The sequence below is a fragment of the Eupeodes corollae genome, chromosome 3, assembly GCF_945859685.1.
Source record: "Eupeodes corollae chromosome 3, idEupCoro1.1, whole genome shotgun sequence".
Classification (NCBI taxonomy): Eukaryota; Metazoa; Arthropoda; class Insecta; order Diptera; family Syrphidae; genus Eupeodes; species Eupeodes corollae.
This window is the reverse complement of record NC_079149.1, coordinates 605219-749397: the sequence shown is the minus strand read 5'-3', so window position 1 is coordinate 749397 and position 144179 is coordinate 605219. Positions and strand designations below refer to the sequence as shown.

Genomic DNA, 144179 nt, shown 5'->3' with positions numbered 1-144179 from the left:
AGCCTAGCTTATTGAAATAAGTACATGCAAATGTACGTAGTAAATTTGTGTTTTTTAAAAGAGTTATTAGTGAACTTTTTCTAAACAAAACCTCTAAAATAAAACAAGAATAAAGATAAATTTAGTAGATCCCATTTTTTTTTAACCTTGACATCCTTTTATTAATGAACCATGAGTCCAAAAAATAATAAAAAAAAAAACAAGCAATCTTGGATTTTCTACACAAAAGGAAGACAGAAACTAACTGCAAATTAATTAATTATTTACACACCTTATTATAACTGTTCTATAGTTTGTCACCATTTTAAGGCAAGGTTTTTTGGTTTGCATGTTATATATATCCGAAGCGATGGTGTTTAAAGATAAGATCAGTTTAGCTATTCTATAAGTCATGTTATAAGCTTTGGTCATTGTTGGAAGAAGAGATAGCTCCCGAAGATTAATTGTTTATGTTTTGTCGCGTGCAAGGCCTTTGCGTGGAGGAGTATATATTTGTCACAGTAAACGATATACCAGAAATAGTTATAACTATTTTGTTTTTATAGTTTCTTAAAACAAATAAAAGCCTCGTTAAATAAGATTTAGTTAGAGCTATGAATCATTTGCTCAATATATGGTGAGGGTATGGCAAATAATAAAACCCAAAATATTAATTTCGGGGTAATTAATTTGTTATCAGTTTTTGTTTTATATAAAGACATTTTATTTTTGACATACAAAAATTTAAGACATTTTTTAAATATTAGCGACTTAAAACTAATTGGGTCACTTTTTTATTTAAAACAATAAAGAAAAACCAAATTCCTTTAAAGATAGAGCCCAACTCTTCCAAATACCTTCACCTTTTACAGAAAATATAAAATTACGATTAAGAATAAATCAGAAACATAAATAAATCTACAAACCTAAGCTTTTAAAAATTATAAAATATATATAGTAGAAAATCTTTGTTTCTTGTTAAATTGTTTATTTTGTTAACTTCATAAACTATATGCACATTTATTTTTGTTTCGAAATCCGTTCCCTAGGAGGCGAAATAAGAGATTTTTAGAAAGATGTCTGTTCGTGCGTGTGTACGTTCGTCCGTACGTTCGCGATGTTTTTTCGTCGTCCATAGCTCAAGAACCAGAAGAGATATCGACTTCAAATAAATTTTGAAATACAGATAATAATGCAGAAAGATGCAGAAAAAGGTTAAAATTTTGGTTAACCCTAAATATCTCATGAAATAAAAACGCTAAAGACTTGAATTAAATTTTATATAATAAATTGTAAAGTGATACCAAACTAGTATATTTTTTTGTAAAAAAATCCAGTCAAGGGAAAAAACTGAAAAAATTGTCACTTCGATAATTTTGAGAATACAAAATGATTTCATCTCTAAAACAATTTTGTGCAACGAAAAATAACGTTTTCAACATCTGGTAGAGTTTTGGAAAAAATCAAATTGACGGTTTTTTATAGAGAGGTAAAAACGTAAGAAAAACATTACTCAAAGTTGGTAAAAATTTAATTTCGACTCAAATATCTTTTCAAAAATTTGAGACTAGGGCTTTCAACTTATTTTAACTTAAAATAAATATTGTTTTCAGTATTCTGAAACTTATAGAGAAAAATCGAATTGACAGTTTTTTTTTACAAAAAATAAAAACTTAAAAGAAAATTTAACAAAAGTTGGTAAAAATTTACTTACGACTCAAATAGCTTTTCAAAAATTAAAAATATTGTCTTTAAACTCTTTTTTATTTCACAGAAAATATTGTTTTCGATATTCAGAATTTTTCTTCACAAAAATCCAACAGTCCGTTTATTAAAAGAAAAATAAAATCTACAAAAAATAGTACTCAAATTTGGTAGAAATTGATGTTCGGTTCTTGACATCTCTCAAATTAATTTCATTCATCGAATTTCTTGAAACATTCAAAAATAAAATTATTCCTTAAAAATTTGGAACACTTTTATTTCCATTTGATACGAAAATAAAAATTTTTAAGTTTTTAGATTCCCACAAGTGAAGATAGCTTTAGTCACGGTTCAAATTGCTTGTGAACTTGTGACTGTGCTATTCGTGCTTAAATTTCAATTAAAGACTTATGTAGATATAAAAAACATTAATTTTGTAAGTTACAAAAATATTTTATACTTCCATGTGACGTAATAAAAAAATAAAGTGTTTTTGATAAGTAATTAGAATTTTAAAACAATTGCATATTATGTCTTTGTCTAATAAGAAGGTTCTATTGCATGTTAATATTTTTTTTTAAATTTGTCCGTATTGATAATGATACAAGTTTTAAGTGAATTTTTAAGCTTAATAGTCATCACAGGCATCTTATAGCATTTAAGATGATCACCTTACTAATAAGTAGTCAATTAAATTAACGTAAGAAAATATCATTTCCTGTCATGACTCTAGTTTCTAATTATTGATGGGATTTGTAAATTATCAAGTTTATAATTTGTATTTGTTTAAAAATTATTTTGGTATGAATAATACCATAAATTACTTGAACTTTAAATTTTGTTTAATTCGTCATGAACGTAGTTATCAAATATTTTTCACAATCATTTGAAGCGCATGAAACTAATGAAAGGAAAATGACGTACACGGGTATTTTTGAGAAAAGTTTACTAAAATATTAACTACATACATATATGTACGTGGGGTTAAAGTTCACGATTATTTTTAATCATTATGAATTGAAGTAAAACTTAAATGATTGAAGTTGATTTTATTTTTTCGTTTGGTAAAATTTAATTGAGGAATTGTTAGACCAAAATGTCATCAAAAAATCAATTAATTTAGGAAACATAAAAACGTGTTGAAATTTGTTTTGTAGAAAAGTGGACTTTATTTATTTAACTAAAAATTTAAAGTTAAACATTTTTTTTGAATACAGAAAATTTTAACTAAGTAGTCTGTTATTAAGATTATTAAATATACCTATACTTAAATTTTTACCGGTATAAAAAATACAAAAGATCCCATCAATTTTTTAGATAGGAAACTTTGTATCTATATATATCTGAAATAAAGAAACTTTTCAAACTCTTTAATTTTTAAAATATTTTTTAAGGCTTTTGCAATTTAGCTTCGATTTTTTAAACAATTTAGTAAAATGGTAAAGTTAATTTCAGCAATTTACTAAACTTAAAAGATGATTTAGCTAATTTTAAACGATTTTAACATTTTACTATCTTTTAACAGTTTACTATAGTAAAAAATAACGGAATGGCTACTTTACCATTTAGCAATTTGGTAAACCCATTTGACATTTGACGCAATTATTCTTATAAGATTGAATGGTCCAGTCAACAGTTGGAAATTCCAATTAAAAGGTGCGTTTAAGCGTATTTGCTTTGGACGCTTATTTTTTAATAGTTAGCAAAGGTTTTCAATTTTGAACTCCCTCAGTAAACTGCTTAATATTAGGCAATGTTCTTTAACATTTTGCGCCAATACTTATATCAACCGAGTCTTAGCAAGACAAATTGTTCATTAAAATTATTAACTTAACCTTTGTTTTTAAGTTCTTTATACTTCATTCGGCTCTTATAGAAGTTATCGAAAAAAATCAACTTATATTGCATAGATTCAAACTGTGTTGTATTAAACTCCCAAGATACCTAATTTTCGATCTAAATCAAAATAAATTAAATTAATTTTTTTTTTCTGCAGAAACGCACTCTATCAAACTCCCTACAAACATGACGCAACCTCTGTTACAGTAGCAGCCTTAAATAATCAAACCAACCAAAGCAATGCCAACCTTACACTAGAAAATTCATTCATTCATTTATTATGACGTAGCTAAGGGGTTTCTTCAATGGCCTCTCACTTTCTATCTTTTTGCCAAAGTCTAAGACAAAACAAAAATCATGGCTAGGAATTCACTATTTGGTTGCATGCAATCCGACCGTCACTGAACCACCAACCGCTAAATATTTTGTTTTTCTACATAAAACTTTACAAGACAACTTAAATCAACAATATGGTGACCATCAGTTCTGTTTTATGAGGTATTGTTTGATTTTTAGAGGACATTAATTTAAAATACAACAACATCCAATTTAAAAACAAAACATTATGATTTGGTAATTATGGCGGTGTTAATATCTTTTAAGTATAATTTTGAATTATTGAATACAAACTCGTTGAATTCTTTTGAATCTTCTCGGGATCGTAATACAAGTGCCCACTGATGAGGATGAATAATTGCTTTTTGAAAACGTACATGTGTTTGGTTTTTCCTTTGCACATGTCACCACTGTTTACATCATGAGAAGTTTACGAATTAGTGTTTTTTAGTTAATTTTGGCTGATGTCTAATTTTAGTCTTAGAATTAAAGAAATTTTAACACCTCCCACAGAAGTGTTTTAAGGGGTTACGGTCTTTTTACGGCGGCGGCTAAAAGGCGTGTTTTTGTAATTTTTGTCTTGGGAAAATGAAAAAAGGCTTCAAAATGCTTCTTTTTGTGAGATAAAGGGTATGTTTTTGGTTATGAATCATCATATTTCAATTGTAAATAAGTCACAAAAATAATTTGTATAGTATATACCTCAGACCACTACTTAAAAACTGTATTTGCGGTGACCACTTTAATTTTTTCATTTTTCATTGATAAGATTTTGTTTTCTTTTATCTGATCTTTAATCGTAGAATTTAATAAATTATTACCAAAAAAAAACTAATTACAATAATCACATCAAATTCTACATTTTGAAATAAAAAAGTATCCAAAATTTCAAATATGTGAATCCGTTTACTCGTTGTTTAAGTATCGTGGTAACCGATTTTTTTAAAAAAAAAAACTTTTTTTTCGAAAAAAAACATGGTTAAAGTTTTTAGCTTGATCTTAACTGCAAAAATGGTTGTAACTTGCTTAATTTTTAAAATAACCGACATAAAACTTAGAGATAATATGAGTTTACGTGTCATACTTTGTGAATCCGTCAATAACGGATAATTGAAGTTTTTCAACAATTCTTATTAATTGTGAGCTAATAAGACTAACGAGTCAAGAGAAAGTCAAAGCATGCAAAGCTCAAATTTTTTTGGATATAAACTTCATAAACTTAAGGACTAATTTTGAATTAAATTTATTTTAATTATATGTTTTACTATTTATGATAATTATTGTCAAACCAAAATTTATCGTTGTTTAGCATTATTGTTAAAAAAAAATCAAAAACTCTTCTTGACAGATATATGGTAACACCTAACAATGCCTAACTATTATTATGGCTGGCATTAGAGCCTTATGTCTGCTAGTCTGCCAGTCTGCGCCTTCTCTGGCACATCAGCCGTATACAAGTTCAACATTCAACACAACTCTACATCTGAAGTCAGCGCACTATATCAGTTTTGTAGCTTAACGTTTTCATTTATTTCCATTCGAACTTTGAAAGCGACAGCGCCAACAGCCCGAGAAAGTACCAAAGCACAACCACGCGAATTTGCGGTCTCAATCAGTTATTGTTTGGTTAATAATAATAATAATCAAAAAAGTTTATACATTTGGCTAAATACTGCTGCCAAATCGGAATCAATTATTGTATTTGTTATTAGTTTGAATTTAACTGTTGAAGTACCAATATCCCACGTTTAACTTGAGAATAAGAAAACTTTCTTCTTTTTCTTCGTTTTTTTCTTTAATTTTAAATTTCTATTAACTTACATTTTTGTGTCTTGAAATTGGAACCTACCTACGACCGGTGTTTGAGGAAAAGTAGTTTTAGTGCATTTTTAGTGCTAAGAGTTTTGTTTTATATCTTAACTCGTCTTCATCGTTAGTTTGGTTGTTTTCTTTAATCAGCTAAGATTCCAACAAACGGGTGCAGCGCGAGCTTAAGAGTGTTTCATACCTTCTTCAGGAATTCCATTTCTATACGCGTTCGTTTCGAGATTTAATATTCTGTCAGTCTTCTGGCGAGTGTGAACGTCATTTGCTCTACTTTGGTCAAGGCGTATAAATTTGCAGCTCTCTATCACGATGGTCGAGAAAACAGGTTAGTGAACTTCTCCTACAAGTGCATTTTGTTTTGTACCATGCTTTCAAGTTTAAGAAACTTATTTTATTCATAATTTATTAAGTGATTTGATTTGAAGTGATTTGAATTTTTTTGATAACTTGAGATACGTCTTGAATGAGATTTTGAATAACTTTTTAATAACTAGTTCAGAGTTCAGAAACAGTATATATTTAATGCACTGAAAATATTTACTTAATTTTTTTTTGAAAGAATATTAAATTATAATTCAAGAAAGAAAAATATTTGTGATTCAAAAGAGAAAAAAATATTTTTTATGTTCAAATATTTTCTCAGATTTCATCTAAACTTGACATACATAAACTTAATTGATTTAGTCTTTTGCAGAAATGTTTCATTTCATTTTCGGTAATGAATAGTGTTAAGTTTATGTACTAAAGTGTTTTCAGTTCATAGAATACTAAAGAGATTTTTAAGATTTGAATTATTGAATGATTTTTTTAAGTGTAAGTTCCTTTTTTTTCTTAATTTGTATATTAGACTTGAAATCCTTCACTTTGTTTCTGTCCGAATAAATTTAAAATTAGTCGATTATTTTGAAGACCGCTCAAACCATCGAAAATATAAAAACATATATTTACATTTCATTAAAATACAAACCATATTATAAAAAAAGAAGTTCGTGCAGCTCAATCTCAGCTATGCATTTTATTTGTGTGAACCAAAAATTGGAATGGTTTGAGCCAGAAATCATGTTAATCAACGAAATCTGTTATTCATTTGAAATTTGTTTTTATTGTGCGTCGCTTTGATGATTGGCAATACCGATACTGATACCGAACAGAGCCAAATTATAAAATAGCTAAGCAAATTTTTGTATCCAATGTTGTGTTAATTGGTATCAGTTTCCGTGTCTTCAACTATAAAGTTTGAACTTCTTCACCAATATCTTCTTTAATCACATTTAAATATTTATGTGGCATAGTTTTTATTGTCTTACCCATTTTTCATTTATTTTTGCTGGCATATTAAAGTTTATTAGTTCACATGAGGTGTCATAAAATTTTACAACTCGCTAACTTCTGTTAAGTTAAGTGAAACAAAAAAATCTAAAAACATAGGAATGTAATCAATGATAAGGAGATAATATAACGTGATAAGGTTTTGTCATCACTTTTCACTTCCAATTACTCGATGTTATAGAAGTCATAGTTTTAATGGAGTTATTGTATGTGAGACAATAATTTTATAGAAGAGTTTTATTCATCTACAATATGTGTTTCAAGTTTGAAAACTTTATTCTCCACTCAATTTCAAGATAATTCAAAAATTGGAATTTTTGAATTTAAAAAAAAGAGGCTGGGATTGAACCCACACTGATAGCTTCCCATCCCGTCTATCGATTTGTCTTGCTTAAAAGTTCGTAGGCTTTCGTATTGGGTTAAAAAAGTTGTCAGTTGAATTATTCTTAAAAATTTTAAAACTACCAACAATATTTGTCATATATATAAATATTTTAGTTTGAAAATCTAATTTTGATAAGTAGAATTTTAGTCGGAAACAAATTTTCACAAATTGGATGTATGAAATTAATTTGAGAGATAGCAAGCATCAATGTTTTCCAAATTTGCGTACTATTTTTTGTAGATTTTATTTTTTTATGAAAAAACGGTCTGTTAGATTTTTACAAAAAAACTGCTGAATATCGAAAATAATATTTTCTTTGAAATAAAACAAAAAATTTAATCAGTGTTAATATTATTTTTTTTTGTTGGGTTTTTATTGTTTGTAAGAAAATAGATTTTCCTCAAAATTTTACTGAGTGTTGATAACAATATTTTTTAAAAGATAAAAGTAGTTGAAAGCCTAAATCTTAATTTTTTTTAAAAGATATTTGAGTCGAAATTCAATTTTTACCAACTTTGAGTATTGTTATTTAGGTTTTCATTTTTTATAAAAAAACTGTCAATTCTATTTTTTTTTTAAATCTTACCAGATGATAAAAACAATATTTTTCGTATCACGAAATTGTTTTGAAGATAAAATCATTTTGTATTCGTAAAGTTTTCCAGGTAAACATTTTTTTTAAGTTTTTTTGATTTATAAAAAAAACGTTTATTGGATTTTTTTTTCAAAAAAATTACTTGTCACGTTACAATATATTATATAAAATTTAATTCAAGTCTCTATAGTGTTTTTGGTTCATGAGCTATTTAGGAAATTTTTAATTTGACAATTACGGTAACTTCCTATGGGAATAATGAACAAAAATGATTACATTAATTTAATTTTGTCTTAAAACAAATATTTGTATTTTTCGAAAAAATATAAAGTACTTTTTAAATTCGCAAATATATGCAAATATATAAATATGCATTGAGTATAGTTATTTCCATGGGTCTTTTTTCTAATGGAATTAAACAAATTACGAGCTTTACGGTAAATGCCATTCTAATAACTTAAATCTCAATACCAGCATATACATACATCGAATCGACAATTTTTAGAAACACTTTAAAAAATGTAAAAATTGCAAAACATGAAGAAGGTCAAGAATTATTGAATACCGCTAGGGTGTTTTTTTTAAATAGAGTGTCAACAAACATTTCTTTAAGTGGAATTGTTCATGGAAAAATTAGATAATTTGGAAAGTACAAGAGGAATTACTTAAGTGTTATCTACATCCCATTAACATGATAATAAAGGAGTGTTAAAATAGACAACATTGTTATCCCAAATTCAAAAATATTTTAGTAAAAAAGCAACTTCTTTGTAATTGATGTGCTTTTTGTGCACATTTGCCGCTCTTTTTAAAGTACCAATCTTAAAGATATATAAAGATAGTGTGAATAACTAAAATTCAACAAAAAACTAATATCCAATAAATATTATTTTTCTAATAAAAACTCAACAACTTCAATTTAATTGCTTCTTTTTTTGTTTGTCAATCGAGAAAACTGTTTTTAATTTTTTAATTATTGAGTCGAAATCAATAGCATCGCGTAGCGAATTACATACTTCTCAACTGTATCATCAATTAATCACAATCGAATTGAAATATTTCAAAACAATGTGTTTGTTTTTTTGTATGAATTAAACATAGAATTAAAATCGAATATTAAAAAGATTTATTAATCTCTTTGGTGATATATGTACATATGTATAATGTGCAAATATGTGGAAATATTAACTAAATTAAATCATCACAGAATAAACCTACTGCAAAAATGGAAAAACAGGTCTATCTTGCACGTGGTTGTCAAGCTGATAGCTGACGATTGTTATTGTTTTAATTTTATTAACAATAATAAAAGAAAAAAAATCAGTTAAAAAATCTTAACTAAAACAAAATAACCGGTATAGAGAAGACCCACAATAATTTAAACAATGCCGGTTAAATAACGTTTCCATTGAATTAACAAGGTTTATTATATTTATTTGAATTTTATTAGCACACTGAGTTGAACCATATAATTACATTTGGTTAGCATTACTAAATCAATGAATATTCATTAAAATTATTTAGCAAAACCTCAAATTTGTTTAATATTTTATTGAGAGCAATGGCTTTGAAAAAAAATCTTCCTTTAATGCAACGGCTACAACAACAGAGTTAAATTTTATTTTCAAAAATATTTTAAATACGATTTTTTTTAATTTAAATAATTACATATTTAATTTATTAATCCAATATATAATTTTCACTGAAAAAAAAACAAGAAATTCCAAATATTGTTCGATTTTTAATCGACACAAAAACAAATATTTCATATCATTCGTATGCAAATAATATCGATCTGATTTAGTTGTTTCTTCTTTGGTTTCCTTATGTGTTTCATGTTTTCTTTTGAAATCCTAAAATATTACTAATTTACTTTTATTCTTGTTTATGAAACATCAATAACGCGATTATTTGAAACAACCAGAGTTGACTTAAGATCGTATCCATAAGTGTGAGATTTAAGAGAATTTAAAAAAGGTTTTAAAGTCTTCTGACAACAAATATTTAGTTTAAAGTAAAATTATTGGAAATATTAAATTAAGATCGCTTATTGCTCTTATGAAGATCAACTGACTTCAAAACTAAAGGATTTTATAGTCTTTTCACACCAAACCCAAAACCGTGTTTTTGGCAAAACAAAAAGTTTTCGAAAACCCAAAAATCTTTCACACTGAACATTTACACGTTTTCATTTGACATTTAAATTTGGTTAACACCGTCTGTCAAATTTTGTATTGATGACCGTTCGAGCAACTTATAGGTGGGGTTGAGAAGATTCTGAACGATTTCGTGTACGTCCCTATGGCCGGAGCAGAAAAGGTGAATTCCTAGTTCCAGATTCATACCAAAATCACACTCATCCAGATCGATCACTGAAGCTGTAATGATGGGCTGCAATCAGAGATGCCAGAAAACTGCAATTTATCCATGACTATCTTTTTGGCTTCTTCCTTTGAGGACTCGCCTGGATTGTCCAAAGCACTGAGGATCTTCTTGATGTTGGCATTGCTGTCCATCAAGGAGCGATAGCCTACTGTTGTGATTTTATTCACTGGAACAACGATTTGCACATTGTGGCAGTAAGCGAAAGCGTAGAACATATTTGTGGCGACGAGTTCGAAGGCGCATCCCTTGTAAACGTCATTACGAACTATCAGCCTTGGTTGGAGGATCATAAAAAAACCGCCAGTGCCTCAAATAATCAACGGGCCTTTTATTCTCGACGTTGGCAAATTTTCCATATTCTGTTAATACAAAACAAAAAGCAAAAATTCTTATTTTGTAAGAAAATTGTATAAATAATATTACTTACCACGACCAAATTTATTTCAAATTGTTTTGACAGCAGCCATCAGCTGTTTTGTTTACATTAATTTTAGCGCTGAATGCTTCGAAAGGTTTGTTTGTTTAGTTCAACTTTCAACTGCTACTAGTTTTCGAAAGGGTTTATATAAAACTTGTGGCTTACGAAAACTTGTGGTTTACCAAAAATGTATGGGAAAACTTGAATTTTCGATTTAGGTTTACGGCCAAACCGATAATTTCGCGAAAACCGGGTTTTGGACTTGGTGTGCAAATATCCGTGTTTGTTGTGATTAAAATGGCAATTTTTAATTTTGTAATATGCTGAAAGCTGTATTTAAGAATTACTTAACTTTATACCTTTCAAACTTCAAAATATAGGTATGTCAAATTGAATCGAAACTAATGATATGATGATCTCTACCAACTTAATTTTCAACAATATTTGTGTTAATTCACATTAAGCTGATGAATATTCATTGTGTATACTTCTACCACAAATTTTCCCAAAAATTGTATTACTTAAATATAGACTTTGAAAATAAAAAGCATGATGCTGATAAAAACAATATTAAAATTCAGTTCATAAAATAAACAAGCGGATTTTTTTTGTTATGTAAATTTACCTAGCTTCAGCTTCTTATGCACATATCTAAACATTTTTCTTTAATTTATCAGTAGGAACAAAACAAACACCGTGTTGCATATGTTCATTGGTGAATACAAATTTCATATGGATTAAATAAATATAAACAATTATATCACTAAGTACGTATGTTATGTATATAGCTCATGAACGAATCTAAATTTATTAATAAGTACCCAAGTTCAACAATGAGATTACCTACTTAAAAAAAACTGATAACAACTTTACCTACTTGTAGAATAGTTTAAAATTGTATAGTTGGTAATTATTTGAACGTTAAAATTAAACTATACATTAAAGTAATATCTTCTAGTAAAATATTTCTTAAGGGAGACAAGGGTTTTTAAGGTAACATAAGTTAAATTTGTTTTGCAAATTTAAATATATTTTTTATCAATTCAACTTATACAAAAATAAATTGAAAGCAAAATTTAAAGGTAACATCAATAAATTTGATTTCAGAAAATTCAAAATTTAAATAACCCTGTATAAGTCCAATGTCATGATTATAACGTGGGAAAAAATATTTTGTTTTTTGTTTACAAAAAACCTTTAATTGATTTTAAATATTTATGTATTATAAATATTAGCAAGCTGCTGTAAAATAAAACAAACATTTAAGTAATTCTGAAATGTTTCTTGCCCTATCGAAAGTGTTTTAATAATTCTTCGGAATTTAATCAATTCAAATTTTAATAGAACCTCAGTCTCTCCTATGTTATAATAAGAACATTTTGATAACGCTAATGACATTTTCGTTTACATTCAAAATACCAAAAATGTGACCGATATTTTAAAAGATACCTTAATTTTGTACCTGCTTCAATTCCGTTTTAATATTTGCATAGTGCTGCTGGAGAATTTAAACGTAAGCACTCTTATATTTACTTTTTACGCAGCAGAACTTCTGTGACAGAACAAATTTTGGGCTACGAATGAAATATTTTTGTTCTCAGTTTACTTTTATTTTGTTTATCTAGCTGGGGAGAGTTTGATATCAAGAAAAGGTAGGAATAGGAACGAGATATGAACAAGATTTTTTACTTCGTGAATTCATTATTGAAAAAGTAATACGAGTTAAAGCACCACACGCTAACTTCCATAGAAGTAAGTTCTTTTTTTATTTTTATTGTGGCACGCATAGCTTAAAAAGCAAAAAAACAAAGCTCTAAAGGATATCCCTGAGATTATAGGACTTTGCATGATTTGCATAAGTGATGTTGATAATGTTAATCAAACCATTAAACGTTACTTGATATAATACCCGTACATACTCGTATATTCCACATCACGTTAAATATATAATTTTGCAAATAAAAAGTGAGCTAACCCTAATCGCGTTCCTTTTAATTCACCAAAAAAAGGCAAAAGTGATAAATTTTAACTTCCTTTTGTGGTATGAATAAAAATATTATGATTTTTTTCGAAATAAATTAGTCAAAACCAGAAGTAATTTTATTATATCTTAATCTATTGTGTCTCGAATTTTTATTCTAGATTTTTTTTTGCGTTTAACAATAGAACATTTGCGTATATATATATTTAGTTACGTGTTGAATTTAATTTGTTATTTAAGTTTGAGTTCTCGTTTTAATGAGATGATGATCACTACAAATATTATGAATGATGTTGATGATGATGTCTATAAAGCGGTCACACGTAATAATTTAATTCAAATTTTATTGTTATGAAAACAAACAAATAATAAAAAAAAAAGTGAAAAAAGGAGTGATTTTTAAGTTGTGTTTTTCCAAGTGGTTTTTAATAGTTGAATAGAAAAAATATGGTTGAAGATTTAAATCTTAAGAAGATTAAAGATCAAATGATATTTTAAAATTGATGTATATATATATATCAAAAAAGTGTGTATGTATTGTACTTTTTGAGATTGAAGACATTAGACAATAATCAAAAATCTATATTAACAAAAGTAGATCCTTTTTAAGGTCTAAGGTTTAGATCTGTTATTTGTAGGATGTAGTGTCCGTGACTTTCACGCCAGAGGCCTTAGGTTAAATCCCTGCCTCTGTCACCTAAAAAAACAATGTTTTTTTCAAAGGTACTATTGCGAGAAATTGACAAATCCTCGAAGAGTAACTCATGAAAAGTGCTTTCTCAAATTAACCGTTTAGATTCGCCCATTTCTAAAATGACTCGTACACAAAAATTATTAAGAATTGCAGGCGCTGGTGCCTGGTTCTCTGCGGACTGTTGTGCCACCTAATTTATTTTAATTAAATTTTAGGATGCTAAAAAGAAACTACATCCGGAATTGAAAATAATTTTAACTTCGTATTTCAGAAATGTAAAGTTAATTTTGACTTTAAATATATTCTATCACAAATTTTAAAGTATATGTTTTGTTGAGTTTAAAATTAATAAAAAAAAAAATAAATTGGGTGGCGCGACAGTCCGTTGAGAACCAAGGCCTAGTGACTTACAACTCTCAACCATTCCTGTGTGCGAGTAATGTTGTCAGGAATGGAGGGGACCTACAGTTTATATGCCGACTCCGAACGGCTAATTTTGAGAAAGCACTTTTTCATGACAATAGTTACTCTTGGAGAATTTGTCAATTCCTCGCAAGAGGCAGTACCCGTGAAAAGACTTTAGATGGCATAGGCAGGGATCGAACCCAAGACCTCTAGCATGACAGTCCAACGCACTAACCATCATGCCACGGGTATTCTATCACAAATTTTAAAGTATATGTTTTGTTGAGTTTAAAATTAATATCTTATAGAAAAAAAAAATACTTTCAAAAGCTTACAAATATAAACATGCTTTAAAAGCATATTTTGAATAGATCCAAGTCTAACAATTTTTGAATACGAAATATGTTTATGCAAAACACACGAATGTGTAAAATGTAACGATTCTTTTCCAAAAACAAATTCCCAAAAATAGTAAAAACTTCACGTGAACTAAAAAGTTTAAGTCATAGTATCAATTTTAGTAGTACCCGTGGCATGATGGCGCGTTGGACTGTCATGCCAGAGGTCTTGGGTTCGATCCCTGCCTATGCCATCTATAGTCTTTTTACGGATACTCCCTCTTGCGAGGAATTGACAAATTCTCCAAGAGTAACTATTGTCATGAAAAAGTGCTTCCTCAAATTAGCCGTTCGGATTCAGCATATAAATTGTAGGTCTCCTACATTTCCGACAACATTACTCGCACACAGGAATGGTAAAGAGTTGTAAAACACTATGCCCTAGTTCTCAACGGACTGTTGCGCCACCCAATTTATTTTTATATTTATAGTATCAATTGCTTTGATAACTTAGTAAACCAAGACAATATTTTATTCTATTTTAACACATCTAACTTTATTCCTTTGAAGTTTACCTATAAAACACTAAAAATATGTTTTATAAAAATAAAACATGTTCCATATTTTCAATCTATATAAATACATAATGTTTATTCTAATCAATCAGCATTATCAACGCTATCACAAGATTACTTTTCTAGGCTGAGATATGTTCAACAGTTGTTTACTAATAAATTTACACAGATGAAGCAATAATAAAAGCTATTTTGATTAATAAGTTTATTCCCAAAGAAACTTAAATAATTTATCGTTTTCTGATAAACTTGTATTGACAACCATCAGAAAACATATGTACAAATTTCCTCACTTGAACAAGCTTTCTTAATTAGACATAATCGTTATTTCCAAGTGTTTCTTAACGGTTCATGGAAGATGATAAATTATTGGCAAAAAAGAAAAAGTAGTTACAGATACCGAACGTGATTCATGATTTGCTTTTGAACTCACTTAATAAAATCACACCATCTTGCTCACAAAGTATCAGTCTTTGTTGGTAAAAGTTGACATCTCAAGAGTTTAGTATCAGTATTCCTCCTCTGCCGCCACCACCGCTCCTTAATCTTAATATAATCTCCAAGCTCATTGGATTTTGGATTTGCAAAAAAAGTGAATGATTATATATGATCGGTGTACCTTACCTGTATGTTCATACATTACGATACTTAACCATTTGGGAATACTCATACGAACGCCGCCGCTGCCTCTGGTGTGTCAACTTTATGCTGCACTGCTAAATGTTTAATTGCACCATGAAGTCTTTCACATGGTAGATTACCACGTGAAAAGTTGAAAAGCGCATATAGTAAGATACTGGTTCAATAATATCACTCCGACATTCAGTATAAAATATGTTCCTATATTTTTTGGTCGATAAGTGTGTCTAGATAAGAGGTTAATTGCTCAGGTACTTGAAGTCTTTTGGTGTAGTCCCAAATGACAGCTTAAGATTTATGGTTGAGTTTTAAAATTTTTTTTTATATTTTTTCCTGAGTTAAGCGGATAAGTTCAAGAGATAGGTTAGAAATTGCATTAATTCGCGTGATTAGACACACCCTTATTAATATGAGAACGTTCGTAGGTATAAATCAGTTAGGCTTAAAGTTAAGCTCACTTATTTAGTAGGTAATAATTCATGCTTTGTCATAATCTTTTCGATCGAATCGTATGAGATCAAGATGCCATATTTCGCTAGGGTATACAATTTTATATATCTACTTAAAGACGTGCGATCAAATAAAATTATCGCCGATTAAAAGTCAAATATTTTGAAAACCATATCGGCTTTTTAATGGATAAGCTTTGACTGTATGTCAACCAAGACGTTATTTTTAAAAATATTTATATCTTTAGAAACTTTGTAAGTTTTTGGTTCACACATTTTTTAAAGAACGATAAAATAATTTTGTATTAAAATTGTATCAAGTTAGTTTTTGTTCTATATTTTATTATAAACAAACATTCAACAATTGCATAAAAATACAAAACTCCTAAATATGACTAACATTGTCGTGTTAAGTTAGTAGCATTGATATGTCTTTGGTTTAGAAATGGTTATCTAAAAATTTTAATGGCCAATTCGTCAATTGTAAATAATAGTTTTCTAACTTGCTCATAAATTGCATTTATAAATAAACAAATAAGGTGGCGCAACAGTCCGTAGAGAACCAGGGCCTAGTGACTTACAACTCTCAACCATTCCTGTATGCGAGTTATTGCAGGGATGGAGGGGACCTACAGTTTATATGCTGAACTTGAACGGCTAATTTGAGAAAACATCTTTTCATGACAAGAATTACTCTTGGAGAATTTGTCGATTCCTCGCAAGAGGCAGTACCCGTTAATAAAACTTTAGGTGGTACAGGCAGGGATTGAACCCAAGAACTCTCGCATGACAGCCCAACGCACTAACCATCATGCCATGGGTACTACAATAATAATAATAAATTGCATTTAAAGTATTGAATAATAGAAATGATCATATCTAAATTAGATAAAGCAAGACAGTTTTTTTAATAGACCTTCTCATCCTATAAAAACAAGGACCTTCAGGGACTAATTTTTTGTATTTAATTTACATATTATATAACTACATGTTACTTAAAGTTAAATGTTTAATGTGTAGGCAATAAATTAAAGACGCGAAACATTTATCTTTTAACTATCACCAAAGGGATTGATTTTCTGAGTATTTTATAGAAGTCTATTACAAAATAGGGAACACCTTATAAAGTCCAGTGTTAAATGATCTATTTAATAAAATTAATTAAAATATACGACATACGAAATCACCATCAGGTTATATCTTTTTCGTGTACTCTATGCAAACACACCTTTTTATAGAATAATAATAATATTGTGTTTATCATGTTTCCATGTAGAACTCAAAGTCAGTTGAAATGTTATACCATCTTTGAAGGTGACCACACTTCTACTCCACCCAGGGAAAAAAATATTTATATCCATCAACAAAATGAGAACCACTCCCGTGCGGAAGTTTATAGTATCTTTTTTGTGGATATAAATGACTATGCAAGAACTATAGACATGATATATCAATTAAACTTTTTATACTCTTCAATATTTATAGCACCGATATTTTATTGTTTATTTTGCGTACGAGTATCATTGGAAAGAAAAATATAAACCACAAGTTTATTTTTTTTACTAACACATCTTGAGATGACTATTTATTTAAGGATCTCACAAACATTTCGGGTTATGATTTTTATGACATTTGATCTCCAAGTTTTGGGTATTGTTGTTTTTATGACCACACGAAAAGGTCTCAGTTTGTTTCTCAAGTATTTCTCTTTGACAAAGTTAATCTTTTTCTGAATAATTGGATTCTATTTCACTTAAAATAACCTGACTCGCAATTATCATGCATCATTTTAAATATATTTTTAAACTTAAGAAAATAAACGAATATCCAAGTAGAATACGCATCGTTAGCAACAAAATGAGACATGGGTATAGTAATGCGTATTGATAAGAAACTAAAACTTCAATTTTTTAATAAAGTTTGATTATGGCTTTCTTATCAAAACAAAAATAACTTGTCTTGAATCTATTAAAGATAATAATAGTGTCGAGCAAGTTTTAATTATCTTTTGATTATTTTGTAAGTGATGGCGTCTATAAGTTGATTTTGGAGCACTGATTTGAAATTTTTTATTCTAAAGTATAAGAAATAAGCACCATTCAAGATATTTGATAAAGGCTGACCGGCTAAGATATAGTGACAGTGTAAAATTGTCAAGAAGAACTCTCAAACTAAAACTAGAAGAATTTAATAAATTAAAAGCCCAATAACCTAATAACCTTGAATATATATTTGCTAACTTTGATAAAAAAAAGCAGGTCTTAAGATATTAATCAACATCAAATATATGAAAATTGATTTCAGTATACATCCGTCTTAAGTGGACTTTTATTAAAATGAATTAATTCATAGCTTTCAGCATAACCCGCTGCTAACCTGAAATTGAGAAATGAGCCTATTCCTCTATTTAATTCCTTTATTGATGTGTTATTTAGAATATCCCACTGCGCTGTGCACTCTATGTAGAAAGGTCTTCTTTATAATGAGGAAGCTACCACAGCGCCAACAACGGCGGACGGAGGCCAATTCATCGTCTTCTTGACATTGCGTAGGTCGTGTATTCGTCACATTTCAAATTCTATTCAATGCAGAAAGAGTATTATAATAATATGCATAGATTAGCAAACACGAAAAAAGCTGAAATATTTGCATACAACACCCGAGACTTTTTGCGGTCTGAACGGTATACTCTATAGTCTTAGACTTAGATATAATATACAAAACATTGAGTTATCTACATTTATGTATATGGGGGAAGTATTATGCTATAAAATACACATGCTAATTCCACTACCTTCCGGACAATAAATCTCGCGGAGGCACCTCATGAAGATACTCTGATGTCTATTATATTGATTCCCATTCCCCCAACACTCAGTATGTGCTTTGAGTCTTAAATTACGAGTACGAGTACGAGTACCATGCGAGAGAATAATCATTTATATTGCACATTATCGTTACGGACGATCACACTTTCTTCTTCAATTAAGGTCAGAAGAGGAAATTCTAGAACTGCATTGAAAAGTAAGTACCTGTTTGTAAATGGTTTGCATTTATTTTTTCGTCTACCGTTGGATTTAATTTTGCCGGATCAAGGGGAAATGTTGAATTTATATACGAGTCGAGTAGATAGCCTACTTGAAAACTGAAACAATAAATCACGGATTAAGATTTAAGATGACATTGAAAAGTTGGAGCCAAAAACAAAAAATAATATAGGTACAAGAACATAAAAATAAATGGAGAACCTAACAGTTAGACTTAGTCAGTTGTGCCAGCTTTTGATTTTATCTCCACATCTAAAAAGCCTAAGGAACTATGTAACTTTTTTCTTTTTTCTTTTGAAGTTTTGCTTAAATTTTCCTTAGGATATTTTATCAAAACATTTACATGAAATTGATATGAGCTATAATCGTATGTATACAAAATGTAATGAATAGATCTAAGTTCTTTTTTTTCTAATTTAAACATTCAAAAACTGTTAAAAACAAGCCGTTTTTCTGTCGTAAAAATTTCATAATTCATAAAGAAAAAGAACTATAAATTAACATTTTTCTTTTTTTCTTGTGTTTTACATAACAATAGCAAGTAGCTTTTTATGTTGATTTTCTTTTTTCAATAAGAAGACACCTTTGATTTATTACGAAGTGGTGTCCATATTTCGAAGATTGCAAAAATATAACTCAACTTCCCATACTCCAGTTATTGGCAATTTTCTTTTCTAACTGCGGAACTCCTTGAACCTACAATTTTGTATTTACGAAAGGACTACTTCTGTTGTTGACCTCCATTACTGGTGAAATAACATTTCCTACCTTGCAGAAAACACGTACATGGACATGGACACATGCCTACGAGAATATGCAAATAAGTCCTTAACGTTCGGTTCGTTGGTCAAGTATAAGTGGGATATATGGATTATTAAATTTTCTCAAGACCTTACACATAGTGAATATCCTTCGGTTGTCGTCACGATATGCTGATGTACTATATTAAGTGGGAAATAGTATGATATCCGTATCTGAATCCAAAATTACAATGCAAATAAAGTTAAACCAGAAATCGAACAACAAGCTTATTTAATGCCAACTGCAACTTTTTTCTTAATTTCTTTATTTGCTTTGTTCAGTTCTTGGCATAAATATGAAGGCGTGTTTATGAAACATTGCAGACAATTTTTTCTACATATAATATCATGGCAAAGGTTTGATTTCCAATATTTTGTTTACGAATCAAAGCACAAAATAGGCCTGTTTGATTCGATGATGGGTATGAAATATAGATACAAACATGTGTATTCTATTTTTAGAGAATCATTAACATAATTAGAATGGCGAACAAGACGAAAACCCTTGGAATGTTAACAATAGAATGAAAAAATGAATTGAACTTAAATAACAAACTGAATTCATAACTTTAAGCTTTGTATCGTTAGATGCAGGAAACAGGCGTAAAATATGTTTGGGGAGCCACTTATGTTTTATTTTAATATGACAGACATAATTAGTTAAGTGACTTTTATTGAGATCCGCAGCTTTAAATCTTAACTTGAACAATTCGGCGATTCCCGAATATTTGACAAATATGTATGTTCATGACAAAAATCTACAATAAAACAATTACAAATAAAAGTTGAGCGTAATTTTTGAGATTAAAATCAAAACTCTGTAGAAATTTGATTATAAACTCAAATTTTTAACTTTGACGGTGATATTAATTTTGGATAAGAGAAAAAAATATTTTGAAATTGCCAACAATTTGTGCATTTATAAATGATGCTTATTTTAAATGTAATGATAATGTTTACTATAATTGCAAATTTGAATAACTGTTTTGTTTTGGTAACTTAAAATTAAAATATGAGAGTACGCTTTTTTAATTTTTGCGAAATTTTTTCCAAGTTCAAACAAATTAAACTATCATTTTAATAATTTCATCGCAAATGGGTTTTTTTTCCAAATAGAACTGCGGACAAAAATATAAAAATAATAAATAAATTACAGTCACTTTTTGCACTGACATCCAATTATAACGAAATCGGTCATTTTGAGAAAAAATAATAATATATACTTTTGTATACCTTAAATTAGCTATAATAATAATAATAAATTAAAAAATAAAAAGTAACTTTGACCTTGAGTAATTAAAGATCTTGTTTTTATTATTATTATTTTTTTCGGAAATTCCGATTCCAAAAAATGAAAATCTCACATTTATCTTCTTCAAGAAAAAGCTATTTATTTTCTTGTCTTTAATCAAGTTGGATAACTTTATGTATTATCACTTTTAATAAATTTAAATCACATTAAGTTGATAATTATCAAATTTGTTTAATTAAAAAAAATTTAATCAATACAAACTGCATATATATGTATTTTTTAAATCTTCCCTTTCAATATGCAAATGCGTTCATATTTTGGCACACTTCACAGATCAACTCCAACCTGGCCTAGAATTAAAATGAAACCAGTTACACAAGAATTTTTGTAGATAGAATCATATTTAGAAATGAAAACTTTTAAATTCTGTACGATTCTAAAGGTATCCGTACACGAGTGGAACATATTTTTTATTTGATTTTTCATCATAGTCCGAAAAATTTTCTCTGAAACGAAGAAATTTCACTACATTTTTTGTAAAGAGGTTTAGGGTCAGTTCAAATTCGGTATTTACTTAAATTAATTAGAAAATTTCAAGTTCCATTTTGTTTTTGAATCTATACACTAATTACAATAATTAAAGACAAACATTTTTAAAAGCTCTTCTGTCTAACGTTTATCTGTATCTGAATATAAACTATGAAAAATTCAAATTTGTTTAGATTTTCTATGTTTGATAAATTTAATTTACAACTTATTTTCTCTTATAAACAAGCTGGCAGTAAAAAATAGATTTATATTGTGTTTTATCTTTTTTTTTAATTTTAATATTTTTGTAAATTGTGTATGATGTCTGACAGCTGACACACAGCTGGGGGCAACATATGTCATGTCACCTTCTATGCTTGATGTGTGCATGTAATGTATGTTGAAGAAATGATCACCCAAACAGAGTTACCATACCATATTTTTGTTTGAAAAATATCAAAACGGTCTTATTTCTAAAAGTGTTATTGTGCCTCTCGACATGCTGTTGTAAAAATGTATTTCTTTTAATTTAAAAGCATGTGAACTTCGTGTAAGGAAGCCCTTACACTCTTATGGTTCTCATTAAATAATTTGAATAGTCAACATAAAATCAATAGATCATTGGATTTTTTCATAAATTATCATTTACATTTTACAGACAAAATCAAATTGATTATTAGAAAACCATAAAAATATTGAATCGATGAGGAATAAACCCGTTTTTAAGTTTTAATATATTTATTGTCTTACTTGCCCACCTGTAGGCACACTGAATTCATTCATTCATTAATTCAAATCAACTTCAAAGATACACTTCGTAAAGATTGATGAAATAGAAAGTGATATATACCTTGAACTTTGCTATTCCATAAATATAGACGAATAATCGTATACCTACTTTGTTTTTGCAAAAGAAAATATAAAAAAATAAACAACAATGTTGTCGCGAAGGATAAGTTATTTATTTTGTATTGTATTTTTAGGAAGGGGTCTTTGTTTGTTTTAGTTTTGGTTAGGTTTAGAATATTAATTTACTGGGTCACATGGCAAGATAAATAATTGTGCGGGTTATTCCAAGGAGTTGCGTGTCAGCAAAAAAAAAAAAAACAATAAAATTAGAATATAATTTCAGATTGATGAGATTTTTTTTCGCGGAACTTTTTTGGAAATGACATATTTATTTAAATAACAGTCATCATTTTATAAATGGATATTGTCTTACCCATATAATTTTTACATAAATTAATAAACTGAAAAAGCACCTACCGATATGTGATACAATAAAGTTATAATTGTAAACTGTGTAATTAAATAATTAATGTCAAAGTTTAAAAAAATTTCATAATTTTTTCCTAATGACTTAATTGACCGTTCTGTAATTTTTCCATAATTTAACTTACTATTAAATATTTTGGAAAACCACATTATTATTTTTTTTCTAAAAAACTATGTTCATATTTCGATTCACAAATTAGTAAATAGAAGTTTGTTTTTGAAAGAATAATCTTATGCAATGTTTACTTGTTAGGTTTCATATATTGATATAGGAAATAATATGTCAAAGTAAAAGAAGCCGAAAAGATAAACAAGCTCATTTAATTATTGCACATCGTTAACAATTTTATATTAGCAAATAGATGCAGCTTACATATATCTAATCGCATGAACAATAACACATATATAAACTATGTCATTAAAAGTACCTACCTACAACAATTAACTTATCTTTATTTTTCATATATGGGTACCTTCCTATAATCATCATTGTCTGATTAATGTTTAACAAGATCTATGAGTTTGAACAAGTAAAAGTGGGAAGCTTTTCACTTTCATTTGTTAAAATGGAAAAGAAAAAGTGACTGAGTTTAAGCGAAAGTAATGGTAACATTTTCTCATACATTAATGTTATTTTTTTTTTTAATTCATTGGAAATGGTTAATTAATTTTAAGAACAAAATTATGATTTCAGTTTAAATCAAAATACGCCCCATTTTAATCGTTTAAAATTTTTAAAAACAATTAATCTTTTAAATCACCAGAACTTGTAATAATAATAGTTAATCTATGATGATTTTTTCTAATATTATTGTTCAACTTAGTTTTTTAACAACTTGGATTGATATCCTAAATCAAGTTAGGCAGTGAGCATGACAAAAGTTTTGATCATGGTTTTCTTACTTTGAAATGATAAGTGGTATGAACTTGAAAATTGTGAAGTTTTGTATTTTACTTTAGAGTTTATGCTGTCTTTAAAGACTTGTTAACTTGTTCTTTAAATTACAAAATTGGATAATATTTGCATGTGTAAATAATGAACAATATATAACTTTGCATTAAACAAAGGTTAAGTCACAGTGAACAAAAATTGTTATTTTAATAAATAAAGAAATTATTATTTTATTGATTCATTTTTCTAGCTTCCTTAAGTTCATGTATTACGAAAGTTCCGAATTTTTCATGCAAAATGTGTGTTTACTTTTGTTTTGCATTTTGACACGTTCTAACAATAAATTCCATCAACAATAAATTCGTAGATTTTTTTTTTCTTCATAATAAAAAATAAAAGAAAAATATTAAATTGAAGTATTATTCATAGTCACCAATTTTATTTGTTTTCAAATCCATTAAGGCACGAACTGTTGCGAACTAATTGACTTTTTAAATATAATAATTATTCGATTATTGAAGTTCTGTTTACTTATTTCTATGAAGCAAATGTGTTCTCTTGAGATGTAATAATAAGATACGAATTGGGTAATTGAACGTTTTTCAAACAATAATTTAAAAAGGGTAATTTATAAATATTCATAGATTACGTTTTTGACTCCTGAGTGTATTAAATGCTTAGAATATATCTTTTGGTTATATGGAAAGTTAACATAATTGCAAATTATTGCTACGCTCATTGATTTACAATTTTCCAAAACTAATAATTGTAAAATTAAAAAAAAGGTTAATAACAATTTAGGTTTGCAAAGACTTACCAATTAATTGTTTAGCTATTTGTAAATTAAACATGTATGTACATATTATATAAATATTTTTGTATCTTAGTCTCTAAATTTATACATATTTTGGTTAGGATTTTTTTGTTTTGTGCTGTTCTTGTATAGATGTTTATAAAAACTAAAGTTAGTTTTTTGTTCCAAAATAGAGATAAACTCTAATTCAATTAAATTTCTTTCTTTTTTTAACAGATACTGCAAATCCAGAAATGAACCGTAAGATAAATAAAACTATAGTTTAAATGAATACATTGAAAGAAATACAACTTTTAGTCTCAAATTTTCCAATGTCTTTATTTATAAATCCTATATTGACCATCTCAAAATCCATTATTTTAAAGAAAAGAATGCAAGTTGTTTGAAAGTACATATTTCCATTTGTTTTTAATTGTTACAAACTAGGCCACTCGATGTTGAATTACAAATTTGTAAAAATGGTGAACGTAATGTAGTGCACACAAAAATGGAAAAGAATTTGTAATACATTTGATTGAAGAAAAAAAAATACGTATACGCCCAGAGTAACACTTTGTGGTAATGATTGTGGTGTGGTTATTATAAGAGGATTTAAGCCTGAAAGATTTCATAATAATGATCCTTTTATTGGCCTTACAGGTGGTCCCAGTTTTAATAAACAATTACGATAACATTTTTATTTTGCATTAAATGAATCTGAACCATTTTATAACTTAATGAATAAAAGTTTGTAAACAAAACAAAACAATCATTTTAATTAATGCAAAAGCTTTATATTTATTTCATTCTCTTGAGCAGTAACTTATGAGCATAAAATATTTAAATATCGCTGTGTCCAATCGTATTTTACAGAAGCTACTTACAATCCATTGCGCAGTATTAGCAAAGAAGTTTCAGCTATGCAAAATACATATATTCAAAAACATCATTAACTCACTTTTGCTAACACGTTTCCATACCTACTTACTACAGCTGCTGATACTAACTGTGCTGCCAGTTTGACAGCTTAGCTCACGATCGAATAATTATGTTTGTTATTTTGTAACGCTCCACGGAAACTGATATCGCATTAACCGGCTTTGTTGTCAAACATCCTCATTCATCGGTCATTGTCGAGGGCATATTTACTTTAAACGTCATGTTGACAGAGTTTAAGTCAAGTGCAGAATTACTCTCTTAATGGCCATCTCCTTGCCTTAACGTTTGAAGCCGTACATAAAAATCATGCAATGGCAGCAATAAAAGTTGAAATGACATTTTGTGAAAAATACAAAAACAAAATGGGCGTTAATAAATCGAGGGTATACGGTTTAACCGTACCCGTATGTTTTACAATAATTTATATGGTAACGATTAAAAATAAAAAAGTTGTTCGATTTTATTCTTTGAAGTCGAGCTTAATTTGTTGAAATAAAACGACACACATGATGCCGTCACTTTTTTAGATTTCATAAACAAGAGAGCCCATCATCGTTATTATGGTGAGATGGTTAATATTAGATTGTGATTTTGCTTTAGGTAATGAATGGTTAATAGAACTCTGACATTTTTGCAATTCGACTCAATGTCACCAGTAGCATGAGTAATTAGTGAATGGAGATGAAACTTATTTTATTTTTTCTGGCATTTCACGATTGTACGGGTAGTAAATGCACCTAGGGCGTAATGTGTACAATTTTTGATATTTATTTTCTGATCTTGAATTTTATACTATAGATTCAGTTTTATCTTCTTAATATATTGTAAATTTATTGTATAACACTTGACTTTGTAAGAAATTATAAATACCATCGTTTTCAAAACTCATACCTATATAAAGTCTTCAAAACGCAACGGCTCATAAGTCGAATTAAGTAGTTTTAGCTGTTTATTCTTTTCTTATATTATTCTCCCTACAAACTATTTTTCTTTTTTACCATCGTTGATATATGTATATCTTTTAAAACAAAAAAGTTACGATTGTAAAATAGCTTAAGTTTAATTGGTAGGGTTTTGTTAAAGGTAAAACAACTTATGTAAGTAGAGGATGATTTGTCTTATGTATCAATATATTTTATTTGCAAGATAATAGGCAAAAATATTTTTATAATTAGTATCTAAAGTAGTTTCTTTGTTCGATATTAATCTAAAAATTATAATCGTTTATGTAAACTTAAGGTTTTTTTACCGCAAAACTTTTCTTGCATTTACATTTATTATATTGAATTAAGAAGTTTTTTGATAAATTTAATAAGTAAAAAGAGGCTGAGATGCGATCCACACTGATAACTTCCCTTCCTGTCTGTTGATTTGTCTTGCTTAAAAGTTTGTAGCTTCTCGTGTTGGGTTCAGAAAGTTGTCAATTGAATTATTCTCAAAATTTTTTTAATTACCAACAATATTTTCATATCAAGAAATAGTTTAGTTTGAAAATCTAGTTTTGCTTAATAGACTTTTAGTCGAAAACAAATGTTTACCAATTTTAGTAGCATTTCTAAAGTTATTAAATATTGGATGAACGAAATTAATTTGAGAGATATCAAGGACCGAACATCAATTTTTACCAAATTTGCGTACTATTTCTTGTAGATTTTATTTTTATGAAAAAATGACTGTTGGATTTTTATAAAAAAAAAACTTCTGAATATCGAAAACAATAATTTCTGTGAAATAAAAAGAGTTTGAAGACAATTTTTTTTAATTTTTAAAAGCTTTTTGAGTCGTTAGTAAATTTTAACTAAGTTTTAGTATGTTTTTTTTAATTAAGTTTTTATTTTTTGGTAAAAAAATAAATTTTCCTCAAAATTTTACAATATTTTTTAAAAGATAAAACTAGTTTAAAGCCAATATCTTAAATTTTTGAAAATATATTTGAGTCGAAAATCAAGTTTTACCAGCTTTTATTAATATTTTTGTTAAGGTTTTTATTATTTTTGTAAAAAAAACTGTCGATTCGATTTTTCTCAAAATTGTACTGAATGTTGAAAACAATACTTTTATAATTGAAATTAGTTGGAAGCCATAATCTCAAATTTTTGAAAAGATATTTGAGTCGAAAGTCAATTTTTACTAACGTTTGTTAAATTTTCTTTTAAGTTTTTATTTTTTGTAAACAAACTGTCAATTACATTTTTCTCAAAATTTGACTGCATATTAACAACAATAACTTTTAAAAGATCAAAACAGTTTAAAGCCAATATCTCAAAGTTTTAAAAAGAAATTTGAGTCGAAAATCAATTTTTACCAACTTTTATGAATTTATTTGTCTTAGGTTTTTATTTTTTGTAAACAAAACTATCAATTCGATTTTTCTGTTTTGGAGGTCAAATCATTTTGTATTCGTAAAATTTTCGAGGTGAACATTTTTGTTTCAGTTTTTTTGATTTATAAAAAAAAAACAGTTAATTGGATTTTTTTTCAAAAAATATATTTGTTTGGTATCACGTTGCAATATATTATATAAAATTTAATTCAAGTCTCTAGCATTTTTGGTTCGTAATATATTTAGGGTTAACCAAAAGGTTCACATTTTTTTTAAACTGCTATGCTAAAAAAAACCGCCCACGTAATTTTCTTGAGAGGCCTTTCTGCCTTTTTATCTGTATAACAAAATTTATTTGAAGTCAATATCTCTTCTGGTTCTTGAGTTATGAACAACGAAAAAACGTCGCGAACCTACGGAAGTACGGACGTACGAAACATCTTGCTAAAAATCTTTTATTTCGACTCTATGGACCTTGAAACGTCGAGAAATGTCAAAATTTTCAATTTGACAAATCGGACTCATTACAATAACTTCCTTTGGGAATTTAAAAATTAATAAATGTATAAAAAACTTCACTCATCAAAATTTAATTTTACTATATATTTATAAAAAATTCAAAATTATTGATTTTTTTTTTTAAGAAAGATTGCAAGTTAAAAATCCACAATTAGACTAGCTTTTACTTTTTAAACACAGTATTATATAAATGATAGGCTTAAGTGAATTCGCAAATGTCTGTACGTAAAAAAAAGTTAAATGAAGACGTTTTCAAATTTGTTTAAAATTATAAAAACATTTTCTAAGATAATAACATGTAACAATAATCTTTGAATACAAGTTCTGTGCATGAATTTCTATCCTTTCTTCTTAGTTTTTAAGTGTAAATGACTTTTGTTTACCCTTTCAGTAAGTAAGCTACAATTACAGAATTATGCAAAAATGCACGTTTTCAAATAACATTTTCATAATAGTGTTTCGAATTACAAAATTTAAGACATACAAAATAAAGAATTTTGCTCATATAGATTTTTGAAAAACTGTATTCCGACCCACTCGTGAAACATCAGGACACAATTGTATGCAATTCTTAAGCATAAGCAAAAGTATATGAAATTCTGCAGCTGAAAAAATTCTGCCGATCGTATGCACAAATTGTTTTTATTTATTCCCAATTAGAGATGGTAGAATTTTTGAATCAACTGCCATTAACAAGTAAATGATAAATTTGACCATCAACAATGCATGCAATCAATATTAACTCACACAATTAATAAAGACCAATACAAATCCTATCTAATTATATTTGTAAATTTGTTAAAAATATTATTAAATACTTTGTCTGACATTGAAAACAATGCCTTAAGATGGAATGGAATGAGAAAACTACTATAATATACAACAAAAAAGATCTATTTTTATTTATTTATTAACTAACTTGTGCTAAATTCATTCCATCCATTTCGATTTTTCACATGTTTTTATGATTTTTTTTGTTTGAAATTAAATTAATAGCTTTACGATTAGAATGAATATTTTGTGAATGAGCAAATATTGATGATTCAAATTAGCACTTAGTCTTAATATAATCAAATAAGGTGCTAGAATTTTTAAGATGCCACAATGTTGAAAAAAAGATAAAGTTATCAAATTTTGCTTGTTTATTATAAACACATTTATTTAATTAATATCTTTTTAGAGTTAATTTGAGGTTCAACAATAAATAGGTTTAAATTAAATATCTGCCAGAATAAATATCCATACATTTTCGAATTGAAATATTCAAGAAACTATCATCAGAAGAAAACATATAGTTTCGATGACAGAATTACGCCTTGTATAATCTGGTTACAACTTTATGGTTATTGGTCAAAACTTCCAATTATTTTTAATAGAATTTCCTGAAGTTCAACTTTTAACAACTGATGAAAATGCTAATCAGTATCAAGTCCCCATAGGATTGTTGGAAAACAACAAGGCATATGACGCTTATGAGTGTGCCATTCCATTTAATCGGTGATCTCCTTGACACAAGACTTATATTGGTAATAAAAGTTAATCATGATCTGAGGTTTCCTTTGCTATTTGCAAGTGACTAAGGTATACCTACATTTGCTTTCAGATTCATTAGGTGGGTTTCGCCTCATAGTTGATGTTTAAACGTAATAGAATCCACACGGTCTGCAACTAAATTATTTTATTTCCATATATTTTCTTATAAAATTTTCGGTATGAAATTTAAAATATCATTTTTTATCAATCATACCGGAAAACTAATTGAAAAAGTTGAACCTGTTTGAATTATGTACATATTATAAATGAATAAATGAAAATAAGATACAACAAGTTACCACAGCTAAATTATTCATCTAAGAAAATATATTCTCCAAATTCCACACCGAATTTGCTTTTGAATACTATTAAAATTCAACCGTACAATTTATTGAATATTAAAAAGATGAACAACCAAGCCTAATTGGTGATAACAAAATTAAGGTTCAGCCACCAAAACGGCACGTACCTTTATAAGAAGCATTTTGATTTGATTCCGTCAGTTTCAATTAAGTGCTTCGTACGCCTACCTATAATATTTCGAGTTTGAAAACGCATAAATTGGTTTTAAAATTACATTGTTTAAAGTATGTAGATGTCCATTTCGATTTATTGACGATTCCAGAAATGGAAAGACTTGTTTAAAATGGGTTCTTATTATAAGGTGTGCCATATTATTAATAAAAGTTGATTGGCCTGATAATTCTAATTAAAAATAAATACATAAATTACAGAAATGTACGAAAAATTTTCCAAACAATATTTTTTTGTTGGAATTTCGACACTATTTTCCTCAAATTTGAATACGAACTTGTGGTAAATAATTGACATTTTGTGTTTGCTTAAAATAAAGTCAACATTGAATGATTTTAACAATCAAAGCTGAAACTTGCAGTAAAATTTTAAAAATCTATAATTTGTCACTTGAAGAATAGTACGGTTATAATATAAATCTTTTCTATTACTGTGGAAAATATTATGTCTTGCTAAAAGCATTGAAACAAAACAATTACAATTAAAAATATTACCTGCTTAAGAGATTTTGCAAAGAAAGGTACTAACAAAATGTTAAACCGATTTAATGATATTGAATTAAATAAAAAAATAAAATTTTATTTAAAACAGTAATTTTTTTAATCTGTAGTAATACGTTTATGGATTTATATAGATACTTGTCATTTTCTGCAACCTTGATGAAAGGTAATCAATTAAATAATGTTAAAGGTAGCTAAAGTTTAATAACTATATCCAAAAAAAAAAAGACACAACACAATAAAGAGTTATTTTTCAGTTTTTTCTCAAGTTGTCAACCTATCTATGTTCAAGTATGGTTTAGAAACGTCAATTATTGAATAACTTTTATAGCTTCCGTTGATATTATAGGTTTTTTATTTAAGTTAACTTCGATTCTATAACTCACTTGAACTTCATGTAAATTATTATACAATTATCATGGCATTACTATCTTGTTAACATGGCTTCTTGAAGGGTTTTAACTATAGAAAGCTTTTATATTGCAGTCATTTAGGTACAAAATGAGAAATGGTTTTATTGTAGGAAGTGTTTTTACTTCACAAAATGTCCATATATAATAATGCGCTTGGCACTCAAAAGCCCCTATCAATTTCAAGAGCAGACAAAAATAACGCTTTGGTGATTAATTTTAATATCAGTGTAACTTTGTTCATAACTTTAATGTGGCCAACAATGGGATGAAGCTTCTCAGTTTTCTTTTATACGAGACATGATTGGGTGATTTGAGCACAGCCCGTCGCGTCGTTGGCGACAGTGATGGAGTCGCTATGTATTCTTGAACTATGTAAGCTTTTGAGAATCTTTAACAAGTTCGATAGAAATATTGTTTGGGTTCTGGACTGTTGGAAGTACTTAAAAGCACCTTTATTTTCAATAATGTTTCTTGAAATTGTTTACCTCTCCAAATGGATTCTAATTGATGCGATTAATTAGCAGGGAACAAAAACTGGCAGTATAGAATATATTTTCCGTCTTAAGATACATTTGAGGTATCAGATACATTTGTAAATAGTTTCCAAGTTTACTCCTCGTTGTGTGAAGGTGTTGTTTCGTTTCCTCTAAGAGGGAATTTCTAATAAAGTCTGAAGTGCATTTCGCCGAATAAACCAAAAGAATGGTACAAATAGACTTGGACCAAGTCAAGGATGGTAGGAATTTGTGTAATTTTATTTATAAATTTGCCTATTGGCATGATTTTAAGTTCGTAGGAATTTCCAACCTGTTCACATAAGTTTCTTTCACATCAGGTACTGTGACTGTGAGTTGTATGCCAAGTTTATATTTATTTTTCATTAATCAATTTTATTATTATTTCACGTTTTTATACATACATAGGTAAACATTTTGTATTAAATCAATACTGTTTGATAGAAACCTACAAATTATAAACAAAATTATTAATTAAATATTAATTAAAATATAATTTCTTATATTTTCAGGAATGTCTCAAATAATCGGAATCTCCGACATTACAGACAATAAAAATATCTGGCGAATACTTACGGCTGAATTTATTGGAACTTTCTTTTTGATATTTATTGGTGTTGGCAGTACTGTAGGCGGTTGGAATGATGGCTTTTCACCATCAATCGTACAAATTGCATTCACTTTTGGTTTGACAGTGGCCGCATTAGCACAGGTTAGTGAACTTATAAATTAAATATCCAACAAATGAGGTATGAATGGAGGAATTTAATTGTTTATTTTCTAATTATTATTCCTTGCAATTATTAATATGCAATATTAATATGACTTATGTTTAATACATCATTTTAATTTCAAATAAGAAATAGAATATGTATAAAGGCATAGATATGTGAGTAATGATAGACAATTAATCAATATTAATAATATACATATTTACTATTAGTGAGTGATGAGTATGGTGTTCTATCATTCAACAGAATGTCATGGTTGAAAGATTTGTATATTAATAATATTGTATTTTATCTGTTTTTTTTGTTTAATATAACAACAAAGATTAATCTGTCTATAAAATTTGTTTTTAGTTTTAAAAAGAATTCGTTGAAGTGTTTTGTACAATACCTAACAGTTTAGTCTAAAACAATATACCTATTACAACTTTTGAAGAACTAACATCGATTGCAAAAATTAAAACACAAAAATAAAATAGTTAAGGCACAAATAGAATTGTTAAATCATTTATTTTGTCTATATTTATGTTGATTTTTAAAAAGAAATTCAGTTATACTCTATTTCTCATCTGTTTCTTTAAACTAGGGCATCTTCTTATGTTTATCCAATCTCTTTTGCTTGAACTTTAAGTATATCAAGTATGAAACATCAATTAAATTAATTCGTATGCATAATACAAACATCAAGCAATAAAGACAATAAACAAATGTATGATCATCACACCAATTAAGCACATTGAATTAGTGTTTAAATTGTATATAACTAACTTCTTTACAGCAATTTAAAGAGTGTGAGCTTAAATTGATAATGTTTTACGTTCATTAATCGCCCCTAAACATCACTGGTAGCCATAATAATATAGTGACGGATAAACTATTCTTCTATTAGCCAATATCTACTACTCATTTCTGACACCTTCACCAATCAGATTCGCTGACTCTGGTAATTATAAAACTAACGAGCGTTAATCGTTTGATTTAGGAGCTTAACTAGTCTTATAAGATGATATTTTCTTTGATGACTAATTCATTGAAGATCGGTTGTATGTATGTTCTTAGTCTGAGTTTGATAGGTTTGACTTTACGTTCACTTTCTGACTGACGAGTTAGAACAAATTAATAGACAGCTATTACGCAAAGTAATTAAAGTTCGTTTAATTTGCTAGAGCTTAGTATTCAAAAGAATAAAACACAATATTGTATACGCAGTAATTGAACTTAAAGTTGGTGCAGGAGAGCATCAAGTTCATCTTCTTTTGGTTGAGAAGATTATCAAGAAATATTTCTTTAATCATCATCGTAATATGCATAAAAATCAGTCAAATATTTGCTTAGGACATATTTTTCAAAAAACTCAAAAATAAAATATATCCATAAAAGAAGTTAACTAACTCAAACAACTATTTAACGTTAAAGAACGAAGTAGTTATGCATTAAAGTACACCGCTTGATCTTCGATTGTCAAAAAAGAATTCAAGAACTTATATAAATTTGTATCAAAAGATCTAATGCGTACTCATAACATCTGGTTTGCGGGCATCACGATCACGAACAGCACATTACTCACTAAAACCACCTATTAAAACCGCCAACCCCACAGGCCCAAAGTAAACATAACTTTAAAAAAACAGTCAAGCTTCACACTCCGACTCCATGTAAGTAACTAGTAATCATATATTATTGCGTATGTGCTTCAATTCAATTTATATCGATCGGCTTTGGACGTCAACGTTCAACGAACTTTCGCGAAATAACAAAAATCAAATAAAAAAGAAAAACAAGAATTAAAACAACTCTCTGAGCATTTAAACCATTCCAACTCTCATTCACACCATAATGCAGATCAATATATATATAAAATTCCCCTGAAGCAGTGCAGTTCCCCCTCCTCAATCCTCCCTCCATGTTTAAATCAACCTAACCGAAAGTGATTTTTATTAATGAATCGCTGGAACTGGACGGACACTCTAAGTGCACGACTTTGAGCAAATACGGATTTCATACGGCAAGCTACAAGCTACAAGCTGCAAGGCAACCAAACAACATTCGATCCGATCTACAGAAATCACACGAAATGTGGTCTTGTACCTTGGGTGGACCTGGACCTGAGGCTGAGTCTGAAGCTCTGAAGCCGGACCGCCATCGCCATTGCCAATCTTAGTGCAAAACACCTGCTAAATCTTGTACGCACTTCCATCGGCATTAATCAATGTTTAAATGCGTGCATTCGTCATCTTGCCCGTTGGAATGGTAAATGGCAACGGCAAGCGCTTAAACGCGCAGATACATACAGCAAAACTAAATCAGATTTGTATGTGAGATTGCCAATCATCTAAGACTACAGTGTGCCGAGTGCCGAGTGCGGCACGCAACCTAAATTTTCCCGTGTGCAACCTTGATTTTCGTTTTTAACGCAAATTATGGATTTCTTGTTGTTTCAGCAATTTGTTTCAACTAAAGAGACATGGCCTTTGGTTATTTGGAGTGTGAATTTTTAGATTTGTTTTTATTTCTTTGCGACCGAAGATGATTTGAAACTGGATTTGGAGACATTCATATCATTCAACCTTGAACGTTTGCTAATTCCCACGAGCCCTTGCCACAATATATTGGTTTCGCCTGCAAAAACATTGATTTTGAGACAGAGAGGGGCTTTGAGTGTTGTAGGTGCATCTTCACCTTTTTCAAATATTTCCAATTTAAAACTAATACACAAGAATATAAACAGAATGATTGTGTTTATAAGATATTAGAGTTAGAGACTAAAGACGACCTCCCCTTAGGGCAATAATATGTTAGCTTGTTGAGCTCAATCTACGCAAGATGATATCTTGTGATCATCACCAATAACCATACATCACCTCTAAAGTTTAATACATTAAATTAGCATTTTAGTAAATTTAGAAAATAAAAAAAAACAAATTTGCATAAAACCACGTCATTTCTGCACGTGATGAAGAGTGAATGGATATTGATAGCTTTGATACTATGCGCTTACTTAATACATATTGATGTTTATAGCATCAAATCGGTTAATGCTTGTTTGTGACATTAATAAACCTGGTCAATTTAATTAATTGGTTTGCTAATAACAACAAACATTCTTTGGTTTTCTGAATTCAAGGATAAATTGATTTTATCACGCAGGAATTTTATGATCTGTGATTTTTGTTCACATTTTAACTCGAAAATAAATACATGACTGTTTTATATTTTGAAAAATAAATCAAATTTGCTACTGAGTGACACATAATAACAAAATGATAAACAAAGCCGGCAGAAAAGTTGGTAAAATTGACAGAACGGCACAACATTTTGTTATTATTACTTTAGTTTTTTTTCGTCAAAGACTTTTTGAGTTGAAAATTACTGCATATATTTTTAAATACTTCATATTATATATTCTTCAACTTATTTAATTAATGATCGCTAGTCGCTCTCGCTAGTGTGCAACTTCACTGAAAAAGTTGATGGATTATTACTATAGTTGAAAAATATTCTACATTTTCGAAAGATCGACAAGAATTGCATTCGTAAGAAATTTTGAACCTGAGATTTTAGTTAAACATGACATTATGATGGCAGAGAAGTTTAAAAAGGTAGGCCATTCCCTCCGTCTGGTCCCTCCTCCACAGCTTTAACAATTGGGTAGATTGAGCGCGAACTTGAAAATTGAGGTTTATTTATTTATTTATCTATTGTTTATTTAAATAGCTATATACATTATTTCTTCTACTGTTACTTTTTAAGAGATTTGGGATAAACTTTTTCCGTTACAACTAAAAATTGAAATTAGTATATAAAAGTTATAGTTAATTTGTATTATGAATTTTAATATTAATTATTCAAGAGGAAGCTACAAATCAAAACCCTGATTAAGCTCTTAACACTTATATTTTCAAACTCCTACGTTAAGTTTATGACTAAAGTCGTAGTTTCGGGAAAAGAAATAAAAACTGTCATACAATTTTTCCGTTAAATTTTTATTAAGAGGATTTCAAAAATTAACCTTGCTTTGTTCATAAAGCCTGTTAGTTGAATAGCAATATGATAAATCAAGCATCATACATCGTACAGGAAGATTGATTGGAAAATTGATTTGTATAACAAATTTTTGTTTTCTTTACTTAGCTTAGAACTTCGATGCATAAATATAATCATTTGTATAGAATCATTTTGTATTGATTTATTTTGCCAATAATGTGTTTTTGAAAATTGAAATGTTTGTCTGTTATAATTCCAAAAAATCGGTAATGTTCGAACCAGTCTATGTTTACTGAACTCAGTTGAAGTTTCACATTTTTCGAAGAAAACAAGATTTTCGACACCTTGTTTAGCAAATAGCTTGTGTTTTTAAAGGGTTTATTTTAATCTTATATTTAATATAGTATTTTTCTACTGAACTGATGCTCTCTCCATATAGTATTGCATATCCACTGATAATTTCTTTAAACTGATACTATTATTTATAGTGCCAATATATTTTTGGAAATTGCCTCAATTTATTTTTCGTTTTCAACACAAATAGTTAATTCTTCTCGTATGAAACAAAAAAAAACATGTGGATGCAATAAAGAAGTTATTATTATTTATTTAAACCTTTTTGTTTTTTTTTTTTAGAATCAGTCTCCTATGAAACTTGAATTTATAAGTCATGCAAACATCAGTAAGACTTTTTCATATTTATTAAATAAAGGTATTGTACCAAACTGCGTTTAACACCGCTTTTTAAATTTATTGTTTTAATAAGAAACAAACTAAGCAGTTTAATGTACCTCAACAATTCCATGACTAATAACTTAAAATAATTGGTTTCACGTTACAAATGAAACATTCTTATAAACAAATTGATTTTCACAGCTTCTTTTTACAAAAATGAAAAACTTGTCTACAACAAAAAACCTTAAAAGGTTGATACCGTTTGGCATCGAAAGATATTGGATGAAACTTAAAAGATTTGTATACAAAAGACGCGCATCATGTACCTTCACCTGAATAAAAGCTTATCAAAAGATAACCCACAGACACAGCCAAGAACATTTACTTCAATCCATCATATTATAACGATGCAGGTTATAACTACATTATTCTTTATTCCATAACATCTAACTACGGTAAACTACTATAATGATATTGACGTTCTCCGCTTAAAGTAGCACCTCGAACTTTAGTTTGGTTTTTAAGAACAAACAAAAATTGAATGCCTCCTTGTACAATATATATGTATGTATGTAAGATTATTCTGAATAAAATGTAAATTTATTATTGTACAGATTATGTCAAAATGAATTAATACTTTTAAATGTCAACACTCGAGCAGACCCAGCTGAGTTTTGTTTGGTTAGGTCTGAAAGGTGGTAGGTAGGAAGGCAGGTATAAGTACTTGATTCTTTGATGGTCTGATATGGTTAGCTTAAGTTAGGCAGGCTATAAGCAAGCAATGAGCTTAAGGCTCATCGCTCATTTATGCTGCTCAACTATGCACTTTGGCAAATCCATCAAAACTTGTGTTTGTTTTCTTCTTTTTGTAGTTGGTGCTGGCTGATGCCTGCTGCGTGTGGAGGTGGTACTTTTAGATAATCTCATTACGATTTATTAATTATTTATTATTCCTTTTGGCAAGGAGAACATTATACTTAAGCCAAGAGCAATTTAAGTTGAATCGAAGAATTAAATAGAAACGCTTTTTGATTAAATTGCTAATGGTGTTGCGAAATTGATCGACGCTAAGGTCGATTTAAGTGTTGATATGCACTATGATTGTTTTTGAGTGAATGATGATGGTGATGTACAATAGGAGAGGGTTTTTCATTAGAGCTTCGAATTCTTTACTCATGAAATCAAAAGTGCATGAGAAATGTTTTTTTATTTGAAAATAATTCAAATGTGTGTTAGCTTTAGGTTTTCTAATGATCTCTAGCATCCTTTAGTTGGCAAAAGAAAATGCTCAATGCTTGGTGTATTACCGAAAAATGTTCTTAATTTATCAGATTCAATAAAATCAAGGACAATGTTATATACACGCATTATTACGGAGCAATTTAAGAGACTAAGGAATATGGACAATGTTTTTTAACCAAGATTTAACATCAATTTGATTGGTCGTGTCACAAAGCCACGCCCTAAATATGTATTCAGAAGAAAGTGGCATATTGTTGCCTATTGAAGTGATCTAACATCTTCAAGTAAATTAAATCCCTTTTTTAGTACACGTGAAAATAATAATATTGTTTTAAAATTAGAAAATATTTCATTGCATCTTTAATTGTTTTTCATTGCAATCAAGCTACCTGTGGAAAAAATTGCTTTAATTCTACTAATTGATGCTCAAGTAAACAGATTAAAGATATAAGAATTAATTTAACTTATTTCTCAGAAAGATTCGAAATTTTACACTGAAAGTATTTTATTTAAACATTATTTAACATTTTAGTTTGAAAATCTAGTTTTGTTAAATAGAATTTTAGTCGAAAACAAAATGGATGAATGAAATTAATTTGAGAGTTATCAAGAACCGAACATCAATTTTTACCAAATTTCCGTACTGTTTTTTGTAGATTTTATTTTTTTATGAAAAAACGGATTGTTGAATTTTTATAAAAAAAAACTACTGAATATCGAAAACAATATTTTCTGTGAAATAAAAAGAATTGAAAGACAATATAAATGATTTTTTACCAACTTTTATAAATTTTTTTGTTTAGGTTTTTATTTTTTGTAAGAAAACTGTTAATTCGATTTTACTCAAAATTTTACCTGATATTAAAAACTTTATTTTTCGTGGCGCAAAATTGTTTTGGAGATAAAATCATTTTGTATTCGTAAATTTATAAGAACGATTTATAAGAAACCGTTAATTGGATTTTTTTTTAAAATAAACTTGTTTGGTATCACGTTACAATATATTATATGCAATTTATTTCAAGTCTCTAGAATTTTTGGTTCATAAGATATTTAGGGTTAGCCAAAATGTTGACCTTAAATGTTTAAACTGCTGTGTTAAAAAAAAAAACACCCACGCAATTTTCTTGATAGCCCTTTCTGTATCTTTATGCCTTTTTATTTTATCTGTAAAACAAAATTTGTTTGAAGTCGATATGTCTTGTGGTTTTTGAGCTATGGACAACGAAATAAACATCGCGAACGTACGGACATACGGAGGTACGAATTTATTTATTTTTAAATTTTTCTGTGAAATTTTCATTTTAATTTCTTTATTTTAAAGGTGTTTGTCACCTTTAACAGCATGAATATAAAATAACACTTTTTTAATGGTAAATCGAATTAACTATACTGAATGTAAAACCTCAAAGTTTAAAGGCTAAGTTCTCATGCACTTTCTTAATATAATTTCACTTCCATTAAAACACGTTGATAATTATTTTCATTTTCCACTCGCTTATTTACCATGACTAAATGACTCTTTGTGTTTAGATTTAGACAACGTATACATGTGGTGCATCTTGCTTTTTATGTAAGCAACACTGTATTAAAACATTGATCTAAGCCACATTCAAATTAACTGAATCTACACATCACTGCAGAGTCGCTTAATTGTAAATTTACTGTGGGAAAAAAGGTGAAGTTTCTATTTTCACAGATAATTATAGTTTTGTTATAATTAATCTACGTACACGTTTTGATCTACATCAGCAAACAAAAGACTACATCAATACTGTTTTAATGTCCACATGTTTTCAATTCCAAGTACATTCATATTGTTATAAACTTTATTGTATTTTTTGAAGAATGAAACATAAACAAATGGAAAATTAACACCAGATAAAACCGACAATAGAAAAAAAAGTGCTTTGATGTGGAAATTGTTTTGAGTGACAACAACTATTGTTTATCAAATCACAAAATACATTATTGGTATGTTTTTTGTGTTTTGTCACCTTAAACAAAGCTGTTTTAAAACACTATACATTCGAAACCTGGATACTGGAAAAGGTTCCTCTAAACAAGAACTTCCTCATGTTTATTGATTTTATTTATTAAAAATATGTACTTTTACATATTCTTAAATGAATTATTATTTAAACAATTTTGTTTTTCTCTTTAAGGCTTTCGGACATGTCAGTGGATGTCATATTAACCCAGCTGTTACTCTTGGGTTTGTGGTTGTTGGTGAAATGAGCATCCTTAAGGGTGCTTTCTACATCATAATGCAATGCATTGGAGCAATTGCTGGGGCTGCCCTTATTAAAGTAACATTTTTAAGCCTTCAAATGAACGTAAAATACTTACTTATTTTAACTTCTTTTATTCTATTTGAAGGTCGTTATTCCAACGCAATTAGCTGGCAACACCCTGGGAGTTACTTCAGTCAACACAAATCTAAGTTGTGGACAGGCCATTATTGTCGAAGCTATCATAACATTCATCCTTGTTTTTGTGGTTAAGGGTGTTTCTGATGCGCGGCGCAGTGACATCAAGGGTTCTGTACCTTTAGCTGTTGGTCTTTCTATCACTTCTGGACATCTTGCTGCCGTATGTCTCTAAAACGAATGCCAGCATTGTTTTTGTTTTAATAATTTGTTGTTTTTAAGATCAAATTGACTGGTGCCAGCATGAATCCAGCTCGTTCTTTTGGACCTGCTGTTGTCATGAGTAACTGGGATGAACAATGGGTATGTAAAATTGAACAAAATATTTGTTAATTAACTTATATATTATTACTTTTTTTTAACTATTAGGTCTACTGGGTTGGTCCAATTCTTGGAGGAATTCTAGCTGGCCTTATTTACAAGTTGGTCTTCAAAGCACGCAAGGGGGACGATGAAGCAAATTCCTATGATTTTTAGAGAGAAAAAACAATAAGCTAATTAATGAAAAATGTACATAAGAAAATTTTAGCTTATGGGAATAAGTACGCAAGCACGACCACCATTGAATCTAAAAGTAAATTTAAATTAAAAAAGAGAAAATTTATACCTTTTCTCATTTTTGTGGAAATCACAGAAGATGATACCAAATATTTGTTAAAGCTGCAGCAATTGCCAGATACATATCTATTTCGAACTTAATTTTAATATCTATATAAACACTCGAAAAAATAGAATATATGTTTACAAATTATGTAAATGTAATCTACCTATGTGTAATTTTTTTTTAATTATTTTGTTAACAAAATTAGGTATGCATAGAAAAATAAAATTCGGTGTATTTTTTTGTTAATTAATTGTACCTAATAAATTATTGTTTTTTTAGTAAATTAAAATAATTAAAAATATCCATATTGATTTTGAGAAAAGAAAAACAAATCATCAAAAGTGGATATAGTATACATATTTATAAATTACAATCATTGTTGTATTATTAGTATAAGACGAAAGAATATTAAATGTATGATTTATTGTGAAAAATTAAGACGCACTCTTTAATTTCTAATATATAATAGTTAGAGCTCTTCGTGGGTTGAGATTTTCATTTGAATATTTTATCATTGATTGAAATTCGCTTAGATTCAAATAAAATTATTGTTTACGTTATTATTTGAATATCTTGAAAACATACGTAAGACGCCTAAAGTTATGCAAGTCTTTTTTAATTTCTTTCGTCGAATCCTAAATGCACATTTTGTATAACAGGTGCGATTCAAAATTTGAAATTCAAAAGTTTGTGTCTAACTATACTTTCAACAACGTTCTTCTTGTTTGTTGGAAAAATAGAAATAAGCCCACTAAACATAAAACTTTTAGGGCCATTTAATTGTGTACAGATTCTAAGGGAAGTGTCCTATATTGAAGAGGGAACTCGGTTATTTAGTAAACGACGGACTTGTTATATTCTAACAGGCCTATTCTGGTATTCACGTGGATTATACATGTATTCAATTCACCCATTCGATTTTTCTTTCACACTGCATTTGCATTCTGCTACCCATGGGGTGAACTACATTATCCCAAAACAATTTGACATTCAAATAAACAGCTGTTCAAGTAAAAATCTTGGGAATGTTGTGTTTTGATTCCTACAAAAATTAAGTTTAACCAATCCACCTAAACAGAATAATTTTTGGAAATGGGCAGTACTTGACTTATTACTCCAATTGTGAGCAGAGGAATAAGAGAATCAGAGAGCTTTGGAGAAATGTTAAAAAAAGTTTCCTTCCACTAAAAATATTAATATAAGCCCACTAAACATAAAACTTTTAGGGCCATTTAATTGTGTACAGATTCTAAGGGAAGTGTCCTATATTGAAGAGGGAACTCGGTTATTTAGTAAACGACGGACTTGTTATATTCTAACAGCCCTATTCTGCTATTCACGTGGATTGTACATATAGGTATTCAATTCAAAAATCAAATGGGGTGGCGCAACAGTCCGTTGTGAACCAGGGCCTAGTGACTTACAACTCTCAACCATTCCTGTGTGCGAGTACTGTTGTCAGGAATGGAAGGGACCTACAATTTTAGGCCGAATCCGAACGGCTAGTTTGAGAAAACACTTTTTCATGACAAGAATTACTCTTGAAGGATTTGTCAATTCCGCGCAAGAGGCAGTACCCGCGAAAATTAATTTTTTTTTAAATTAAGGTGGCACAGGCAGGGATTGAACCCAAGACCCCTTGCATGACAGTCCAACGCACTTTTTTTTTTTTTTTTTTTGAATTCATTTTTATTAGTTTAATCTTAAACCTATCTTAAAGCTAGACAAAAATTCGTAAAACTAGCCTAATTATCCATAACTTATGGTCCCATACGGACACTCTAAGCTAAACTATAACACTAATTACTAATGCCTTTCGGCCTTAAGATCTATTTTACTTCAATTTAAATTTTATTTGTTTTGTTTTTATTAGAAAATTTTGAAAAAACTAATATCAATAACCTTTTTTTTATTTATTTTTACTTACAAACTACTTAAAATAAGGTCCTTAAATAAAACTTAAAACTAACTAAAACTACATATTCTACCTATAAACTACTTAAAACTAGAACAACCACAGCAGCAAATCTAACTATCTAACATTTTTGTTTTTCATATTTCGTTGTCTTTTTTTTTTTTGTTTTTTTTATTTTTATTTATTTTTTTTTTAATGTTTTTTTTAATTTTTTTTTTTTAATTTCTTGTTTTTTTTTTTTTTTTTTATTTTTTTTTTTTCGTGCCACCATGCCTATTCTACTTAAAACTAAACCCTAAAACTATAAAACAAGTATGTAAGCCGGCCAAGGCTTAAACCCCATCCCGACTACCCATTATCAAGTGCCGATTGAAGCCACCAAAACTGGTTCTCCTGCTTCACCCTATCAGTTCGGTCCCGTTCGGACACAGCCCTACTGAACCGAAGGAGCTCTGCTCCGCCTTGTGCCATGACGTCCCGATTGTACAGGAGTCGCCTATCCACGGTTCTTCGTCTGACGTGGTAGATTAACAGAACTGCCAATCTATCCTGTATCAGACCGCATCTATCTAAAAAGAGGAATGCCTCTGGGGGAATGAAGCCGCTCAAGCGTGTACTCTCAAAATACTCGTCGTTCGGATAGAACGCCCCGAAAATTAAATTGTTGGTCGAAGACATAGCTCTTGCAATGTGACCTCGAACGAGTTTTATCACGAAATTGTCAATTCTGTTGATTCGAGCCCCGTTGTACAGGACCTCGTTGGAATAATAATGCACATAAGAAGATTCGGCTGTTCGATATAAGCCGGTACAGCGTCGTAAACACTGCCGCTCGAACACCCGAAACTTCTCCATCTGGGAAGGGGCAACGTTGAACCACACAGGACAACCATAAACGATCATTGGCCGTATGAGGGCCATGTAGCAAATTACCTTCACTCTGGGGTCAAGCCGACTGCTAAAAAACAGTCGTTTCGTCAGAGCGAAGGCTCCTCTGGCCCTGGTCAGAGCAGCATTTATATGTCTGTCGAAATATAAATACTGATCTAACCAGATACCGAGGTACTTCACTACACTTTTGCTCGCCAATGGCTGCCCGTGAAGATCAACGATGACCATCTTGCGCCAATTCTTACACGTATCCCTCGTGGCCCCAGCCAACGGAGTCCGGAACAGAATTGTCTCTGACTTCTGGACATTTATTTTCAGTTTCCAGTCGTCGCAATATCGCTGAATCTTGTCGAAATCACGCTGCAAGAGAATTCTAATAACCACAACCTTTCGGGCCGTTCTGTACGCAATTAGATCGTCGGCGTACGCAATTGCCTTTGTAAGACTACCTATCAGATCGCTGGTGTAAATGCTGAAGAGAATCGCCGAATTCACCGCTCCCTGTTGAAGACCATTTTTAATTGAGAATGTTGTGGTAGAAGTTACATTGCCACTTTTGACAACAAACTTTCTACCGTTAAGCATATCATAAAGTATATACAACAATGGCTTGCTTATGCCAAGTCTGCTCAGTTTTAGGTAAAGACCCTCTAACCATACGGTGTCAAAGGCTTTTTCCAAATCAACCAGAACAGCACCTGTGCACTGTTGTTGTGATTTATTCCATTGGATATCAGAAACGAGTTTAGACGCAGCATGAATTGTGTCATGACCCGCCTTGAACCCGAACTGTTTATCCGGAATAATTTTGTTGTCCGCAGCCCACTTAGTCAGAGCCCTATTAATGATTTTTTCGAAAACTTTGCTGATGCTCGGAAGAAGACTTATCGACCGAAGATTTGACGGGTTGGAGTTGTCCTTTCCCTTTTTCGGGAGAGGATGAACCACAGCGGTCTTCCAATGCACTGGATAATATGCATTATTCAGTGCATTGTTGAAGAGTGTGGTGTAAATGTCAATTGCTTCCATCGGTAAATGTCTTAGTACAACGTTGGATATACCATCGACACCTGCTGACTTTTTGTTTTTTATTGAATTGAAGATGAGCTGAAGCTCAACCTTCGTCACTAACAAGGGACTTGGTCCCGTTTGCTCGGCGATTATGGCATTTGCCAAGGAATCGTCATTGAACCGCATGAAACCGCGGTTCTCAGATCGCCAATGTGTGATATCATTACGGAGTTAAAAGTGATTAAGAAGGGCTCTGTTCTCCAGGTCGTGGTTGGGGCGAATGCTAACATTCACCTTGTACACTTGCTGGAAGGCAGCTCCCACCGCCTCCACTTTTTCCTTCGGATCTTCAATTATGTAAAAGTCATCGTCAAAGATGGCTTCCTCTGGATCTATTTGCGCTGTCCTGAGTACGTCTCTGTTCTCTTCAGTTCTTTGGAGTTTAAGACACGGAAGGTCATTGTCGTTCTTTTTTCTGAATATCTTGTTGATTTTAGGGAACATACTAGGGTCGCTCGAATTAACTGACCGGATCTTGCGGTCCCAGTACTTGTTAATTGATAGCCTGTAGTTCTCCTTAATGAACAGATTGAAATTTTTTATTGACGACTTCAGTGTCCTAACCTCCAAGTCGTGTGGGTCTGTAAGTCGTCTGTACAAATTTTTGAGTCTTGTCAGTAAGCCACTCTTGTGCTTTCGCAGTGCGTCAATTGTCGCGTTTCTGTAAGCGTCCATTTGGTCCCGTTCTCTGTACTTTGGGATTGTCCGTTCCATCGTTCGTTTTATTGTTTCGTCCATCTGTTGTAAGTGTTGGTCAATTTCTGTATTTGTCAGGTTTCTGTTGTTTGGTGGGGCTATGTCACTCGAACGAAGTTCTCTCGCTAAGGCGTTGGTGAAACGAGGCCAACGCATCTTACTGTAATTGTAAGAGTGCGTTGCAACGTATTCCTCCAACTCCACGCGTTCGTTCGGAATGTGCATTACAGCAGCCAGTCCGCAGTGATCACTGTCGTACTCGACTGTCTGTAAGCAGTTTCGAGGGTGATTACCCACTTTTTCTGTTACTGTCAGTCTAGTGTCGTACAGCAAAAGATCCAGAAAGGAGCCGCTTCTTGGATACGATGGCTTTTCGGTAGCCAGCAGGTCGACGCCATATTCAACGCTGTAAAGATTCATCAAATTAAAAAGATGATTACCTCTGGGATTACTATGTTGATTTCCCCAATCTTCATGTTTTGCATTCAAATCACCGGCCAAGATGAAATAGTTTTCTTCCAAGCTCAGTTTAAGTTCCCTAAAAAGAATCTCGAGTTCTGATGCAAAGTAAGTGACCTGCGGAGCTCTAGCCGCATAAGCCGCAATCATATACATCCGCTTCCCTTGAGAGAGAGAGATGCATACAACGCAAACTTCTAGCGTCTTGAGCATTCGCAATTCATTGTTGTATATGACTTTATAATTAATACCTTTTCGTATAAAGAGAGCGACACCGCCCCCTTGAGTGGAGTCGGGCCGGTCTCTTCTTACGATATTGTAATTTTTATGAGTCAATTTGTGTTTGTGGTTTAGCTTAGTTTCGCTAGCCATAAACACATCGGGACTGTAGTCTTTCAACAATTGGAACATATTGGCTCTTCGTTCAATCCTAATCAGTGAATTTACATTCACAGCTAGGACTTTTAGCCGCGTCTCCGGCAGCGCGCCCATTATGGTCTAAATTGCGCCAGGCCAGGCAACAAAGAGTAGAGATGATCTACCCTTTTGCCTTGCTCCTTTATCTGACTTTGCAGTCCTGTTAGTTGACCTTGAATGCTCAACAACAAGGCTACAATGTCAGGCTGCACCTCTGGTGCCTTAGGCACAGTGGCCTTGGGGGCAACCGTTGGTGGAGCCTGTCTCGTATTCCCATTCCCTGACACCATTTGGGCGTAAGAGAATTTGGGATCCACGAATTTTTGTGTTGGAGCCTGTCGAACTGTTCGACTTTTTTCGGCTTTTTGACTGGCCTGTTTTTGCTTCATTTGTTGGACCTTAGGGCAACCCCTATAGTTAGCGGGGTGCCCTTGGTTTCCACAAAGGACACACTTGAGCAGGGTCAAATCCTCAACCCGCTCATTCCCCAGCTTACATTCTCCTACTTTGTGGGTTTCTCCGCACCTGACACAACGCAACTGCATATTGCAGTTGGCATTGGCATGGCCAAACCTCTGGCAGTTAGTACATTGTAAAATGCCGTCGTGCCTTTTTAATGTATCCCATCGTGCAGTTTGATAGTCGAGAGATGTGATTTTCTTCACACTATCAAAACTGCTTTGGGGCGATAATGTTACCAAGAACATTGGCAGCCTATAACCCTCCCGCCTGGACTTCACCGTAGTGAACGGCTTGACCCCGATAAAATCGAGATCGTCCGTGGCTTTTTGACGGAGCTCAGCTAAGAGCTCCTCTGGTTCCGTGCAGGAACTTATGCCCTTCAGAAGGACCGTCTGGAATTTTTCGCTCTTAGGCGTATAGCTGAAGAACTCAGCGGTGGCCTGTTTGAGCACTTCTTTAAGTAGTTTGTATTCGGCCAGTGAGAAGCACTGTACCGAATACCGCTTTTCTTTTTCATTAAGAATATTAATTAAAAATTTGCCCTTAGTGGCCGACTTACATACCTGTTTCAAGTCTTGCAGGTCAACCCGGTAGGTTCTAATTGGTGGCACCTTCTCCTTCTTGGGCTGTGGTTGTTTCTGGTGTTGCTGCTGTTGTTGCTGCTTCTGCTGCTGTTGTTGCTGCTTCTGCTGCTGTTGTTGCTGCTTCTGCTGCTGTTGTTTCTGCTGCTGCTGTTTCTGCTGTTGTTGTTGCTGCTGCATTGCTTTAGCTGAGGTCGATGGGCCCTCAACATTTGGGCCTGTGACTGCTGCTGGCTTCTTTTTATTTTGTTCCGCTCCTGTGTTTTTGGGAGCGGGCTTATGTTGTGGTTGTTTTTGCTGCTGTAGTTGTTGTTGCTGTTGTTTTTGCGCTGCCTCTTCCTTTCGGCGCGCCTCTTGTTTGAGTCTAAGTGCAGTGAGGAGGGGCTCGATTTCCTCCTTCAGCTTGTTGAGGCTTTGCTCGAACTGGCTGATGGCTGCCTGCTTGGTTTGCAGGGCCTGCACCAGTTCGGTTTCATCCTGGAGGTCCGCCATTACCTCCAAAGCCTCCGTTGGCGGCGGGACTGGCTCTGGCTCCGATAGGAATAAATCCATATTCGGAGACCTGAAGAGCCCCTCTCCACCTTCGGATACATATTCAATTTTATCCGACTCGGCGTAGTCGGAAAACTCACTCTCAGTGGTAATTCCTCCTTTACCACTCTCCATTTCCTTCCGCATGTCCCGCCGCTTAGCAGAGTTGGCCCTCTCCACTTTGTTGGGGCTATGCTTCTTCATCTTTCTTTTTTTGTTGTTTGTGGCCTTCATCCACTGGTCAGATGCCTGACCTGATGTTGTTGCGGTTGTTTTTGGTACCGCTGCTGGCACCACCGCAACATCGCCTGATAATGTTGGCAGAGGTATCTTTCGATACCCCTGCTCTTTTCTCCTTCTCCATCTCCTTTTCTTCCCAACAGATAAAATCAACAATTTCTCTGTTGTGAAAAAAAGCTATTAAATTTTTTGTTGACTCCGGCTGGGAATCGAACCCACGACCCTTGGATCTGCTTCCTGACGCCACTTCCACTGGGCTATCGAATTGATGTTTCTTCTGGTGGCAAACTGCCAAGTTTATTTACAACTTGACTTGCACTGTTTATTATCTTTTAAATAAATATAAATAAAATCACTTCTTCACAGGTTGGAAGTCAAATAACGACTGACAGTCCAACGCACTAACCATCATGCCACGGGTACTACATATATTCAATTCACCCATTCGATTTTTCTTTCACACTGCATTTGCATTCTACTACCCATGGGGTGAACTACATTATCCCAAAACAATTTGACATTCAAATAAACAGCTGTTCAAGTAAAAATCTTGGGAATGTTGTGTTTTGATTCCTACAAAAATTAAGTTTAACCAATCCACCTAAACAGAATAATTTGTGTAATTTTTGGAAATGAGCAGTACTTGACTTATTACTCCAATTGTGAGCAGAGGAATAAGAGAATGAGAGAGCTTTGGAGAAATGTTAAAAAGTGTTTCCTTCCACTAAAAAATATTAATATTCTTTTATAAATAAAACAAATAGTATGAATTTAGCAATAAATCAGTTTTCACTTAGATTTTGCTTACAAAAATTAACAAACCAGACATCAAATGAAAAATCTGCTGCATTTTATATGCGGATCCGAATTTTATAGAATGGAAGCTTTCACGTGAATATAAGAATACTGCGCAGTATTACCGACATACACAAATTCACTTCGAATGAATAGCAAAAGAATGATTAGTGAAAATTCAACTAAAATCTAAGAGGTACTGGTAAAAAAATTTAAAGCTGCCATTATTAATTCACTTATGATTTACCTTTTACGATACACATTATTTTTCGGCGATAATGATAATTTGGCGTATTATCAATACCCGTTTTTAAATCTCCTCCTTTGAAATTATTGTTTTAAGTTGTAAGTCGCTTAAAGAAATTTAGCCTACTTAAGTCTCTACATAAATGTTAAATAATTCAATACCCCACCTTTGTGAAAGTTTGAGTCATGTCGATAAAGTACAAAATTAAATGTAAACAGTGAAAGGAACAAACTCAACAAAGGAATAAATTCAGGCGGTATTTGGTGTTTTCAAAAAAAGTTTTTCTATAATGTTGATGTTGTATAAAATTCAAAACAAATTGAACAATTTTATTAGCTAATTTCTGAATACAAATCATTTTATTAAATTGAAACCCTTACAAATAAAAGTTATGAAATAGTTTTTAAATAGAATACAAATTCATATATTATTTGCATGTTTTATGTTTTTTATTTCATAAGTCAGCAACTGCAAAAGTACGGATTTATCTGTGTGCATTGTTCCATTGCGAAGTAGCCAATTCGACAGCAGAATAAACATTCCTTTGGAACAATTATGACTGAAAAAAAGTAACGAAAAATTAAATATTTACGAGTTTAATTTCTAAGGTTTCTTAGTAACATTAAATGCCAAACAGACTAAATAAATTCACCCATATATTTTTAAATGCTGTTAAACAAAATTTAGAAATCTAACTTAATTTTAATTCTTTTTGAAGAGCGAATATGAATAATATCAATTTGTTAAAAGCATACATATAGGGATGGAAATAGTTAATAATTATAAAAAAAACAACAGTTTCTTTTGATTTACCAAGTTAATTAATTGTGGTTGCTCAGCATTCACGATTCACTTCAAATTTAAAAAACAAACTTTGTTTGCTTTAAAATTTACACCAAAATCGTGAACACGCTATAGTTATAGTAGTTAGTAAACAACTTTATCAATATCAATTATAATTTGTTTTAATTTTTAATAATCAAAATATGAAGACGGAACTACTTGTATATACATTGTACATAATTATTTTTTGAAATAAGCCGCTAATCAACAATACAAATCAGCTACCGAATTTTATAATAATCATTATAAACCTCAATAATTACAGAGTTTTGAATTATAAAATAAAGTAATTTGTGAAGAATATTGAGTGTGGTCACTGATAGGAATTTTATAAATAATTATATTTAATTTAACGTTAATTTTAAATATTAACCAGGAAACCCAAACTTTGAACACTTTAACTTCTTACGAGAACATTCTTTGATTGAAATGAATATTTTCAATATAGAAAACAGACGATGTCAATGGACGAAGTTATTGAGATTATATTTTAACTGTTTAGAGAATTTAAGAAAAAAAAACACTTGCCTCTGAAAATCCAATTATAATATGGCCTTCCATCTTGAAGAACTAACCGGCAAAGGTACGGTGATACACCACGATCTGCGTTATCTGTTGGCCTTTTGGTAGGAGGAGATAACGGCCTTTGGGCGGGAGGAAATGACGGCCTGATGCTGGGAACTCTAGGTGTTGACACCGTCGTTGGCCCACTTGTGGTATTATTTTCCGTTGGTGTTGAATCTGTTGTACCTGGGGTTTCTTCTGGAGTTGACGCAGTTGTTTTATTATCTTCTGTTGAAGTCTTAACTGTTTCCTCTGTCCTTTCCTCTGGATTATCAGTTGTTGAGGTATTCGCCTCTGTATCTGTTGTTGATTCATTTGCTTCAGTAGATGCTTCTGAAACTTCTTCTGTTGTTATTCCTAATGAGTCAGGATTCTCAGAAGTGATTGTGATATCTTGAGTTGTCTCCCCAGCTGGAGTCGTTTCAGTTTCTGTGGTTTCACTTGATTCACTCGTTGGTGATGTGCTATCAACATCCTCCGGCGTTGTTGTTTCATATCCATTTGTATCTGATGTCGCAGTTGATGTCGTTAAAGGACTACTAGTTGAAGGTCCCGGAAGAGGCATTGGTTCTATGTCCTGTGCAGATGTACGAATAACACCGACAGTTACAAGGACAACCACAAACAACATCCTTTTCATCTAGATTGAAAACAAAACAATCAAAAACAAATCTCTTAATCACCGGAGTAGCTTGAAAGCAAACAAAAAATATGAATTACCATTATTAATTTTATATTTTGTGTTGTCAGCTAAAAAAACGATCAATCTCACACCAGAGTCTATTATAAACTGAGCTATACGTCCATCTCGATCGTTAAATTTTAAAAATATCATAGTTTATAGAATTCGCAACACAGTCACCCTTCGGTGAGTATTTAATCTTCCACATGTCTCACTTGATTAAATGATTCAATCAACTGTTTGATGATAAACGTTTGGCGTCTACAAAGGAACACTTCTGAATGGTTCCATAACTTCAAGCCGCCAGCTGCATACGGTAGTTACAATACATGTACTTAGATATAGCCATTTCGCCCCGATCTAGATCTCTTTGTTGTAATAATTGTCTTTAAATATAGAAATGCATTAGGCCATTACAATTAACTATATTGAATAACATGTGGTAAAGGTAATCAATATAATTCCATGTTGTTCTATGGAATTTGAAATTTGATACTTTTGCAGGCATTGTTTTAATTTAGACGATAGCGTTAATGGATTCTTAGTAAGAAAAAATCACAAATATTATAACTTAATAGTTCGTGACTTTACACAGTATTGGGAAGAGAAACTATAGAATAAATCATCACACAAAAATCTTCTGGTGAGATAACATAGCCAGGTTTTTCCCCGCAGCTCTTGGATTTAATTGCTCTGGTCTACTGCAGCATCAGTCAATAGTGATAATAATTTGTTGCACTGAAATTGTTTATTTATTAAGCTTAATAATAGTAGTTTTCTTTTCTTCAATTCATTTTTTAAAAAGATAAACACAATTTTGAGAGAATTGTGAAATATTGATGCACATTTGTTCTGAATCTCTGATCACGAAAACGGAAAGGGAAATAAGGAGCGTTTGCTTAAATTAATGACAACCAATATAACCTAAGATTTGTCTAAATGGGACTTAAATTACTTGTTTATATTGTATAAATTGTTTTATAGAAAGCTATTTAGTGAAAAGCTAGTCATATAAATGTTTGAAACTTATTCGATCAACCCAAGGATTCCAACAAACAAATCGTGATATGATATTTTTCCGAAGAATTTTTGCAAGGTACACTATCGTATCTACTTCTGCTTAAATGCAAATAAAGGCTCAGAAAAGTGTTTTTACAAGTTTTTCATTGACTTTTATTTATACTCTAATTAAAAAAGCTGAAGAAGCATTTTTTCGGATAAAGATTATTATTTTAAAAATGTTAATATTAATTTTAAAAAATGTATTTTATTTAATTTTTTTAATGAAAAGTTTCTTTAAGGAGAATAAAATCGTGCCTTTTTTCAAACTTAGTGCTCCCACAAAAATGACTTCCTTTCTGAATGTTATTTAAAGTTAAAATTCACAATTTTATAAATACTAAAAATAATTCTCTTGAGATCTTTTAGCTCACTCAAAGAGAATTTTTGAAAGAAAAAGTATTCCATTAAGAAGCTATATTTAGCGACTCGAAGGGATTTTTCAGTTTAGTTTTTCACTAGAATCTCATAAGAGCAGTTCATAAAATTTCTTAAAAGAAAATCCAAGAAGATTTAATTTTCACAAAATATATACATAATAAATCCGTAAACGATAATATTGCAAAATGTCCCTAACCGAAATATCAGGTTTCTTTCCGGAATATTATTTGAATTTGCGAAATGTCGCCACCGAAACTGATATCGAAAAGATTTCCCAATGCACCAGTGATAAAAAGCGCATGGAATACATCGATAGTCTGGAATTTGTTCGCAGCAATGACCTGAAAATTGAACGAACTTTTGAAGGGAAAAATAGTTCAACAGCAGCAGCATTGAAGGAAAAGGGCAATCAAGCATTCAAGGCTATGAAATGGCTGGAGGCTATGGTGTTGTATTCCAAAAGCTACATTGCTTTACCGGATGAGAAAAGTGGGTATAGCTTTGAAAAATTATTTTTTCTTTGACAAGTACAAAAATTGAGGTTATGAATTGATGTTTGGTGAAGGTGCTGAAAAATCCATAATTTTGGCTAACCGGTCTGCAACTCTATATCATATGACAAAGTACGACGAAACTTTGTTGGACATTCAAAGAGCTATGGATTACGGATACCCCAAGGATTTGATTTACAAATTGTATGAAAGACAAGCAAGGTGTTATTTGGCGAAAAAGAATTTCAGCAGTGCCTTATTGGCATTTCAGTAAGTTTTTGTGTTGTTGAAATATAATAAACTATGAAAAGTGTACTTGTAGTTGAATCTTAATAGGATTGCAAGCTGACGCATAAAATAATTAGTGAAAAAGTGATTTTATAATCACATATAGTTTTTTTTAGAAAATAACTGCAAAATGAAAAAAGTTGTTTGCCTCTCCTTTTTTTGACAACTTTATGTCTCATATTGTATATCTTTCAAAGAAATTACTTAGTGAAGAAAGACAAACCTTTTTTCCTATTTTAGCATTAATTTTTCAATTAAAATAAAATCGAAATTACGTTTCATTTTATTTACCAAATGTTTAAAAATACGGTTACTCATTGTCTAAATTTCAAAATACCAAACATGTTTTTAAAAAAGACATGCCTGGGCAGCATTTAATTGTTCGTAAAATATTGTAATATCAATAAAGCTGCATATTGTTAACTTAACATTGGAAGTTTATAATCTCCTTGATTTGTCAAAATCTAGATTGTTTTTGCAAAGATAAGGACTTGAAGTAATGAAGAAAAGACTTTCAAACAAATTCAGTCGATGGTTTTTGAAATGAAAATATGAACAACTTGTTTTGCCCAAATATCTCACATTATGTTATCGACTGCATTTACGATTCATAACAATTTTGTAACAAAAACGTTACTCCTCCAAATTATTTTAAAGAACGAAGAATTGCATTTTTGACATCTACTAAAGGGATGAGATGATAAATGACTATCACATTTTTTATAGTCAAATTGATTTTCATCGAGCTTTTGGTCTGTGTAAGTTGTTTCAACTCAATTCAATTCGATTAAACAATTTCAAATTAAAATTGTCACAATTCATTGCTGCCATGGCGAAATTTTAAAGTGATTCCTGTAAAATATCTAAACAAAAGTATCAAAATGTATTAAGCTTTGTCGGTCATATGAATGTTTTTTTTTAACGAAAAAAAGGTATCTGAGAAAATGTTTCAGTCGTTTGTGTCGTCTGGTAGCTCTATTTAGAAACGAAATTTTTGAAAATGGCTATCACATTATTGTTGTGATAGCTTTTTAGCATTTTAACAACAATCACCTTAGCTCATTCCACCCCAGTTTCTAAAAAGAATGAAATTACCGTTTTTTACAAAAAAAAAAAAAACAATTAAAACCATACAAAATGTTTTTGACTTAGTGACCAATAATTAGCTATAACGAAATCAACATTTAAAATGGCAGAATGGACATTTTTCTGCGTTTCCTTTTGATTAGATATACAAACTGAAATATTTGTTTGACAAAAGAATTTCCGGAAGGAAATTCATTCAGGAAATTTGTTTTAATATCAAACAAATTGAAATGAATAGTTTCAAGGATAGATAGATATGTAGATATTTTTATTCAATAATTTTAAGATTCTTGTAACATACATTTTTTGGTTTAAGGAATAAATAATAAGGCATGACAAAAATGTCGTCTGCCCGACTGACAATGTTATTTAATTTTATATTCAATTTAAAATCAATTTAAAATCATACAATTTTTAGTAGTTGTGACTTTTAGTTTAGTCGAAACAAAATTACTTCCTAATTACTTTTGCTGAAAAATGTAACATGACCTTTAATACACAGTTTTTTCTTATATTCATAAATGGAAGTAGTACCAAAAATAATACTAAATTTGTTTAACTTCCCGGAAATTTAGATAGAAAGCAGCCTTACAAAAATTTAGTGCATATGGGCACCAATGGAAATATATAGTATTTATTTAAAACAACTAAGAAAAGAACATTAACTAAATGAGGAAGGTATTTTGTTTGCTCAATAAAAATCAAAGAATACTTTACATGCATACAATTTTCTTGACCAAGAGTTTGTGTACCAAGCCACAAGCTCTTCACAAATTAGCTCCTTCAACAGTTATGCCCAATTATATTTTATTAATTTTAAAGTAAATATAATTCAATTCATATCAAATTATTACTCAAATTTATTTATGCATAGAAGGAGAAAAAAAAGGAGTAGTACCCGTAGCATGATGGTTAGTGCGTTGGACTGTCATGCAAGAGGTCTTGGGTTCAATCCCTGCCTGTGCCACCATAATTTAAAAAAAATAATTTTCGCGGGTACTGCCTCTTGCGAGGAATTGACAATTCCTTCAAGAGTAATTCTTGTCATGAAAAAAGTGCTTTCTCAAACTAGCCGTTCGGATTCGGCCTTAAATTGTAGGTCCCTTCCATTCCTGACAACAGTACTCGCACACAGGAATGGTTGAGAGTTGTAAGTCACTAGGCCCTGGTTCATAACGGACTGTTGCGCCACCCCATTTGATTTTTTGATTTGAGAAGGAGAAACATAGGTTAGGGATGAAAAATGGGTTAATTTAGTTCAATTAAATTAGGTGGCGCAACAGTCCGTTGAGAACTAGAGCCTAGTGACTTACAACTCTCAACCATTCCTGTGTTACGGGTAATTTAATGCTATTGTGAAATTTTGTAAGCAGTACTAAATTAAAAATCCTTTTTATCAAAAACAGAAATACATTTTCTGTCTGAATCAGCCCCAACTGATAACGAACATATTATTGTGAACCATGTTTTTATTATTAAAGTAAACAAATATATTTTACGCACACCTCTTCTTTATGGTATCAGCAGGGTGCAGTGGCGGCGGCGGCTCTGGCGTTGGTGTTTACCCTTGGCTAAGCAAATATTCAACTTCCGCAGTTCGCGTTTGCACTTACTCTCACGTCCCGCTGCATTTTTAATAAGGCTCTTCAAATAATGATTCATGAATGCAATCTTTTTGTATAATATGTGAGTCAAGATCAATAACATTGTTGAAGGAATTTCATACCTTATAAGTTGGTCACAGAATGTGCGTAGTTATATTTTATTTACTTAGGAATAGTCATAAGTTTAAAGGGTAGTTACAGCTTTCTTCAATTAACATAAGACACAACTTCTCTTAATCTGTTTGAGTTTTTTTTTAAGTCAGTGGCTTAAAACTCTAAAAGATTCTATTTCCCATTTGCGCCAGTGTTAGAAACTGTGATTTTTCTCTAAATTTTGCTACTTTAAGCTTTAAGGCCTAATTAAAATGTACCTAAACTTTGCCTATTCTTAAAAACCTCAATGCGAGCAAGCTCATGCGCCTCTGTTGGTGACCATTTAAGTATTGTAAATGTTTTATGCAACGCACGTTCATAGCATTGATTGTCTGGTTCTATTATTATTTTGAATTGTTTATGAATTATGATTGATCTTTGAAAATATTCATTTTGTCTATGTTCATAGAAAAACTGTGTCTACATTAGATGATGCGAAGTTACCACAAGACAAAAAGGCAAAAATGAAATTTGATGCAGTTGCAATGATAACAATGCTCCAAAAGGATCCCAAGGCAACTAAGAACGCTGACAAGCACAAGGAAGCAATGGTAAGCCCTGGCATTCCAGATGAAAAGTCTTTTACCAGCTCGGCTATAAAAATTGATCAAAACAAAGATGAAGGACGATTTGCCAGAGCTGCTCGGGACATCAAAGTTGGTGAAGAGATTCTAGTGGAACACCCTTTTGCTGCGGTGCTGATTGAGAAATTTGCAAAAACTCATTGTGAAAATTGTTTTATAAGGTATAAGGTTATGGTTTTTGGTTATATTTTTGTAAACTCACTTTTATTTTAGAACTGTTATTCCTGTGGCATGTCCCAACTGCTGTGACGTAGTTTACTGCTCTGAAAAATGCTTAAAACAAGCCCGTGAATCTTATCACAAATATGAATGTGGCCTGTTGGAAACTATTTGGCGATCTGGAGCGTCTGTAAATTGTCATCTTGCTTTGAGAATCATCGCAAGTCGGCCTTTGGAGTGTTTTAAAAAAATTAAAGATGAGATTGATGTTGCATTATCGATCGAAGACATCAAGAAGTAATTAAAAATTAACTCTTCTTCAAAAATATTGGCGATATGCAATTTAAAAAATATAACCGTTACAGATTACCAAAGAATGACTATAGATGTGTATCGCACTTGGTTCGCCATGAAAATGGACGAACAGCCTCCAACTTCTTCCAACACGCCCTAATGGCCCGTTTCCTAACTAAATGTCTTCAAGTATCCGGTTACTTTGGAAACCCAGCTAATCCTGAGGATATCATCCTGATAAGTTCTCTGATCTTGAGGAATTTACAATTTATTCAATTCAACACTCACGAAATATCTGAACTTCATACATCAAAAACTAAGCAGACTGAAAAGACAGTGTTCATTGGAGGTGGTATTTATCCAACCTTGGCTCTATTCAATCACTCCTGTGACCCCAGCATTGTAAGGTTTGTAAATTAATAACCTTTCTTCATTAAGTGGAATCGTAATATTAAGTACAATTTGGCTTAAAGATTCTTCCGAGGAACCACAATTCATGTGAACACCATTAAGCCAATTGAATCTGGACTTCAAATATCTGAAAACTACGGACCGATGTACACTCAAGAGACTCGTGAAACGCGTCAGGCCAAACTCAAGGATCTATATTGGTTCGAATGTTCGTGTGATCCCTGTTTGGAGAATTGGCCACGATTCGAGGAAATGAAGGTCGATGTCATTCGATTTAGGTGTGATGCGGCCATGGCATGCCCGGCAATAATCGAAGTTCCGGTGAATTGTAACGATTTTATGGTAAAGTGCGTGCATTGCGGACAGAATACCAACATTTTCAAGGGACTTAAAGTAATGCAGGTAAAGATCAAATAGTGACATTATCTCTGGTTAATTAAATGATTTCTACTGACTATAATCTTTCTTTTCAGGATACTGAACTAATGACCAGAACAGCCAAACGTTTGTATGATGTCGGTGAATACTCGAATGCCCTGAAGAAATTCATTGATCTACTCAAGATTATGAACGAAGTCTTGGCTCCACCTTTTCCAGACTATTGCCATTGTCAGCAAAGTCTAAAAGACTGCTTTTTGCACTTTGGAAATTCATATGATTTGGAATAGAATATTATTACCATTGAAAGTCTCAATAAAGTTTATTACAAGTTCTTAATTAATTTCTTTAAATAGAAGTAGCTGACTCGAAAATAAACCTATAGCTTTTTAATATGCAAAACTGCAACGTTAGTATTTTTACATTTTTAGGATCAACGACCTAGACAGTTAAAACATTCAATAAGTATGAATATTCAAGTGTTTATGAGCGTTAGCAAAAGATCGAAAGTTATTTTTCTATCTGAAGCAAATTTGATATTAAAAATCAGTGCACGTTTGAGGCACCGTTCAGTATTTAAATACTAATATAAATCATTAAAATTGAGTCTTTATTTTGATTTTATTGCATCTAAAAACACGAAAGATAAGTAAAAGTTATCATATCAAAAATGTTTTTTACTTTATATATTTTCATTTGTCAATAATATGACGGTTCAGATTGACTAGCTTTGTAGTGTAGTTTTGCATTCACAAAGCTAGTTGAATTTTGACTAAGCAGCCACTAGCTTTGTGAATGCGACCAATGATTTGTGATCCAATTTCACACAATTCAAATGACAGATTTCTGTCAGTAAAAATGTGTCTTAATCAGATACTAGAAACTTGAACTACTTTCAAATCCTTTATGTCGATGAACCTGCCCAATTCTCTCTTAAGTCAAAATGACAGCTCATCACAATTTTTCATTCAAATGAAAGCTGAACCCTTAATTTTCGGAAAAAGAATCAAACATATTTGCTTAAAAATGCAAATAATTAGATTTCCATTAAAATTCAATTTTAAGGCGTCAGTTACAGCTATCATTGGTTTTCATCATTGAAAACAAACACTGGAATTTTTTTGACAGGTCGCTATCATTAAAAATGTCTGTCTTTGAAAAAAATTGCTGTTTGGGGAGATTTTTCACGACTAACCTTCCAAGCAACTTTCCAATAAAGTTCTTAATTGAAAGGCATTTTTTTTGGCGGCTGGCCAATCGGATACTAGAAACTTACCTTACTTTCAAGTCACCCATTGGGCAACACAAACGACTTTATTTGCATTCAACTGCATTTTTTTAACAATTCTTGGATACCTTTGGATTCCTTTTTTGACATCTCAGCTGTTATTGATCAGATCTTATTTTACAAGTAAAACACTAACATACCCGGATACTCTATCTGTCTGAGATTGAGCGCAGCCATTTACGTTCAAAGAATGTAGTTGGCTCCAAATAAAGTCTCTTGTGTTGTCTGAACCTGATGTGAACCTTAGTAGTTAGGGAGATTTTTCTTGACTAACTTTCCAATAAAGTTAATTGGAAGTACATTTTTTGGGAGCTGGCCAATTAGATGCTAGAAACTTCCCTAACTTTGAAGTTAGTTATGTCGTCTAAACCTGCCCAATGTCTTGATCTCAGACAATATCGTTTAGAGAAAGCCCAAAACATAATTCAAAAAAGAGGGTGGGATGCGACCCACACTGATAACTTCCCATCCCGTCTGTCGATTTTTCTTGCCTAAAAGTTTGTCTATATGTACTCGTATCAATTTTTACCAAATTTGCGTACTATTTCTGTAGATATTATTTTTTATGAAAAAACGGACTGTTGGATTTTTATATAAAACTAGCTGACCCGACCACGCGTTGCTGTGGCTCAGTAATTAGGGAAGGATTTAATAGATAATATTGAACACTAATTTACTATGCTTAACATAAATTAAATAAAATCACAGTTAAAGTTTACTGAAGTGCCAATCGATGAACAATATTTTTCGTCAGCCTGTCTTTTGTCAACACAAATAAACTCGATGGTCTCCCTACACGTGAACAGGCTACGTATAATTGCCCATGAGAGAAACATGGATTCTCTAAGTCTTAGCCGCAAATAGACATTTTTGTCCTTGTAATTTGTTAATAGTCATCGCGAAAGCTAAACGGATAGGAAATTGCAGTCTTTTGAGAGGTATTGGAGAATCTGACGGTATCATTGGAATGCGTGGTAACAGAACGATTTCTTCTTTAAACTTTTTTCCGGTGATTTGTTTGAGTACCAAACGTGTACCGTTGCATAGTTTAGGGGGGTTCAAATTACGCAGAAGAATAATCGGTGATCCGATTTTTAACCGAAGATTGTGTGGTGGCATTCCTGATATGTCTAAAGAATTTAAAAATTCAATTGGAAATTTCACTGCCTCGTCTTCATCGACAGTAGCGTCGATTGACTTAAACGAAATTATATCGCCTGGTAATAATTGTTGTATCTGGTAGTTAATTAGATCTACATCAACATTTGTTGCTGACAAAATAGCACGATTACTGAGCCAATTGTGATTTAGATAGTTATTTATTATACCTGGGAAGACACTCTCGATCAGATCATTTTTAGTTTCAACAACAGTACAGAAATTGTCTGGCAATCTGCAGCAAAAGTAGAGCGAGGAATCACTGGCAACGTTTGCCGAAAATCACCAGATAATAATAGAATAGCTCCACCAAAAAGGCTGTCATTACTGTTTAAATCCTGCAAAGTTCTATTTAATGCTTCGAGTGAATGTTTATGAGCCATTGTACACTCATCCCAAATTATGATTGAACTCCTTTGTAACACTGTAGCCATTCCACTCCTTTTCTTAATGTTACACATAGCATTTGGATTTTTATGGACATCTAGTGGTAACTTAAAACCAGAATGCGCTGTTCGACCACCATCTAACAGAGTAGCAGCTATGCCTGATGATGCAATTGCTAATGCAATTTTCTTTTGTGACCGTACTTTCGCAAGGATCAACGATATTAAAAATGTTTTACCCGTTCCACCTGGTGCATCCAAGAAAAAGAAACCACTTTGTTTAGCATCAACAGCCAACATAATCAGATTTTATACATTTTTTCTTCGTCATACAACTGACGATATCGAAGAATATAATTGGTCTGATTATATCTAATCATTGATCGAAGCGCGTAGTAATTCATTGAACTAACTTTTTTACTTAATTCATTACCATTGATTGGATCACATTGTTTGATATTGATGTGATATTCATCTTGTCCTTACCAGAATATAAATGGGTATTGGAATGCGTCGTACAAACGGTGTATATCTGAAATTCTACTCACTGTATTATCTCGGTGTGTAATTTTAATAGATCTGTTGTCAACTGGATCACCGACCATAATAATAGCAACTTCATCTACGGTTGGCTCATTGAATCTGCCAGCGTGCTCTCCTGATGGTACTTTGTCAGCTTTGATGACAATTTCATAATTGTCATTTTTCAATTGTGGTAATACTCTTTTGAACAGTTGAACCAGATGATCACGGTTCTCTAAAAATATTTCCAACAATACTACAATTGCTCTCTCTTCTGCTTGTTCAATAAAATTATAATTTTCGAGTTGGCACACGTTCTTCACAACTGCCCATGAAGTAGATTTGGAGAAATTTAGTACCTTCATTTGGCATTGGCATCAATGATCGAATTTTATGGTACACTTGGCCCTGTGTTTTAAATGTTGTTTCAAAATTACGACCATCAGATGAGAGATCGCAAATTTTAGATGCTCCAAATGATGTCATTTGAAAGCAAGAATTAAACTTTTGTGTCTTACGCAAAAATAATTTTGAATCATTTGAAATGTCAGAAAGTAGTGATTTTAAAGGTTCAGGTGGAGTAGGAAGTAATGGCAATACAACTTTTCCGGATGCCAGGTGTTTCATTGCGAAATTTTAACGCTTGGCAATACTTACATATTTTGTCCATCTCACCGATGGTAACTTTGGGATCAGCTGAGTTTTATTTCAAAGTCAAAATATATTTCCGAAAACATAATAATCATATATAATTAGAACAGTAGATTTTATATTAAGTATTTTTCATTTGCAACATATATGTAAACAATTTAGACCATCACTCGAAATATAAACTATCCTATATCTTAAGTTAGACCAAATTACACATAAAATGCCAACTTTCATCGAAATCGGTTGACTTGGTGAAGAGTTCACTGGGAACATACATAATGACACTGGATTTTTATATATTAATGCAACATGCATACAATTTAGACCATTAATGGAAATATAAACTATTCTATATCTTAAGTTAGACCAAATTACACATAAATTGCCAACTTTCACCGAAATCGGTTGACTTGGTGAAAAGTTCACTGGGAACATACATATGACACTGAATTTTTATATATTAAGATTTTATGAATATCGAAAACAATATTTTCTGTGAAATAAAATAAGTTTGAAGTCAATATTTTTTATTTTTTGCAAAGCTATTTGAGTCGAAAATCGATTTTTACCATTTTTTGTTAAATTTTTTGATGTTTTTAATTTTGTGTACAAAAACTGTCAATTAGATTTTTTCAAAATTTTACTGAATGTTGAAAACAATATTTTTTGAAAGATAAAAGTAAATTAAAGCTAATATCTCAAAGTTTTGAAAATATATTTGAGTCGAAAATCAATTTTTACCAAATTTTGTAAATTTTTTTTTAGGTTGTTATTTTTTGTAAAAAAATCTGTCAATTCGATTTTCTCAAACTTTGTCCTAATGTTGAAAACAATATTTCTTATAAGTAGGTTTTAGGTTTTTATTTTTTGTAAAAAAAACTGTCAATTCGATTTTTCTCAAAATTTTATAAGATGTCAAAAACAAAATTGTTTTGGAGATGAAATCATGTTTTAGTCTTAAAATTTTGGAGGTGACAATTTTTTTTTCAGTTTTTTCGATTCATAAAGAAAAACGTTAAATCGAATTTTTCCAAAAAATATACTTGTTTGGTATCACATTACAGTTTATTATATAAAATTTAATTTAAGTCTCTAGCGTTTTTGGTTCGTAAGATATTTAGGGTTAACCAAAATGTTCACCTTTTTTTCAAACTGCTATGGTAAAAAAACTACTCATGCAATTGTGTTGAGAGCCCTTTCTGCATCTTTCTGCCTTTTTATCTGTATAACAAAATTTATTTGAAATCGATATCTCTTCTGGTTCTTGAGCTATGGAGGACGAAAAAACATCGCGAACGTAGGGACGTACGTGATAGGGTACGTACACAAGCACGCACAGACATCTTTCTAAAAATCTTTTATTTCGACTCTAGAGAAATGTCAAAATTTTCAATTTGACAAATCGGACCCATTACAATAACTTCCTATGGGAAGTTAAAAGGAGAATTCTTGGAGTAAGTATTATAGAGGCCTATGGCTCCAAGTAAAATAGAACATTTGAATCCATTGAGTCAAATTTGAAAAATTAAAAGTTGTTAGACGTCGTTAATGCCAGAGACATTTATGGAAAGCAATCAGGAGAAGATTCAGAACCCTTAACTACGAAAACTAACTCAAAGCGATGAACATTAAAAATATGTTGAATTAATGACCTAGGGCTTCCTCCTACAGCCTTTGATAGGGGCTAAAGATGGCCCTACAAAATATTAAATTCAAAATTGTAATTTTTGAACGCTTTATTTTTTGAGGCTTATTCTAGTAAGCATACAAAAGAAAGATACAAATTCTAGAATGATGAGTTCTTTTTCGTATAAGAAGAATACCCATGTTTTTTACTTCACCCATTTATCAAACTCCTAATTAACGGTAGCACAAACAAAATTTCTTATATTCACCAATAGTCAATAATTTTATATTCACAGATTGAGCGTCAAATTATTCCAACAAAGACGGATCTCCAAATTGTATTAAAACTCCAAAAAAGCTCAAAAACTGGGATCTTCGTATTGTTCGAGTTCTAGGCAATTTTTCATAACCTAATACTTTTAGTGGAATCGGCAATTTTTCGTTTTCTTATAAAACTCATTGTATTATTCATAAATAAAGAAAAATCATTTATTGTGTTTAATGTAAGCTTTACACTTTTGTTTAAATTTGATTTGAACAACCAACGGTACGTGTCAATCATAAATAAATTACGTGGCTATAGCTATGAACAATTCACTGAAATAAAAAATGATTTCATTTATTGATTAGGAGGACAACATCCATTGCTTAAAATTAAAACAAAACAAAGAAAAAAATCTAATGCTAACGATTTTATGAGGATGAAATGCAATTTATTTTAATGATTTTGTGTCTTAAATTGTTAAATTACATAAAATTAATACCAAATATTTGATTGAAGATTGATTTAAGAACTTTTTTCTTGAATACGACAAAAAAGACTCCCTTCAGTTTTTTTTTATAATTTAAAAAGTTTAAAAATACAAATCACAGAATCGTCGAAGGAAATCCCCGAAAAGAATTCACAATCACCTCGTAGCCGAGGGTCAATTCTTTTTCTTTCCATGCTTCTCCTGCTTCTTTTCCCGTGCGGCTAGGAACTCCCTGCGAGTGTCACTGGAGCGCACGTCCAGGATGAAATTCATCTTGTTCAAGATCCGTTGAGCTTGCGTGGGATCTGTCTCAAAGTCGTAGTGTTTGAAGCGGACTGGTGGAGCGCTGGATGACGACGATGATGTTGACGATGCTGTGGTGGTGTTGAAGTGCTGCGGGCTGTTGGGCGAGCCACTGATTGCCGTCAGAGCAGCGTGCTTGGACGAGGCGGATAAGTACCCATCGGATGCCTGAGGCTTAATCCAAATCCTCACAATCGACTTGTTCTGTCTTCGTTCTACGATTTCGCAGAATGCGATGCAGTCGATGGGATAGGTCATCGCCTTTTGCTTGGTCCAGAACTTTGAGGAGTTCTTCTGTTGGTCAATTTCAATGCGTTCCCCGGAGATGCCCAGTTGCACTTCGGACTTGAAGAAGCGCTTGTCTATTATGTTGAGTTTGTATGTTCGATACATTGGAGCGTCGATCATGTCATTGTGGTCCATCATTCGTTCCTCGTAGCAGGCCAAGTTTCCGCCGCTTCCATGCACGTCATGGACGGCTGCCTCTCCCGCTTTCTCGTCTTCGGAGGTCATAGACAGCGAGCGGTAGTCGACCCGAGTGATATGAGCCAGCGGGCGACGTTCGGCTAGCGTCAAGTGGCTGAAGCCGAACTTGGAACATGGTTCTCGGACGTCCAGAGGGGGGAAGTCTTCCATGTCATCATTGTCTTCCGTCATATAGAGCCCATAGTGGCGTATCGACTTTAGTGGGATGTCGGGATACTGAATCACGCACCGGTAGCAAATAAATCCGATTACTTCCTGGATCTTCGCGTTAGCCAGAACGCAGATCTTCATGGGATAGTTGCGTTCCTTCTCGGGGAGCATGTTGATGAAGACGTTGATGCGTTTGGTTTGCATTCCCGTGTGGGCAGCTCCGTCAAATCTCGAGAACTCCACAAACTTGTTGGTGGTCTGTTTGGGACTGTTCACCAACTCCTGGGAAAGACGACTGTTCTTTTTGTCTGCGACCATAGGAACAGACTTCCGGATGAATAGGTCCGCCCTCTCGCCACCCACAGTCGACTGGTCTTCGAAGTTGACGCATTTCGTTCGAGCGGCCTTCCGCCTGGCGATGTCCATTTTTTCCAGTTTCTGCGCTGTGTTCGACCGAAAACGATGCGCCCCAATTTCCGGGTACATCTGTATGTCAAATGATTGGGATGCCAGGTCCATGTCTTCGTCATCGCTCTGATCGAGGCCCGGATAGCAAATAAAATCCACTTCACTCAAAGCACTCTCGGGCGGTCGGGGATTATTCTTGGCTCCCACTTTTTTGATCGTCGAACGCTGCTGCTGCTGAGGCGTTTGGAACTTTTTCAAGTACTGCTTTGGGAGGTCATCGCTCAGCATCACTGTTTCGCACATACCTGTGTCGTCTGTGGAGATGAAGGAGTTGCGGATGTGGGATAGGAGCCAATGTGGATTGTTGTAAGTTGCCATTGCGAAGAAATTGTGGTTTTTGCAATTATTTTAATAGGAAATTTAAAAAATATAGAAAACTTAAATAAATTTTTATAAATTAAAACTTTTTCTATTTTCTGAGTGACATAAGAAGCGGTTGTCACAGCTAATAGCTGCAGCTGTCAATTTGATGTTTGTAAATAGGGGAAATTTACATGAGGGAAATTTTATTTTTCAATCAGAGATGTTAAGAGGTATGATTTGGCGCCTTATGTTTAAACACAATACACACGTCTCAGATTAAACGACCGTCGTACGAAAATATACCTATTGACATACAAAAATGTTAATCAATTATTTAAATGATTTTATTATAATTTTTGGCCGTTTGGTCAAATTGAATTTGACAATGAAGACAAAATAAGACTGTTACTTACGTTTTGATCACATAAGGACAAATTTTAAACAACGAACATCCAAACATGTCTAATAAGTGACAGTTCGATAAAATAAAAAAGCAAATATGCTTAAAGAGATCTATTAATTGGAATTTCCAACTATTAACTGGACCATTCCATCCAATGGTCATATGAGTATAACTGTCCAGTAAATTTCTAAAAATGGCTTCACCATTTTACTTAGCTTTTTTGCGTCAATGGGTTTAAGGCTAGGTGCGCACATGCAATTTTTTCGAAACCAAATAGTTCGAACGTTATTTGCCCAAACATCGCGCACATAATCAACTCCGAAAGTAATCAACAATATAAACCAATACACAATAAACAAACTAAATTGTTTTCTCTGGTGACCTCACCCAACTTGTAGCCCGAGACTGGAGACATCTAGCTAGGGACCGAGCTAGATGGAGAAGTTTGTTGGGTGAGGCCCTAGTTCGCACAGGACTGTAACGCCACCTTAAGGATGCAAGTAAGTAAGCAAGTGAATTGTTTTCTCTATTGCACTTACAGAAAATTATTCAACGATTTAGTTGAATGTCCACGCAGCTACCTATAATTCCTTGTGAAACAAACTAAGGAATTGATTTGAGGTAATCGTCTAGTTTGTGTCAAAACACAAACTAACAAGTTGCTTAAATGGGCGACTGAACGGTTTCTGCGTGTACGCGGACTCTCGTATACTCGTATAAGTCTATAGTGCTCAGTTTAGAAACCGAACAGTTTCGAAACTAAAAGTTGCATGTGCGCGCCTAGCCTAAAGGTTTAAAATAAACTACACGTTGGTTAAAAAAAATAATTTTCTTGTAGAAACAACTAATTAAGAGCTTCAGGAAAGTTTTTGATACTTGGTTATAAGACAAATCTAGCTTATATTTGAATTTTTTGGTTTTAGACGTTAAACACTCGCAAAAAGTGATTTTAATATTATTAAATATGTAAATATTGTTCTGAACTTCATAATTTTTAAAATAATTTTTGAGGAATGTAGTTCTCCAACGATAACGTTGATTGGTAGTGCTCTTCGTTATACTACGTAATAATAAATCCAATGCGATTATAAATAAACCATTTAAAGCTTATAAAGATGCACAAGTTTAGTTTTTGTAGTCTTTGATAAGAATTTAAGTTTCAATCAATATGAAAGAATACAATCTTCATACAAATGGTTTAACTGAATACAAACGCTTTTAGGGTTACTTATAAATATAGAAAATATTTGAGCTTCAATATTCAAAAGATTGATGCAATAATTTTAAACTGATCCGATGAGAAAAATTAGTTATGAAGTCAATAGCAGAAAAGATAAGATACACTTTTTTGTTTAAAACACAAAACTCTTGTGGTTCTGCCACCCTATTTTAATGGCATAAATTTATTGATTGTTACAAACGCTCATCAGTATTACTTTTCATATTCCATATGTTTTGAGATATGAGACAGTCAGTAAATTTGAATTTTTGAGTTTATGGTACCAGTTATAGGTATTATAAGTTTTCATCATTAAAACCTAGCATTGGAATTATTTTACAGGTCTCTTATAGCTATCATTAAAAATGTCTGTCATTGAAAAAATTTCCAGATTGAAATCCACCGACAAATTTTTACTAACAAAAATCTGTCACAGGAATTGTGTGAGTTTGGAGCAAAAATTAGTGGATTTGCTTAACTTTTAAAAATTAAAGTGAAATGAGTTTCCGTCCGGAAAATAGAAAAATACTTTTTTAGAAAAAAAAAAATAAATTCACAATTACACTTTCTATTCTCAAAAAGGTATATAATTTTCATTTTTAATCATAGGGAAACACCTTCAAATATTTATCGATCGATTCAATGATAACTATAATCGGCCCCTATGTATGGTCCATTAAACAGAGAGAGAAATTAATTTTCCACTAACAAACTCATATATTTTATAACAAAATTCTTCCTTATTTAGAATAAATAACACAGAAATCAAGTGAAAAGGTCGGGTTGAGTAACTTTAGGTTGCTTAGTGAGTGGATGGCCTTATGGATTTCGTTTTTGATTCGTAAAACGTTTTACCAAACAACGCCCCAATACACTTCATGTAACAACTCTGCATCCCTGGGTGTCATTTATTTTTTTGTTTTCATTAAATTTTTCATATCACACCGGTGAGAGGCAAAAGCGACGAAAAATTCTGAAGATAGAATCCAAAGATCAGAACATTTTAAATACTTTACCCTCCCTTCGATTCGGGTATTGCTCTCACTTTGTATGTTTTTTAAATAATCATAACAATGGATTTCGAATCGTGCAATCAGTTGTACGGTAAGTATTCTCAATTAATTTCTATTTATATTCAAAGTCTTGATAATAACGCTATTCCATCAGATTTTCCTTCGCTTATGACTCCGGAGTACAATATTGATGAGTTGGACGAAATACTGCGTAGTACCGATGCGAACTTATCATCTGGAATCGGCTATACCTTTCCACCACAACCATCGGCGGAGGCTGGCATGCAAATATTTCCATCGCCTCCCGCTTCATCAGCTTCACATTGTGAAAATCTCAAAAGCGAGTGCGACTCTCCGTCAGATTTCAACCCGGACGACTTCATAAACTTCTTCTCGGACGATGATGCGGACGGAAAATCGCTCAAGTATGCAAATCGGAACACTCCATCGCCCACAAACAGCTCCAGTTCGGGAACGTCTAGTGATTCGGTGCAGTCGATGGTTGTCGACACGCCCCCCATTTCACCACCCACCAGCGTTTTTCAACTCCCCAACAATATCGTTCCGATCAACACCTGTGCGACGCCGATAAACGTTCTACATGGAACCCTCATCCCTGTGAAAACTGTGCCTCTGACTCCGGTGCAGGTTCAAAACTTCCGAACACCTATCAAGATCAGTCCCAAACCCCCAGCTTTAACCCCAGCATTGGCACCTTCGAATGCAAGTGCAGCTAAGCCCAAGACAATAGTCTTGTCCAGCAACGATTTCAAGGCACTGATGCAGAAGATTCAGAATGGCGGCAAAAACGGTGCCGCTTCCATGCCCAAGATCATAATGAAAACAGCAACATCAACGACGTCGTCAGTTCAGAAGAGCCTATCAGTTCTACCAAAAGTTATACCAAACTCTACCAGCGCCAGCGGCAGTTCCACAGAATCCGAACAGACATCAAATAAACCACCACTGAGACTGGGGCTCAGAGGGCTCGATGAGAAGCATTTGAAGAAGCAGCAAAGAATGATCAAAAACAGAGAATCTGCTTCATTGTCTCGGAAAAAGAAGAAAGACTATGTCGTTTCTCTAGAATCGCGCATCAACGATTTGGAAAAGGAAAATACAACTCTCAAAGGCGTAAGTAAACAAAATCTGTTTATCTATTTACGTACAAACTTTCTTATCAATTGATTTGCCTCCAATTAAATTGCATAATATATTTTTGCTAACCAATCAGATGTTAACAGCCGGTTGCACCGGAAACGACAGAAGTTAAATTGATAAGATAAAGCGTATTTATTTATTATAAGCGACTTGAAGGTACTTTTAGTATTGTTCACTTAAACATTGCGTTACTAGATGTTCTGACGGAGAACACTCAAATTCTCTGGCGCCCCGCAAAAAGTTTCCATTCATAAAACATTGGTCTCGAGATAGTCAGAAGCAACAGAGTTCATATGATAGCCATTATGAAATAGTATTGCTTGTTTATCTTAAGCAATTGAGGTCACACGTTTGGTGGAAGTTGATGAGTAAATTTATTTAACGGATTAACTGAAGATAGACAAATTTTATGAGCAAATATGTAATCCTTAATTCAAACTGAAAAAGCTTCATGAAAAAGAAATGAGGTTTTATGGTTTATTTAAGAATTTATGCTTACGAACTTTCTCTTCTCTTTGGGGAATTTGATAATAGGTTTTTGTTTTTTACATTTAAGTATGTAGAGATTTTATATGTCGGAAATATTGTAGTTATTCTCAAACAGCAAAATATCAAGATTCACATTTTGTATTCAGCAATTTGGAGATCAATTAATTGCACATACTATCAGGTTGTCCTTAAGAGCTTAAGACCTTTAAACCGCTGCTAGGAGTTACAAAGTCCATTGGATGAAATTTGTCACTCCTTTTTCTAATGGTGGTTTAAATTACCTTTTTTTATGTTTATGCTGAGGAAATAAAACTGGTTACAATTCTATAATAATTCAAGTCTTCTTTATTAATTAAAAATACGTCTTAATCTAAGGTGAGGTTTAAGGAGAAGCCCAAGTCTGATCTATCTCAAAATGGATGTCCATCGGGAATCTAAGTATTCGGTATAATTTCTAAGTTGTACAAACCTAAACAAATAAAAGGCATTGCCATATAATTGATAACATTTTAGTACAATTATAAATATTTAAATATACTACTACCTTAAATGCTGATATGACTCAAAATAGACCTAAATAGAGTAATCGAGAGGCTTTAAGTAGCACATCCGACGGAGCCAGCTATCAAGACCATTTAAGAGGGAATAAAGTTGTCACCAAATTGGTGGTTTAGCGCGTTGTACGAGAAGTTGAAAAGTGCGCCGACTTGTTGGAACCAAGTTTCGTCTAAATTTTTTTGGAAACAAGATAACAGTCTACAGGGCTTAACAGCATTTACCGTAACGGCAGCTCTTTCCACATTTCAAAAAAGAAATAAGTACCGACAGTGCCTTAGCTGCACGAAACAGTAAATTTTATTAGATTTAATGGTCATGCATTAATGGCTTAAGCATTCAAGCAATTTTGATTACTGTCAAAGAGTTTTAGCTAAAAATAAGTACTATTATCAATTTTAATTTGTTTGTTGGCTGGAATTAAAAAAAAATAATTTTTGTTGTTTTTAAAGTAAGCTAAAGTTAATAGTAGGTTGAGCATGAGTACTTTCTTTCCAAATTATATACAATCCCATCGTTTCGTATTCCCACTATACGATTCTTCATTGCCTCGTCCCATAAAACTGAACACTATTCTGGATCCTCGGAAAGTCTCTAATTAACTGAAATCATATCAACAAAAAATATGCCCTTAACATTTACTTACTTAAAGTAGCGCTACAATTTGCGGCGGACCTGGTCCTCAACCAACATGCGTCTCCAGCCAGCTCGGTTCCTTAGCTAGATGTCTCCAGTTTTGCATGTCTAGTTGGTTGAGGTCTTAACTCACCTGCATGCCCCACCTAAGTCGCGGTCTTCCTCTACATCGTCGCCCCTCGGTAATGGATTCGAAGGCCTTCCGGGCTGGAGCGTTCATGACCATTCGCTCTATATAACCAAGCCATCTAAGCCGTTGGACTTAAAATCTGTTAACAAGGTCAGTGTCGCCGTACAGCCCGTACAGTTCGTCGTTATATCTTCTCCTCCATTTCCCATCTATGCGTACAGGACCAAAAATCAGCGGAAGAATTTTTCTCTCGAAGCATCTTAAGACGCTCTCATCTTTCTTTGACAGGGTCCAAGCATCAGCCCCGGGATGATGAGTGTATTATAGATGGTGATTTTAGATGCTCGAGAGAGGACTTTACTTCTCAATTGCCTTCGAAGGCCAAGGAAGCAGCGATTTACAAGAGTTATTCTTCGTTTGATTTCAGCGCAGGTGTCGTTGTCTGTGTTAATAGAGGTGCCTAGGTAGACAAAGTCCACAACTACCTCAAAGTTATAGCTGTCCATGTTAACGTTTTGTCCAAGACGTCGTTGTTCAGTGTCCTTTTTTGATGACGACATATACTTGGTCTTGCCCTCATTGACCACTAAACCCACCTTCTTCGCTTCCGTCGCAATGCTCAAAAACGCTCCACTGACATCACGCTTTGATCTTCCAATTATGTCAATATCATCGGCGTATCCGAGTAATTGGATGGACTTTTGGAAGATTGTACATCTAGTTTTGACGGTTGAGTTTTGCACAATTCTTTCCAGAACGATATTCAGGAAGTCGCACGAGAGTGCATAGCCTTGCCTAAAACCTTTTTTGACAAAAAGTGGATCGGTGAGATCTTTTTCGACCTTGATAGAGCAGTCCTTAACATTTAGTAATAATAAATAAGGGTTAATATATCTTCAAGCCATTAAATTGAAATATCTGCCTTGAGAAAAGTTGTTAACATATTTTTTTATTGACTTTTTACATGAGATGAAACAAATAGTAAAACAAAAATATTTATTTTATATCTTTATTTTATTTCCCCAAGGAAAACACAACACTTCGTTCTCAACTAATCGCCTTCGCTCAAACTTGTCAGTGCAGCCATCTCAAAATAAGTGAATTCATAACAAATAAGTTCAACAGCAGTGCCGTTGGAAACACCTGTCATACCAGTTCAACCTTTAAAAATCGCCTTTTGGCCTCGAATATGAAGAAAAACACAGCCGTTCTTCTGGCAATGGTGTTTATGGTTTCGATAAATTTCGGAAGTTTTCATACATATTTCTCACAAGAAGACATTTTGCAGTCTCCACGTGTGGACTTTGATGCTGCTTCGATGTACACTGGTAGACGGGGTCTTTTGTGGGTGGATGAAACTGCCAATCCGAATATAACAAAACCCTTTGGACGAATTAAGCTATCAGAAAATGAAACCAATGCCACGGAAAGTGACGACAAATGTCCGGTCAATATAAACCAAACTGAAAACTTAAGATTGGCCGGTGAACTAAGGAAATGGATAGGCGTGAATGATTATTTAAATTTGAGTTCTGTTCAGGAGAACAATTTCAATTTTAAACTCACCCCGGAGTTTCTAGAGTTAAAGAGCATGTCAAAACCAATTGCCAATAGTTTGCGTCCCAATATTAAGCGCAGTCGGAGGAATTTATTCAATCGGCAATTGCAGCGAAACAGAAAGATCCAAGAGAATCCGAAAAACTCGCTGAAAGTTTTTGGGCCACAGGTCGACGATGAGTATATGAGGCTTTTTGAGGAAATCAAAAGACGCGACGACACCTTCTATGTACTGTCTTTCAATTCTGATCATATTCTTCTTCCAGCGGCTGCCTACAACAAAAGTACCCGCCCAAAAATGGCTCTTATGTTGCCTGCTGGCGATCCCTCCATAAATGGTGACATAACCCTGATGCAGATCGACTGTGAAGTCCTCAACACCACAGAGGTTCAACTTAAACCGAACATGATTCCAAGCAATTTGAGACCGAAATTCAACTATCATACACCAAGCTCACGTGATGTCCTAAACAAAACCGGAGGAGGCCCTGAGAAACGAGCAGCACATAACGCCTATGACCGCACCAATGGAAGCAAACCAAAACCAACTCCATTCTATCGTCCGTATTTCATGGCTCCAGACAAACCGATGAAAAATGATGGCGCTGAAGTTAAAAAGGTCCAGCCAACAAGCGTTGATTCGATTGCAGTGGCAGCGACGGCGGCGGTAAAACCCACTAGATTTATAACTTTCCAGCAGGACATTGAGGATTTCCTGCCATAGCAAAATACACCACAGTTTAGATCTTAAGAGCTAGCAATATTATGTACGTGCAAATATTTTATTTGGTAATTTAAGAACTGACTTTGTGTCGGAAACATGAGCTCAATAGAAAACAAAAATAAAAAAGCATCAAGAACAAAAATCCTCGATGGAGCTAAATTTATGTAATCGAATAAGATAAAAGTTTAAACCTTAAACACACATGATTAAGATAACAAAAATATTCTATATTCTAATTCAAAATATAACTGAATTTTGATTTGTCAAAGCGAATGGCTACATAGTGATTTAAGATTAATGATTTTCAGTATTTTTTTTTACTGCCTTTTTCATCACACAATGCTGAAAGGTTGATTTTAATTTTAATTGTGCAATTTTGAAATAAATGAATAGTTAATTTTAAAACTAAATTTTATATGAACAAGGCGAAGAAGCTGTATTTTCGAGTGGTGAGTTTATTTTTTAATCGGGTAATTTTTTCGTAATTTCTTAAAACTTTTAGAGTTCTGCATTTGACTTTCAATCGAAATGAAATCGAAGCTGAAAAATAGAACACAGTTTTAATTCGACAAATTGAATCGAATTGAACATTTTGGAAAGCTATTTTAAATCAATCAAAATATGCAACACTGAAAAGAATTTACTTGTATTTCAAATTCGATTTCGATCGATTTTTATGAACTAGCTCTTAGTCTATTAGTTGGCAGCTTTCTTAATAGCATAAAACAAAGACAGTATACACTTTCTTCTATTTTTCAGGACAAACTCTCCAGATAAGTATTGTTTATTCTCAACAGCTTATATGACCTCTTTAAACCCTGATACCATTTATATCAAGAATGCAATACAAAATAAACAATTGGAAACACAAAACCGAATTGCAATATACACAAAGAACAGAGGAGAACATCAAACAGATAACAATTTTAAAATACAACAAATTTAATGCCTCCTTGTTACGATTTCGTCATATGAGAAATAATAACAGGAGTAGAATAACTTATTTACAATATTGAGCCATGATTTACGTAAAAAAACATGGAGAAAATAAAAGTTACCTATGTACTCTTATCTTCCTTTCCTTTCCAGAAGTCGTCAACCTCTCAATAAACCTTACAGTGCAAATATGACAATCATAAAAGCGAACTGGTCAAACATACCACAAATCAACATAAATCAGAAGATCGCCAACGAGATGTTCTTTATTATGTACTCAAACTCACAAAGAAAATGATTAATTGTGCCAAAAATGATTGAGTTCAAAGATGGTTTGTGTGGTGTGGTGTGGTGTTGCGCTTCGACTGCGGCTTCACTTAACTACCCACATACCACATTTCGTCGTCGTCGTTAAGACCTCCATGAGTACAAAAAGAATATTATAACATTAAATCTGAATTTCGCAAGAATCAAAGGTAAGAAGTTATTCTTATTACGTTCCTAATGTACCTAGACGTCAGTTCAAATGAAGTGATTAATAGATTCATTTTATCTAAATTATACTGACACTCCATTATTTTTGTTAGAATATTCGTACAGCTGAAAAAAAATAATACTTTTTGAAATAACCGATCGTCTATAATTGAGATCACATCTTTTCTTAGATTTAGCTCATAGGAAAATTTAAAGTGATTTGATTTTTATCTTTTTTGATAATAAAAACAGACTAATCCTGACTGAGTTTATTACCAAAATTTAATTAAAAAGAACTATCATTTAAGTGAACCAACATTACTAATTATCTGAAGACGAAGTACAAACATTCTCAATTTAATTACACTCCTGTTATGATTGCGCGGAAATCAAACTGCGTCATAGAAAATCTCAACAGGCGTAAATAATCAATCAACAATTATTTGCACACTCGTAAGACTCTTTCAATTGATTCTGTGTTAAATCAAGGTGTGGAACAGCTTAAATCTAGGTGGGATCTACAGCCCCACAATAAACAAGCGACATCAGAGACATTTTATAGAAAGAAAACAAAATCAAATGCGAATTAGCATGCAAATTTGGAATGTAAATGATTAGGAGCGAGTGTAGGTACCTACGAATGAATATACTCGTACCAATCAACAACACGGGTGCCGGTGCATGTGTTCAAATGGAATGGAATTTTATTTAATGAGACTCTTTTTAATAAATAATTCCACATCTGCGTTTTGTTCGAACAACCTAGTAAGTAAATAGTACATAATAGCAATTGTTCAAACGTTTTTGTATAGCAAATGATTTGGAATGACCTTGATGAATAATAAATAAATTTAAAGTTAATATGTATGCAGATGAAGATGCTAATAAAAATAAGTGTCTTAAATGTAAAAAAATATACGAGAATCATTTGCTAAATATGTAACCAATTAAATTAAACTGAATATAGTGCCTATCCTATAAGCAGCCGTTGGAGTAATTTTTTTGAAGTATTGCAAGTGGAGGAGTTACTCATTTTGTGTATTTTCTAAACATTATATTTTATACTTAGAGACCGTGTTTCGGTTGGAGTCGAAATACTGTATGGGTCAAAAAACTGAATTTTTAAATACTGTATCTACAAAATACTGCATTATAAAAATGCTTTTTCTCGAAATTCTGTATTTTAAAATGCTGTATTGACATGTAAAAAAGTGCGCACTTATTTATATTATCAAAACGATTTTTATTTTTTAGCCTTATTTACAGCATTTTTAAATACAGAATTTTGAAAACAGAATACTTTTTTAAGAAAACATCATACTCCCTTTAACAATAACATATGTTTGTACCTTTGATAATTCACAAGTCTCTGAAATAATAAAAGCAAAAATTATATAAATAGTATCTTATTTTTATTTTCTCTTCCTCATTTGCTTCTTCTTAGTTATTTGTATCTCTCTCACATTTGTAGATGAATTGTTCCTATCATAATCAACAATTGCACCAAACTAATTGATCTTTCAAAACTTTCAGTATTATACAGAATTATGAGACACAGTATTTTGACAATACAGAATTTTGAGACACAGTATTTTAAATGCACAGTATTTTGAAATACAGAATGTTAACCATACAGTATCGTACAGTATCAAACAGAATTTTGACCATACAATATTTTAAAATACAGCATTTCGACCCGCTCCTACCGTTTTTACTGTAAAGTCTGGGCTTTTAATTAGCAGTAAAGATGCAAATTTTCATATTACATTCACTGTTGGACAGAAAATGTTGTTTTTTGAATTCCTAAAAAGTTTTCACATTATCATAACCCTGTGGTCTTTGTAAATTTACAGTGTTTATGTATTATTTCAGAAGCTAAGCTCGTCATTATTAAAGTTTATGTGGCCAAAGAATCAGCATAATTTGTTAAAATTGTGCGAAAGTTGTAAAATATTAATAATATTGTTCAGATTTTAAAAATAACTTCTAAACTTTAAAGTAATTTATTCTCGTTAATTAATAAATATAAAAAAATACAACTTCTGCTAACGATCGGATAAAAGCTGGCTATGCCAAAAAAAAATCGGTCAGCTGAACTTCGGGATGAAGGGCATAAAGAACATAAGCAGCAAAACAATCCGTAAAAGACTAAATGAGAAAGATTAAGTTGGTTACGTAGCTCAGCGCAAACGCATAGCTTCATAGAAAAATCATATTTTAGCTAGAACTAACGTTCGTAACGGAGGACATTCCTATTTAATTAAAAAATGTTTTTCTTTATTTGAACCTCTTCAAATTGTTTACAATTTGTCTCTTTCAAAGGGAGTTATTTTTAGATAACTGGAAGTTTTCGTTTATAAATCCCATTTTTAAATCAGATCAAAAACATAAAATTGAGAATTATCGTGCAATCACCAAACTTTCTGCTTTACCTAAGCTTTTTGAGTTGATTGTAAAAAACAAAATTTATTTTCATGTTAAAGAATCTATTTCTCCATATCAACATGGATTCGTGAGTGGTGGATCTACTACAACTACTTTGTCGCTTTTTACTCAACATTTGTCAAATGCCTTGGAATCTGGTTTTCAGGTTGATTGGTATTTGTATACAACTTCTTGTTCAAAAACTCAATAGATTCGGTTTTTATTCAACTTTTCTCAAGTGGATTTCAAGCTATTTGGTTAATAGAAAACAAGTTGTGAACATTTTGAACTCGCTGTCAACAAAAACAATACCATCTGGTGTTCCACAATGGAGCCATCTTGGTCCATTGTTGTTTTTGATTTTCGTAAATGAATTACCATTACACTTGAATTTAACAAATGGTCTATTACTGCGGATGATTTTAAAATATTTGCAACTGTTAAAAGTATCAATGATTGTGTATTAATACAGAATGGTATTGATTCTATAAACGATTGGTGTAAATGTAATCATCTTTCGCTTAACATCAATAAATGTAGTTGTATGTCTTTTTATCGATGTAATACTATTATTAATTGTAATTATAATATTTCAAACGTCGTCTTATGTAGAGTTTCGGAGATTAAGGACCTAAGTGTATTCAATGACAAAATAAATTTCTCTGGGCATATGGATTATGTTATTGCTAAAGCGAATTCAATGTTGGGCTTTCTTAAAAGCAATTGTGCCGAATTTTCGAATCCATATGCAATAAAATCCGTTTATATGTCTCTTGTACGTCCTCATTTGGAATATGCTTCAGTTGTATGGGATCCTGATTATACAGTTTCAAAAAATAGTGTTGAGAAAGTTCAAAAGTCTCTTACAAAATGCCTTGTTATTCTTCAAGATGTGTAATGTTTGTTCATTTTATATTGTCTTACCACATAAAATGCTCCGATTTACTTAATCTATTAAATTTGAATGTTAAAATGATCAAGACAATTGTTTTATATACCATGTCATAGATTTAATTATCCGTACTATTTTGGAAATTTTCTTTGGAGTGATGAGCCCAAGTTTAACTGTTTGGCCTCCGACAGGAAGTGTCATGTAAAACGTCCACCAAAGTAGGAGCTGAATCTACGCTACACAGTAAAAATTTTGAAGCACTGTGGTGGGTGTATCATGGTGTGGGCTGCGTTTTTATGGCCTGCTGTAGGGCCAGTTGATAAAATAGAGCACCGAAAGGACTAGGGTCAGTATAAGAAACTTTATGGAGCTATGTACTGACGATAGTTTGCAATTATTTTGCCATCATCGTGGACATTTATGCATGACAAAGGTCTTAAGCACACTTCACGGTTAGTGAAGCAGTGGTTTAATGATCACCAAATCAATCAATTCCCCTGGCATATGGAACGATGTAAAATATCAGGTTGGATTGAGGAAACCAATTCCCATTTTTGGGAAGCTTTCAAAGAAGGCTGGAACAGTATTTCTTTTCATCTTTGCCTAAGCCAAGTAGAGAGTATTCCTCAGAGCTTAAGAGATGTAGTTAGACTGAAAGGTTTCCCTACAAATATCAATGAAAATAAGAAGTTTTTAATAAAAGAGTATTTTATTTATTAATTTTGCTAATTCTATGGCTATCACTTATTACGTTGTTTATGATTTTTTTGTTGCTATTTTCTTGAATTGTTATTATTTTTTTCATAAAAATCATCAAATACAAAATCTATATAAATTATTTTGTGCTAATTCTATGTCCAACACTTTATTTCTTTTTGTTGTTTTTGAACCAAGATGGCAGATCATCATATTACATATTATCTGGAATTTGTTGTCAAAAATTTAATAGATTCATTTGAACACAACAACACAAATGTAGATAATAAAGTTACAAAGAACATTCCAATGTAACCCACTGCGTTTAAGGCAGTAATCATATTATACCATATATCTGTTGCATATTATTAAAAAAATGCTCGTATCACATTGCTCAAAATAAACTGAAATTAAAACTTTGAAAATGTAGAACATGGTTTAGTTTTAATCCCATAAATATTATTCAGCTTTTTTATATTTTTTAACATTTATGTTTTTGATTTCACTCCTCTTTGCAAATAAAACCAGGACTCTTGATTGTTAATTATTAAATTTTCGATGAAAAGTGATACCGCACCCCTTAATCATAACTCAACATTGATTTTTTCGTATGAAACCAGACCTACCTTTTTGATACATTTTAAGATTCATGTCGGGCCATTCAATCTGGGTCAGATACGCGTTTTGCAATTTCTGCCGTTCTGTATCTCAGAAGCTTCTACTGAAATTTTGTGAATGGGATGTTCTTAACTAGTATATTTAATATTAAAAATTGGAAGTTTTTAATTTCATTGTTTTTTAAGAGGATCCAAAACAGGTTGAGTTTCTTCCTCCAACGGTATATTACCAGATCTTGGAGCTACGGTACCCTTTCATTGTTCTTAATGTTTACCAACAATCCACTACGAGTTAAATATTTAAAATATTATTATTAAACTTAAAAGATTGCGAAGAAAATGTTCATGAAAATACTATTTAAAATTTTGCAACATTCAATATCTTGTTATGCATTATGTTAGTAAAGCAGTAGAAATATCAACAACATGAATGAAAAACAGAAATGGAAGGGAAAGTTTAAAGTTTACTTAAACATATTGTTTTTTCCTTAAAATGTCCTTTATTTTATTTTACATCCTTAAAAGGGGATAACTGATTTCATTTACTTTTCTATAAAATATTAAAAGTACGTATACGCCTGAGTGTACCATAATCTTTATTACGATTTTATAGAGCATATAAATACATCTTATGTGTCATATTTTAAATACGCCTAATGTTTACATTCTTGGTACTCAATAGCACATTTTTCTTGTATGAGTCATTTTGGTCTATAATAAATACAGAATTCGTAAATAATTTGACTTCAATGGAAAGATAAAAACCTTTTCGATGAAAAAATGCAAATATGTGCTAACATTTTTATATTATTAGCATTAAAAAAGTCCAAAGTCCTAAAAAATGTGTGCTAACAAAAAAATAAAAAGGTTTTGTTTTGAATTTGGCAAGATGATCAATAAAATATTTCTCTGCACCAAAGGTTAATTACATACATTCAAATTCTTGTTACATCTTAAATAAGCTTACTGTCGTAATCAAAAATGATTCTGAATGCCTTTTGTAAATGATAATTTCAGCTTGCTTGAAGCTCAACACAGTTTAATGACATCTCTGAATGTCAGCATTAAAAAGCGTTAGCATGAGACCCACAATTCCACTAAAGAAGTTAAAGCAAAAATTGAGAAAAAAGTAACATTCCTCTGAACCCAAGCTACTAAAGAAATCAAAAATGAAAGCAAAGTCAAAATAAAAACAAAAATAACACTAAATCGAACTCCACATCGACTCCATTTTTATCAAGAAATATTTATTTTTAGATTTGAAATTAAGAAGCTGCATTCAGTCTTCTTCGCTCCCAAAACTGAATCTTAACTTGCGTCAAAGATTGCAGTAAAAAGATGCGATGGTTGAAGGGAGTCTTTTATTTTTCAAATTTTTGTTTTGACTTATTTGTGATCGTGGCGTGACACACCTCCCTGACGACGACGACGACGAAATCATAATGTGCGTGTGATGCTGATGCTATTTTAATTCCAGCTCGAATTTATATTTGTAACATTTTACCTCCCGCGCTACTGTCACAAAAACAAAATCAGAAATCTTCCAGCCGAACGATTCCCAAAATTGATCATCCTTTGTCGCAGTTTTAAATTACATCGGCACCGTTTCAGATGGTGAATCATAATTCGCTGAATAAACATAACGGTATCTGCTGTAGTTTATTTATGGCCATTTCCGCTTTACGTAAAATCTGCCATATTTAGAGACGGCATCCGTGTAATTATCGGTTATTTGTTTAAAAATAAGTGTCCTCGACGTCGTCGTTAAACGAGCGACGCACGATAAGACTGAAAACATATAATTCCTTGTAAATTTTGGTGTTGAACTGTCATTATCTTTCTCTTATAATAATTGAGTTCATCATCATGTGCTATTAGCTTTTGGTCGAGTTCAAGTTTAACAATACGACAAAGTGTCACATTTTATGTCAACAACAACGAACCAACAAAAGGTAAATAATTACTGCTTGGCAATTTAATAATGATAAACGCACTCGTTAAGTTCGTAGATACATATTTACACGAGCACCTATAGAGTCAAAATTAAAGGTCAAGAGCCTTATTTCACAAACTACTTTAAGGTCTTGTCAAATCTTTCTACAAAACATAAATTCAAGACATGATGTGTACAACATAGCTATACAACAGGGGTTAGTCTATTATTTAACGATTTATTGTTGCGAAAAATATTTACGCTTGAGGTTAAGATTGCGCATCTTTAGGTGCGACACATCACAATTATTACCCACTATTACATTGTAAAATTGTCAAGCTTTATTATGAACATAATTGGTTTTTAAGGAGTGTCGGCAATACTTGTGTGTTTGTACGGTGGAAAATTGTTGCAATAATTAATTTGAAACAATTAATGTTTGTTATTGAATTTATATTGTAGAATCTAATATGATTGCTTTGGTCGCACCCTTTTAAATTAAGTCTGTTAAATGATTTGATCGGTATAGGTGATGGATTGATGATATTCGAGATGCCTTGACATATGTGCCAGTCAAAAGGTTAAAGGAGATCTTATTGATGAATTTCACTATTTTTTTCTTGAGGGAAAGTTTTGTGTGAAATAAATTGAGTTTTTTAGAGGCATATATTTTTGAAATGGAATAAAACAAAGATGATTTTTTTTAATTAACATAAAATTTGCATTATTAGAAAGACAATCTTTCATTATTATTATTTAATTATTATTGCCACGGTTGGTTCAGACGTAGTATAATCTTGAGGTCGATCACTTTTTAAAACAATTGTGACAGTACGTCAAAAACGCGACGAATGTGGCCCCCAATCAATTCCTTCAATAAATCAATTGTGACACGAGCTACGTGACGTGTTGCACTGTCTTGTTGGAACCACAGCTCCTGCACATCATAATTGTTCCATTAATTAAGAAAAAGTCACTTATCATAACTCTATAATGTTCACAGTTGACTGTAGCGACTAGGTCAGCATCTTTTTAAAGAACTACGGATAAATTATTTCAATAACTCATAAAGATCATCAAAAAGTCAGTTTTTGTAGATCTTGTTTTGGGTCCATTAACCAAACCGACGCCCTGCTAGGTGATCATCTGGCTTCAATTTTCAAAATGTCAAACCCAACTAAAAAATCACTTGACAGCTGCAAAATGGTTACCAGATAATATAGTTTAGTTTAGTTTATTTCATCAATTAAATTTAAATATTATTTAAAACATGTTTTTTAGTGTCTTTCTCGAAACATCAAGATTAAAATCAATCATATTGCAAATTAAATTCACTTCTCTTGGTCAACGCGTAATGGGTTCATTCCTGCCATAATAAGTATGATGAAACTGGTCATAAAAATGAAACCGGTAGCGTTTAGTTCTAGAGGGTAAATGCGCACTATTAACTAGTCTTCGTAGAGGAGGACAATTGACATGAAATGTAACGATGTCTCTTATAAACACTACTGAAAAATAAGCCCTACGATCATAAAGAGATTGCTTACCAAATAATAAACATCGAGTATGATAAGAAGGCCTTACAATCCTCCAGTTTGGCTTATAAAATGCATACCTTGTAAAATGTTTCAGAACTTTTGTCTTTTTATTGAATTATTGTAATAAGGGTTCCAAATAATGCTACAGTACTCAAGAACTGACCTTACCAGTGAATTGTACAGAGATTTTTAGGTAATCGTATATGAATCTGAGAATTCCTTGGCGTTTCCTTTTAAGAAACCAAGGACATGATTTGCTTTGTTTATGATATAATCATAGTGCGGTAAGAAGGAATATTTTGTATCTAAGACGACTCCTAGATCCTTCTTTCTTGTTACATGCTCGAAATTTGCATGATTGATAGTATAATCAAACACAATGGTATTATAATTTCGGAAACACGACAAGACTTGACATTTAGAAGCACTCAACAGGAGATGATTTAGCTTGTACCAATTATCGAGCCTTAACAGATCTCCCAAAAGAAGAACACAGTCGGCTAAACAAGAAATCTTACGGTAAAGCTTGAGATCATCCGCGAAAAGAAGGCAGTTTGAATTATGAAAAATATCAGGTATATCATTTACAAACAACAAGAATAATAATAGACCCAAATGGGTTTCTTGTGGAACACCAGATGGGACCGAGATATATTTTGAGAGCGAACTATCAACTTTTACTATTTGAATTCTACCGAAATATGTTTCTGAAATAACACAGTTAACCTGTTGCAAACTAACTTTTCAAATACTTTTGGAATACAAGAAATTTTGCAAATTGGTCTGTAATTGGTTACATCCTGCTTCGAGTCCGATTTGAAAATTAGCGATAAGAATGAAACCTTCCAGCAATCAAAGAATTGTCCTTTGGCTATTGAAAGATTAAAAATCCAAGAAAGTGGTTGAGCTATTGTAATACCACATTTTTTTTAACAACATAGCGGTAATCCCATCAGGCCCTTCACTTTTATTAGCTTCCAATTAAGGTTAAACCTCTTCTACTTCAAAAGGTCTAAGAACTAAAGAACCTATATTGACCAATCTACTTATATAAGGTAGTTTCTGGATAGGGTTAGTATCTAAAGAGTAAACCGATTGAAAATAGGTAATAGGTAAATCACTAGTAATTGTATTTTAATACCTCATATACTACTAGGTAATCCGTTCGATTTACGCCTTGATCTTATAAAATTCCAAAATCGATTGGCATTTAATTTGAGGTCACATTCAATAGAAAAAATTTAATTTCGATACAAGAATTTATTGAGAATATCGAATTCTCGTTGAAGATTTAGATAGTTTGTGCGAAGTTCAGAAGTTGCCAATGAAAGGTTTTATACCACTAAAAAACACCCTTTAGGTACCATAATCCATGAAAAGTAACCAAATCTTAAAACTTTTTCATGGGGAAGAACAAAGATTATCAGTTATAATATAATTAATAAATAATATTAAATAGACATGTTTAATTATGGAACTATATGTTATTATATTCATGGTAGTTAATTTTGAAGCAAGTTTTGAATAATATTTTCTATTGAAGTTTGACTAATAATTATAATTTATACTTAATAAAACTATTATTTTTAAATTATTTGATTGTCTATGCAAGAAGTGTAAGCACGCATAAAGAATATTTTTTTATATTTCTAGTAGAAACAATATTTGCCTCATTCCAACCTATGAGACACAAAAATATTCCCACGTAAATGCTTTATTAGCGCAATAAAACAGTAAAATAAAAAGAAAACTAGGTTTAAAACTTCTAACTTTAACTAAGACATTTGTAAACCTTAGTAGCTAGAACCATACGCAGTTTTAACTACCAACAAATTAAACATTTCAAATAATTTTACTATTCACAGTGTGATGGAAAAAATAGTAGAAATGTAGCCTTTCGTTTTATTATTAATTAATAAATTAATTTTAAAATGAATTTCATCTCTGCAAGTTTTTCTTTAATTTGTCTGAGCTAAACATTTTATTTAAAATGGAACAACAGTTTGCTCTTAATAACACTGGTCGACAAATTTGTTTTACTGGGAACAAAATTGCACATTTGCAATGGGTTTTAGTGGCCTAAATTCAAATCCGACTTTAAAATTAATGTATTACGTCATGTTTTGAAATATTACTTCCAAACAAATCGAAGGAACGAATTTTTGAAGCTATCTAGATCTATTAAGTGGCTTTTTTCAATATTTAGTTTCCCAAATGTATAATCCCTTTTTTCAATATTCAGCTAAAATATTTATGTAACTTACATAAATATTTATAATTTTCAAAAAATTTTCATAAGTTGGAAGACATCAAAAATCTTACAAAAATCTCAAAAAACGCTAAACCGTGTATGTTAAACCGGTTTTTAAAAAACAAGAAGGTAAAATGGTTTTAAATCAGGTTTTATTTTTGTAACAAATCTTTAGTCTAAGCAATTCTACATGTTTTTGAAATATGTTAACATATATTCAAAAATATAGGAATAATGTTAAAAACAGGTATTTTAAAAACATGAGCAAATAGTTTAAATTAAAGTTTGGATTCGTAATCAGCACTTTAAATGTATTCTAAAACAAAACTATGCAAGTATAAAATTCATGGTTTGCTAAAAATTTCATAAAGAATTGTAACTATTACAAATTTTCAGAAAATAACAAAGTTACTAAAATGATTTAAATTGTGTCTAGAAAAAGAAAAAGATTTGTACTTTGCATAATAATCATACCATTTATTGTTAATAGAGACATTTTAAGCCTTAAAGTGTCATATTTTAAAGACCTGATGTGATAGAAAATCGAGATTTAAATAATTTAAAATTTTGTCATTCTTTTGAAAAGAGAAGTATACAAATGTTTTTATTATTTTATGCAAACAATTTATTTCTGATTCAATTTAAGCATTGAACTTAAATTCATAAAAAAAACTTAAAAACAGCTGTCGAAATAATGCAAATCAAAGTACCGGTCCTAAATTGTTCTAAAAATAAAGTTGTCACAGCACTTCCTTTTAAGTCTAAAGCAGACAAGTGAAGAAAAAAAACCAAAATTATCACCTCATTTTGATAAATTGCTAATGAACTAAAACGTTAAATGAACTCAATCTTTTTAAGGAGAATAAGGCATCACCGATTTAAGAAACAAAGTTTTCTGTACATTGTCAAAAAATTATCTCCTCAACTGAGCAGGTGAAGTATTCGAAAAAACTTTACTATCGAAATCAAAGCACTTCAATAGTTCCATTTTGGAATAACCTAAATAAATACATATATTTTGTTGAAAAAAGAAGCAATTTTTTTTAAAATTGGTTTAAGTTTACCAATTGATTATCGTATTTTTTCGTTAAACTTAAAAGAGTTGATACATGATTTATTAAATTTTAATACTTAAAATTCATTACGAAATTCCAATATTCCAATATTTTTCCCATCACCGTTTATTCGTTACGTGCCCAGAAGTTCATTTTCTAAAAAAAGCATTGCTTAAATTGACTCTTGGCCCGAGAAATGTCATTTTATTTGCCCTTTCGAGATCTCAAAAACTACTGAATTTTAATCTAAACAACAACCCAGAATACAAAAACTTTAATTTTATTATATTTTGGTATGTATCAATAACATTTTTGTACCACTGTTCAGCGTGATAAAAACCTATAAAGCAAAAATCAAATAGAAAACAATCGTAAAATAAAAATTAATTACAATTGTTATATGTGAACAAAAATAAGAAAACATAACCTTGAATAGAAGAAATTAATGCACCGTAACATCTGGAGCTTCCTTGTTCTTTTCTTATATTAAACGTATATAGGTACCTAGGTTAGATACCTAAAAAGTTTTAGAGTAATTTTATATTTTTTTTTACAAATATGGTAGGTCTATGTAACTATTATTATCTGGTCACACGATTTTTGTCGCCGCAGAGTTTACAGAAATCTTCCTCTTAATGAATATCTACTTTTTGTAAACAAACGTTGAAACTAATTATGATTCTTTTGTACAAAAGAACCTCTTAATAGTAGAAATCCTGATAGAAGAAGAAGTACTACATGTAGATCTGCTTATCCAAGTGGAAATTGTTTTGTCAAGAATATAGAATTGAATTCACGAGTACCTTCTTCTTCATGCATCAGATATTTTTCCCACATACTATGTTTTGGGGTTGTCAGACAAACTTAGAGATGGGTCTAGGTCTGGATCTAGGAAACCATGACCACATGTAAATTTTCCAATTAGTTAGTTGAGGGGGGAATACTATATAAATTGTCTAGTCATTGGATTGAATAGGTACGTAATAATAAAATTAATAACTACTCGTATGTAGGTGCAGTAGTTTTGTCTTTTGTTGTCATGTTTATGACCTTGGGTTCTTTTTTAGTTTGCATATAAATATGTATAAGTAAATATATAATAAACCATCAATCAAGGTCAGAATAATTAAATTTCTGAAGGCATAGAAAATTTGATTCAATTAAATATACCTACATACTTTATTGAGTAGATATAATGACACAGTAAAAGACGTTTTGCGAGTCAACTAAAATTGAATTGGGTTTAAAGATTCCTACTTGAAAAATCGTCATAATCCTAATGAGTGTGGAGAAACTGCGTGAACCACGACTAAATACCTTTTTGTTACTTTGACAAACCTATACGATTTTATTAAAAATAAATTATTACTTTAATCATGTAGAAAATTATGTCTCTATAATATTCGAAGTAGCATTGCTTTTGAAAGACATTTTTTGAAATAAAAACACGTTTACGAAATTGCTGACAGATCTCACAGCAGGGGCAATTGATTCCGATCTCTGTTTGGCATCTACTGCCACTAAAACACTAATTACCAACGTAATTTTGTCTTTCTTATCCCTTTACAAACCATAAACAAAAAAACTCAACTCCTGGGCTACCTTAACCTGCTACGTGCAACATATAACAAACACCCTGCTACAACAGGTATATTCTAACAAAAAAGGGTCTTCAAGGGCCTTAGAATGGTGAGAAAATATCAAATTTCGAAACGAAAACAAAAACAAACTATCCAAAATTTTCATTGAACAGTGTCTTTCAATTTTTCGGCACTCCCTCTCTCATCCTTTTGTATTCCTCTACCTACTCAATCAAGAAATTCAAAAGAATAACATAATAGATTTGAAATTCTCGCTCCTCTGAGGAAATCCGGGTGTCTTCGATTTGAATTCCAGGAAACCAGAATTTTCATCGACATAATTTATAGTATGTGAAAAATAGTAATAAAATGAACTGATGTTGACCAAAGAAGGTAATAAATAACAAACAGAGGAAAAAACAGGAAATCAAAAATAAAATAATACAAAATTGTGGATTCTTTTTCAAATTTGATTTCTTAGAGGGAGTTAAATATCGAAAAACACCGAACCTATGGCAAATGACCGTTTAATGTCCAGAGTCAGACAAAGACCCACTGTAAAGTTTCTTCTTTTTTGGAGAACTGAAAAAAGTGTCTTAATTGCACTGTGGCAACCATGATTTCTGATGCATTTTTGTGCCCTATGGAGGTCTATTGGAAATCTTTTTCGAGAGCTTATTATGCGGCGCTATTATTCACTTGTATCTTTAAGTCACTTTTGCAGTTTCATTGGTAGTGGATGGCTCTCTATCTCTAATAATAAGTATTGTCTCTTATTCTTTCATTGTTTTTCTTTGCGCTTTATTGATAGAAGTGTCATTTATTAATGATTGTTTAGAAATGTACGCCAAAGTCGAACTTTACAATACAAAATTTTAAATTACACTTCGAGTGAAAGAATTAAATAATATACAATTTGAATCTAATGTAAATGGTGAGATTTTCAAAATTCAAAATTTTGTAATTTATCAACGTATAAAGGACCTTAGAATGTTAATCTAATATATCCATATTTCACTATTGAAACTTTAACAAACAAATTTTAACCACCAGTTCTGCATTTGTAGGTTTTTACTTAAAATTTTGATCTAATACCGACTTAATTTCAGCTACGATTTAGACCTAACCTAGGTATGGAAGATATTTCAGAACTAACAATTGTCAGATTTGTCAGTTAAACATTTTTCCCAATATCTTCTGTGTGACGCTATTGCCAGAAACGTCAATATCAGAAGATGTTTAAAATTGTCTAATGTTGTTTTAAAACTGTGACAGCTTCTTAATATTTTTTCAAAGAAATATTTGTATATTAAAACTTTTTCGTAGGCGCTTAATATAATCAGAAAATCATTCGATAAAGAAATTTTACGACTTTAAGGAAATTAATCTGTCAATAAAAATTTCCATTAGTAGCTAATGTCACAGCACTGACTGTTTTGACAGTATTTTAAGATTTGACAATATTTAAAGAATAGAATTTGTCCGTGCCCTGTTTTGTGTTCTAATAAATTCATCAATTTTGATTAAAACTATTTCATTTGAACCAAGTAAGTCTGTATCTTAAAGATGCGAAACTAAAGCCAAAGATAATTGAAATCGGCTGTGATAAAGAAAGAAAGATACTCGTCACAGAAGCAAAAACGAAAACAACTACAACAACAAGACCACTGGTTTACCGTATCGTGTGGATCTATACATACACTCGAATTCGACCCATAGACATAGACAAACCATGGTTTGTCTATGCCCATAGAATCAAAGCGAGTACGAGTGTACTAATAAAACTAGATACCAATACCAGACCGTGATTGAGCTCCAACTCTTTTACTGACTATACAACTATCCCCTGTTCAAGAGTTTCTTCGACTCAGAGAGTACTGAAGACTCATAAGCTTGCAAATCCAAACAACAACGACTACAACAGCGGCTACGACAACATCAAAACAGGGTTGCCATGTCTTGAACTAGGAAAAGAGCCTTCCGGCTACAAGGAAATCGGAGCCCAATACCATTAAAAAATTCTGTTATATTTACGAACGAAATAATCGGTTGTAATGGTAAGTGCGTATTATTGTCATGACCAAGACCTCTGGGGTTCAATCCCTGCCTGTGCCATCTAACGTTTTTTTTTCCACGTTAACTGCGTCTTGCGATAAATTGACAATTCCTTCAAGAGTCTTCTTGCCATGAAAAGTGTTTTCTTAAATTAGCCGTTTGGATTCAGCATAAAACTGTAGGTCCCCTCCATTCTTTACAACATTACTCACACACAGAAATGGTTAAGAGTTGTTAGTCACTAGACCCTAGTTTTCAACGGACTGTTGAGCCGCTTATTTATTTATTTATACCATTTTATAGCCCAAATATGATCGAACTGTCATACTTAAATATTGTTGTCTAGAATTTTGAAAAAAAGATAACCCAATTACCGATCGAAAGCCCAATCTGGCAAGCCTGGATCAAGACAGCAAAGATTTGGTCATCACAACAAGTGAAATAACTAACTGAACTGCACACACCTGTGGAATAACTTGAACTTCCACCTGACGTCGTCGATGTTAAAGTCGAAGAGCTGGATGGAGAGCAAGATCGCTCGATCGCTCTCGGACAATGTTGTGTGCGCACACTCAGTCAGTTTTATTGTACGAGGCAAACATTTTGGTTGTGCTGTTTCGTGAGCGTCAGTGTAAGCGTCGGTGTTTTCCGTTTCGCTTTTTTTTTATTCATTTTTGAAAATAAATCTCATTCTCTTCAAAACCTCTCAACAGTGTTTTTCAAAAATCACTGCGCAAGCAGATACTCTATTTAGAAATCGTATAAACGCTTATTAATATTATATTAAGCAATTGTTGTTTTGATTGTGTGATTTAGTTTGTTCTTATCACAAACAAATTAGTTCTCGCTTTTTGTTTTTTGTTTGTTTGTAAGAAAAAGATACTTAGATACATATTACTCGTATGTCTGTATCTTAATCATTTTATTTCTTGGCGCTTGATCAATTGAAAACGAGTTGTTGCAAATAAATTAAACTTTCTGCTGTAGATATTTAAAATATGCTCCATTCAAAATAAAGGAAAAAACAGAAAGAAAAAACCCAACCGAAGCGAAGGCGAGAAGTGTGAAAACAATATAATTACTATTCATAAAATTGTGAATTGCGTCATTTTCGATTTTAAGGTTCATTAAACACCAATCTGAAAAGATACTTAAGATACTCGTGTAACTTTCGATAGTCAAAGTGAAAATTCTATCAAAATCATATTGGAAACTGCAAGTGTAAGTTATGGGAGTCTAAGTTCTGTGCAATAAAAATTCCTCCTTTTCCAAAACCTATCAACTACAGCTTCGATTTTGACTTGGATAAAAATATAATTCTAATTCTGAACTATGGCAAAATGTTGTGATTAGTATTCAAAGCCCGTGGAGCTGTCATAAAGCAAAAAGTCCAAGCGCGACATTATTATTGTTAAAAACATTGCTATCCAAATGGCTATGGCAAAACCATATTATTGGCGGTGAATAAGAAGATTCGGAGAATAAAATAAGAAAGAATTCCGTATAGTACCTACATCATAATAATTTTGTTGATTCGTCGTCGTCGCCATTTGAGCTTCTATAAAGCCACTTCAATCTGGCCTTCATATTGTATAGTACCTTGCCTACCTATGCTATGCTATGCTATACCTTAACTAAGTGAATAAAATTATATTTAAAAATATAAATTCAACGTTTATCATTGGAATACTAATTAATTTCGGTTTAGAGAGAATTCCTTGTTGCTTTTTGAATATTTTGTTTGTGTTTTTGTATTGGAATAGTGCAAGAAAATATTTTTTAAACTTCGTCGTAGATTCGTCGTCGTCGAAGTCTTTGCGTTGTCGTTAAAGTTTACGATTTGTGCCTTTGGACGCGAGTATAGTTTGAGTTTTTTCTTCGTGAATAAATTTATCTTCTTTTTCCATTGTAATAAAGTGAAACCATACTCACTGGACGGGTGTTCGATTTTTGTCTTATTGATTTTTGTTCGTGCCTTTTCTTTTCTTAAAAAAATATAAATATGATGGCGCTCTAAATTAAAACGAAAAGGTAAATAATTTGATTTTTTAGAATTCTTAATTGTATCTGCATATCTATATCAGATTTGATTTTTTAATTTAACAGCTTTTATTTTGGGCGGTATTTATGGGAAAGAAAGAAAGTAGGGCGGAACGATTTTTATAGGTTGTTTATTTTGGATGCATTTTTTTGTTTTCTTAGAGTACCATGTCACATTCCTCAAACATAGCCTAGATTTGTAGCTGACAACATGCATCTGAGTTTCTTATTTAATTGTATTCACAATACAGAGTTTTATTAAAGAAAAGTAATTCGTTTTCGAATCAATGCAATGCATTTTCAAAAACTCTTGTCCACTGTTTACTTGTTGAGAAAATAAAGCGTATTGTTGGTTGGATTATGTTTTCCTGAATTTGAATTTGACATTATAGTTTCTGCATCAGGTTAAATTTAAAAATATAATTCTTAAAAATATAAGAATATAATTCTTGAAATTTTTTTTCCTTTTTAGTGTCCGGAAATTTTCAATACAGTTATGAGTCTTCATTTAATTCTTTACATTTTATATGCTTTTGTGTTTTTGATTAAAACACGTTTTAAAGTTAATTTTTCGTACTGATTTCAAATGTAAGTTTTGTAGCCACATTTACAAAAATTACAGTTTTTTACGTTATTTTTACTTTTTCAAAAACTTACTTATAAAAAATACTGTTCGTATTCGCGGTTTTCGTCTTTTTTTTTTTAAAAACAGTTTAAGAATAAATAGTTCAATGTTTTTTTTAGGAGTTTGTTGAGTAGGAGAAGAATTTTCAAAAATTTTATGAATTACGTACTCAAAATATCTTAACTTAATATTCAGGATTTGATTATAAATTTTGAAAACCATCACACATTTTATTGAAAAAGAAAAATTAGTTTATAAATTTGTATCAACCTTAAAAAAGTAGTAAGAAGGTGATATCTCTAAAACTTGATTTGTTTGAATGATTTTGAAGCCTGTTTTGGACTTAGGTCACAAAAACTGATTGGAGAAGTATAATTGAATTGTCACTTACAGAACCTTTGTCTCAATATGCAACATGTTTGATTTTTTATTGAAATATGTGTATAAATAAACTTGAAAATACCTTGCGCCAGTCAAAAAGAACTTTTTTCCAAACCAAGTTTTGAGTTTCTAAATATTTCCAGAAATAAATTAGTCAACCGTATTGAAATGAAAGAATATAATTTGAAGTTTAAAAAAAGACACCATTAATCCCTCAGAATTTTATTTTAAACAGTCACTTTTTTCTAAAATAAAATACGATGCACCATTCAAAACCAGCATTTCCTAGAATTCTTTAAATTTCATTGACCCCTAATGCAGTCTTATTTTAGACTGAAAATTGAATTCTTAATGCAGAATGAAATTGTTCTTATGCACAAAAATAAACATCTCCATGTAATTGCTACAGACACGGAACGCAGCTATACATTTATACAAACTCGTAAACATCTACCGCATTCTGAACTAAAGTGAGAGTGTTTCTGGTATTTTTAGTTACGATTATATTCTTTCGACAAGAATCCAAAGTGAACAACTTTTAGTTGAAATTAGTGTTTATCATTTATCATTTAGTATTTTGTTTTTGTTCAATTTAAATGCAATAAACTGTAAGTCGGTATAAGATGTTGGTATGTTCAAAGGTATGTAAACCTGATTATCTAGTTAGATGAGGTATATAGCATATTATTATATACCACAAAATGTAGACAAATTTTTTAATAATCTTAAACTAAAAAAAAAGAAGAAGTCTACAATCACAAAGTGGAAAAACGTGCCCAATCTAAACGAAAAGAAAATCTATGTATATAATATTGCCTACTTTTACTTTTAAATTTAGAAAATTCGTTCTTTGAACGCACACTTTCGATGTCGTTTTTGTAGGTATTATGTATTTTCATGTTTACTTCTAAAAACAGGAAGTGCGTTTTCGAGGCGTTATTTTTGTTGATATTTACTTCGACGATGATGGCATAAATAAGGGATATTGTTTGTTTCGAAAATTTGAGCTGTCCCAAAAATAGGAAAAACAAACAAAAATAGCGATATTGGGAACTATTATGATATCTATTTCATTGTCATAAATAATCCTTCGAAATCAACAGGAAATCAACAACAAACCTTATTGATTTATGATGTGTTTTAAAGGTTTTTTTCCAATATGAGGTATTAGACGTTGCATGTTTTACTGTTGCATGTTTGTTTCTATGTTTTATTACTATAAGCAAGAAGTTGTACCTTGTCGAATTGCTGATATCTAAATTACGATGCAGTTCGAAAGATCGGTTATTTTTTGACAACCCGTTCTTCTAGAATTGAAAACAGTTGAATTGATTGAAATTGGTTAAAATTTGAAAAGGAGCTCGTTAAGATTTTGGATAGACAGAATAAATAGATAAGAACTTCAGCCGATCTTTTAGACTTCCGGGATCATTTCATAAAGTGATGCCCGTCTAGGACAGCGTTCATTGGCTGCCTTCAATCTCGTGTTGGATAGGTGGATTTTTAGATACCTTGTTTAACGAGTTGGATAGCTGTATTGAGATAGCTGTCAACAAAATAAAAACAACTTTAAGCTGTTCACAAACATTTAAGCTTCGAAGTCAAAATTGTTGTAAGATAAAACATTTAATGGATAATTCAACTGATTCGTCGGAAGATGACGAATTGATAGGTGCGTAACAATTTAATAAATAAGAGATAACCTTAATCTGTAATCTATGTTAAATTTCTTCTTAGTTCAATTGGAATATAATAATTATATAATAATTAGCTTCTAAAATTCGGACTCAAATAGCTTTTTCATAGCCTATCGCCTACAGAACATCCCCAAATACAAATTCAACTAAAATGTTGCATATTTTTGTTTACCAACAAATACAAAAAGCTGAAATCAATTTTCAAGTTTCTTGAAATTCAACCATGTGTTGAATTAGCTGTTCTGTCAGATACCTACATACCACAGAAATTCTTGGATACCTTTGGATTCCTTTTTTCAAATAACAGCTGTTTTTGATCAGCTGTTATTTTACAAGTTAAACACTAACGAAAATGTATCCAGATAGCCTATCTGTCTGAGACTGAACACAGCCATTGAGACAGGCAGAGAGGACAATAGTCAAAAACGACTATCAGCTCAGATGATTGTATACATTTGTGAGAAAATTTTGGGAGAGAAATGCTTCTGTTTCAAACCTTTTGATTTTGTCCACTTCCTGATGCAGTTACAACGCGATATTTGTTTATTTTTTTAAAGTCATCCACACAGGCAGTAGTTTCCAATTTTAGTAAATTAATGGTTTAAGCATAAAAAGGAATAGACTATTTCATATAATATCATATATAATCAACTCTTTAGAATTCTTAAATTTGCTCTAAAGAAGGCACAGAGGATATTGTGTAGTATCTCCTTTTTTAATACTCTGATCGCACGAAACTTAACACATTCAAATTATTTGATTTTCATGGACTTTGTCTTAAATTGCAGTCTTCGAAAATTACTTCACCAGAATCACTTCCGATGGACAAGGTGTACGCCTGGAACCTCCAACAAAATCTCAAATGCATTCATCTACATACATAAATACAACTTGAAAAAACCCTCAAAGGCCTACATTTTTATAAATTGTGCAATTATCGTCAAATAGCTTATTCTAGTCAGTGCAGCAAGGCTTCTTCTTTTACAAGCATTAATTTGAATCAAAAAGGAAAGAAGGATATTCTATTTCAAAAGATAGATAAAGGTACTTATAGCTAGTTCTTAAAGGCTGCAATTTTCATTCAATCTCTATAATAATATGTGCTCGTGCAAGTTGACAGGACAAGTTAAGGTTTGCCCAGCGCAGCACTGGGATGGTTTCATTTGTTCTGTTTGTACCGTGCAGTTCTATGCTGCGTCATCTTCGTCGTCGTCGTCGTTGTTCTACGTTTATCCACTTAACACTTTTATATTGGCATCGGAGTAGATCAGTGGCAACAGCAACTTCTTGGATAAATCGTTTAACCTTCCATCAAATCAACATCAGCCTACTGGACGGGAAACGACAGAAGCGTGTGCGTTCAACCGAAAAAAAAGTTAAATAAAAGACCGCCACACAGCATCATGCTGTATCTTTTTGAAAAAGGCGGACTTCGTTGATATGACTTATAAATGCCTTAAGGGCCCGATTCTATTCCATCAAAATCATAATTTACTGATTTAAAATTTGTGTTGAAAATTACTTACAAGAAAAAAACGAAGTGAAATGTTTAGCTGAAAAATCTTGAGATAAAAGTTGTGCACTTACAAAAAGTTAAGGCCAGTAGATAAAATAGAGTCCTAACCTGTGATTTAAATCAAGTTGGGTGATGCCCATCGGGTTTATCTAGTTTGTCTCTTGTTTTTTTTTTCTCAGTTGAATGCAACCTTCTTTGGGTTCCGAGTATATGTATCTTCGATGATATCGATTTAAATTTGCAGCGCAATTCTTAAAAGTATCTTTCAATGCGTCCGCTGTCGTCGTCGTCGTCGTCAATTGTCAGTTGCGCTCTCTGGTGGTCACGTTTCATCTATGGTCTTCTACTCTTATTATGGCAAATCCAGAGTTCCAGCACCGAGTCACTATCACTAAGACAGGAAGGAAGGGTGGCTGTTGTGTGTGATGTTGTGTCTGCTGATGCTGGTGATGGTGCTGGTGCTTCGATAGCGACTCACATGCTTGCATACATTTCTGTCCTACCTGTTCATTGCGGTGTGGCCTTTTTCATTCATTAAAAAAGTTAGCAATGTAAGGTAAGGTAAGGTGATGGCAAAGCCATCATATCAACCATCATGCTTTCTCTTCTCTGATGGAGCTCGTAAAGCTAAGGTACGAGTCGAATTCGAAGTCGAGTATTGCAAGGTGAGAGCAAATCAACCTGAAATTGGTGTGGTTTTATGGAAGTATACTTGGTTGCAAGTTACAAGCCGCTTAAAGGTATAGCATATTTATTGCCAGCATAATAATGATGGAGTGGCGACAAAGAAAGAAGTATTCAACGATGGTACGTACAACTTGTTTAGGTCTTTTGGTTTGCTATTTAGATAGTGATACGACCGACGATGAAGTGGTTATAAACAATAATGCTAAACTATACTTTGTATGTGTTAAAGTCGATTATTTAGAGACAAGTATATTAGTATTGTGATAAGGATTGTTATATTTTATTATTGTTTTATTTTTTAATTTAGAGTGCGAAATAGGATTGCGAGCAGTAAAATTGTTAAATTTTACTCATAAAGATGAAGTTTTCATTTCAGGGAACACGAGTTGAGCAGTAATTAGGGCCAAATGAATTATAAAAAAGAAAGAAAACAAATCAACGAACAATGCCAAAAAGATAAGATTGTTTTGAGTTCCAGTTTGGTTTCGTTTTCAATTCCGTTTTTCTAAAGTCTTTCACTTCTATTTAGTTTACTTTAAACATAAAAGAAATATGTTGCCATTTTATGATGGGCGCCAAGGTCGCGTGATAAAATGTTATTAAATTTATTAAGAGTAATGACTAAAGGAAAGAGAGCCATAAAAATAGTTTAAGTTTTCTCAATTTGTATGCTTGAGATAAACTTCAAAAGGCTCTCAATCATTATCGGCTAAGAAACTTAATGATGTTACTCAAATAAAAACATGTATAATTTTGAACCTTAATTTTCCCTTTGTGCAAACATTACTGACTTGTCAAAGAAAATATTTATAATATATGATGGGTTTATGTTTGCTCATAGATGGCGTTAGTGTGCGTATTAAGCTACCATGGACTATTCAAAAAGTATTTTTTTTTTTTTGCGATATTGAGATCTGTCAACATTAATCAGTGTACATTTTTAGCAATGTCACTGCACTAAGTCGATTTTTCCTTGAGTCATCATTTCCAACATTGTGCTAGAGAAAAAGAGAATACGCGGAAGAAATGGGATGTCAAATTGCCTCAAATGCTTGCAAATTGATTGGTTTTGTAGGTTCAAGGATTATAATTTCTACCAACTTGACAATAAGCGTCCAAGAAGGCGTTTAATTTAATGACGGATTATTAACGAAAACTTGAAATTCTACTTTTTCTATAATACAGACCACCATCTTATTTAAAAGAAACAACTATAAAAGTGGAGACACTTAAATCCCGCTTATTCGCCAGACCTGTCCCCATCCGACTACCACCTGTTATAATCAATTTGGCACGAGCTCTTCGAGCACTTCTATTCTTATCCCAAATTGTAATTTCCAAATAATTTTATTTAATCGATGACGATAATAATTAAAAACCAAAAATTATCAATCAGTTTCTACTATCAACCTCACTCCTCAGCTTAATAATGTTAAGTCTTTAGTGACCAAAATATTATTTCGTAACCATCATTTGGTCATTTTTATTGATTACTTTATTGTGCAAGAAAAAAATTAAATGATAACGATTAAATAATATTCATATGAAGTTTATGTGCCTCTCATAAAAACCATTGCTTGTCAGAATTGATTATTTCCTTTGTTATCAGAAACTATTGAAACCACATTGCATCCACAAGTTCTCTGTTTCTTGAAGAGTCAGTCACATCTTGTGCATCATGTTTCCTGTGTAGATAAGGAAAATAACCAAACCATACGGACCAGTGACCGCGCAAATCAAAATAAGTTGTTGTTCTGAGTTTAATGACTTAACTTTTATGTCTCGTGAATAGGCGTTATATAAGTATACAATGTATAAGACTTTGGAATGGAGAGTTTACGAGCATGGTATAACCCCATAAGGTGTGCTACCTTTTGTTGTATTTTTATTTTAGATCAATTTAATCCATTTTATGAAACCAGTTTGGAATAATTTCAAAAGATGACAATCAAATATCATCAATGGCAACTGCAACATTGTAGTTCCTATACGTGCGTCTCGAAGCGTTGTCACTGAAGGCGAACAACATTTTGTAGGAATATTCGAAGTATTTTTAGGTACCAGGAATTTAAAATGCCTTTAAGGCTTTTTTTGAATCTAAATAGGTACAAAGATATAAAATGAAGGTGTCCATCAACCAAAGTGAAGATAATAAAATGAAATACAAGACTCAAACTGCCTTATACTGATCACATTGTGGGTATTAAACTATTTGACGTCACTGGGTAAAAATGACAATTTTATTCTTACAGGTAGGAAACAAATAAATCTTATCAGAATGACTCGTTTCTTACGTATTTATAGAATAAAAATGGATCACGTAATTTCTTCATATACTCGTTTGTAGGTACCTACCCGTACCTCTTCATGTTATAAAAATAATTGTATTTTAAGTAGACGTACTTAATTGATAGCGGAAAACAATAGTTTATTTGTGTGCAATGTTTTCTTTAAGTAAATGAGTTATAACATCTTTTGTTTTTAGTAAAAAATAAACTTAAAATTGAATTGAATAAAATTAATTTAATATATGAGAAGATCATTTAAAATAAGAAGATTATATTTTTTTTTTCAGAAAATATTTACTTGCAAAAACTTACAAATCCAAAAACAAATTTCCTTCCTTTATTTTGTCAAAATCTTGAAGTATCAAAACAAACTCTGTTTATCCGGTGACCTTGATTGACACAAAGATGAACAACCAACTTTCAAGAGTCGCAGTTACACACCGTAAAAATATGTAGAAAGGTCGAAAATAAGGTTTATTCTACCTTAGGTATATAAACAAGGAGAAGAAGAGAACATGCCAAATATCACCTTTTTTTTAGGTCAACAATAAACTTATTATATATATATATTATTTTTTGAACACACCTTAATCTTACAAGAACAAAATTCCCATAATTTTTTTTGTCCGAAATTGTTTGTGCAAATAACTAAAACAACAACAACAAGTAAGAAATAAACTTTATTAAAAAAATCAGGATTATCATTGAAAGGAATGAAGAAAGATGTGAAATAAGAGATGTTGCTGGAGATTAATAAATTTCAAGAATCTGGTTCTGGCTGTTTTGGCTTTTGTGTGTCGACGCAGACTTTTAAAGTGTCTAATTTTTATGAACATTCTTGGGAAGAACCCAAGTGAACAACAAACAAAAAAGGCCTTTTTTTGGGATTGGCAGTATAACGATAATGTGTGTAAAGAGTGGAAAAAGGTTCCAGAAAAAAGATGTTCTTCAAGACCTTTATCAAAATCAAATGTCAATTACAGAGAGGAACCAAATAAATCATTTGTTTTGCATGCTTGCATGTTCACACATAAATACTTACCTTGATGATAATTATAATAGAACCAAAAAATTTGAGAATTATATATTTCCAAACTAATTTTACAGTTATGTCCATTTTTTTAAAAGTCACATTCTTAATTTGAATACCTATAAAATATAATATTTTGTTTATGAAATTGTTAATAAATAAATTATAAAATATTAATTTGAGTAACCTTCAACATTCTATTTTTTTAATACTCAAATTATAAATGCAGTAAAGTCGTATGAATAAATTAGCAGATTTAATCGCTTTATTTGTGGACGAAAACAAAATCACTCTTCTAAGAGTTAAACTAACGAAAGTTTACTAAGCCTTTTGCTTTCAAAATACTTATGTTAATCCCAGGTGCTAATTAACTTACAATCGTAACTTTTTTTTCGCACAGACACTGTTTTTATCGCATATCAAAATTTTCGGAATTAATTTCCGTTGATAGAAAAAAAAAATGTTTTAGTTGAATAGCTAATTTTTGTGAAAAATATACAAAGTACCTAATTAATTTAGTCTTTTAGGGAGGGGAAGTTAAAATAGTTGGCCTTGGACAAGGTCTATGTACTTTGGGTTAATTTAGATGATAGTGTTAAGATGTAAAAAATGTATCTTCATATGTTTGTATGAATTTCTAAACAGATTCTTTTAAACTTAATTAAAGTATTCAAATAGAATTGACTTGCATAAATGAATAGTTTGTAACTCAAATCCATAAGCAGGCTCTTTCGTCAATTCATTACAAACTTAAAAGGTGAAGAAAAATAGTTTATTTTCAGTAAAACGAAAAAAGTGCGCATACGCCAGAGTGAATCAGAGTGAAGAAATTATTTTTCGGAAGTAAAATTGAATGGATTCAAGTCTGAAAACCAATAAATAAATGCTGGTGTGCACCAGAACTCTGTTCTTTCTTCAACACTCTTACTAATTTTTATTAATGATCTCCTGTCTGCAACTTCTATTCCAATACATTGTTTCACTGACGATAGTACTCTTAGCTTTACATATTCCTTGTCAGAATCACATCCGTCTTCTTCGGATGTGAAACTGCAACGACAAAATATGATACGTTCGTTAAATTCCAACATTGTTTATGTGGAATAAAAAACCGCGTGGAATTTAAATCTTCGAAAACAAAAGACAGCATTCTTTTATCGTTAAATCGAGATATACCCTCTTGCCATTATCCATGGATGGCACTTGCATCGAGGAGACTGAACATCTCGATATTCTCCCTCGGTATGTGTATCACCAACCACCTTATGTGGAACGACCACATACGCGATGATGCCAAAAATGCCGCCAGACGTTTGGGTTTTTTAAGGCGATGCAAAAAGTTTGTCTCCCCCTCTAATCTGTCAGTTATCTACAGGACTTATATAAGTCCAAAGCTTGAGTATAACTCCCATCTTTGAGGTGGTGCTCTTACAACTGACTTGACAGTATAGAATGTAGGGCATTTAGATTAATTGGTGAAAACACCATCATCGGATCATTTACGTCGCTTGAACATCGTCGTAATGTTTCTTGCCTTACTTTTTTTACCGTTACTTTAACGGTTTATACTCCAGAAAAATAGCCAGTTGCATTCCTCCCCTTGAACAGTTCAACTGTAAAACTCACGCTTCTAGGAATGCTCAGTATACCCTCGAGCCCAACTTTGGTCGTACTGTCAATACGGGAATCGTTCTTTAGCCGTACTACGCGAATGTGGAATTCCTTACAATACTCTGTCTTTCCCAGCCAATGCAATATTCAGGAATTCAAATCCAATGTGCACCGACACCTCCTTTCAACCCCTCCCTCCCGTTCCTAGTGCTCACATTGTGTCCACATAATAAGGGTAGTAATATCCCCTTGAGTGTGCGCTTATTATCAAAAAAAGGTAGTATCTCCTCTTTATTTTTGTGTAGTTTGTTGTATTGTTATTAAATTATTAAGAAGTCATTTAAATATTCCAACCATAAAATTGAAAATTCTGAACAAACATCAACACATGCACAACAAAAATGTTGTTTATTAAATGTATTTGCGAGTTTCACAAGACCCATGCCATTGATAATTTGTTTAAGATAAAAATAATTAAGCAATTGCTTATCTTTTGCAAACGACTTGAACGCTTTTTATCAGATACAAACAAATTTAAAATAAAAATGCACCCCCTTTGGTTTGTTTTGGGATTACAAATTAACAGGCTTCTTATTTTTAAATGTTCTCGTGAGCAATAAGCTAACTTCCACAATATTTACTTGGCATATCCACAATATTTAACTTGAGGTTTTTATCAACAGAAAAAATACAAAATTATTTTCGTATGATAATAGTAATAATTTAAGATAAAGAACGACCTTCTCAAGAGCGATTTTATTGTTAATTAACACATTTTGTTTAATTTGTTTTAATATATAATTTTGTTTAAAAGATTAAGCTTCATTGAATGTGCTATATGTTTTGTTTAAACATGTGTATATGTGAAAAGTAGAACAGTCTTTCGTCTTTCTTCTGCCAAATAAAAAAAAATGCAAGTTCAAACTTTCACAACCTTTGTAAAAACTCGGAATTTCAATATATTGATCTTAAAATTATTTTGTTCCTGTGTCAGCATTTTGTTCTTTCAGTACTTTAAATTGTCTGTTGATAGGAAAAACTACTACAAAATTAATGTTTATCTTTGATTTGAACAAAGACTCTCACGCCCCCAACACATTCGTTTCCTTTGTAAAGCCTTTCTTCTAATCTCCATAAACCTCTTCCTAAATGAGATGGAAGGTTATCATCAACTATACTAACTTCATTGATATAAAAGGTTCCCTTTAAATAAAAAAAAAACAATGGTATTTAACTAACACATAAAAAAGAACAATTACCTTTGGAAGAGGACACAATCCCTCTGGCGGTATTATAGGGAAATCAGAATGTTTCATAAACGATGGTTCTATATGGTTTTTATAAGTTGTATTGTAAAAACAACATACAGGACGTTTTTTAAGCTGAAACGGTTGCTTTATAAAACGACTATCTCCTAATGGGCTGTATGCGGTTGTAAGATCAACCTGCAAAAAATAATTTTCAAAATTTTGTCTAAGAATTGATTCAATAAAAACACTACCGAGAAAGAATTATCAAACACATCTCGCAAAGTATAGGTCCCATTTATAAAATAATTCGAACCCTTTCGTATTACTTTCAATGCAGTGCAATCAAGTAAATCTTTCTTGTCCCCCTTGATGTTCTCCACTCGATCAAAAATAAAAACGTAATCTTTAGCGTGCTAAAATATTTATGTGAAAAATTTGAATTTTTCTTTTTAAATTAGTCAATATTATTCAATCACTCACAGCAAATATCCAAACTAAGGTGAAAATATTTAAAGCGTATATCATTAATATTTGCGACTGCATTTTCCAACGAGAATTGTTTAAATAACCTTATAATAATATGAACTTAGAGATAAGTATTTAAATCAATTTGAGCCCTTGTTACACAACATCGCAACATGTAAACTGTACTGTAATTACCGCTTTGATGTAACGATTGCTTGTAAATTAAATGTTAAACATTTTTGCTCGTTGTAAGAGTTTTTGGTAGGTTCATCGCAACAAGAACTTATTTGTGAGTCTATAACACTTAGAAAATAGGCTAAAAACTTACCTTTGTTGAAATAGTTTAAAAATCAAATTATTAAAAACTAAAAAAATTAAAAGCTTAAAAAGAGAAATTGTTTGTTTTAATTAGTTTTTATTTAAAGTTTGTAGGGACCATAACAAATTATTTTGTCTTAAATTTTTCCTCAAGAATGAAAAGATCTAAATCTAACTATTTTTAAAGTTTTGTAACCGTGTTAAACGATGACAGCTCCTCAACGAGGGATCAAAATTCATAAAAATGTTAATAGTTTACTCTCCACTTTCTGCTAGTATTGCACATGGAGGAGCTTCCGTTGATTTAGCAATTTTTTCTGTTCATTCATAAAAATGTTAATAGGTAATTTTTTTAAAGAACGACGTTATGTGGGTAAGATACTTGTTTTTAAATATGCGTTTGGATCGTAAGTTCTAACATACGTTGATAAAAAAATGTATGCCAAAAATTATGGCCAAGTGTAAAATAGGTTAAAGCACCCTTAACATAGACCAAACATTTCAATACTTTATCAAGCTTTTCTTAGTTTTCAGGAATTATTGGAAACTTTGTTTATAAATTTTATCTCTTTAAACTTTAAAAAATTGTTTGGTAGAAAGACGTTTATAGATTCTTCTCAAATAGCATCAATTTCTTCATCGTGGAATTCAATTTGAAGTTGGAAAAATAACTTATAAACAAAAGTTCAAAATACAATTCTTTAACACCTTTATTAATTTTTAATATTTTTTTTAAACGATTTTAAGCCCATTTAAACGTGCTATGTACATATACCTTTTATAAGTCGGGTAAATATTGTTAAAAAATAAAACTTCAAGTATCAAGCAACACAGTTTTTTCCTTGTCGTAGGTGTATTCGTGTCAGGATAAAATCAATTAAATAAGAAAAATGTAATTATGCAAATTAATTAAAGATTTTGCTTTATTAGGAAAATAATTATTTTTTTCAATTAATGTTTATTTCTAATACGACTTAGGGTTACCGCACCCCCAACACAATTGCCATCTTTAAAAAACCGGAGTTCTGCTTTCCATATACCTCTTGACAAATGCGGTGGGAGAACACCGTCAATCATAGTAGAATCCTTCATAAAATAGGTCCCCTATATAAAAAAAATATTTAATAAGTTCATTGAAAAAAAAAACACAAAGTTATTACACTACTCTACCTTTGGGATAGGGCACAATCCTTCTGGTGGTATTACAGGAAAATTAGTATTCACCAGACATGGTTCAATTAATTTCTTATAAGAAGTATTGAAAAATTCACATGAGGGAGCTTTTGGAACATGGTAGGGTTGTTTAATGAAGCGGCTATTTTCTAATGGACTGTATGCGGTCGTAGCTTCAACCTGAAAAAATAAATATAGTTTTGAAAAATGTTTTTTTGATTATGATTTATTTCAAACACTACAGTAAAAGAATTGTCCAAATCATCGACGAAAGTATAGGTTCCATTCATATAATAATCCGAACCCTTTCGTATTATTTTTAAATTTGAAAATTCAGCCAAATTTTCTTTATCCCCTTTAATAGGCTCCACTCGATCGAAAGTTAGTGTATACTCCGCAGCGTACTAGAATATATTCGAATGAGAAATATACTCGTATTTTCAATTAGTTAATCCGATTGCTTACAACATATATCCAAAATAAAATAAACATTATAAAAGCATATATCATTGTATTTTGCGACTGCATTTTTCCGCCCGAATTTTGTAACTAACTTGTGGATGATATGAGCTTCGAGGTTACTATTTAAATCAATTTGAGCTCTTGTTACACAACAGCGCAACATGTAAACTGTACTGTAATTATTGTTTTGCTGTTAATGTGCCTTGTCATTTATATGTTAAACATTTTAACTCGTTGTTAGTTATTGTTTTGTAAATCAATAACATTTGTTATATTTAAAATCTGTATTACATAATTATTTTAAAGGAAAATCTACTTTTTAGCCACTACAACAGCTTGACAAAGATTGTCCTAAATGCTTAATTTATAAAAGAACAAGGATATATGCCTTGGATAACATGGCAAGAACATAAGTTCTTTTGTAACGAGAAAATAAAAGTTGCCTTACAAATGTGCATTAAAAATAAACTATGAAAAAGATTTGACTGTTAACTCTCTTAAAAAATGAGCTATTATTGAAGTTGTAAACGTAATGTTAAAAAGTCAGTTTGATCCATTATATCTATAATCAAATACTATAATATAAAATGCACACCAGTTCCTATAGCTTACTTACTTACTTAAGGTGGCGCTACAGTTCTGTACTACAGTACCCAACAAACTTCTCCATCTATCTCGGTTGATTATAAATAAGGGCTTTATTTTTTCAGAGCAGAAATAGAACCCATCTTTGTGCAGCTATTTTAAGATCTCAAAAACTGCTCAACAATTTTTATAAATTTCGTTTATTAAATATTAACTTTTAAAATGTTGCGTTAAAAACGCCTTTTCAAGACATTTCTGACTTCTCTGTACTTAATGTTAATCGTCATAACATCTTATAAAAGGAATGTATACTATAAATTCAAGAATCGTTACTTGCTCCTTATCAACCGATTTTCCATAAATATATATTTTCTAAAATGTCCTTAAATTATGTTTTAATTTATTGCCAATAGAATAAAGAATATATTAACTCGTCTAAGCATTCAATAAAATAGAAACACATGTTGTTTCAAGTTCCCATAGGAAGTTATTGTAATCGCTCAGATTTGTCTAATTGGAAATTTTGACGTTTCTCGACGTTTCAAAGTCACTAGAATCGAAATAAAATAGTCACCTCGAACAATTTACGAACAAAAACAATTTTATCTCCTAGATAAACAACGAAGAATAACGTTTTTGACATATGGTCAAATCGAATTGACAGTTTTGTTTAAAATCTATACCAAAAGTTGGTAAAAATTGATTTTTGACTCAAATATCTTTTAAAAATTTAAGATATTGGAAAATATTGTTTTCGACGTTCAGTAAAATTTGTATGAGAATTCAACAGTCAATTTTTGTTTTATAAAAATTAAGATCTATAAAGAAATGTACGCAAAGTTTTTAAAAATTGATTTGATTGATTGATATTCTTGAGATCTCGGAAAAATTGAAGGTATTGACTTCATAATAATAAATGTTAGAAATCTTCAAAAAATGCTATTAAAATGAGTAAAAATTGGGTTTCCACTAAAAAACTCCTTAAAAAAAATGTTTTCATTAAATGCAAAATATTGTTGGTAATGTTTATTTAATTTCTTTAAAAAATCCAACTAACAAAGATTTTAAGCAAGCACGAAAAACAACAAATATAACAAAAAATTAGTTTTCGGCTCAAGTGGTAGGAAAAAAAAGAAATATTTGTATGACCATTTTGGTAAATTTTTAAACAAGACAATTTAACAGACTCTTTTTTCTTTTAATTTTTATCTTTGATATGTGCAAACAGTCTCAACCCTCCAATGCAGTTTTTATCCTTAAAATATTTTTCTTCTAATCTCCATAAACCTCTTGGCATATGAATAGGAAGATTTTTTTCATCCAAAGCAGCATCCTTTGCAAAATAGGTTCCCTTGAAAAAAAGTGTGTCCTTAATTCGAAATTAAATTTGGAGTATCAGATAAATTACCTTTGGAATTGGACATAGTCCTTCAGCTGGTATTTCAGGAAAATTTGTATGTCCCTTAAATGTTGGTTCAATGTATTTCTTATAAGTTGTATTATGAAATATACACATGGGAACTTTTTCAAGTTGAAATGGTTGCTTAATAAAGTGACTATTTGCAAATGGACTGTATGCGGTAGTTATCCCTCTCTGTTGAAGCAGATTTTCAAAATAAAAACATCCTTAAATTATTCGATATTGAAATGTTAAAGTTACCGAAAAAGAATCATCCATATCAACTTCGTATGTAAAATTTCCACTTATAAAATAATTTGAACCTTTCCGAGATACTTTCCATTCGGAAAAATTAACAAGGTCTTCTCTATCTCCTTTGATAGATTCCATTCGATCTAAAATTATCAAATAATCGAGTTCACACAACTAAAAAATAAGTAAGTTAGAATTCAAATAATTTTCATAAAGTCCATGAAATTAAACTCACCACATTAAACCAGTAGCAGGTGCAAACATAGAATAAAACAAATAAATAATCTTGTGTCCACATTTTCCAGCTTCGGATAATTGACTAACAGAAAAAACTTAGTTGTGAAAACTTTGATGTGTTAATGCAATAGATTTTGTAGAATTTAAATAATTGTTTGGCTTTGGCGAATTCTGCTGTCGATCTTATCATATCATTAATACAATTATTCCATGTTCATGATTGTATTAAATTGTTAATTACAAATTACAGCAATAAACATATATATGTAATATGGCAAAAATGTAGCTACATGTTATGCGCCTAATTTAATAATTCTTCTAGAAAATACTGGAAACAAAATATCGTGTATTTGATAGAAAGCTATACGACTTGATGAGCCTTAATCCCAATTTATCAAAAAAAAGTAACAAATCTCTTGAATTGTAGTTACATTTCGTCAAAGCTCTTTTGAATCTGTTTTTAAACATGTATCTACAATTAGATAACGCAACAGTCCGCTGAGGGCCTAGTGACTTAAACCTCTCGACTATTCCTGCTCTAGAGTTATGTTGTCAGCGATGAAGGGGATCAATAATTTTAAGCCGAATTCGAAAGACTAATTTGAGAAAGCAATTTTAATGACCAAAAATTACTTTTCGAGGATTAAATGCTCATGTGTCCGAGTGTACCACTGAATTAACTGATAATTGTTCCCTAAAATTATTATTTTTACTGTATAATTTTTGAAGGAAAAACAATACAAATAGATAACACATTGTTATAGTAGCGTTATGATCAATTTTTTAGTAAAACTACAAAATTAAATGGAAATAACATTTGTATCATTTCGTCAGTAAAATGATTCTGAAATATTATGTTATTGTGTTAATAGTGTTGAGTAAATTTTTAATAAAATTTAGTACATCTTCAGAAAAAAACTTAGTAGTGTTTCAATTACAATCGAAACCAATAAAAATTTCTTGCTAATCTGGCGCAACGGCCAAGACACGAACCTGACTGCAAGGAAATAAAAAAACTAAAAAAAGAACTGAGAAAGCAAAATACCGACTTCCAACGGAAGGTGACTCATTTTACCAAACATAGAAAACGAATTACTTGCTGAAATGTATTATGGTCACATCAGAAATAGAAACTCAGTACAACAACACTAAGACTGGTCCTACAGCCAGCGACTCCGGATGACTATATGACTGGCACTGTTGCCACTGCCATGCCGATGGCGATGGCGTGCCAAAGCTTTTTGTCTTTTTTGGTGGTTGTTTGCTGTTAGCTGTTTTCTTGCCCCGCTGGTTTTTAGCAGCTCATTTTTGCAAGGCAATCAGCTGGCGTAATGAAGGTGGAACACTGCAACGATCAAGAGCTATCAAAACATTGTACATGAGCAATTACTGGGAGCGTACGTCAGAGACATACATATAAGTCTGCTATTCCTCTATATAAGATTGCCCATACCCACCTGTAGAATTTGACAAGTTTTATTGGCAGAAAGTATTTGTTGAGGAAGGAATTTGAGTTTTTGAGTTTTTGAGCTTATTTTTGTTATTTTTTTCTGTTTTCGTTTCACAACCAGTTCTTCATCTATTTTAAAAATTTGTATCTCAATTTATAGATGGTCAAGGCGATTAAAATAAGCATACATAGATTCAAATGGTAGATGATGATGGACAGGGAAGTGATATTACTACCTACATAACTTCTTTTTCGACTCCCCGGTATTCATGTTTGAATCTTTTTTTTGTTGATAACGATCGATTAGAAAGAGTTCCAGCGGGTAATTAAAACTAGCTTGAAATGATTCCCGTTTGTTAAACTTGTATCGCTGGATATTCTGGAGTTCAGTTTTATACTGAAACATGCATCTACTACACAAAAGAGTGTTCGTACCTGTTCGTTTAAAATTATAGAATGTCATTAAATTAAGGTCTCATTTTTTATACAAAACAAAATGTCTTTGAATTGTACCTTGTTAAAATTTTAATACATTTTGAAATTTTACCTATTGACGCATTTTTTTGTGTTTGATTATTTTTTTGAATAGTTTAGAATTGTTAACGTGAATTTAAACAGTGATTAAATAATATAACAATATTGTATGAAGAATGAAGTAATGCAGGATTGTATTTTATTTGTTTTAATTATTTTCACATGAATTTTTTGTTCTAGTTGTATTTAAAATTTTAAAGAAATCAAAATTCGAATTTGAAATCAATATTACACGACAAATAATATAACAAAAACTATGAATTCTTTTAGTTATTTTCCTACATTTACTTATATCAACAGATTAATCAAAATAAATCTTGACTCGAATTTAAAACATGCAAATTGTACTTTTCTTCTTTTTTTTTATAAATGGTTATTTAAATTTATTTATGAATAAGTTTAAGAACAATAATTTCTTAAATTTAGTGTCATAATGTTTTTAATCAAACTTTATTGGTTATTCTAGCAAACATTGCCAGACCACCAACACATTTACCGTCCTTCTGAAATATTTGTTCCAACTTCCATAAACCTTTTGGAGCATGATCCGGAAGCAAGTCTTCGTCAAGCAGTAAATCTTTTAAATAATAGTTTCCCTATAAATTAATTAATCGAAATTAATTACATATTATTAAAAAAAAAAAACAAAGAAAAATCAAAGTGTTACTTTAGGTAGCGGACAAATGCCTTCTTCAGGAATAATAGGAAAATCGGTGTGTCCTTCAATCCAAGGTTGTCCGTATTTCCTGTAAAAAGTTTTGAAAAATTCACAAATAGTTGATTGTTGGACTGTGTATGGATGTGCTCGAAATTGACTAGTTCCACCTGGACTATAAGTTGTTTTAACCATATGCTGTTGATGAAATATAATTCTTGAAATTTTCTTATAACAGAACGATATTCATACCATGACATCTTCACCCAAATCTTGGGGATAAATCATATTTCCGTTAACAACGTATTTTTCACCTCGCCCAGGCCGAGTAAGACGTACGGCAGAATAATCAACCAAAGTTTGTTCTTCTCCTTTTATTGCTTCAATACGTTCGAACTCAAAATCGTAGTCCCTCGTACACTAAAATAACATTTATTGTCAACTTAGTTGCATTTTATTTTATAAATATTAAAAATAATACCAAGGAGCTACCAAAAGTTCCTAAGATCAAAAGTAGGCTTTTTAATTTGTGCATTATTGTTGAAATTTTAAAACAAACTTTGAATTTCCAGAGCATCATATTTGCTTTTATATTGGAAAATAAATTATTTTAATATGTGTTAATGATTGTATCAAATTATTTATCGATTCTTGTTATCATTAGCATTGAACATTTACATTTCGAAAAACTTATAAAAGTGCTTTATTTAACAAGCAAAATGTGTAGTTGGTATAGATAATCTCACGTGTGATAATGTTTTCACGAATAATAACTATTTTCAAGGTATTTTCGAGAATCAATTTTAATAATTTTGAGCTAATTTACTTTGTAACTTTGTTTTTTTTTTTTTTTTGCATGTGAACACATTTTTTATTAATAATAAATGCTTAGATCTTAAACTGATCTATAAACTGAATTTTATAGTCAAATAAGATGAGTCGGTCGATTGTGTCCCGAAAATTAAAAATACTAACGATTTCTTCACTTTATTTCTTTTACAAAAATTCGATTTTTCCTAATTTTCACACGATTGATTAAAATGTTACTCAAGCCACCTAAAGCTAAAGTAGATATTGTTTTAGGACGCTAAAATTGATTCGATTAATTTATATAACGTCTAGTTTCTTATATTTGAATTAAATAAGTCCGTTCCTCAGATTTAGGTTTGTTTGATATTTTTTTGTTCATGAACTGTCACTGTTGAGACGTCTTGAGATGCACAGTTTTTATTGGAAGAACATATTGTATTTCAATAGCTTGGAAAGAAATAAGATATGTATTTGTTGAATATAAAAACTATATATAGCCAAATATTTTGAAATTCGTGAAGTAATAAAAGCTTTAACCCTTTACTGCATGGTGGCTCATTTATGAGCCAAACCGTATTTTTGTCGATATTTTCCAGTTTTCAACTAATTCTGTTGTTTTGTACATACAGTGTGAAATTAGTAACATGAACGCTCTAAATTTTATTGATAAACGTTATCTGTGAACGAGTTTCGGCAACTAATTTTTCCGTCAAACTCGTCACAAAGGGTGCAGTAGGAGAAATGCGTTTTTGAGAAATTCAAAATTGTATAAAAAATATAAATATAAAATGTAGTGATTGAAAAAAAATATACCAAGAAAGCAAATAATATAAATATTATTGACAATATGAAGTTTTTCGATTTTATGAAGTAACAAGTACTTATAAGTTGAAAAAACGGTTTGGATCAAATATGGCACACCATGCAGAAATATACGTTCATTTGAACCAACATGCAATAAGAGCACAAAAGTTAAATATTTTTTTTTACCTACATTCATACATATTTACGTGATATGGACCCACATCGGTTTTACGGAGGTATCCATACTACTATCCAAAATTTTCCCGACAACAGCAGTGACGAAGATCTATCGGATGATGAGCACGAGGTGAACAAAAATCTTCCGCCTCTATATATTCCAGAGTCTGATGAATCCGATTGGGAATTAGAGGATAATATTCCTCTATCCCAGATGATACCTCCCTCAAGTAGAAGTGCGAGAGCTGAAAAACACCGATGGCGGGATGGGTTTTTGGAAAAAGGTGATCATGAAACCGCATTCACAGGTGATACGACATTACCTGAGGAAATAAGGAGCTTGGATACGCCAGTACAATTCTACAAGTACTTGTTTACAGACGAAATGTTCAAATATATAGAGCAAGAAACTATCCGATACTCCTGTGAAAAACGTCCCGAAAAGATTGCCCATATTACAGCAATGAAACATGAACAGTTTGTTGGAATATGCCTGTACATGTCCATCGTACAGTTACCATCAACTAGGTTTTATTGGAATGAAAGCCTAGGTTACCCAAAAATTAACTCTGTAATGGCATGTAACCGTTTCGAAGAAATAAAAAAATTCATACATTTCAACACCAACTCGACGCAAGTACCCAAAGGACAACCAGGACATGATCCCCTTCAAAAAAATAAGACCATTCTTGGACCAAACAAGGCAGAGACTCCTTACTGTCCCCAGAGAAGAGTATATGGCAGTAGATGAACAAATCATACCAACCAAAAGCATATCATCTATGCGGCAATATAACCCAAAAAAAACAACACAAATGGGGATATAAATATTTTGTTCTCAGTGGTAGCTCTGGATTCAGCTACGACTTTGAACTTTATACTGGAGCCCAAGGACATGTACAGTTGGTAACCGATTTGCCAAAGATAAGTACATCCAGTGACGTTGTTGTTCGACTGGTGAGAACTATTCCCGACGGATTCAACTACAAATTATTCTTTGACAACTGGTACACGTCCTTACCGCTGTTGACTTATCTTGCAAAGAAAGCGATTTTACCGCTAGGAACAATAAAAGCCAATCGGATTCCGGGATATAAAGTTCCTACCGAAAAGGAATTGAAAAAAAAGGAAGAGGTCCAACTGTGGAAAAACTGGTGACAATTGATAACCTGGATATTTCTGTAGTAACATGGTTTGACAACAGAATTGTGAACCTTGCTTCGACATATATCGGCAGCAAACCGTCTTCTGAAGTCCAACGCTTCAACAAAAAAGAAAAGAGCTACCAAACTGTATCATGTCCAAAAGCTGTCATGGCATATAATCGGCATATGGGTGGAGTTGATCTGTTGGATGCTCTTCTTGGCTACTATAGAATACAAATTAGATCAACAAAATTTTACCACAGAATATTCTTCCACATGATCGACATGACAGCCGTGAATGCGTGGCTATTGTACAGACGAACGCTTGATGGTTCTGAGGCGTGGCTGCCACTAGCAGATTTTAAGTGCGCGGTAGCCGAAGATTTATGCCATGCCAGCAAACCAAGTACAACAAACAAACGTGGACGACCCTCTTATGTCATGGAGAATAATCTACAATTGAAGAAATTGAAGGGACCTGTTGCCATAATGCCATCGCAGGACGTTCGATTAGATCAATTAGATCACCTTCCTGTTTGGACCACAAGAAAGCGGTGTAAAGTTCCAGACTGCCCTGGAAGATCTTATGTGGAGTGCCGAAAATTCAAAGTAAATCTTTGTTTGAATGAGAAAAGGAACTGTTTCACGATATTCCATACTACATAATTTTTTGAATAAATAATTGATTTAATTTATTGAAAAATGTTTTGTTCCATTTCTGCTCAATGTGCCATATATGATCCAAACCGGAAATCGCAAAATTCTCCACTTTTTTCTCAAAAAAATCTAAATTCCTGAAACACGTGTTTTTTTAATTATAATTAACTATCACATATATTTTTTTCATGAAGAAAAAAAAATCATGCAGTAAGGGGTTAATGTCTATAAAATTTAAAACATATTTTTCCAGATGAAAAATTTTGATAAAAAAGGAGAATATCTAGTTTAGTTTTCCATATACATGAAGGTACTGAATATCTTTAGTTAAACATGTTTATTCTTCAGTTCTAACTATGTATACATCATCTTCAAAAAAACTTAAAAATAATTGGGCTATTATTTTTAAAAATTGCTTTTATTCAATATCTTTATGTGGCTTTATTTCTACAATCCTGATAAACTTCGAAACATATTCTAAACCAATTTCACCGAAATTCTTGCCAGAATTGTCAAGCCTCCAATTATTTTTCCATTTCTCTCAATTTTCTGCACCATTTTCCATAAGCCTTTGGGAGCATGCATTGGTAAAATAGTTCCATTCAGGATTGACATATCTTTTATGTACCAGCTTCCCTGTTAAGTTTTAGAATACCTTCAAAATACAAATATTTAATGCGTATATGTATCGGAATCTTAAACTTACCTTTGGTAGAGGACATCTCCCTTCTTTAGGTACATCCGGAAAATCTGTGTGACCCTTTATCCAAGGCTGCCCGTATTGTCTGTAGATAGTTTTGAAAAATTCACAAATGGAAGATTTTTGAACGGTGTATGGATGAGTACGAAAAAGGGTACTTCCATCGGCGCTGTAAGTTGTGGTAACCGTATGCTGAAAGACAAATGTACCTTTGTACCTATTTCAATTTAAAAAAAAGAAATCTCAGTTACTTACTAGTACATCTTCTCCAAGATCATCGTGATATGTCAACCTGCCATTGAGGAAATAGTCTTCACCTCTTCTGCTTAACCGAACAATGTTTTCAACTAAAGTTTCCTCATCACCTGGAATTCCTTCAATACGCTCGAATTCGATCTCATAATTCATCATGCCCTTCAATATTACAGCAAATAGATATTCAATATAATTTCTATTCAAAAAGTAAAAGAATAAAGTCACCAAAATAATTCGAAAATTCCCTAAGAACAAAATAATTGTTCCTAACGCGTGCATGGTACAGGCATCTGTTTCAAACGTAATTAATGAAATTATAAGAGCATCTTACCACTTTTATAACTGGCGTTTTGTAACTTTAATACAATCATTAAGTCCTGAAAAAAGTTATCGTTCTTTTAAATCATTCACAAAAACGTGGCTATATTAATTACCCTATGATAACCGTTTTTTAGTTCATATTGTTGCGAAATGATGTGATAAATTATGAAATAGAAAATTCTCGCTACAGTGCTGTGAGGAAGTGTTTTATTTAATCACCCTGAATGGTGCCGTGAAATAAGACCATTTTTCAAAATTTGGAATCACCTTCAAAATAATTTGGTCTTCTTTCACTTGGCCTTATCTTACGGCACAACTTTCAACTAAATCTTTTGCTGATATGGATAAATGAAAATCTTTATCCAACAAACTTTTAATTGTAAAGTATTTGAAATAAAAGCTTGCTCTTGTCACCTTACTCACGAAAGTCTTTATTACCGTCTTGACTCAATTAAAAAATGTGTCTCAGAAATTTTCAGAGTTACTCATCCATACAAATATTAAGGGAAACTTAAAAAACTCTATTAAATAAAATACTGTATTACTTTATTGTAAAACAAACTTTAGACACACTGTACATATATGTACAGATTTTATTAGAACTGTTTTTGTTTTAACATACTCGAATAACCCAAACCATTACTAATCAGATTCCTCTATGGAAAGGTGCATTGCTATTGCAATTTAAATGACTATAACAAGGTTTTTAATTATATTATTAGATTATGATAACATATAATTTTTATTGTGTCATTTGAAGTTAAAAATGAAAGCTTAAAATATCATATTGTATAATAACCGAGATACATTGATTTTTTCAAATGTGACAAAGAAAATCAAAGTTTATCGGTTATCCTACCATACATTGCCAGACCACCGACGCATTTACCATTCCTTTCAAATATTTGCTCAAACTTCCACCATCCTCTGGGAGCATGACTTGGAATTTTATCTGAGTCAAACAATAAATCCTTTACATAATATTTTCCCTATAAATAAATGTAAAATAATAATAAATCATAATTTTCCCATGAAAAAAATTAAAGTCTTACTTTTGGTATTGGACAGATTCCCTCCTCCGGAATAATAGGGAAATCTGTATGTCCTGCAATCCACGGTTGACCGTACTCTCTGTAAAATGTTTTGAAAAATTCACAAGCTGTCGATTTCTGTACTGTGTACGGATGTACACGGAATTGACTAGTTCCAGATGCACTGTAAGTTGTTTTAATCTCATGCTGTGGATGAAGTAAAATGCTTGAAATTTTAGTTTGACAACTGTCAAAATATTCATACCATGATATCTTCACCTAAGTCTTCACTTATAATATTGAAGCCATTTGCGACATAACTTTCACCACGCCCAGGCCTACTAAGGCGAACGCCGGAATAATCAATTAGAGTTTCTTCTTCACCTTTTATAGCCTCAATACGTTCTAACTCAAAATTGAAGTCGCTTCCACTCTTAAATACAAAGTAATGTAAATTTCATAAAATTCAAAAAATGTACATAAAATTACCAAAGAACTACCAAAAATCCCTAAAAGTAAAATGAGGATTTTAAATGTTTGCATTATTGTTGCAAATTATAAACAAACTATGGGTTTGTTGGCAATACAATAAGCTTTTATAATAGAAGAAAAATAAATAGTTTTAACTTGTGTAAAGAAGATTCCATCTAATCCTTTTATCGGTAGTAAAAATCACTAACAATAAACATTTAAATTTCAACACCGATTATTTGTTTTACTGGAGTGTTTTATTTAACAAGCTAAATGAAATTATAAAAGATTATCTCATGTATGATGATGTCTTTGGGAAAGGCTATAATTATTTTCCATTTAAATGGAAAGATACGGCTTTCAAGGTACAAAAACTACAAGTGTTTTTGAAATCTTGTCGTGTTTCGATTTGCAACAATTTTAGGGAACAATGTTTTTCATTTCAAACCAATTTATTTAATAACTTAATTTGTTTTGCTTATTACAAATGCTCAAATCCCTATAATGCAAAATTTGTTGACAAAAGCATGGGTACTAAATAAAAATAACAAATGGGAGTCAAATGATTTTATAACTTTTCAACAGATTTTTCCGATGTCTGACAAAATTTGTATTATATATTTTTCTATCATATCTTGTTTTGACTTTTTTCACTCGGGTTTTACTGATTCTAACAACCGAAGTAAATATAAATGAATAACGAAGCTTTTAATAAAAGTTAATCTGTGTCCATATGGTTCCTTAATACGATTTTTAGTCCTTGAGTGTTGTTTGTCTGAAGTTTGACACAAATCAGTACAATATTTTTGCAAACAGATTTTTTTTAAATATAATTTTCGAAACAATTATTTTTGGTTGAACTTGGCCTTTCTAATAATAGAAACATAGCCATTATTAGAAACAATAATCTTTGATAGACAGTAAGTATCGTATAAATATTATTGATTTAATAATCATTAAAACTTTTATGTTTTCTTTATCACATATCGCCTACAGCTTTGTACAAAAAACAACAGACTTGTAGTACTTAATCAAGTCAAATAAAACCATTACCATCGAGGTCATTTAATGAGGCCAAGTACCAAAAAGCATTTGTCCATTGCGGTGACTTATATTTCGTGAGGTGGGACTCAAAATCAACACCGAAAGTCGACCTTATTTCAAGTGCAAGAGTACAGTAGGGAGACCGTCGTCGTCGAAGGAATTAATTTTGGATTTTATAGTTGTTTACCTACCACAAGAATGTTCTTTTGTTTTTACTTATTTTTGGTTCTGAAACAATAAATTAGACTGACGAACGCCCAAACGGAATGCAAATGAACTAAACGACAACGACTGTTGCGACATGGGGCGGAAAATGTTTTCACTTTTTTTTTATTTTGGTTCAGTTTTGATTAGTTATTCTTTATTGTTTATTCGTAGAAGTAAAAGGTTTAACAAATTGGGTCCACCATTGCGCAGGTGTTAATGGCGTAATAATGAACAAATAAAAACTATAAAATAAAATACTCTGAGCAAACGATCAGCTTAGTTATTGAACACCTTTTCAAGATAGAAATACATAAATTGAGATTATCTCTGTCTCTTATCCACCAGGTCTTAAGCCAGGTATGGATAAAGAGGCTTAAGCTAGCATTAGACAGTGTGCAAAAAATATGCAAATTCTTAAAATTAAACTTGATGAAAAATACCTCTTAAAGCGACACCTCTGGTGTTTTCAGTTAAAGCCAATATTTTTGAATATTATTATAATGGTGGAATTTTTTCCAAGGATTGTTCTTTATGATCTTAAGACACGTTTTCGCGTAGTTTTTTTAGACCTTATTTTTACGTTTATTGTAAAGAGTATATTTTACGAATTCCATAGTTATTCAATAGATGCAATTTATTTAAATTATAACATTTTGAAAAAGTTTTATCTAACTTATATCTTTTCGAGGAAGGTATAATTCTTGGTGCATTCCCGGTTATTACAATATTTTCATACTTTATTATTCGGTTAACATCAGAAACTACCTACCTGCAACTTACCTTTTGTAACATAAAAAAAATACTTTTATATACAACCCAAATAAAAAACATAAATAAATGTACCTGTTTTGATTGAGATCAATCATTGTTACTGTAATACGACCTAATCCGATCAAAAATATTAGGTATGAAGCGTCCAGCTTTACCTAGTCATGCAAGACATGACGAGGTAGTCGATTAATCATTTTATGAAATTTTAAAATTTATCAGTTTGATGAGAAATTGGAAAAAATGGGAATATTGTCGGGTGTAAGGAGGATTAGCATCGGAAAAGAAAGAGGAGTAAGTAATTGTATCTCATAAAAATGGAACAAAATTTTACATTAGACAATTTTGTAGGTGTATAGACATTATTATAAAACCATTAGAGTGGTGATGGATTTAATCTTATAAAAGTTAGAGATAAGCATAGTTATAGAGTCCTGGAATTATTCAAATTCATTTTAATGAAAATAGTTGTAAAGATAAGTATTTGTGCAAACAAAAAAGTTTAGATAAATCAGTTATAAAATTTCACAGAGATGAAAACATCGTAAATAATAAGAAGTTTGTTCTCTAATCGGCTTTAAAAGTTGTCACTTAAAAACTCATCTAGCTCTTAAATAGCTTAGAATTGGCAAATGATATTATATTTAAAAAAAAATGCAATTTGCATTCAAAATTGAAAACAATTGTCATGCTTATAAATACAAGGTGGTTTTGATCAATCAATTTAATCAAATTTGAAAGTTCCCTGAGTGTAGTTTTCATAATAAAGCAAATAATTTAAGACCTATAAATTAACGTTGGGCATCTTTATTTAATTATTCTTTAATTCAGCAAGGTAGGGAAACAAGTCTTTAAACTTTGTAAGTTCAAGCATTTAAATTTGAAATATATTAGTTTTTAAAATATTAGATTATTTTTGAATTAACGACAGTCTTAAGATAAATTAAATATTTATTATTTTTTTAAGAAAAAATTATAGTTGTTGTATCTTTTGTAAAATGTTATTGGAATAGAAATAGAAATATTGTTATCTTCAATTTATAGCCTAAATTTATTTTTTTTTTCGTTCCATATTGATTTCAATTTTGTTTCTTATTTACAGATTTAATGACTCTTCAGGACAGTGTTAAATATTTCCTATTATCTTGATAGAATTCTTCAAAACCTTAACCGGTAAGTTTCGGTCATAGATTTAAGCATTCAAATTAGTATCATTAGTGGTTGATAACATCAAAGAAAAAACAACTACATATTTAGGATGTCTTAAAGTTTTGGGTTATTTATGTTTTGGTTCTTGAAATTATTCTATTTCTTGTTTTATATGGAAATTGATTCATCTAACTTATATACTCATTCATATCTCTTTACATAATTCAGAATTGATTCTCTAAATCCAAAATACCTTACCTACCAACATTTACCTTCATCGCAAATGTTTTTTGTTTTTTAAATTAGTGATTCTTTAAAAGAAATACAAAAATCAAACATCCGATGGCCTCGAAAGGCAAAAGTCACGTCGCGTCGCCGGCGGCGTTGAATATGTATGACTAACTCCATTGCTAACATAGTACCACTCCAATCCAATCTACTTTGGCTTTTGGCTGCTGGTTGCTGTAAAAGTGTTGACCCACTAAATAAGGTTATTTCTTTTTTTTTCTTTTCAATTTCTAAGAACAGCAATATTAAATGGAATTTTTCAATCAGCTGTCCTTCGAAGAAAAATAGTCTATCGAATTTCTTCACTTCTGGTTTATTGATTGTTTGAAAAACATAAATATGTGCATGAAGGTTTAAACAAATTTGATTTTAATTCTTGTACAAATTAGAGAAATTAAAAAAAGTTGTCCGAAACTTCTAAATTTAATAGCTCATTTTTATAACGTATAATAAAATTGAAAACTAGACCATCACAAATAGTGATATGGAATGATAATTTGATATATGTATTCGTATATTATTTAGTCTTAAAATGGTTCGCTATAAATCAACCCAACTTCTAATTTAGATTAATTTTAAATCTGATTAAATAAAATAAAAATATGTTGGAAAAGAATTATTTTATGATTCCACTTTTTTGATGATTCGATCACAAACGCAATACCGACAAAAATCTGACAAGTTTGTTCACATGAGCGTCCTCTTCATAAGGGGATTTGGTTACTTTATGCTCTTTCTTTCTTTCTTTAAATTTGTGTTGAAGTTTCATTTAACAGAGATCTTAAGTTTTGAGAACTGAAGAATAAGAATAAGATGTAAAGAAATACTTAAGTTCTTTATATTTTTAAAACGAAGTCGCAAAGATAAATAGAGGACTAAATTGTAACAGAAATCACTGATTTTGTTATTAAATTTCATAGTGTTTCCATTTTGCAAATGTGAATCCATTTTAACCCATAATAGACGCATTCATTGAAGTAAAGTTAGGTTGAAACGGTCGTCCGTGATGGTCACACTCAATCCAAATTAATGTCCCATTGTGACACCACATGAATCTTGTGGCTTTCTTCTAGCGCTCAATGAACCAGTTTGAGTCTTATTATGTTAATACGATTAAGATCGTATAGATCGTTATAGAAGAATTCCCCATGGTAGTTCTTGAGTTTTTGAGCTAGAACACGGCATGTACAGAAGAAATGGAGAGCTGTATCCTTTTCTTCCTCATCCAAACAGCTTCTTAAAAAGTCATTTGAGAATACGAATAGCCGCGTGGCGTGCTTTTCTATAAGACAGCGCCCTATATTGGCGTCGATTATCGAGCAACAGGTATGATCGCTTTAAATCTAGTGTATGCGAGATGTTTTTTCTTACCTGATGTTTGCCTTCTTCATAGCGTCTGAGAAAATACGAATATCAGAGGAGACTTAATTTAAGTCCTTCAGAGTAAACATCTCCACCAACCAATTCATTGCATTAATTACGTGATCAAATTTTACTCTACATTTTTTTTCAATATTAAATATCTTTAATATGCAAAATGAGTTCAAGTTCTCAAAGGATTTAATTTACAACGAGATGAGTACTCAAGTTTCATTGTCAAACATTAATAACTTCGTATTCAATTTTTTATTTTCTTTTTTCAACTAGATTGAAAAATCCATTTTATCAATTAATAAAAAAAAAATGTAATTCTTAAAAATTATAATGAAAAGTGTCGCATCCTAGTTTCAAATTAAAAATATTTAATAGAAAAGTTTTTGAAAGATCCCCCCTTTAATATAACTCTGCTAACGCCACTGCCTTTGTCCGGATAGCTTATAAACCAACTATCTATTAATTTCTTCATTCACATATCGCTCAGCGCAAGAGGTGAAATTTGTGTCATTGCACATGTGATATGCGATATATAATTGTGCACCAACAATATTTCTCAACTATTGTGCACTTCACCGGCCAGTATGTAGTTTTTGTTTCAATTTATTTATGTTTGTTTCTTAGCCAGGCTAGAATGAATACAATTGTTTCATAGTTGGCTGGTTTGTATTACTTAAAGTCCGACCAAGTACATTTATTGGTGTTCTTACCCTTTTTTGCAGACCTTTACGGTTTTATTCTAGTCTATAAATTATGTTTAAATTAAAATATACTCTTTAAAGCATTCTGGCTTGCGGCTGGCCTAAAAAAGGTGGGTAAGGTATCTTTTCTTATTCCTTATGCACATTTGTAATTGTAATGTTGATCTTAATTATGGGTAATACGCGGAATATAAAATTTACCTGCAATAAAACGCTTTTCTATATTGACTTGTAAAACAATTTCAATTTTCTCAGTCTTATTCGGTCGAATGCGCCTTTAGCAGGCATGTTAAGTAATTATTATTAGACATGCAGAAGGTGAACTTAGATGCGCACTTCGTTTTTCTTTCTTTTCTTAGATTTCATTTGCTCCAAAGTGAAGTTTTATTGTTTGTTTTTTTTTTTAATTTTATTCATTCTGCAGAAAATCCAAAACAAAAACAAAATAAAGGAAAATCCAGAATCACGGTTAAAATATTATGCACCTCATTTGTGCCATCAATCTTTTCACTTCCACATACCGATGTCGAAAGAATCAATATAAGAAATAGTCTCAGTCACAGTGTTAGGCAGATCGTAAATCTACGATTGCATAACGATTGCCTTGCACAAAAGCTATATATTATATTATAGACTTACGCCTAGATGATGATGTATCTTCCAAGAAACAGCTTGAACATATAAGTAAGTATGAACACTCTGCGTCACTTGATAGGAGCAAGTTAATATTATTTTGATCATTTCTTTGCTGTTAAACACATACATACATATATTTAACACTGGTCGACAAAATCACGTTTTTTGCCTGTTGCATGCGAATACTTTTTAAAATGTCCTTTATAAAATCTCGCCTTTATATTTTTCTATCACCTCAGTTTTTCAAAATAACCAAAAACACGGCTTTTAAGCCCAAGATAAAACTCAAAATATCTCTTGACAATAAATTGTACATTCATTTTTAAAAATACAAATCTATCTCTTTTAGATACTTAAACAAAAAAATTGAATTTGGTACTTAAATAGTTTTGGAAAACACGTTTTAGGCTTAATTTTAAGTGCTGATTTCGAATCCAAACTCTTATTTTAACTATTTGCTCAGGTTTTAGAAAAACCCGTTTTTAACATTATTTAGCAATATATTTTAAAAACTTGGTGTAAGAGAATTGTTAAGACTGTTTTAGCTATTTCTGTTGAAAACTGTTTAAGCAAAAATAGTTTAACGTTACATATATATGCCAATAAGAAAACATTCTCGACCAGCTTAATATTAGCACAGTAAAATACAATTTTCACCTCGCAATAAGAGATCCTACGAGTAAATTAGAAATTCACATTCTAAACATTGCATTGTATATAATTATGGACCGCCAAAAGTGCCGAAATTTTCTTCTTTCTATTCCACCAATCTGGTTTACACCTAACAAAATTTGTCAAGCATACAATTTGCTACAGTTTGTGTCTCATACCTTTTCTCACACGACCAACCTTTTCACAGATAGAAACTACTCAGCGTTTAGCAAGTTTTACAGGTTTTGTAAGTTTGTCTTTCTCCAACTATCTAGCTATTATCTTTCTAATTTATAAACGTGATAAGCTGAAGTATAACTCCCAACTCTGTGCTTGTAAATTAGTAAGGAGTCTTGAACAATATTCAAAGAAGAGAATTTTACTAAGCCAGTTTCATTCCTAACCTTAAATAATTTACACTTCGGTCGTACTTTTAAGAAGAGAAATCTGTTCTCTTGCCGTACTACACGAATGTGAAATGCGTTACCGTACTTTTCCATTTGCTGTCATAACAGTATTCAGCTCAAAGAGATTTGTTTTTCATTTGATACATTTTTCAGTAAAACATTAAAGCACCAATCGGCTACTCCTGAGTGTAGATGTAACATCGACTCAAGTGCAAAACGTGTTCCATTGCCTAAGGTCGGTCGGTTGGTTAGTTGCTTGGTTGTTAAAAAAAAATGGGATGGGTTCCTCCTCCTTTTTCATCTGTACACACAAACTCAGTTCACTGCTGCCTTACTGATCTTCTTCGCATATGCAATTTTCTGGGCAGTAAGCGCAATGAAAACCGGGAGCTGACTATGGACATGGATGCGACATTTGTCAGATTGACGTTACGCGGAATGTTATGCAGCTAAAGATCTTTTATCCGCAATTCATAAGAAATAAAAATATAGAAACAAAGTCACCACCTTTGACGTACATATAGCTATTTTTAATTTAGTGTCTGATATAAGAAAAACAAAATGACTTTCAACCGAAATGTGCAGAGAAACTAGGCTTCAAATAGTATAGTTTTATTTCATTTGTTGTTTTGTTTTCGTTGGCTTACTTAACATTTTCTTTTTTTTCACACATATACAACAATTGAATGCCAATACACGGCAATCAGATAGAAATCGGGAAAGTGATTTCCAATCTGAGCACGTAATAGACACACGGTTCGAGAATGGAATAAGGTGTTTGGTTTAAAAAATGCAGCTATAATTTATAGCCACCTACCTACCTGGTGTTTCAGTATTACCTTTTTCCCTACTTAGGGCAGAAATTAGTGAAGTTAATTATTTTTTTTATTTCATGATTTGACCAGTTAAAGACATAATAAGTCCACTGTTAAAGTTTTTATAAAAAAAATGCTGTGAATGGCTTAAACAATAAAAAATAATTGACCAAAACAATGAAACCAGATGAAATAGTGATCTCTGGAGGTAAAATTGGTCAATAAAACTCATAAAAAACTTAGCAGGTGGTCCATTTTTAGATTCAAGGATGGCATTTGCTTTATATTTTCATATTATTATATGGTATTTGTAATTATCAGAAAAACTCTCATCTAGAAGTATTGTAAGTCATGAACTCATTTAAACCTCTAGGTAGTTATTCAAAGAAGAGCTTTAAAATATTTCCTTACATAATTGACGCATTTATTTCATTTGTAAACCGTGGTAATATTTCTTGCATCAACCTTTTTTACCGTGAATGAAACATCCATATGCATTCCTCACTTTAAGTAGTTCAAAACGGAAGACTCAGACTTCTAGGAATGCCCATAACTTTACCCTTAAGTCTATACCGTGAAGTGCAGTAAATGTGGAATGACTTACCACGCTCCGTCTTTCAATGATATTGCAATGTTCAAGAATTCAACACATATAGAATAAATCTAAAATCTTCCATTCGTTTAAAGCAAATTCCAACCGAAATAACCAAGATTTAAAAAATCAAATGAATCAAGTTATGTAAATATAAATGAAACACTTAAAACTGTATTGGATCTATTTGTATACTTAAATTTTGATATAGAAACATTTACAAATATGTTTTTGAACCATTCACATTATGTATTTATTTTTTTAATGTTAATTTTTGATAAGCACGAAAAATAAAATGTATATTTATTCCCTAACGCTCACGCATTTCTAATTATTTATGTATATCAATACAATTCCACAAAACCTGAAAAGATTTACATTTTAGTTTTATCGTCGTAACAATATTTTTCTTACCACAACAATCTGAAGAAAACCGTTATCAATAAAAATGCAGCTTTTTAAGAGTTTTTTTATTTTGTTTTATTGGAATGCATTTATTTAAATGCATATTTGAGTAAAGGTTCCTATATGGAACCTACATTTGTATATTTCCATAAATGCATCGCTATTGAAATGAAAGCACCGCCAATGATGGCTATTCATTTTGGATGTTAAATAAAAATGTTTTGTGATACGATGCAACAAACTCTAGATTAATAGCTTGAAATTGTATATGCCACAAATGATGCTGATGGTATGTTGTTGGTCTGAAATTCATTTTGTGTCTTCTTGAAACTGTTATGTATAAATGTTTAACTAAGGTTGTTCATATAATTCAATAACGAGCAGTTTACTATTATTAATACCGATAATTTATTTAAGTTTTCTTTAATAAAAATAATCCGGTTTTGGAATGTGAAGCTTTAATCGAAGTTCACATTATGTCCAACAGAAGTTGAAGTTAGCTTTAAATGAGAAGTAACATTCTAAAATTCAATAATGGGGCTTTGTGTAGTTGTTTTAATTGTATTTATTTTATAGGAGCTTATTAAATTACTAAATTTAGTAATTTGTATCATCTTGTTATTAGTTTTAGAAATATATAAAAATTCACATTGATGTTTTTACACGTTACGGGAGTTAAAGATAAAATAAAATCACACTAAAATTCTTATGTACATCTGCCATCTATTCTAGAAATGCTAATTGAAATAAATGGATTGGTTCTTGGAAACATACATGAAATAAACAGAAACAAAATGTTTTGTTTTCTAACCTAGAAGCGGTGAAAAGTAGAATTGAAGAACTCACTTCTTCTTCTTCTTCGTCTTCATTCAAATTAGCTTGAGATTTTTAATTAACAAACAAAAAACTTGTTTCTTAGTATTGTTTATAAAATCGTGTTTCACGTTAAAACGTAGATTTAAACTACAAACCAGTGACTCATTCACAATAAAATACTAAAATGAATTTTAATTAAAAAAATCACATGTTAATCCAAGCTTGAATAATCAAACCGGTAAGGCTTTTTTACCAATATTAAAAAAAGGTCAATAAAATGGATATCCCACCATAAACTAGCAAAACACAAGTACGTAAAAGAACCTCAATAAATAGAACGTCAATCCAATAACAACAAAAACAAAAAAACGCAATCAAGCAAAACTAAAACAACAAGAAATACCATTGTTATGGTGGTAAATAGTCTTAAAAGAAATATTCATTCCAATGCAAAACAAAACAAAAAAAAAACAAAAGAAAAATTAACATAACTTTTAGTTCTATGTTTTTTTTAGTTTAGTTTTAGTGAAGGGTAATTCTAATGGAAAACCTTATTTGATTATTTTTACTACAAAAAGTTGTCGGATTTTGAAAGTAAGCCTCAAAAAGTATTGGAAATTATGATTGATATATTTCAATCAAGCAAAACATTTTTAAACCTTGAAATATTATTGAATTTGAAAAGTTAAATAATAACAAATATTTGTATATGTAGACTTATTTTAGTCTTTAAATGTAAAACAAGACTTTATTGAAGTGTACGATACACCTTTTTGGTCTTGTTTTGTCATTTCAGTGAAATGTTTTTCCAAATTGTTAAGTATCTTGAAAACTTTATTAAAGAAAGGACAAAAAAGTGGTATTAATTTAAACATCTTGGAGTATTTTATCCAAGGCATCAAATTTTGTATTTTAAATCTTTACAAACCATATAATTGCAAACTTATTAGAAGATAAATCATTTAAATAATAATTCTGAAAAAAACCAACGACTTCTTCTGAAACCTTATACAAAAACATGCATAACTTGTTAAGGTCTTCACACATTAAGCAGAACAAGCAATAAAATTGAATATCTTCCTGCATTTCCGTTTGCCTGATTTAGAAATGAGCAAATCATTGATTAATGTCTTTTATTTGCCAAAAACGATCACTAATTAATTTGTGGTCATATGAAGCTTGAATTCAGAAACAAGTTTAAAATTTAAACTAACAAAAAATGACTAAGCAAACAAAAAATATTTCAGTATTTCTCAAAATTAGCAGAAACCAACTTGTTTGTTTGGTAAATGATATGGTCAATAGTATAAGCAAACAGTGACCGATATTTTTTACCTTGACAATGAGAAGAAAATATTGATCACATTTAGTATATCGAAGATGCAAATCTGCGATTTTAATTATCTTTAAAAAGTCTTTGGTTTTGATTTATTTAATAGAGATAATATTTCCTTTCCAAGAAAGAAGTTGCTAAATTAATCAAAAACATGCAAAAATATTTTGATTATCTTCAGCAAATACAATACTTCCTCTCAAAACTCTTTAAAAAAACACAACCGAAATTTTAAACCACGCAAATAAGAGACTTCATAAATATTGTTTTATTTTGGTTATGAAAATTTTTAAAACAATCTTACTCATACAACCGTGTGAATGAATTAATAATTATGGTCACAGAAGTATCAAATATTCGGAACACATTTGTAGGAAGTATAAATTGGTCGAAAATATTAAATAACATAATAAGTGTGTTTATATACAAGCATTTTTACATACTATTGTTTTATGTTTTAGAATGAAAACAAATTAAAAGAAAAAGTGAATCACTTTGTTTACATCTATGTACGAATGGCATTGAAAAGATATACGTTCGAGCTTACTTAGCACAACAAATGCTTAAACTTACACGTGTGTTTATAATGTTAAGTAAATATAAATTGCTTATAAACAATATCATCGTGGTACAGTACAAATAAATACAAAACTAGATAATCAAAATTAGGACATAATTTACTAAGTGTCAAACATTTATGCTAATAGAAATAGATACATAATAATATAAATATAGCTATGGGAGCAGTTATGAAAATAAGATGTTACGAATTGATTTTTTGAAATCTTGTTTGTATAAATGATATTAAATGCAAAATTGATGTTTATTGTCAATATTAAATAATATACACAATTACTTAATGAGAAAGGATAAATTGAAGCAAATAAAAACGTCATGACATTTTGAAAAGAAGGATAGAAATCTTATTTCAAATTGATATTTCTAAGATGATCAATAAATGTATTTTATGTGAAGTTATGCTCCCAATTTTGTGATGTTTTCTTAGAATTCAAATATTTTACGATTTGAAAAATAGATCGTCTGTGATGCTTAAATATAATTAAAATTTTTTGGCATGATCTTATGCTAACTTCGTTTAAAAAAGCAATAAAAAAAAATATCAGCTCATTTTTTAAAATTAATTTAAAAACTTATACAGCAGAAATTAAAGGCTTTCAATTTCAACAATTTTATACATATTTATGCACTCATCAAAAAATATAATTTAGTCATTTAATTCTCAAAACTAAAAAAGTGAACTGAGGCGTATGTGAAAATTTTTTTCATATTGCAATCACAAGCAATGGTAGTTCCATTTATTAAAATCACGATTTAGTGTATCATCACGAAGTATCCATTTTAGTCGGAAATGATAAGCAAATCAATCAATTTCGAAATTATTGAGTAAACTTTTTTTTCAGCCCGAACTGAATAATCAAAATTCGTAACTTATTAAGTGATAAAATCAAGAGATTATTTTGATAAGAGCTTACAAAATTCGTGCGATTAAATGACAAAATTTCATTAAAAATTATCTTTAAAAAAGATAGATATTGTCACTGTTAGTCAATTTTTCTGAATTAAATATTTGCTGTAATTATACTCGCTACGAAATTGTATCTTTTTAAAATAGGCCAAGTTCTAGATTAATATTATCAATTTATACCAGTTACGTTAACGAATCTTATACGTACTTTTATATAAGCTAATTTTAAGTTATTGTAAAGAAAACTAATTTGTAAGATACTCAGTCACAGTTTTAGATAAGTCTTGAAACATTCCATATCTCTCCAAAAGTTATTTATTTAATAATTTATGTAGTATTCAGACAAAAGAGCAATTTAAAATTGAGAGCTTGTCAAATTTAATGGTGATTTCAATAAAAGCTTTCGATTTTAATATCATTTCTCATTCTTTCTAATGCTATTATGTAAGCCTTAAATGATGCTTAAACTGTTACAGCCATTAATAAATGTTATCCCCTGTATTATATTCACATAACATTTTTATTTTTAACACCCACGATCTGTCTTAAAATTTGATTGCCTACTAAAATCATGTTTATTAGATAATCTCGATAATTGACAGAACGATAAATTTTATGAACAATAGTTATCAAGCAATTTTCTTGAATTGAGTTATTAAATGTTTTGTTAATTTAAATCTTGTAAAAGGTTTTTACTAATGGTGCAATTTGATGTAAATGCTCAATTGAAAGTATATTAATTGTTTAATTTCTTATTTCTGTTCCATAATTAGTTTTTCAGTTGTACCTATAAAAGTAAAAACGAAATTCTAACCTATTTTTTATTCATAAAAAAAAAACTTCACAAGGTAACAAGGTTGAAATTGGTTTGCAAATATTTCAAGTTAATAAGTTTAGTCTTGTTTTTAAATGTAATTTCGTTCAAGATACAGTGTAAGAATTTGAATCCAACAATTTGTCCAAGTACTCTCTTTGTTCTTTGATGACGGAAAGTATTTTTATACTTCTAGATACCAGACCCAAAACCTGTACAAATTAATTACTCTTGAATCTTAATAATCTTCCACAAAGCTTACACAAGACTCTCACTTTAAATTGTCAGCGCATGCAAAAAGCCTTCTAGGAGGAAATTGAAAACTTTAATTACTCTCTGTTATGAGACAATTTCGCTCCGTGTGCGAACATTAATCCAAATTCATGGTAATTAAAACAAAATTACCGTGTGTATGAACTATGAAACCGCCGCCGTGCCACCAAGCCGTCGCCGATCTACCGCTGCCGTCATATTCTCAAAACAACTAATGCGCGACATTCTTTAAAAGTCGAGCAACACTTTCTATTTCTATATCGCTATCACATAATATTTGTTGTTGGATTTTTGAAGTTGGTTTCGTCGTCGGTTCATATGGAAGTTGAAGTTGAATCATTACGCACTGCTATCAAGTATAGCAAACAGAATTGACATATGTCACAATCACAACATTAACTGATAGAAAGTCTGCGAAATCGTTTTATTTTCATCAGAAAAACAAAATCTCGCAAAGTTAAATACCGAATCGCAAAATTGCATCTTGTCTTCCTACAAAGTCTACAAAGTATAGTCAGAAGAAACATCCCCAAAAGCAGAGCTTACTAGCTTTCCTTGAAGTTGGATTATTTGTCAAACAACAACGTCAAGCTTGAGCGGTAGCATTTGTGTGCAAACAGTTGTACCAACACGCGTTTTCTTCAAGTAGTTTCCTTATCGGTCAACTGTTTACAGTCTTGGGTTGGGGTACATTATGTCACTCGTCATATTCTTCCTCACATTGATATGGTTGCCTCCCACCTTACCACCGCACCAGTTCGGTCTTCGGTATCATCATCAGTACAAGGTTGAGTGCGCAGCGCAGGTAACTTTCATCGCTTACCTACCCATCGGCTGTCAGTTGTCATGGCTTCCGCTTATCGCGTTACTTTATTTACTGCAACTGATTTGAGTCGCGCTTGGTCTGCACGCGGCGCGAGCGAAGCGACCGACTCAAGACGCGACGCGACATATACATGGAATTTTGTTGTTGTAAATAGCTACAGCAAATACCGGAGGAACATGTGTGTTGACATTCGTTTTGGTGTACATTGGGACAGGGATGGGCATCACTGAAATTGAAAAGCTTTCACTTTTGCTCTTTGGAAAGAGGAGTTCATTATGTTTGGATATTTGACAGTAATTATGTTGGAGAGAAGTGGAGACTTTAAATGAAACCATTTAACTTGAATATGATCTGTGACTGTGACTTTATGCTATGATGTTGCAGACAGTTTGTCTGGTGATGAATTTTGTATCTGCAAGATATTTTTGATAAGATTATTAATGGACGATTATATTTGGTATTTTCAACAGTTATTGCTTTAATATAAGTGTAAAGGTCTTGTAACAGATAATTAAACACAGTTCAACTAACTTTTATAATGAATCCCAAGAAAATTATATTATTTAACAAGTTTTGATCTTTTACTAGGTTACTTTTAAGAATGTACTGTACATACATAAGCCTACGGTGCATAAAGATACATAACCTTTGTTTAGATCTCTTAAATTCATATCGACATCTTACGCCATTTTATAGCATGTAAGTGACATTTTCGAAAAATAAAATCAATTATCTAATTTTGTTTGTTTCATTTGAAGCCATCAAAAAGGTTATCATGTTGCAAATACACTGTTGTTTTTAATACAAAATCTTAATTTACACTTTTTCTTGTCGCCTACATTCATTTCCCGAAAAAGTTCGATGCTCTAAAACTTAACACAAAATTAAACATTTTTCCAAAGAAGCTAAAAATATGATTCAAACTGCCTTACATTTTATTCATCTACAAATAAAAAACAATGATATACGCATAGTCCAAAAAGACTCCGTAAGGCAGCCTAATTCTCGTGTTTTTTTTGAAAAAAATTACGAGGAATAAATGTTAAAAAAATGTATGTAAGTTAGTTTTCACCTTCACCTTTTTACTAAATTTAAAATAAATTTGATTGTGATTTTTAAAAACCATTATAATAAATATTTTATCCAATTAACAACAAAAGAAAGCTGCTCTACGGTGACTTTTTGGACTATGTGTATATAAATACCTAAGTGTCATTTCCTGAATATAAACGTTTGAAAAACGAGCATAGTATTTCGGATGAAGAATCAGCCTTACTACGTTTAGATACCAACACAAATGCAGGCCCTGATGGGATACCACAAATTTTATTGCTTAAATGTGCCTCATCTATATTATATAGCTATTACATTGACAGCCATTTTCAACCCATCGCTCTCGAAAGGTGAACTTTTAAAATGTTGAAAACTGTCTTATATTACACCAATTTTTAAATCTGGATCTAAACGAGAAATTAGAAATTATAGACCAATCAGCAAAATATCTGCTCTTCCTAAGTTATTTGAGAAATTAGTCTGTGACAAGCTCACTTTTCAATTATAAGATTGTTTATCCGATTTTCAAAACGGGTTTATATCTGGAAGATCTACAACCCTCAGGGTAGCCACTTAGGCCCTTTAATGTTCCAGCTTTTTGTAAACGATATTCCCCACATTTTTCAAAATTCTCAGTGTCTTCTTTTTGCGGACGACTTAAACTATATCGTTGTATTAAATGTTGTGATAATTGTGTTTGATTAAATGATGACTTAAATAAATTGCCAGATTGGTGTAATATAAACTCCTTATATCTTAATATTTCAAAATGCCAAGTTATGTTTAGCTTTCGTACGATTTCCCCAATTTTTTACGAGTATCAAATTGATAGTTCTATATTGGATAGTGTAACACAAAAGAAAGATTAAGGTGTTATCCTTGATACTAAGCTTTCTTTTCTTCCTCATATTGACTATATCATTAATAAATCTAACCAAATGTTAGGGTTCATCAAAAGAAATAGTAAGAAATTCACAGATCACAGAAAACTCTTTATATTTATCTCATTCGATCTTTGCTTGAGTACTGCATCACAGTTTGGAACCCTTGCTATAATAACTCAATTGTAAGAATCGAGAAAATCCAGAAAAATATTTCAAGGTTTATGTATTATAAACGTCATTGGGGTATTGATATTCCATCGTATAAAACTAGATGTCTCTTATTTGTTTTGCAGAGTTTAGCAAATCGGCGTGCATACTTTGCGATAATGTTTATTAGAGATATACTTTATAATCATATTAAATATGCTCAACTTCATATATCACTTACATATATCTATTCGTATTCCTGGTTTTAATTCCAGAGATAATATTCTTTTTTACGAGCAATTTCATAGATCTAACTATGGTCTTAATGAACCGATACTAATGTTTGAAGTGCTTGGTAAATAGATAAAGAGTTTAGTAAAATTTTGTACCAAATCAAATTTTTTTAAACTTATTCGCTTTAAGGTTGGGGTCAAAATAAAATAAAATCACGCATTCGAAAACAACGCACCCCCTTAAGGTAAATGCACAAGCATACCTTACCTACTGAAAATGTTTAAATATTTAAGTCAATGAAACTACCGGAAATTAATAAAAAATATGTGTATATGAGCAAATATTGTTAAATACCCATCAGCAATTTGTATTCATCGAATCATGTCTTCTGACTCATCTTATAAGATGATTATCTCACTTTTATATCCCCCGATGGTGGTTATTTTTTTTTGCAATCAACTCTACAAATAATGATCAAAGAAAAAACTTCATTGAATTATACTTGAATTCCCGGTGATGTTTTGAATTCAAGTATGTTATGTCTTATTGGTTAAAACGCGTATAGATTAACAGATCATTGACGCAATTCGTATTATTTCTTAGATTTGACGTCTTTTAAAAATAATTGGCATGATGTTTACGATGAAGTAATGATTAATACTTGTTTTTATGTACTAACTATTTACTTATAAGGTGTCGTGTTCAATGATAATGAAGGCATTATATTTCATTATTTTTATTGATTTATTTGTATGATTCTCGATCTATTTATCTATCTATCTATTTTGGATGTTTTGTTTCCTATCTTATATAAAAGAAAACAAAATATTTTTATTGTTAATTTGGAGAAATATCACATCCCAGTTTCTTTTTTAAATAATTCAAAAGTCGAATAAGCTTTATACTCCTTTCATTAAAAAAAAACCAGGCCAGATCAGAATCTTTTGGCTCATTACCATGAACTCTGTCCTTAACTTTTCTCTCTTCCGACAGAACACTATCATATACCCTCTGATTTTGGAATTCTTTAAAATCCTTGTAGCAACTATTTAAACTTATCCAATCTTGCCATATTATTTAAAGCTAAGTGTTAACAAACCCATTTGTTTTTAAATAGCTTCATTGCCCGAAGATGCAACACATTTGTTTCTAACTCTCCTTAATCAAGAAAATTGCTTAAGAAAGTACGCCTTTTTATGGTTGTTTCAAAAGAAGAAAAAAACGTGTCCAATTAAAATCATGAATGCAGTGCACTAGAAGTGGCAGCGGTAGCGGTAGCGGCAGCATGCAATTTACTCCTCAATCTATTTTAAAACAATTTGATTGACGACACGACTTAGGCTAACTCCTATGAAAGAATCATCGCCGCACACATTACTTACCCAAACGATTATCGATCATTTAAATTGACTAGAGCTCACTGTTTTTATGTAATGTCGTTGCTTCTGGTTTTTTGTTTTTGTATCTCTGTTGAATCTATAAAGAGACGCATCAGACGTTGAAGACCAATTGCGGATCTTTGAAAAAATTACTTCTGACGTGGATAAACGGCGGAAGTTTATTTACACGTTTGATGTATTTAAAGTGTATCGTGACTATTTAATTTTACTGGCATTTTGTGTCATTACATAAATCAAAATAATAGTTATATAAGAATGTACATAATTGGATAACACAATTGATTCTTATAGTTAAAAAACAATATATAGGTCAATATGTTAAATTGACTGTAGTTATGCTTTTGTAAAATACCCAACATAGCTTTTTTTCTAACGACTTTCTGATTATTGTGCAGATATATTTTAACACGGAAACTAATATAAGCCTTTTAAACACTTAATATAAATTTAAATCAATAAATATTTTTTTTTCTTTTTTCAGATAAAAATTCTAAAATGGTGCTTCATCTTAAGACAAATTGAGTTTTGAAACAATTAAATAAAAGTTTCTTGAGACAACGTTTCATAGTCAATTTAAAAAAACAAAAAGTTCTTCTAACAATGCCATACAAGATGAATAGCAATTCATCTTTGGAAAATTCCTCAGATCCTGATTTCAATGAATACCTGCACGAATGTCTTTTACAAACTAATTCATCTAGTGAGCCTATATTACATTACGAAGGTAAGTTGCATATTTAAATCATCAATATTTAGTAGATAAAATAATTAACTATATATTTAATTTTATTTAAGATGGGGAATTGGAAGCTGAATGGCTAAATGCAGCTGGATTCTCCCAACTGACAAAACCATTCGAACAGGTAATTTTAAATTGGAAGTAGTCATAGTTTTGTAATTAATTTTTAAAATTTTAATACGACTTATGCCAATTGGAAAAATGAGTAAATAAAATGTCATCGTACCGCAAAACACCATCAACAACCGTAACCGCATTCTTTATATGTGACAAGTTTGTTAAATTAAAACTTATCAATTGAAATAAAATACATAAGGAAATTCAAAAGAGAAAACTATTCCGGTGTTGGAAAGACGTCGAAAATAATAAAAAAAAAAATTAAAGCTCAAGGTTTTGGTGACCAAGAGCTGCTATACATTAACGGTTATAAATTTAAGTTTTATGTGTTAAAAAAAACAACACTTTTTTAACTAAATTAAATATCACTTTAACATTTAATGAAGTCTTTTGTAAAGTATTGGGTATTTTTAAGACAAAGTTCTAGTCTCTAAAAACTCTGTTGAGTTCCAACTCATTTCTTCATCAAGTTCTCGGGCGTTAGAACTCTGATTGAGATCTTAGTTTGAGATAAAACTTCAATTTTTAGACCCTCAAATTTGAGAACATAAAACCATAGACATTTTTTTGTCAAGAAATAACATCAACTATTTAACGTGCAATATGTTCATAAGAAGTAGACATTTTGTTTGTTTAAAGAAGACAATTCGCCTGTGTGAATGGTATGTCCTTTTAGTGAGCCATAATGTTTCTTTAGTTATACCTTGTGTTGTTAAACGATATACAAGTTTCAAGCACATATTACTCTCATTATTATTTTTCCAACAAGGGACGTGATCCTTTTACCCTCGCTACGGTAACTTAAATTCTATGAATGTTCCAAGGAAATCAAAAGGTCCACAGATCCTTCTTCAATTTCTATAACCTCAAGGTTAACCGTTGATATAATGTTAATCAATAATGCCATACGTCTTCTCACGCGAGCAATTCGAAAATGTATTACAACCAAACAAAATATTGAAAATCCAAAAAAAAACTTCTAAACGCCATTGGTTCACAGAAATATAAAATGAAACTTAATTTAAATCGACAATTTATTTATTTTATAAACTGAAATTAATGACAACATTGTTTACCGCTAAATCGAAACTATAAACATTCAATTTTATTAACGGATAGAATGTCAGAAATATATGTAAAAAAAACTGTTCAGGGTGCTATGAAGTAGTTTGTTATTTGTTATACATTTTTTTTCATTGACCCAAGATCTTAGTCCCTAAAACTCAATTATAAATATTCACTGAGATTTAAGGAACTTATAAAAAGTGATGAAATGCTCAAGTTCTAAATATATACATATTTCAAAAATCAAATCAAAAGATAAAACGAAGTTTATTAGATAGAGTTTTAAATTGATTTTAGAAATTTGTCAAGGAATTGGCTGTAAGAATTTTAAATAATAATACCACACAGAAATATTATTCTATTGTTGGTTTTTCGGAATAAGACAGTGGCTTAAAATAGCCACGTAACAAGTAATCAAGTGTCTTAAGATCGCACTGTAACTGTACATAGATATATTTCCACAATTTAGAAGCGTTGTTCTGGCGTTAAACTGTACATGATGAATTGTTCCTTACCGTCATTCCCAAATCTCAAACCGATTGCAACAACCGTCAAAACTTCTAATTCATCTAAATGAACACCCTATACAATACATAGAGCTTGTTTTCATGGGCTTGTGATATTTGCTTCCGTGAGTTGCCGACAGCAGCTCGTGGTTAGAATCATAGTTCTGCTGGTTTTTTTGCTCTTTCTGTAGTCTCAAACAAGGACATCAACTTTGTACTATTTATCAATCTTATTAAATGATACTTTAAAAAATTATATGAATGAAAATCAGCTCGATTTTCTAAGACCTAAATGCATCACGACTTTTTATAGTTTCTGGACCTTTAAAAACACATATTTAGGTTAAACAACAAAGGAATTGCGATAAACTCAAGCAAAGTGCGCAGTAAGATCGCCTACTTTTTTTTCTATGAAAGTTATTGAGTAAAATAAACTGAAACTGACCTGTTTCTTATTTTTATTTTGCTGTTCAGTTGTGGTATGCTTCAGCATTATAACCGCAATCGTCAGCTATTTGTATAGCTTTAGTAAATGCGCTATTTAGCGTGACACATGGGAACAAATTTGAGCTTACAGCTTAAACAAGAAAACAAATATTAGGTATAGGGTAATGTTTTGTAGTGTCATATTACTTTGCCACAGACAGGCGTCAGGCGACGACAATAACGCTGTTGATGGCGACGACGACTGTGACGACGGCGACGACGTGCTTTATGTTTTAAAATGGCCACCTACAAGCCAGGTGAGTGTGCTAAGGCACCTACATACATTGTACATATATTTAATAATAATGACAAACAAAATAATGTTTATAATATAAACAATGCAGAACAAGCCAGTTAAGCACGTTTGGGTCGTATACAATAAGGTGGGTGAAGCCAAGTGTTGAAAACCGTAGATAGGTAGGTAAACTCAGGAATTGAAAAGACTGCTTAGGCTAATAGCACCTTAAACATAACCCACGGCTATTGATTTCAAAAAATATGTTTGCACTTATTTGTTAGTTATAATCCAAAAACTATTCTACAAAACATTAACCTTGAGAGAATGATACGAGTATGTAAACAAAATTGGTAACCAATTCCAATAATACCGATGTGTTCTTCAATTAAACTTTGGGCCAAAATAAACATTTTGGATAAAAGATCAACAATGCCTTGTAGGCTTGTGTACATTACGCAGTGTTGTTTAGCAAAAGCTAGGCAAACAACAAATGCGAAATATTGGCGCTTTGACAAGCTATACCCAGGACAGTTCAAACAAGAGTTTATATTTATATTTAAGGCAAACAACTCGAGTTATAAAAGGATATGGTATTTTGTTTATTGGCGAAACAACTTTTTGCCATTTGTTAAAACCGATTTCGGGCATAAAAACGCTGAAAACGACTTAAACGTAGTACACGAAGCCCCAGAGAAATAATTGTTCCTGCGTATGCTCTTTTTGTAGTAAAAAACTAGACATGGTTATCTAAGGGAAAATGGAATTGTGGTATAAAATTACTAACAAACATTGTCATTGATTCATGTTTATTAAAATCATAAAAAGCAATATGGCGGGTCAATATGGGCACTATTGCCATCTATGAGCAAACAGTAGATTAACGGTACACCTGTAAAAGTAATACTGAAGGAAATAAAGAAATAACCATAATTTTATCCGTTGTAATCATATGCTTACCAATAATGTATTTGTATCCTTTTCTAGGGTTTTGAAGTTCGTGCATCGGATTTGGAACCCATACTAGCTACTCTTTCAAGACCTCATGCTGAGGCTATAAAGCAAAGAGTACGCGCTCTCAATCACACAGTCCGCGGGCGGACTAAATCTCGACAGAAACGAAAACCAGATATCCGAGATGTTTTTCGAGATTTCGACGTAAGTTTATCAGCATACATCCCTAATTTACATTGTTTAACCATCCTATATTTTCAAATCAGGAATCAAGTACAGGTACTCGATCCCGCAGTGCAACACCTGATTCATTAGATTCAATTCAAGGCGACGAAGTCTGGAATACAACAGCAATGTAAGATTTATAAATCAAGTCGTGTGTCACTGATATTTTTTTGACAACAAAAAAAAATGTTCTTTTGTTCATATTTTAGAAGACCAAATTTCGTGAGTATTTTCGATAATAGCGGAAGTAATCCAGCTTTACAAAATGCTGGCAAGCATAAACAAAAACTTAGGCGCACTCCTAGTGCTCCTTTGAAAGGAGCAGCTGATCTCTTTAGGGGTTCTCACGTTCGATGTGATATCCCATTTTATTCGGCTGAAGGTATTGAACTGGTGGGATTCTCACGTATCGGAACTATTCATATACCAAGAGTACGTTCTGGATCTGATCCCTCTTGTTCAGTTGGGTAAGTTTAGCAAAAGCATTGAGTTGATCTTTTTTTAACCGTTTTTCTGTTTTTTATAAAGCCGTGCTCGTGGACAGTTGATTCAGAACTCACAAAGCGATCATAATATCTCCAGCGATTCGAGTGATGAGTATGCCACACGGTCGTCATCTAAATCATCCAGCAATGAAAGCACACCACAAAAGATCCTTCATAAAATCACTCTAGATACACCTCCACAAAGTGCCCAGAACTCACCATCATCTAGGGATGGCATCAGTTTTGAGAGCATGTATCGGGAATCTAGTCAACAAGATGATGGCGTTGTAAGTATAGAAATTCACCAAGATTAGGACATCAATTAATTTAAAAACTTATTTTCTTTCTTTAAAACAAGGATACTGTGGACAGTCATGTTTTGACGGATGAATATTACTGCGACATCGATGTTATCAACGAAAATGACTTGAAGCGCTTGCAACCAATATTGTGGCTTGAGCTTGCAACACTCTTTGATAAATACCACGTCACCTTGGACAAGAGAAAACCATTCAAAAGACGTCGCAAGGAAGAGGGAAATCTATTTGGAGTATCACTGAATGCACTCATCCGTCGAGATCAACAAATCACAGGGAAGGACTCAACACTGGTGCCTTTGTTCCTGGAATTTCTACTAGACGAGTTGACCAGGCGTGGCGTCCGAGAAGAGGGTATCTTGAGGGTGGCAGGGCACAAACAAAAGGTAATACTTTTCAAATTATCACTGCTATACCGAGTATACTCAAATTAAATTATTTATTACAGACTGAACTACTTTATACCGAACTGGAAGCAGTTTTCTACCAAAAACCAAAAAAGGTTGCTCAACTATTGGGCTCCGCTAGTGTGCACGATTTGAGTGCGTTGCTTAAGCGATGGCTGCGTGAACTTCCGCATCCTTTGCTGAGCCACGAGCTGATTCAGCTCTTCTATCAGACTCATGCACTACCACCTCCAGATCAATATAAAGCCTTGGCTGTTGTGTGTCAAATGCTGCCACACGAAAACCGAAATACATTGCGAAGACTCATAAACTTTTTGAACACAACAATTAAGCAACAAGAATCGAACAAAATGACGATACACAATGTATCAACCATCATTGCTCCCTCATTCTTCCCCCCACGATACATCCAACCAACCGATAAGAACAGCATAGAAGAGCAGGTGAAAATGGCTGCACAGTGCTGTAGGCTGACGAGTATCCTTATTACCCGCGGTGAATCGCTCTTCCAGGTGCCAAAAACTTTGATCGCTCAATCAAAGTGTACAAAAGCGAGACAGGTTCGTTTTAATTGAATCTCACTTCCCTGAAAATGTCTTAACTATAGAATCTATCATTACAGAACAAACGAGCATTAACGCGTCGGATAAAAGTCGGGGCTAGTCTTCTGGACGTGAGCACTAATAATCCTAGCAGTACCAACAGTAGCAACAACAGCACCAGCCGGCAAGTTGATCCCAGTCATGTGCATCGTATAGTCGTTTAAGAATCAAGAAGGAAACATTATTTCACAATGGTGTCTATAAGTTTTTCCCTCTTTCCCGTAGAAATAAAATAAAAACTGCCTAGCAGGAGTAACTCTCATAATCATCAGGAATAAATGCAGTTTAACTCTAGCTTTGCAAATTCTTCAATTTTAAAATTGTATTGTGTTATTTTTATTTAGTCCATAAGATTATACCGAAAACAGTTTACATATACATATATACATACGTACATACATACATAAATGCATACATCGCATTGAATATTTTGTATTTTATCATGAATGAAATTTACTGTGTTATTGCAGTGCAAGTTTTGAAGCAATACAAATTCTAAATTTAATAAAATTTTATAATTTTTACCTACATTATGTACATCGATTGAATTTTAATTAAAATGCTAAAAATTATTTAAAATTTTGGTAAGTATAACTCCATGACGTTTATATAAAACTATGGAAATTAGGGCTCAAAATACGCACAATTCATCGTGGACATTTTTGAACTACCGAAAAGAATACAATTACAAAGTTCACCGTTTTTTCAAGTTTAGCACTCAGAGTATGTCTTGAAGGTTGAAGTCTTAGACCTAGAGAGGGCAGCAAATTATTGGGAGTGGAGTAATAACCAAAATGTCTTGATGGGAATGTGTAGATATACGCACCATTATATCCAATTCAACCGCCTGGCAGGTTTTTTTCAGCTGTGGTCTGTGGTAAGCGTTCGTAAATGGTTATTTTTCCGATTTTGAGGTCTAAATGATAACTGCATGAGCAACACATCAAAAAATTAGAAGAAATCCCCTGACTACAAAAAAAGTTTGTCCAAAACGTTTAACTTTCAACTTTCTGCATGATGGACACATTTTAAGCTTTTAAAAATGCATTTTTAACTTAAAACTCTGATACCTTTTCCTATATCAGAACACTTCTCCAGATTAGAATGTGCATCTTAGACGGTCATTTATCAGATTCAAAGTCATGTCTTCACTTTCAGTGTTTTTATTTTCGTTTACACAGGAATTTTTAATGGTTTCTTTAAATGAACCCATTTCAATTTTAAAAAGCATCATCGATCCTTCTAAATGTCCAAAACATTGAGGAACGGGAGATAATGGACATTTAAACATTTATTTCATATATATTTTTAATGAACTCTGAGATGCTATAGAAATTATCCTTCCCATAAAGTTTTTTACCATCCTTTTTCTATAATTTTTCGACATGTAACTGTCTTTGTGACCTTGTACTCTGAACCAAACTTTCGATTTTTTTTTTCAAATCTCTTGGAATCGCCTTTGCACTCATTTAAAAATGTGTCGAATTTTTTTGTTCTACCAACATCTTCAAATTGATTGCTGGGATGCACATTTACCAGATCAGACTTTAAAAAGTCTATCACTCTGTTGACGTGTTGCATCCGAAAGAGGATTAC

General features: G+C 31.4%; 11 protein-coding genes across 17 annotated transcripts; 3 read left to right on the top strand and 8 right to left on the bottom strand.

The window, feature by feature from the left end:
- Positions 1–5363: 5363 nt before the first annotated feature.
- On the top strand, positions 5364–41841 carry LOC129949277 (aquaporin AQPAn.G). 3 transcript variants are annotated; one of them, XM_056060636.1, is made up of 7 exons: positions 5364–6010; positions 24703–24726; positions 32254–32453; positions 40536–40679; positions 40750–40962; positions 41022–41102; positions 41169–41841. In XM_056060636.1, exons 1-7 carry the CDS (start codon positions 5995–5997, stop codon positions 41274–41276), a joined length of 786 nt encoding a protein of 261 aa, XP_055916611.1. In that variant the 5' UTR covers positions 5364–5994; the 3' UTR covers positions 41277–41841. The 3 variants fall into 3 exon arrangements, with proteins under 3 accessions (XP_055916611.1, XP_055916613.1, XP_055916612.1); XM_056060638.1 differs by lacking the exon at positions 24703–24726 and having other exon boundaries at positions 5373–6010; XM_056060637.1 differs by lacking the exons at positions 5364–6010; positions 24703–24726 and adding an exon at positions 31914–31962.
- An 8159-nt stretch (positions 41842–50000) lies between these two features.
- Positions 50001–51995, bottom strand: LOC129952138 (uncharacterized). Its single transcript, XM_056064591.1, has 3 exons — positions 51836–51995; positions 51080–51755; positions 50001–50267 (listed from the first exon to the last, which is right to left on the bottom strand). The coding sequence occupies exons 1-3, from the start codon at positions 51836–51838 to the stop codon at positions 50170–50172; spliced, it is 777 nt and encodes a 258-aa protein (XP_055920566.1). The 5' UTR covers positions 51839–51995; the 3' UTR covers positions 50001–50169.
- Positions 51996–53320: 1325 nt separating this feature from the next.
- Positions 53321–59024, top strand: LOC129950067 (SET and MYND domain-containing protein 4). The gene is made up of 7 exons (XM_056061856.1): positions 53321–53726; positions 53803–53998; positions 57269–57604; positions 57657–57899; positions 57968–58303; positions 58370–58709; positions 58781–59024. The coding sequence occupies exons 1-7, from the start codon at positions 53423–53425 to the stop codon at positions 58973–58975; spliced, it is 1950 nt and encodes a 649-aa protein (XP_055917831.1). The 5' UTR covers positions 53321–53422; the 3' UTR covers positions 58976–59024.
- A 5770-nt stretch (positions 59025–64794) lies between these two features.
- LOC129951752 (stress-activated map kinase-interacting protein 1) lies at positions 64795–66928 on the bottom strand. The gene has a single exon (XM_056064074.1). It carries the CDS (start codon positions 66791–66793, stop codon positions 65243–65245), a length of 1551 nt encoding a protein of 516 aa, XP_055920049.1. The 5' UTR covers positions 66794–66928; the 3' UTR covers positions 64795–65242.
- Positions 66929–69324: 2396 nt separating this feature from the next.
- Positions 69325–143120, top strand: LOC129951704 (rho GTPase-activating protein conundrum). Of its 4 annotated transcripts, none has more exons than XM_056064000.1 (11): positions 82638–82656; positions 121264–121334; positions 136927–137169; positions 137241–137308; positions 140581–140751; positions 140814–140902; positions 140982–141239; positions 141301–141544; positions 141616–141960; positions 142023–142541; positions 142604–143120. In XM_056064000.1, the coding sequence occupies exons 3-11, from the start codon at positions 137046–137048 to the stop codon at positions 142745–142747; spliced, it is 1962 nt and encodes a 653-aa protein (XP_055919975.1). In that variant the 5' UTR covers positions 82638–82656; positions 121264–121334; positions 136927–137045; the 3' UTR covers positions 142748–143120. The 4 variants fall into 4 exon arrangements, 3 of the variants coding, with proteins under 3 accessions (XP_055919975.1, XP_055919973.1, XP_055919974.1); XM_056063998.1 differs by lacking the exon at positions 82638–82656 and adding an exon at positions 91708–93147; XM_056063999.1 differs by lacking the exon at positions 82638–82656 and adding an exon at positions 121003–121021.
- On the bottom strand, positions 103395–104857 carry LOC129951708 (uncharacterized). Of its 2 annotated transcripts, XM_056064003.1 has the most exons (4): positions 104722–104857; positions 104493–104654; positions 104251–104436; positions 103400–104194 (listed from the first exon to the last, which is right to left on the bottom strand). In XM_056064003.1, exons 1-4 carry the CDS (start codon positions 104782–104784, stop codon positions 104042–104044), a joined length of 564 nt encoding a protein of 187 aa, XP_055919978.1. In that variant the 5' UTR covers positions 104785–104857; the 3' UTR covers positions 103400–104041. The 2 variants fall into 2 exon arrangements, with proteins under 2 accessions (XP_055919979.1, XP_055919978.1); XM_056064004.1 differs by lacking the exon at positions 104493–104654 and having other exon boundaries at positions 103395–104194; positions 104722–104821.
- Positions 105921–106808, bottom strand: LOC129951710 (uncharacterized). Its single transcript, XM_056064007.1, has 4 exons — positions 106663–106808; positions 106440–106601; positions 106195–106377; positions 105921–106128 (listed from the first exon to the last, which is right to left on the bottom strand). Exons 1-4 carry the CDS (start codon positions 106723–106725, stop codon positions 105976–105978), a joined length of 561 nt encoding a protein of 186 aa, XP_055919982.1. The 5' UTR covers positions 106726–106808; the 3' UTR covers positions 105921–105975.
- On the bottom strand, positions 108247–109279 carry LOC129951706 (uncharacterized). The gene is made up of 4 exons (XM_056064002.1): positions 109131–109279; positions 108905–109069; positions 108653–108838; positions 108247–108595 (listed from the first exon to the last, which is right to left on the bottom strand). The coding sequence occupies exons 1-4, from the start codon at positions 109191–109193 to the stop codon at positions 108443–108445; spliced, it is 567 nt and encodes a 188-aa protein (XP_055919977.1). The 5' UTR covers positions 109194–109279; the 3' UTR covers positions 108247–108442.
- LOC129951705 (uncharacterized) lies at positions 111444–112401 on the bottom strand. The gene is made up of 4 exons (XM_056064001.1): positions 112253–112401; positions 112024–112191; positions 111784–111969; positions 111444–111712 (listed from the first exon to the last, which is right to left on the bottom strand). Exons 1-4 carry the CDS (start codon positions 112349–112351, stop codon positions 111560–111562), a joined length of 606 nt encoding a protein of 201 aa, XP_055919976.1. The 5' UTR covers positions 112352–112401; the 3' UTR covers positions 111444–111559.
- Positions 115760–116691, bottom strand: LOC129951711 (uncharacterized). Its single transcript, XM_056064008.1, has 4 exons — positions 116545–116691; positions 116320–116478; positions 116071–116256; positions 115760–116000 (listed from the first exon to the last, which is right to left on the bottom strand). The coding sequence occupies exons 1-4, from the start codon at positions 116596–116598 to the stop codon at positions 115842–115844; spliced, it is 558 nt and encodes a 185-aa protein (XP_055919983.1). The 5' UTR covers positions 116599–116691; the 3' UTR covers positions 115760–115841.
- On the bottom strand, positions 117165–118308 carry LOC129951709 (uncharacterized). The gene is made up of 4 exons (XM_056064005.1): positions 118161–118308; positions 117937–118104; positions 117693–117878; positions 117165–117629 (listed from the first exon to the last, which is right to left on the bottom strand). The coding sequence occupies exons 1-4, from the start codon at positions 118212–118214 to the stop codon at positions 117477–117479; spliced, it is 561 nt and encodes a 186-aa protein (XP_055919980.1). The 5' UTR covers positions 118215–118308; the 3' UTR covers positions 117165–117476.
- Positions 143121–144179: the final 1059 nt, after the last annotated feature.

Bases quoted from the DNA above. Each gene is read 5' to 3' on its own strand.
- LOC129949277 (XM_056060636.1), top strand. The intron at 24,727-32,253 runs GTAAGATAAATA...TTATATTTTCAG, and splicing joins TGCAAATCCAGAAATGAACC to GAATGTCTCAAATAATCGGA. The intron at 40,963-41,021 runs GTATGTCTCTAA...GTTGTTTTTAAG, and splicing joins CTTCTGGACATCTTGCTGCC to ATCAAATTGACTGGTGCCAG.
- LOC129952138 (XM_056064591.1), bottom strand. The intron at 50,268-51,079 runs GCAAGTGTTTTT...ACTTTTTTTCAG, and splicing joins TTATAATTGGATTTTCAGAG to TCATAATTGTTCCAAAGGAA.
- LOC129950067 (XM_056061856.1), top strand. From the start codon at position 53,423: ATGTCCCTAACCGAAATATCAGGTTTCTTTCCGGAATATTATTTGAAT. The intron at 53,727-53,802 runs GTGGGTATAGCT...TGTTTGGTGAAG, and splicing joins TGCTTTACCGGATGAGAAAA to GTGCTGAAAAATCCATAATT. The intron at 53,999-57,268 runs GTAAGTTTTTGT...CTATGTTCATAG, and splicing joins AGTGCCTTATTGGCATTTCA to AAAAACTGTGTCTACATTAG.
- LOC129951752 (XM_056064074.1), bottom strand. From the start codon at position 66,793: ATGGCAACTTACAACAATCCACATTGGCTCCTATCCCACATCCGCAAC.
- LOC129951708 (XM_056064003.1), bottom strand. From the start codon at position 104,784: ATGCAGTCGCAAATATTAATGATATACGCTTTAAATATTTTCACCTTA. The intron at 104,437-104,492 runs GTAGTGTTTTTA...TATTTTTTGCAG, and splicing joins TGTTTGATAATTCTTTCTCG to GTTGATCTTACAACCGCATA. The intron at 104,195-104,250 runs GTAATTGTTCTT...TTTTATTTAAAG, and splicing joins GATTGTGTCCTCTTCCAAAG to GGAACCTTTTATATCAATGA.
- LOC129951710 (XM_056064007.1), bottom strand. From the start codon at position 106,725: ATGCAGTCGCAAAATACAATGATATATGCTTTTATAATGTTTATTTTA. The intron at 106,378-106,439 runs GTAGTGTTTGAA...TTATTTTTTCAG, and splicing joins ATTTGGACAATTCTTTTACT to GTTGAAGCTACGACCGCATA. The intron at 106,129-106,194 runs GTAGAGTAGTGT...TTTTTTATATAG, and splicing joins GATTGTGCCCTATCCCAAAG to GGGACCTATTTTATGAAGGA.
- LOC129951706 (XM_056064002.1), bottom strand. From the start codon at position 109,193: ATGTGGACACAAGATTATTTATTTGTTTTATTCTATGTTTGCACCTGC. The intron at 109,070-109,130 runs GTGAGTTTAATT...CTTATTTTTTAG, and splicing joins CCTGCTACTGGTTTAATGTG to TTGTGTGAACTCGATTATTT. The intron at 108,596-108,652 runs GTAATTTATCTG...CTTTTTTTCAAG, and splicing joins GACTATGTCCAATTCCAAAG to GGAACCTATTTTGCAAAGGA.
- LOC129951705 (XM_056064001.1), bottom strand. From the start codon at position 112,351: ATGATGCTCTGGAAATTCAAAGTTTGTTTTAAAATTTCAACAATAATG. The intron at 111,970-112,023 runs GTATGAATATCG...TTTCATCAACAG, and splicing joins ATTTGGGTGAAGATGTCATG to CATATGGTTAAAACAACTTA. The intron at 111,713-111,783 runs GTAACACTTTGA...ATTAATTTATAG, and splicing joins GCATTTGTCCGCTACCTAAA to GGAAACTATTATTTAAAAGA.
- LOC129951711 (XM_056064008.1), bottom strand. From the start codon at position 116,598: ATGCACGCGTTAGGAACAATTATTTTGTTCTTAGGGAATTTTCGAATT. The intron at 116,257-116,319 runs GTAAGTAACTGA...TTTGTCTTTCAG, and splicing joins ATCTTGGAGAAGATGTACTA to CATACGGTTACCACAACTTA. The intron at 116,001-116,070 runs GTAAGTTTAAGA...AAAACTTAACAG, and splicing joins GGAGATGTCCTCTACCAAAG to GGAAGCTGGTACATAAAAGA.
- LOC129951709 (XM_056064005.1), bottom strand. From the start codon at position 118,214: ATGCAAACATTTAAAATCCTCATTTTACTTTTAGGGATTTTTGGTAGT. The intron at 118,105-118,160 runs GTAATTTTATGT...TTTGTATTTAAG, and splicing joins GGATTTTTGGTAGTTCTTTG to AGTGGAAGCGACTTCAATTT. The intron at 117,879-117,936 runs GTATGAATATTT...CTTCATCCACAG, and splicing joins ACTTAGGTGAAGATATCATG to CATGAGATTAAAACAACTTA.
- LOC129951704 (XM_056064000.1), top strand. From the start codon at position 137,046: ATGCCATACAAGATGAATAGCAATTCATCTTTGGAAAATTCCTCAGAT. The intron at 141,545-141,615 runs GTAAGTATAGAA...CTTTAAAACAAG, and splicing joins GTCAACAAGATGATGGCGTT to GATACTGTGGACAGTCATGT. The intron at 142,542-142,603 runs GTTCGTTTTAAT...CTATCATTACAG, and splicing joins AGTGTACAAAAGCGAGACAG to AACAAACGAGCATTAACGCG.